The sequence below is a fragment of the Sorex fumeus genome, unplaced genomic scaffold (genome assembly GCF_029834395.1).
Source record: "Sorex fumeus unplaced genomic scaffold, SorFum_2.1 ptg000037l, whole genome shotgun sequence".
NCBI lineage: Eukaryota > Metazoa > Chordata > Mammalia > Eulipotyphla > Soricidae > Sorex > Sorex fumeus.
In genome coordinates this window covers 78,001,975-78,146,153 of record NW_026606094.1, presented here as the reverse complement: position 1 = coordinate 78,146,153, position 144,179 = coordinate 78,001,975, and the positions used below count along the sequence as shown (strand labels likewise).

At 42.8% G+C, this 144,179-nt stretch overlaps 1 protein-coding gene across 1 annotated transcript; it reads right to left on the bottom strand.

The window, feature by feature from the left end:
- Positions 1-64,003: 64,003 nt before the first annotated feature.
- SEPTIN7 (septin 7) lies at positions 64,004-128,614 on the bottom strand. Its single transcript, XM_056118321.1, has 13 exons — positions 128,600-128,614; positions 125,907-126,009; positions 100,983-101,089; positions 89,791-89,891; positions 88,386-88,520; positions 83,178-83,295; positions 81,333-81,425; positions 79,622-79,718; positions 76,771-76,822; positions 74,068-74,193; positions 68,945-69,080; positions 68,349-68,488; positions 64,004-65,064 (listed from the first exon to the last, which is right to left on the bottom strand). The coding sequence occupies exons 2-13, from the start codon at positions 125,914-125,916 to the stop codon at positions 65,025-65,027; spliced, it is 1,155 nt and encodes a 384-aa protein (XP_055974296.1). The 5' UTR covers positions 125,917-126,009; positions 128,600-128,614; the 3' UTR covers positions 64,004-65,024.
- Positions 128,615-144,179: the final 15,565 nt, after the last annotated feature.

Genomic DNA, 144,179 nt, shown 5'->3' with positions numbered 1-144,179 from the left:
CCTTGGTGTGGTTCTGTTGGAGAACTGGCTGGACTGCTGATACCTGACCCCATGCAGAGTTGCTCCCATAAATTCAAAGCTCTTTATTTCACTGCCGTTGCTAAGTTGGGTTCAATTCATGCTGGACAGGGCTCCTGCTGGTGGCTCAGTTCTGCCACCTGGCTATGTGGGATCCCACACCAGCTGCCAGGAATGGTGAGAGCCAGCAGGAGGATGTACAGCCCTGGAGAGGGAGGCGGGTTGGGTTCCGTCCTGTAGTACCAGGATGGTTAGCGTGCGGGGGAGAATCAAGATGGCATGAATATGCTACCTCAAGGAAACTTGGCTTTGGAGAGGAGGGGGCAGAGGGGGCGAGAGGAAGCATCTCCAGGATCCAGCAGGATGTCATTTTAGATGCAGGAAGAATTTATGGGCTACAGAAAGCCAGGGAGGACCTCCAGAGAAAACAAGACTTCAAGTCAAGACAACATCAAAACAAGACGACAAAAGTGACTAGTTCTTGAAGGATTGGCCTCCATGACACTCACATGGGCCTCCCGAAGATGTCCAGGACTTGCAGTCTTGAAGTCTCTTTTTCTCCTACAAAGAGACTTTTCCTGAGATCCTTCTCCTGGCAGGTAGAGGACTCTCTAAGAAGACCCTGTGAACTTCCGGAGAAACTGCTGGCGTGTGGCAACTCCTGAGCGGCACGGAGGTGACCCAAGTCTCCACAGAACTCCTCTTCCCTTGAGCCTCTTCTCTCTACTCCCTAGCACAAGCTCTGGTCCCAAGAATCAGTAATGAATAAAACTTTCCAAATATCCTGTTTACTCTGAAATTCACAGCCATGCAAATTCTTCATACTTAAGCAAATAGCTTTGTTCATTTTCTCCTACAAATATTTCTAATGTCGGTTTGTTTGCTGGGCCTGCCAGTCTTTCTGCAATTGACACCCTGCGACCCCAGGCTCTGCCGTGTTTGTGTGACACCCACTGCAGTGCACAACCTCAATATGGAGGACACAGGCAGAATCCCCCAGGTGAACGCTGGACCCAAGGTGACCTCCACTCCATCCCCACAGCACTGACTCTCCCTACCATGTCTCTGGGTCTGCTCCTCTTCTTCTTTCTTGACCAGTCACAAATAGTCCAAGACAACAAACTTTTTAAAGTTTTTATGTAAACATTTTTTCTGCTCAAAAGAAAAATGTCAATATTCTCCTCCCCATTTAAAAATTAATAATAGGTTATTTATAAATCATTTAAAATAAGAATACTGGTAACAGTTTGCTGTGTATCTTGTCAGACTTTTAAAAAGCAGGCATTCTTTTTAGTGAGAACTGTGTTCATATTCTGCTTCCTGACTTGTTTCATTGAATGGAAAATATTTCTTAGAAGTTCACACCAAGGGCCACTCACCTGCAGCAAAGAAAAAGGTCACTCACAGACAACTTAAAGCAGGCGCTCACATCCTGGTGTGAGCTTAGTGGCATATGTTTTGAGGCTTTTTGTTTGTTGTTTTGCTTTTTGTTTTATTTTAGGGTCAGACTTGGTGGTGTTCAGGACTAACTCCTGGCTTTGTGCTCAGTGATCGCTCCTGGAGGGCCTCAGGGACTCTATGTGGTGCTGGGGATCGAATACATATCAACCGTGTGCAAGGCAAGTGCCCTACCTGCTGGACTGTCACTCCAGCCCTGCATGTTTTAGTTCATTGAGGGCATTTCTTGGGGGTCTTAGATGCATCCAGGAAATGTCATGGGATGGACCATCTGAAATGAGGGTGGTGGGGCTGTGTAGTGCATGGAAGTATCAGAAGGAAAGGAGAACTCAGGGGGCTGCTCATCTTCCCGCAGCCATGGGCGTGTCTGTGGGACTGCAGGAGCACACGAGAGTGGTGCTTTATGCTCAGAACCCAGGAGTGAGGGCAGGGAGGCAGGGAGCACTGGAAGAGGAGGAGCAGATGTGCGGAGGGGATATCATCAGTACTGAGGGGCAGGGGGTGTGGGAAAGAGCCACTGGAGAAAGACACAGAGAGAAATGGGGCAAGTGCAGAGACACAAGACTTGATGTCTTTCTGGGCTGTGTTAAGCCCCCGCACCCTACTAGCTATTTGAGTTATCGATTGCCCATTGGTGACCATTTGTTATGATTCCTGAACCCTACATTTCCTTAGCTGAAAGCAGGCATCTACAAATGTTTTTCTGCAACTTCCACATGTAGTAAACATGCTGGGCTTTGTGTGCCATGGAATCCTATTCAACTCTGCTAGCATGGCATCTAACAGCCACATTCAACAGTGAAAATGGGTATGTTACAATGAAACCCTTTTTTACAAAACTCAGCTGTGGGCTAGATTTGGTCAGAATGTGAAAATTTGCTGACCCCTGGCCTCTAGGAGAAAGCTTTCCTTTTTTTCTGTTGAGACCATTCTAGTGGCAGAGAAAGGTAGGTTTATATCCTACGGGTCTTAGGGGGGTGCTTATAGAAGTTTATTACAAGCATGAAATGACTTTGGACCTTCACATATATTTACACATTTGGATAAAATGTTCACTGTCACTGCCATCCCACTGTTCATCAATTTACTCAAGTGGGTGCCAGTAATGCGTCCATTCGTCCCAGTCCTGAGATTTTAGCAGTATCTCCTTACTCGTCTTTCCCAACGCTGCTGTATTGGAGGCTCTTTGAGAGTCAGGGGAATGAGACCCATTGTTGTTACTGTTTTTGACATATCGAATAAGCCACAGGAGCTTGCCAGGCTCTGCCATAGATAAAGTGTTACTGTTTTTAATATCTCTGATGCAGCTGATTGGGGGAATAGACAGCCTAAAAGAAACTGGGGAGCTCAAGAAAACTTTCTGTCCAGATCTTTCTTTTTTTTTTTTGCTCTTTTTGGGGTCATACCCGGCGATGCACAGGGGTTACTCCTGGCTCATGCACTCAAGAATTACTCTTGGCGGTGCTCAGGGGACCATATGGGATGCTGGGAATCGAACCCGGATTGGCCACATGCAAGGCAAATGCCCTCTGCGCTGTGCTATCACTCCAGCCCCAAGTCCAGACCTTTCTTAAGTGTAGACCTTTCTTAAGCCTAGGTAACTAGTCAGAGATCTCCTTCCCATTGAGTCAGGAATCTGAGGTCAGAGGAGATGTATTTGGAACTCAATCACTGCCTCTGATCCAGCCTCATATTTTCCGTTGGGTTACTGAAAAACAGCACCACTACGTGGCTTGATCAAACTCACAACAGAGCACACATCTTCAGGACCCCAGCTGTCTTGAGGACAATGCAGCAATGATGGCAGGTGGAAATGAGTACATTCACAGCGGGTATATTTGGTATTCTTCAGAGAGGAAGAAACTAGAGAAAACAGGATCCAGCTAGAAGGTGAAGACAGCTTTTGGCATCTCATTGCGCCGAGAATTGAAGTCAGATGGACTCGGTAGGTTTAGGCCGGCTCTGTCAGAACTAAGTCTCTCTGCTTCTCAGGAGGGTCACCTGAGCTCTGAGGAATTAGCCTTTCTATTTTCAAATCACGAAAACTTACATCTTCTCTGAAAGAAAGACTATCACTAGCAGTCAGCTTTGCTGAAAGAAATGGATCATAATGATTCACTCTGAAGACAAACCTACCTTCAAGTACCCAGTAATAAACTCATGTCTATCTGCATCACTCTCAAAGACAAGTGCATGAGCATCTCGTTAGCACAGCAGAAGAAAGATCAAAGCATCTAGCCTAGCAGATTCATTCTCAAAGGTAGGTCTGTCAAAGCTCAGAGATGCCTTCTCACCATTTGCAATCCCTGGAAACACAGGAAATGAGGACAAAGTGAAATAAAGTCTGATGATGCCTTGGGGAAAAACTTAAAGACCCTCCCCAGAACCCCTTGCCAGTTCCCCTCTCCCTTGGGCAGACTCAACTCTCCAGGGCAAAACTTCATTCTCTTTGGCTGAGGAACCAGTGGGAAGAGATGCAGGGGGTGGGGTGAGGTGGGGGGGGCTCCTCTGACACCAAGAGAGTCTCCGCAGAGTAATTTGAGAGATGACTAGGAATAAATGACTCCAGCTGTCTTCCTCAGAGGGGAGGGCAGACCAGATTTCAGGCCAGTTTTCTTGGAAGTAGCCCAGATCCTTTTGTGCCCAGTCTGTGCCCAGCCTTGCTGGAGGGAGCATTAGAGCTGAGAGTGCAATAGCCACAGAGCAAGCTGGGCAGGCTGTGCTGGGGGCATTAAGCACAGCTTTGAAAACTGTCACCAAAAAAAACTGCCTGGAAAAGGGTGCCCAGTGCAAGCACATGCCTGGGATTAAATCTAAACACTCCTCACATCTGAATTCTGTGGGGTTACTTTGTAACTCATTAAAATCCTGGCATACAGTGTTGGCAGGGTGGTGGTGAGAAAGGACGCCTCATCCACTGTTGGTGGGAATGTCCTCGGGTTCAGCCTCTGTGGAAAGCAACATGGAGGTCTCTCCAAAAATTAGGAATAGAACTACTATTCAAGACACCACTACCTCTTTTTGGCATCTATGACCCAAATACAAAAACATTAATTTGAAAAGATATATGCACGTATATGTTCATCGCTGTACTTAGTATAATAGCCAGGATATGGAAACAATTCAAATGTACAGCAACAGATAAACGAACCAAAAAGTTGTAGTTTATATATAAAATGGAATACTATGCAGCTCTAAGAGAGAAGAAAATCATTCAATTTGCAGCAACATAGATGGAACTAGAGGACATCATGCCTAGTGATATCAGTCAGAAGGAAAAGGATAGATACAGAATGATCTCTCTCATATGTGGGACTTAAGATACACAGCAAGGTGGCAACAAAGGGCCAAAGACAACACAGCAGGAGCACTGAGCCACACAATTGAGTTTGCTGTGGGAGGGTGGAGGTGGGGGTATTGTGGTCCTTGGGAGAGGCAGGTGAGTACACTGGTCATTGGTGTGGTCATATGTGCAGGAGAATCCATTATTAATAGTATTGTAAACCACAGAATCTCAATCAATTAATTTTTTTAAAAAAATCAAATCCTGGCATAGACATGGTCAGTGTGGCAAGTGAAGGTAGCAATGGGCTATATCATTGCTGGAAGCCTGGCAGCTATCCCTGCCTACAATCTCTGTCAAGCAACCAATGAGTGGCATTTGAGACAGAGAGAGGGAAGGACCATTTTCTGGAAACCCAAGGACTAAGGGGAAACCAGATAAGAAGAGGGTAGTTGACCTGCCTGGGTAACACAATTAAACCAGGATCCCCCACTGAAGTGCCACTGTTTTCCTGTTGACAGGGAGATGGCCAATAAAACAATCAATACACCGTCAAGAATGAAGGTAGTTCAGTATCAAAACACTAATAGAGAATTTCATAATTATCAGTAGCCGTATCCCCAAGTAAAAGCTAAGTGAAAGCATGTAAGGAATCTTTAGTTTTATAACAGATACATACTGTATTTTGCAACAGAAGCCATGAAAAAATTCAATAAAAGTATCCCAGGTTGGCTATTGGCAATTTAGTGTGTGCATGCATACACACACACACACACACACATACACTCTCTCTCTCTCTCTCTCTCTCTCTCTCTCTCTCTCTCTCTCACACACACACACACACACACACACACACACACACACACACTATGCTCTTCCCACTATTGTCCAGGTTAGAGGCTTTGCAACTCTATTTCCCTCAAATCCTTTGTCAGCACGATTTTGATTTAGAATCTACTAATGAGAGACCCCAAGCAACATCAAAGTTAGGGATAATATAAAACTTCTCTGGCAATGTTGGCAGATGTATAAACTTCTGAATTCAGAGATTTTCTATCAAGGTCCAGGAATTTCTCTGGAAATCACCTGTTTTTATGTTACAACTGTGGAGACTATCTGGTGCTTTTTGTAAGTCTTATAAATTTCTGTTTCTCTAAAACTGATTGCAAACTTAAGAGTTAGCAAGAGTTTTGCTTCATCATTGCTCCAAATAACAATACTAAAAACAGAGGAAAAAAGACATCCAAATTGGAAAAGATACAAAATTATTCATTTTCAAATGACATAATCTTCCATGTAGAAAATCCTAACGAATTTACATATGTAGACATACACAAACATCCTTGTTAAAATACAAATTTCAAAAAATTTCAGAGTGCAAAATCAAGATCTATAAAACTCAGCTGCATTTCTTTACACTAATAATTGTAAATATAAAAGAAAATTAACTAAATAATTGCACTTATAATAACATCAAAAAGAACAAAATATTTATGAGTAAACATGCCAAAGGATATAAAAGATTTATACACTGAAACTATAAAACATTGCTAAAAATAGAACTACATGGGAACAAGATGGAGAACTAATCTATGGCTATATATGGAAAGCCTAATCTTAAAATGTTTTAATACCCAAAGCAATCTATAAATCCAATGCGGTCTCTACCCTGTAAAAATTCCAGCGATAGTTTTTGTGGGGACAAATTCCTAAAACTCACGTTTACTCTCAAGCACCATGAAGAACTAAAACAATCTTTTAAAACAGAATGAAAAAGAACAAAATTGGAACTTTTTAAATTCTGATTTAAAATCATAACACAAATAATACAGTCTCAAGACAATATAGTAGTACTGGCTTAAAGACAAACAGAATAGAGAGCCCAGAAGTAAATAATTATGTATATACTCAAATGATCTTTTATAAAGATGTCAAAACCACATAACTCTGAAAGAACAATTTCTTTAACAGTGTTGAGAAAACTAGTTATCTACATGCAAATTAATTATAATAAACACTTAACTCACAGCATACACAAAAATTAACTCAAAGTGGATAAAAACTTCAACATAATTGAAATGATTTATGTACATGTAGAAGAAAGCATCAGGGAAAATTTCAAGATATCGGACAAAAGTTTCAAGTCACCTGCTTGATATAGTACCAAAAGCAAGCAAACTTGATAGTACACCAAGCTTAAAATTGTACAACAGTTGAAACCATCAACAGAGTGAAAGATAGCTGTGGAAGAAAATATTTCAAATCATATATGTGAAAGGGGTTAGTAAACAGAATAAGTAAGAAACCCCTATAATCCAGCAACAAAAATCAACTCAACAAAGTCAAAAGATGCAAACAGGCAATTTTACATAGAAAACACAACCCAAAAGCATAGAAAAGCATAGAAAAGAAAAGCACTTAGCATCACTGAGCAGAGAGCAATGAAAATCAGAACTATGAGATATCATCTCACACACGTTGAGCAATAATGGAAAAGGGCATGGAGGTTTGTTAAAATTTACAAAACAGAATTACTGAGGCCAAAGCAACAATACAGTGGGCAAGAGGCTTTTTTTGCATAAGACTGATCTGGGTTCGATCCCCAGAACCCCATATGACCCTCCAAACTTGCCAGGAATGATTCCTGAATATAGAGCCAGGAGTCAGCCCTGAGCACTGTCAAGTGTTTCCCCAAAACAAACAAACAAACAAACAGAATGATCTCAGATAACTGTTTGCTCATCTATTGAAGCATAAGAGATGTGTTTGTAAATAGATAAAGAAGATGTGGCATATACATATATAATGGAGTATTGTGTGGCCTTCAAAACCAACAAATTATGTCATGTGTAAAAGATTGAATCTAATGTGTGTTATGCTAAAGGGAAATAAGCCAATTGCAAAAGGACAAAATGTGATTCCACTAATGTAGTATTTAAATAGTCAGAATACATAAACAGAAAATAGAGGGATGGTGGAGGCAAGAGAGGAGACTCTGTATCTACAGATACAATTTCACTTCTGCAAGATAAAAAAAAACTGTAGACATATGAACCCGTAGACATCTGAATTTGTACAATAATCATGATTGGGATGTTAAAGTTAATTTGATATGTGTTTTATGACAAAATAAATATCAAAAAAAGCACTAACAGAAAGAGAAGCTCATTTAGAATTTTTCTGGTCGTTGAATATTTTCAAGAACCACACTGTCATCTGTAATAGAGAATGCTGTTTTCCTTTTTTTGGGGGGGGTATTTTTTATTTTTGGGGGGTTTATTTTTTTAAAATTTTTATTAGTGAGACACCATGAGGTACAGTTGTAGGCTTAAAAATTTTGTGCTTGGGTTTCAATTATACAATGACCAAATACCCATCCCTCCACCAGTGCCCATTTCCCACCACCACGAATCCCAGTATCCCGAGAATGGTGTTTTCTTTACATAGCCCATGCCCATTCATTTCCTTTTACCCCTGCCCCTGAGGGCTCATGGCTCTCAGCTGTGACTCACTGATGTGTTTTCGGCTTGGGCCGTGGGCTGCAGGAATCTGTGGGTATATCACGAACTTGTTTTCCCTATATTTTTGCCTTCCCTATCCTACCCTTCAAACTTGTATTTTTTAGGAGAAGCAGATTGAAGCATTCTCTGATCATGGGAAAATGCAATTAGACTCAGGACAACTGGTGATATTTGAAATGGTAACAGGGAGCCTTTAGCGCCCTCTTTAGCTCAGAACCTTGGCCTGAGTGACCTGCCTGCTCTTTGTTCCTGTTCAGGGACAGAGCAGACACTAGCGCTAGTCGACCAAAACCATCTCCCTCTCAACCCATTTCTCTCCCCTCTTGAACACACAGATAGATTTCATTTGCCATGAGATATTCCCGAAAGAATATGAGCTTCTGACGGGAAACATGAGCTTCTGGTGGCCAAATGCCTAGAGGGACAGAGGCTAAGGCTCAGGGAGGCTACACAGAAATTCTCCTGCAGAACCACGACAAAATGTGGGTTAACAGGAGAGTGTGTTTGGCATGCAAGGTCCCAAAGATCACCCAGCACATAGTACAACTATGACAAAAGGGAAGGTGGGAGAGAATGAGGGGGATGTGCAAAAAAGAGACTCTAACTTCACAGAATATTGAAATGATACAATTAGTATTGCTATTTCGAGACTGCTGTGTATATAATTTGGGAGAAAGGAGATGAGTCATTATGGAATATTCTAGTTCCACTATCCCATGGGGTGAAGAAAAACCTGAAGAAACTCGAATCGCTAATGCTAAAGAAAGGGGATAAATGTCATCAGAGGCAAGGAAGCGCTCTGAAAATCCTACAGCCTGGAATCTGAATTAGAAGCATCAGTATGAACTGATGAGATATTTTATCTTTAAAATAGACCTGATTTGTATTCTGTCTGCAGAAGGGCCTTGGGCCAATGGTTAGCTCTCGGCAGCATCTGTCCCCGAGTCTTGGTCTTGAAATACCACTTTTCTTTGAGCAAGCTAAGCCATGATCATATCATTACTTTCAAAATTCTGTTGAAATAAATAGTATTTTTATTAAAAACACTAAGCAAGGAAGAGAGGAGTAGGAGGAAAGGGAGGGGAAGGAGGAGGAAGAGGAAAAGGAGGAGGAGGAGGAAGCATCAGGAGAAAGAGAGGAGGAAGAAGGAAGGAGAAAGAGGAAATGGGAAGATTCGGCTGTATTTCTCAGGTCTGGGTTTCCCATGTGCTGGGGGTTCTCCACAGTAGACCCCTTCACCCAGACTGGGCTACTCTCCCTTAGTGGAGCACCACTTCGTCTTAGCCAGAAAGTTGTCTTCAGCTGATTGAAGCCATGTCATCCACTCCCATAGTTTCTCTGAAGGTGGTAAGTGTTGCTTTGGTACAGGGTTTCGAGGGGCAGGCAGGAGGTATGGCAGAGAGCAATCCTGCAGGACACATCCCTGGCCCCCGAGAGGCAGGAGAGGGGCTGAAACTATCTCTTGCTGTGTTTGCCTCTTCCCTCACTGTGCTCCCTCATACACCACAGGATCTGATTGTCAGCAACCAAACTAAGCCAGTTCTTTAATGTCTCTAAAACTTAAAGACTCTCCTCGGTCATGCCTCACAGGGGGCGCTGGAAAGTTACATGGTTACATGCATATACTTTAAAAATGCCATATTAAAATAAAATACTTATTATTGAAAAAAGAGATACTGTTTCCCAGTCAAATAAACTGGAGCTTCTTGGGGGAAATGGCTAATTGCAAGTTCCCAGCACCTGAGAGGGACCCGGAGCACATCAGCACCCCATAGAGGGAGGAGGCTCTTGAGCATTCCTGAGTCCTGTCCCAGGAACTCTGGGCCACTTCACAGCAGTGCTCTGACAATAATGGGCAATTTGAACTTCAGAACAAACAACAATTTAAACAGACTTGATATACCTGACGCATATGTCAAGAATGATGTTTTTATCGTTGGTGGTCACTTGGGCTGGAGAAATGGTGCCATGGGGAGGGTGCTTACCTTGCAACATAGTAGACCCGGGTTCTGACCCCCTCCCACCACCACCACCTATGGCTCTCCCAACTGGCCAGGTGTGATACCTGACACAGAGCCAGGAGTAAGTTTTGAGCACAGCTGAGCACACCGTAACCCCCAAGCAAACAAACAAACAAACATAGGTGGTCACCCTGAGGCCCTGAGATTCAGTATCTTGTGATTCAGTATCTTGAAAAGTGAGTGATCTTCACACTCCTGGTTGTGGCGTCCCCTGTGCGGTCACTTCAGAGAGAGGGAATGAATTTCTCCTTAAAAGCACTTGAACAAGTAAATAAAAATAAATGACAACCACTCCTAATACATATAGAGTGATATAAATCAATGTTACCTTCATAGTGAAATGAAAAGATTAAAAATATAGAATGAGATTGTATGTACAGCCCCTACAGAATTAATAGATCCAGGCAATGGGCATTAACTTCAGCAGTGGCCGCAACATGAAAGTGGCAGAGGTGAGGAAGGAAGGGAGGAGGTAAATAGTGGAGGAGGGGGAAGAGGAAGAATGGGGGAGGTGTGGTAGAGGAGGAGGGAAGAGTAGAGGAGGAGGGGTCGTGGAGGAGGGGAAGAGGAGGAGTAGAGAAGGGGGAGGAAGAGAGGTGGAGGAGGAAGAGAAGAGGTGGAGTGGTAGAAGAGAGGGAGGAGGAGGGGAAGGAGAAGGAGGAGTAGTCAGGGAGGAGGAGGAGGGAAAGAGAAAGGGAGGAGTGGTAGGGAGGAGGGGAGGAGGATAAGTAGAGAGGAAGGAGAGGAAAGAGGGAAGGAAAGAGGGGAGGAGAGTCAGGGAGGAGGGGGAGGGGGAAGAAGGGGAGGAGTGGTAGGGAGGAGGGGAGGAGGATAGGAGTAGAGAGGAAGGAGCGGAAAGAGGGAAGGGAAGAAGAAGGGAGGAGAGTGGGGGGGGAGAGAAGGGGAGGAGTCAGGAGGAGGCAGGGGAGGAGAGGAAGCGAGAGAAATACAGACTCCACACGCCTCCTGTTGAGAGAACACCACCAAGTACACAACGTACACAGCGAGAGTGAGAAACCCGCTCACTTCAGCTGCCAGGAACTGCAGGAACTCGTTCAACTGCGCCCAAGACTGCACCAACACATTCCAGAGGTGTGAGAGGGTGGTTATTCCCTCTCGAGTTTAGAAGGACGATGATGAGGTTAAAATGATAAGTCCATAACGACTGGCACTGCCCCCCGTTCCAGTCAGGTGCTGGAGTGGAGAGAAGGAGTAGCCAGTGGTGAGTGCCAGGCCAGGAGAGGGAGTGTTTGAGGGAAAGATGGGCTATTAGAGGGAAGGGGACAGGCTGGGGGGTGGCAGACAAAGCTCTTCTGGGAAGTGACTAAGGGGTGAAACCTTAAACTCACCACTCATGAGGCTATAAACTACTTCATGTGGCTTCTATGTGTCCTTTTGTTCTTTATTTAGGCAGCGTGATGGACACAGCTACTGATAGGATCCAGTGTGGGCATCTCCTGTGGGCACCCACCCGACCAATGTCCACATCCCTCCGCCAATGCCCCCTGTTCTCTCCCATGTCCACCTACCCCCTCAGCAAACTCATCATTTCCTTTAGGGTCTCTATATGCCTCATCTCCTCACTGCGACTCATCGGGTGTCTTTTGTTTTATACACTTTTTTTTTGCTTTTTGGGTCATACCTGGCAATGCACAGGGGTTACTCCTGGCTCTGCACTCAGGAATTACCCCTGGCGGTGCTCAGGGGACCATATGGGATGCTGGGAATTGAACCCAGGTCGGCCGCATGCAAGGCAAATGCCCTACCCGCTGTGCTATTGCTCCTGGATATATATATATATATTTTTAAAGGAGGGTAGAAGAGAGAGAATTACACACACACACACACACACACACACACACACACACACGGATCCTTCCCTTAATTGCAATGATGTTCTCAGACTCAGGGTTCTTGGATGGTATTTTCAGGGCACATTAGCACTGAGGGCGCTGAGTTGCTCGACTGAACTCTAAAATGGTGGTGATTGGAGTCAGAGAGATGTAAGTGGCTAGAGCATTTGCCTTGCATGCAGTCGACCCAGGTTTAGTCCCCAGCATCCTCTGAGCACCACCAGGAGTAAGTCCTTTGTGCACAGCCAGGAGTAACCCCTGAGCATCGCTGGACGTGGCTCCCCAATCCCCAAAAGGTGGTGGTTTCAAGAATGATGAGTCGGAGGAGAAATGGCAGCTGAGGCTGGTTCTGTTCTTTCTTTGGAGAGAATTTCTCCACCAGGAGTAGCTGGCACTCTGAAACCCCATGCTGGGGTAGAACCCAGGGCCTCACTGATGCGAGGTTTGTGCTCCTCGGCATTGAAATGTCCCCACATGCCAGCCTGCCAGCTGCCTCTTCTATCAGGGGAGGAAATATTATTTCAGAAGAGCAACTCCCAAATAGTGTGGCATTAAGCTGAAAAGGCAGGGAAGTAAAGGTTAGTCAGAAAGTTTTCTGAGAAGAGGAGGCTCTCCTCAGAGAGGGCACTTGGGCCAGTTCCCAGGGGGCTGGCGTGCTGGGGCCAGGTGAAGCACTGACCAGTGCAACTCCCCACGGAGTCTAGCCAGGGCTTTGCTCGTTCCCTGGGAATGCTGAGAATATGGCTGCCCTGCCCAGTCCCATGATTCAGTAGGACTAGGAATAGATCCCAGGATGAGTATTCCTTTGGGGAGAGTGGGGGGATTTGTTGGATCATACCCCAAGAACTCCAGAGCTTATTCCTGACTCTGAGTTCAGAAGTGACCCCTGGCAGTGCTCAGGAGAACTATATGCAGTGCCAGGGATAGAACTGGAGTCTACTGCATGCAAGGTGAGTGCCTTACCCGTATCAGAGTGCTATGCCTCTGATCCCAGGATTTGTAGCTCCTCCCTGCAAAGCTTCTCCCCTCATTCTGATATGTGACCAGGATTGGGAACTTATGGCCAGAAGATGTCATTGGACTTAGGAATGTGGAGGAAAATGGAAACAACTGAGTTGATGCTTTGAATTTTTCCTTCAGGCGCTAAATGTGCTCATTTGTCAATGGGAATAGAAGTGCCCTCTTTGGCTATATATCTGGAACTTACATAATGGAATAAACCAGTGTCATATAAATAGAATTTCTTTCAAATGCCCTCTTCATGGTGTTGGAACAGGCTTGTACCAGTGCAGGGCAAAGAGCCAGCGCAGGGCATGGGTAACTTGGGGCATGCCCAACACACAGGGACTGTAATTAAACCATTTCCTTGGTTTCTAAGAGGGCTATTTTTAGAAAGAAGGGTAATTTTAATCAGGTGGTGTCATATCTGTTTTTTTTGGGGGGGGGGGGGGGGAAGAGGGACTGCTTTTTACCCCTCCTAAACCTGAAGCAAATACCCCCTCCTCCCTGCTTCCCTGGTGAGAGAGGATTAAGATAAGGGCTGTTGTCAATTTCTACGGCCCTCTGTTGCCAGCGGAGCTCTGTTCTCAGCTGCTGTAAGGGTGAAGAATCTGCCCTAAAATAGACAGTGGGCACAGGCTCTGCCTGGATTGGGTTTCACCTCTGTCAATCTGGCAGTCAGTCCTGAGGCCAAATTATCTCATTGAAAAATCTTAAATGATAAAAGGCCTCTGGGGTACAGATTCTTGGCCTTGGAACAGTTATGTGACAAAACCCTCCAGATCTGAAAACTTGAGCAAGAGATGTATCTGAACCACAGCGACTTATCCTGGCAAAATCTGCACTGAACCTTGAGCTGCTCTGGCGGGAAGGAAATACCATGACCACCGAGTGCGGGTGCGAGTGTGCCTGGATTCAAGGAGGGGGTGGAGGGAGGCGCCCAGAGTTCACTTCCAGGTCTTATCCAAGAAGCACTGGGGTCTAACAGGCCAGTGCTGTGGTTTGAAAAGGAAAACGCCAGAGAGTTCAAACGGAGAGGAAGGGGGGTGTGAAGGGGCAAGGAGTAAGGAAGGGAAGTGGAACTCTCTGAGATTGGGCGTGGCTTGTCTCTCTCTGACTTCCGTCCAGGCTTCTCTCTGATTAGTTGTGGGGGGGGGGGGATGGGGGGTGTCTTCTATCTATCTGGACTTTTCTGTGCAGAGTCCTTTGCCTGGGCAGCTCCACCTTGAAGCGCAGCCCTGGGTCTCTTCCTTTATTCTCTCAAACACAGGGGACATGAAGCAGCTGTGCCCAACAAACCTCGCCAATGCCTCAACATTACCCGAGAGAATTGCATGGCTGAGTGGAACTTAAACGCTGGACCACCAAATGCGACTCAGGAGCCCCGAACCCAGCCTCCGCCCTTGCCCTGCTGAGTCCTTCTTCTCTCTTCTCCTCTGAGGCCACATCGTAAGGGCTTCCTCCCTCAGGAGCGATTGCTTCAGATGCTGGCGCGTCCTGTGCCCAGGCTCAAGAAGATGGTACAGGCACTCAAACAGGCGTCAGCTCACCCCCCACTCACCTCTGCCCTAGCTGCTTCTCTTTGTGCTCTTTGGAAATCGTCTGTGGATTCCAGACCCAACAGTCACATCTGGTTTACAAACACAAAGCATCACCGTGCCCTGGCACCCTCTGCCCCTGCTCTGGGGGTCTGAGCAGCTTGCCTTTCTATGCAGGAAACACTGGGGTTTGCTTCTGTGAAGACTTGAGACCAAACTCCTGCAGAGCACAGTTGCCCCCAGACATTGTTAGAAACTGGAGAAACTGGTCTCAAATGTGAGCCTCTCTCTTTAGTGTCCTGTGAGCTGCATGCTGGAAAGATTCGCAGAAATATGTGATCAAAGAAGGAGCTACCTTTGGCTTGGGATTGAGTTTTCCTAGCTGATCCTCAAATGTCATCCATTTCTTGAAGGGCAGTGCCACATTTGGAGCAGTGAAATCCACACAGGAGTTTAAGCATGAAACATGCTCAGAAAAGAAAAGTGACTAAAGGGCTTGTATTTACTTGGTGTAAGTACATGATGCTTCACACAGCAAACATCAGCATTCACTCAACATACTCCTCTCCCTGTAACTTCATCCCTGTCCCACTGGCTTAAGAACCAGGATCCCGCCCTCCCTTTCAAGAATGCAGAAGGCATCTCCTTCCCTCCCTCTTTTCCTTCCTTCCTTCCTTCCTTCCTTCCTTCCTTCCTTCCTCCCTCCCTCCCTCCCTCCCTTCCTCCCTTCCTTCCTTCCTTCCTTCCTTCCCTCCTTCCTTCCTCCCACCTTCCCTCCCTTTCTCTTTCTATTTTGTTTTGGGACCACACCCAGGCATGCTCAGGGGTCAGCATTGTCCAATGTTCCTGAAGTTGGTCAGGAAATCACGAATGAGGGAGGCCGATCCTGTGTATGCCCAGGCAGTTGTCTGTCCAAAACAGAAAAAAATAATAAGAACAATCTATTATGAGAAAAAAAAACATTATCCAAGTGATGTTTTAGAGGAGTATATTAGATACAAAATATTTGGGAAATTTTTGAAGAATAATTTTGCGCAATAAAGACATGATATCTAAATAAATACTAGTTATCGAAATACATCCTGAAAGAGCTTGCTGCTAAATGTATCTTTTCACAATGTAGATGTTTCATAAATAGTAGGGAGATAGCAGTTAATTTAATGATGTGATGAGTTTATTTATAATTGAGATGCTTTAAACTTTAAAAATATTTATTGATTCACGAAGATAGCTCAGAGGAATGGAGTTGTTTCCATAGGGACCCCAGGTTCCATCCCAGCACTCCACAGATAAGGAGGCGGGATCCCCATGTGCCAAACATTTGCCAAGAATTTTTCACATTACTCTCCTTCTGACAGTAAAATCAATGGAGTACAAAATGGTCACGTGATTTGGCCAAAGGCCACCAGGAGTAGAGAGTGAACAAGCTCCGATTCTGAACTCATGGACGATGCAACATCTGGGGCACACGAGATCTCCTGGAGATGCAGTTATGGGATGAAGCTTATGTTGGTATTTGTGGAAGGCTGGCCAACTAAACTTTAATCAGGTCTTTGATGTCCTAGAAAGAAAAACGGTATACAATTCACTGAATTAAGTAGACAAGCTTCCATTCAAGTTCAAACTGCAGGTTCTGCCTGGTTTGGAAGTGAACTGGAAGTTTGGAATGTATCTAGAAGAGAAAGTGCTAGCTCAAGGGTAAAGTGAGGAAACACGGAGCCCTGCCCCTGGGGCTGCAGGATCAACTCAGGGATCCCACAACTGCTTGGGAAGTGGCTGCAGTGCAGAGTTGTGAGCTGGGTCTTATGCAGCTGTCAGCTGTCAGACAGCAGACAGAGCCCGTGGGTGGCCAGCTCCTCTCCCCTCCCCCAGCTCGGGGCCTGTGCGCTGGCTCCCGAGGCCCTGGTGCAAAGCTCAGCCTTCTCGAGATCCCACCCAATAGAGTTAGGAGCTCATTGGCAGCAAACATGGCTTGAAGCCAGCACTTGCGTGATTCTCTGAAGTGTCGACAGAAGCCACAAGAGGGTGGAGGCTCCCATCCCTTTCACTTCAGCCACGTCTGCACTAGACCCCAGCCTTGCCTCCCCTCCCTACTCCTCAGCAGCCCCATCAGCTTCTTCCCAAACTATCCACAGCTTTCTCCAAGAGGAAGCCTGAGGAGTAACATTTTTCTGTTTCACTGCAAAATGAAGGCTGGGAGCTGGGACAAGTGCAAAGGTTTTGGAAGTTTTGCAAATTTGGAGATTTGATTGCTGTTGTATAAAAACTGGGCAAATGAGGGAAACTTTGCAGCCACAAGAAGGCTGAGAAACTTGAGTTCGAGCCACAGTTGATGCAAAATTATTGATCAGGAACTGGTAGCTGTGAACATGTTTCTGCATATCACGCTCTGTCAGACTGCGCTGAGCGCAAGTCTAAAGGGGATAAAGGAGATGAAGGCGGATTTCTTGCTGTGAAAACCAGGGGTGCCAGAATAGCCTCATTGGCGCATAGGGGTGACTGTGCTCCTCTGGCCTATCTGGCCTTCATCTCTGGCCACTTAGTTTCTACTGAGGAATTAGCTCTGAATCAGAAGTCCTTTCAGATAGCCAGTCCTCGCTCTCATTTAAATTCAAAGTACAATAGCGCCACTTGTTAGTTCAGAGCCCAGGGCCCTCAGGGAGTGTCTGTCATTTGGGGTGTCTCTGCAGGTGCTGGCACCCACAGCCCAGCAGCCCTTAGTGCCAGAAATATCCCTCTCCTGCCCACTCCTTGCTTCCCACCCCACCCCTATCTTTTCCATCCAAGTCAATTAAAGGCACTAGAAATTTTTCCTACTGCAACAAAAACAAAGTTGTCTAGTACACAAACTATTTGAAGGGTTTAAAGGTTACTCATGATGTGAAAAATACATGAGACAGGAAATGAGCAGAATGCTACACCATTTTTTTTAGGAAAACATGAGACAACATGTCTGCTGTGGAAAAATTTGCATTTCTCTTTCAGCAGAATAGTTAGAATAACAGCTAATATTGGGTCAGAGATAGAAGTGCAGGGTTTAGATACTTTTCTTGCAGGAGGCCAGCCCTAGTTGGAACCCAGCATCCCTCTCTAAGTGATCCCTGAGCTCAGAGCCAGGAGTAAGTCCTGAGCAACAGCAGGTGTGGCCCCCAAACAAAAACAGTTAATATTTATTAAGCAGTTACAATATTTTCATAAATTATATCACTCAATCCTACAAGATGGGATTGTTAGTATTCCCATTTTACAGCTCAGGAGACTGAGGCTTGGGGACAAGCATGGGCATACCACCAATTTGCTCAGCTCGTCTATTTTAGGGTCATAATTTCCACTCCAGCAAGCTCCCCTCAGTTCATGCTCTTGGGTTTTACTATCCAAACCATGCAATCAGTGACTGGTAGTGGCCCCACCTGTGAAGGAACCCTTACTGGCAGTCTTCTAAGTGATGAGAGCATTTCCCTGCTTAGTCTTCTCTTGAGAAAGTACTTTCTCATTTGTTTCTCATTTACTGTTGACCAGGTTGGAGCAATAGCACAGTGGGTAGGGCGTTTGCCTTGCAAGCGGTCAACATGGCCGACCCAAGTTCGATTCCCCCGCCCCTCTCAGAGAGCCTGGCAAGCTACTGAGTGTATCTCACCCACACTGCTAATCCTGACAAGCTACCTGTGACGTATTTGATATCCCAAACACAGTAACAATTGTCACAATGGAGACGTTACTGGGCCTGCTGAAGTAAATCGATGAACAACAGGAGGACAGTGACAGTGATATTATTGACCACCTTTCATAGCCGGGCCAGGCTCAGACCAGGTCTATCTGGATTTCACTGTCTCTTCCCTGGCTGTCACGCAGTGCTCAAAAATTGCTAAGAATCCAAAAATGAATAAGTGAATCAAATCCCAATCGTTAGCTAAAAGGAAAGCTCAGAAGGCAAGGTATACCAAAATTTCAAAATGAAACCCCTCCTTTACCAGGGAAGAATGCCATAAATATGCCAAGAGCAGGCAACACATTCAGTGCCTGTTTGAAACATGTCCAGAGACTCAGAAATAAGCACACACATTGACTACACGCACGGTAAATGAGTGTAGATTTTACAGTGCGAGATAAATTCTGGAGTTTTCCTCCAGTCATTTTAAAGAGTCTTTGCTCTTTGTTAGTGGTGCTGTCAGAGCCTTGGTAAGAAGTAAGAAGGTAAGAGGAGGAGAGATGCATGAAGCAGTCATTGTTTTTGGTTGCTTGGTTGGTTTTTGGATCACACTCTGCAGTGCTCAGGGATTTCTCCTCAGGGACTATACGTGGTGCTGGGATTGGACCCAGGTCAGCTGTGTGCAAGGCAAGTACCCACCCACCATCCTCTTGCTCTGGCCCTGAAAGTCATTATTCGAACACTTGGGTGTATGCCAGGATTGGTCTGGACTTAGGAAAGCTCATCCTGGCCCCACTGGGGGAGTAGTGAGGGTGATGCAGAAGTGGGGGCACAAGGGGAAGCCACATGACAGCCTGCATGAAGGCACACTGGGGAAGGGAGGGGAGGCTGGGATGCCGAGAGGACTGCAGCTCTGAGCTCTGAACTCCGAGGAGGAGTGGACACCACTGGCAGGTCTGACCATAGGCCTGGACATCTGGTATCAGGGAAGGCTAGAAAAGTGGTCTTTAATCTGCAAGGCCTTTGGAGTGTCCCATGCACCGCTTCCTCGTGCTAAAGGAAACCCTCCACTCCAGAGTTGACACCTTGCGCGGGCCTCCTGGCCTACTCACTCCCCAACACGTCACTGCTCCGAAACACACCTGCTCAAGGCCATCTGCCAAGATGAGGTAACCATGACCTCCCTTTCTCCGCAACAGTCAGCCTCTGCTTGCATCCTGGAAGGCTGACCACCCTCCTGCCTTCTTGTGGGGAGGATTTTCTAGAGTTCTCCACAAAGGGGCCCTCATCCAGCAAGGGCCCCCTCCTTCCAGTCTCCCCTGGAACTCTCACTCTGAGCCTTTGTCCCCGATCCGATCCCTCTGACCCGGGACAGGCTCTCCCCTAGTCTCCCAGATGACTGACGTTTTCTTCCTTTTGTTTCTGGCATCAAAGCCAAGACCTCAGACACACATGGCATGCGTTCACCACTCAGCAACCCTCTGGTCCTCCCCCACATCTTCATGCTTCACTTCTGTGAGGAAAGGATCATCATAAGCAAAGTTGAAAGCAGTAACTGGGCGAAAGTATTTGTGATGTCAAATATGAAGAACTATTGTTCTTAAAGTAACTTGGAAAGAAGTTACTTTAAGAAAGAAGGACTGAAAGCAATATAGAAAAATGAAGGAAGTGGAGCAACAGAGAACTCACACACACAAAGATATGGAGGAGGCCCTGGAACATGGAGGCGGGGGCTAGCAAACTCAGAAAATGTAATCAAAACACTGAGATCTCTTTTCTTTCTGACCAGACTGACAGAAATGAAAAGGCTTGTCAGTGAATTTTCTAGGCAAAACTGTGATGAACTGGGCTCAGAAAACGTTGGCAGAGCTAGCTGGAATATTGCCGTGGACACAAGCTAGGAAAAATCCAACAGAATTACATGTGCAGCTAACCCTTCAACTGCTGCTGGCAATCTACCCGAGAATCTCCAACAACACAAAATACATGTGCCCAGAGTCACTCAAAATAGATTGTCTTCTGTTGCCAAACACTGAAAACCACCTGTATATCCAGACATAGAAGAGGGGCTGAACAAATTAAAGCAGAAGCTCACAATGGGGTCCTAAAAACAATGGGGAGATAGCATTATGAAGAGATTCAGAGTGATTCCTGGGACATAGTTTTGAGCATAAAGCAAGTCTAGAATAAGATAGAGGGAACAAATAAAACATGCATGCATCTGTTTATTTGCACAAACAAAATATAGGAAGAATAAAGCAGACACTAAAAGGGTTAGTTTCTAACAGGTAGGAGATGAACACTGGGGAGTAAAAGGGGCAGAAAATGGGATGGTATGAAGGACTGGATGCCTTAGTAAAAATGAGAGGAAGGAGCAGTGGTTCCTGCAGAAAATTCCCTGCAGATTGTCCCCTGGTTTTCCAGTTAAATTCACCCAGGAAGTGGGATGAACCCAAATAGTAGTGGATTAAACTAACTATATTTCAACGGGCTGTTGTAACCATACTGAAGAGTATGGGGAAGAAAAGAGCTAATTTAAATAAGTTCAGAATTGCGGAGGTGCCGCCAGCAGGTCAATTTGTACCTGTGAGGCGAGTGCATTAGCAGCCTGATGGTGCATCAGACTTCCAGAAACCCCAAAATTGCTGCTGTGCCTTTGGCCAGATCCCAAGAACTTGGGGCAAACTTTACCAAGAAAGTGAACGGCCAAAAGTTAGCTATGTGGGACAAACCACCTTGGGATCAGCTATATAATTGGAGGCATGGCCTCCCTGGTTCCTGATCAAACTGCTTAACAGCCATGATCCCAGGGACTCAGTAACAAATCTCGAAACCCAATGGCTTTTGGCAGAAATGTGTCCGGTCCCTGCAGTAGGTTACCGGTGCTGGGCCAACCCAGGTGGGAATAGGTTTTGTGCCTTGGCCTGTTCCCTCTGGTGGCCCAGTGGCCACCATCCTCCAGAGACCACTGGGCAGTCAGGTTTGGACCCGCAGTGATGAGACACATGGGGCCTCACGGGATGGGGGTGGAGCTGGCCCTTTCCTCCCCGTCCCAACGAGACCCCGAGTTGTCACCCATGAACGGCCTCTCTGGCTCCTGATCAAGCTGCTTAACGGCCATGAACCCAGAGACTCGGAACCCAGCAGGTTTTGGCAGAAATCCCTCCAGATTTAAGTGTTAAAACTTCGGAATTTCATCTCATGGGAAGAGGGACAATACCAGCTTGTCCTTCATGCCCTACCGAGGTCACAAGTTGCCCCCCACGAGCGACTCTCCGGCATGGCCATGGTTCCAGAGGCAAAAGGACTTAATCCAGAGCCTAGCAGCTTGCGACAGAAAAGTGAATGGACCATGTGTTAACCTATGGTGCTATGCCTCCCTAGGAGGGAAAGGGTGTTGCTCCCTTCCACCTCCCTCCCCTCCCCCCGGCAGCAAGGTGGCCACCGCCTCAGAGCTTATTGGAAAGCCAGGTATGAGCTGGCAGTGATGGGACAACTGCAGTCTCATGGGAAGAGGGGCAGTACTGGCTCATAATTCACGCCCTACCGAGGTCCTGAGTTGCCCCCCACGAGTGGCTCTCTGGCACATCCATAACACCAGATGCACAGAAATCAATCTCGTAATTATTCTGGCTCTTTGCAGAAATCCCTCCAGACTTACCTAGTAAAATATCAGAAATCCAATCGCGTGGCCACAAAGTGGCCATATGACATCATATGGTTCTCATAACCAGCTATAGAAATCAAATTATGGGGCTGGAGTGATAGCACAGCGAGTAGGGCGTTTGCCTTGCACGCAGCCAACATGGCCGACCCAGGTTCGATTCCCAGCATCCCATATGGTCCCCTGAGCACCGCCAGGAGTAATTCCTGAGTGCATGAGCCAGGAGTAAATCCTGAGCATTGTCGGGTGTGACCCAAAAAGCAAAAGAAATAAATAAAATAAATAAAAAGGGGGTCTAAGGTTTAAAAAAAAGAAATCAAATTATTTCACAATGCCTTTTCAGCAATTCTGATTGTTTGAGAAATTCTAAACAATAATGGTGCATCTTTTGTTGAAATAATGAATGTAATCAAAGTAGAGAGAGAGGTAAGTAGAAATCAATTAAGTAATTGATTAAGAAATCAATTAAGTAGTTAAGTAATGTGGAAATCTGCCTCACAGACATTGAGAGGGGTGGGAGGGGGGTAAATTGGGGTTCTTGGTGGTGAAATGTGAGTACTGGTGAAGGGAAAGGTGTTTGATCATTGTATGACTGAGACTAAAACCTGAAAGCTTTGTAACATTTCCCACAGTGATCCAATAAATAAATATGAGAAAAAAAAACTTCGGAATTTCAAAACTGCGTGGCCACTACTGCAGCCACATGACATCATATGTTATTCATAACCAGCAATAGAAAACAAATTGTCTACTGATGCCTTTTCAGCAGATCTGAGTGTTGGGGTAAAATCCCAAATAATAATGGTGGGTCTGGTGTCAAAATATTGAATGTGATCAAAGTAGAGAGTGAGTAATGTGGAAATCATCTGCTCCACAGGTAGGGGGAGGGTGTGGGATAGGGGTATAGTGGGGTTTTTGGTGGTGGAGAATGGGCACTGGTGAAGGTATGGGTGTTTCATTGTATGACCGAGACTTAAACCCAAAAGCTTTGCAACTGCTCTCACAATGATTCAATAAATAAAATTATAAAATAATGGGGAAAAAAAAAGGTTGGAGTTCATGCCAATTCAATCAGCTAATCGGTGGCTGAAAAAATAGCAGTACTCCTAGATAAATAAATAAATAAATAAATAAATAAGTTCAGAATTTATGTTTGACTAAATACTACAGCAAAGATAAAGATAAAAAAGAACTTGACATAAAGCTGCAGCCTTGTGGGTCAAGGTTCTCCTACAGGAGCATAGAAGAACCATCCTGAAATGGCTTGACAGGCATACGGAACTGAACAAACTGAACAAGTTCAATGGAGTGCAAAAAGAGTGCAAAAAAAAAAAATCATTCCAAGTAATGAGAGAGGAAAATCTCTAATTAAAAAAAGTGCTGCTACTCGTCCTTCATGCCCTACCAAGGTCACGAGTTGTCCCCTCACAAGCATCTCTCCAGCACGCCCATGGCTCCAGAGGCAAAAGGTCTTAATCCAGAGCCCAGCAGCTTGTGGCAGAAAAGTGAATGGACCATGCATTAAACTATGGCGCCATGCCTCCCTGGGAGGGAAAGGGTGTCACTCCCTTCTGCCTTTACTTCCCCCTCCCACCCCGCCCCCCCCCCCCCCCCCCCGGCAGCAAAGTGGCCACCTCCTCAGAGCTTATAGGAAAGCCAGGTATAAGCTGGCAGTTATGGGGCAACTGCAGTCTCATGGGAAGGGGGGCAGTACTGGATCGTCCTTCATGTCCTACCGAGGTCCTGAGTTACCCCCCACGGACAACTCTCCGGCACAGCCATAACACCAGACACACAGAAACCAATCTCTAAATTATCTGGCTCTTTGCAGAAATCCAAAATTGTGTGGCCGCAATAGCGGCTGCACAACATTATACGATTATCATAACCAGCTATAGAAAACAAAGTATTTCACAATGCATTTTCAGCAATTCTGATTTTGGGGGGGGGGAATTCTAAATAATAATGGTGCATCTTTTGTCGAAATGGTAAATGTAATCAATGTAGAGAAGAGTTAATTAGAAATCATCTGCCTCACAGGCATTGGGTGGAGTGGGGGGGGGGGGTATACTGGGTTCTTGGTGGTGAAATGTGAGTACTGGTGAAGGGAAAGGTGTTTGATCATTGTATGACCAAGACTTAAACCTGAAAGCTTGGTAACTTTTCCCACAGTGATTCAATAAATAAATATAAGACGAAAAATAAATAAATAAAACTATGAAAAAAAGTGCTGCTGGATTAGAATTTGTATTGCAATATAAATTAGTGCTTTAAAAGATAACAGCATTAAAAGAAGTATAATTCATGTTCAGTAAACTATATATATATTCAAAGTGTACAACTGGTTTTGACCTGGAACTACGCACACATCTCCACAAGCAATGTAGTGACTGAAGATAATTTTGTGTGTGTGCCAAAGTTTTTTCTTTAATGTTATCAAATGTCTTTGGTTTTGTGTTGCCATTGAATATTGCCATTGAATTGCATTTATTTATTTGGAGTTGGTATAACTTTGGGGAAGAATTTCATTTTAGTTATTTGTTTGTTTGTTTGTTTGTTTGGGGGAGATAGACCCAGTGCCTCTGGACTTTAAATCAGGGATCATCTTTCCCCATGACAAAGCAATGGAGAAATTCACTCTTTTTTCTTCCACATTTTCCCTGCTGTACTTTTCACATTCTCTCCACTTGCCAGTGATCTAAAGTGAGGGGAAGAGGCCCCAGAGACCAGAGAGCATGGGCTTTCCTTGCATGTGGCTACGTATGTTCTCCTGAGCCCCATCAGCACTGATCCCAGAGCACAGAGCTAGGAGTAAGCCCTGAGCACTGCAAGATGGGTGTGGCTGAAAGCAAAACAAAACCCAAACTCCACATACACAGACATCAGGAGAAGGCTGGGTAGCGCTGAACTTTCTGCAGTAGAAGCCCTATAACCTGGTCCAAATGTTACTGCTCATTCATTCATAGTGCATGTGAGACCCTTGGGCATCAGAGACCTGAGCTTCCCGCTGCGTAGACGGGCTGGGCCTGTGGAAAGCAGATCGGGCCCTGATACCCTTAAGGGCCAGCTGGCGGCAAGTGTCTGCCTCCCCTCTTGGCACCTCTTGCTGTAGGCGAATCTCTTCGACCTTCTAAACTCCACTTTAACTCCATACAAACCCCCTCAGAAGTGCTGGCCACTTCTGAGAACCTCCAGGAGTCCTTTGAGATGCTTCTGGGGTCTTGCTTCTGTTTGTTCAGTTCGTCTGCTGGGGAAGAAGTGGAGAGAGGGGCCGGCAGGAGACCTCAGCAGAGCGCAGGCCGGCATCACGTGGGTCCTGTCCTCTCCTTCAGTCCTGGAGAAGGAGCTCTGAGCCCCCGCGGCCCTAGGTGAGCCTGTTGCAGACTCCTTAGCAACCTGCCTCGCTGTGGACCGTGGGACACACGGCAGCGGGTCTCCTCTGTCCAGCAGTGTTGGGCAGGGTGGGGGTGGGGAGCACCCCAGTGCGGCTTTCAGGACACTGGTTCTCAGCATAAAGGAGAGCTGATCTTTGGTACAAACTATTAAGACGGATAACAATCTGTTGCCTGGCAGCTGTTCTTCCCAAACAGTCAGAGGAATTGCTCACAGTCAATAGTATGTGATTCTGCAGCCAGTGGTCATCTGGCGTCTGGTCAAGAAGTGAAGCCAAGCGGCCTTGCACATTTCCTCCCTGCTGGCTGCTCTGCGAGCAGGCATGGGAACCCTCTGCACAGCCTCCCTGAGGCGCGCTCGCGGGCGGAGGGAGAGGCGGGAAGGGAGGAGCCCGAGGCTGTCTCAGCCCTAGCCAAGACCCCCACCCGGGCTGCAAGCTTCTCTCCTGCGAGGGCAGCGTCAGGCTTTCAGTCGCGTTGGCGCTGTGGCGGGGCAGAGTGGGAGAAGCGCACACAGACCCTCCTGCGCCCTGGCTCCCAGCTCCCGGTTTCTGCCCGCCCGCATGCTTGGGAGGAGCCGCCCTGGCCGCCCCTTGGGCCCCCAGCAGCAAGCAGCAGAAAGGCAGGCTGCAGATTGCAGCCCCACGCACCACACGTCGGGGATACTCAGTTCTAGACGCAGAGATCTCAGTAACACGGAGCCCCCAGCCAGACTCCAGGGTCGGGCCCACTGGGGGCAGGATTCCCTCCGGTAGGGCCTGGGGCTGCTTCTCTTAGGTTTTGTTATTGCTGTTCTTTGTTGTGTGTGTGTGGGGGGGGGGGGGGGGGGAGGGGGGGAGCGGGGGGGGGGGGGGGGGGGAATCTGTCACACCTTGGGCTCTTGTTGGGCCTTTGCAGAGGGTCAGGCCTCTCCTCCGGCTCCGCCCTCTGGGCAGTGGGGGTCACTTTCTAGCATGGTGAGCTCGGAGTCTTTGGACATGGATCCGGCTTAGCTTCAGACTAAGGGTGATACCAGTGTCCAGCTGCAGCCTCTACTTTGTCCATCACAAAGCCTGCTCAGCCTCAGGGGAGAGGAGAAAAGTCTAACCTCTCTGTGGAGTGAGTAGCCAAAATGTTATGGATTTCTTTCTCCAGGCTCACACCCATTTCCAGATAAATGTCCAATTTAATAGTCATTTGTCACTCCAAAAATGTTTCTGAAGTTTCCGTTTGCAGGCAGACAAATTCCCCCAGGATGGACTTAGATGTGAGGGCCAGCAACATTTGAGCCCTAGCATCCTCTTTAATGCAGTGAGAGCCCTCACTTCTAATGCAATGTCTGTCTCTGTCCGTCTGTCTCCCCTGCCCCAGCAGAGCAGGCAGCATCCCGTGGTGGCTCCCCTTGTCCAGTGGGTTATTGTTTATAATCCACTATGTGAGGGCCTTTGATTTAGGCATATATGCTGCCCCCCCCCTCCCAGGACTCTTGGGTCAAGGGCATTGAGGTCACAATGACACTGTTGCTAGGACTCAGGTGTCCCCTGGTTTGGCTCAGCACCTAATCAACGATCACCTAAGATGGGCATATTCACACACAGCAGGGAGCATGCAGGCCACGGAGAGACCTTGGCTTCATCCATTGGGCATAACCCCTTCCAGGGATGCTGCCCACTTATTGTCCTCATTAACACCAGATATTCTTACCTCAGACTTGCACCAACACCCAGAATATATACATATCTTTCCATTTGTCTCATTTTCTTCCATTGGCAAAACTAAGTAGCATCTCCTCACGCCTGGCAGTGCTTGGGGGACCATATACAATGCCAGGGATTGAACCAGGGCTAGTTGCAAGCAAGGCAAGAGCCTTATCCTCTCAGGTCATCAGAGACACTGGGATGTGTGTGTGTGTGTGTGTGTGTGTGTGTGTGTTATTTTTGTTTTACTTCTCTCTATTTAGTATCTATAAAAATTCTTCAGGAGGTGAATTGATGGAAGATGCAATAAATAACCATCAAGTATCTGATGACTGTCCCACCTGAGGCTGCTGGCTGGTGTCTCGGGGAGTTTGAGGCAGGAGTTCTGCTGGAGGAGAGTAGGAGCGATAAAGGAAGCAGACCAACTGGGTCTCAACGAAGAGCTCAGAGAGAAGTTGGCAAGGTAGGTTTGGGGGCATCTTACCTGCTGGGAAAGAAATGAAAGAGAACTCTGAAAGGCTTGAGTGATCATTTCCTTCCCATCACTATTTCTGGGCTGAAGTGAAAGCACAGTGGTCGGGCGTTTGCCTTGCATGTGGCCAGCCAGCCGAGCAAGGTTCAATTCCTCCGCGATTCTTCCCCCCTCTCTGAGTGCCCGGCAAGCTACTGAGAGTATCTCGCCCACACAGCAAAGCCTGGCAAGCTATACCTGTGGCATATTTGATATGCCAAGCACAGTAACAACGAGTCTTACAATGGAGACATTACTGGGCCCGCTCGAGCAAATCGATGAACAATGGGAGGACAGTGCTACAGTGCTACAATATTCCTGGAAGAGGCAAGTAAGAAAGTGACAAATCCCGGAGCAACAGGACAGGGCAATGACTGTTCTGCCACATGTGTGGTCGTAAGTCCAGCCCCTAGCGTCCACATGTGCCAATGTGCCCCTGAATGCTCTGCTCTTGAAGCCTGAAGCTGGGCCACCTACAGCCCCAACACGGCCACCCTTGTCCAGCCCAGCACAGCTGTGAGCACAGCAGGCCCAGTGAGCGCTCTGAGAAACCTGTGGCTCCCATGGCCAGCAGTAGTCTTGGCAAACAGTGAGCCCTGGTGAGCCCCACAACCACCCCCTGTGTGGTTCAGCTAAGAATGTGAGCCCTGGTGAGCACTGTGCCAGAGAGCAGAGCAGGTCTCAGAGAACACCAAGGCCAAGTGTTCTGAGCCCCGACAGGCACCATAGCAGGTGCATACACAGCCCCTGAAATATCAGCACCCGCAGGAGACGAGGGTGGAGGGACGGGGCCAAAATCATTCGGCACAGCTGGAATTAAGTTTGATTCAGTTTGGACTGCGTGTTTTAAATATGCTTTGAAATGTGCTTCAGTCCATGCACTGAACTGTTCAGAGTCCCCCTCACGGTGTGTCTGGGCATAGCTCTGCCTTAGATGGAATCAAACAGTAACCTTGAATGGGAACTGGTAGGCTTGATAGTACCCTCAAAGGTTACCCGAGAGCACCCTCGGATGGTACCTAATAGTGTCCTTGAATGGTACCTGATAGTGTCCTCGGTTGGTATTTGACAGTACCCTTGGGTGATATTTGATAGTACCCCCAGACGGTGTGTGATAGGACCCAGATAGTATGTGATAGGACCCTCAGATGGTACCTGATAGTACCCCTGAATGGTATCTATTAGTACCCCCAGATGGTATCTGATAGTACCCTCAGAGGTACCTGATGGTACCACTGGATGACATTTCATAGTACTCTCAGATGGTACCTGATAGTATCCTCAGATGGCATCTGATAGTACCCCTGGATGGTGCTTGGCAGTACCCTCAGTTGTTACTGATGGTACCCCAGGATGGTGCCTGATAGTACCGCCGGATGGTATTTGACAGTACCCTCAGATGGTACACGATAGTACCCTCAGATGGTGCCTGATAGTACCTTTGGTTGGTGCCTGATAGTACCCTCAGATGGTGCCTGATAGTACCCTCAGATGGTACCTGATGGTACCCTCAGATGGTGCCAATAGTATCCTCAGATGGTACCTGATAGTACCCTCATATGGTGCCTGATAGTACCCCTGGATGGTACCTGATAGTACTTTCAGATGGTGCCTGATAGTACCCCCGGATGGTACCTGATAGTACCCTCAGATGGTGCCTGATAGTACCCTCAAATGGTATCTGATAGTACTCTCGAATGGTGCCTGATAGTAATCCTCAGATGGCACCTGATAGTATCCTCAGATGGTACCTGATAGTACCCCCAGATGGTACCTGATAGTACCCTCGGATGGTGCTTGTAGTGTCCTTGGATGTTACCTGACAACAGAGGGTGTACTCTATACCACATTTCAAAAGGTTTTAACCTGGACTCTTACTGTGGGAGCCACACCCACCCATAACAGAGAAAATAAGAGACAGAGAAGCCACAGTGAAGAGACCTATTGGGCAAAAATGCAAAATTTGACAGCCTGTAGCTTTGACAATATCTAGATCTGACCATTCCAGCGTTGGTGGCATATTTTCGCCTTCATTAATGCCCTGAAAGCGTCTTTCTCCTCCATGACACGTGGTCCTAGTGAAGTCCCCATCCCAGTTTGTCTAAGTGAGACCATCTCTCTTGGGAGGCTAAAATAGGGCTAATGCACTGGGACAAAGTGTCACTGGGACAAAGTGGTGAAGACCCATCTACAGAGAAGAGGAAAATGCAGTGCAGTCCAGGGGCTGATGGGGACAGAGTGCAGGGGTGCGGGCACTGCTTTCCAATTCACTCCATTTGACTGAAGCTAACTGGATGCAAGGTAATGAATCAGCCAGCATCTCAAACAGTCTCAGCACAGCCACTTACCCTTAGCCTCATCCCACACCCCTGGCATGTGCATGAGAGAGATAGACAGAGAGAGAGAGAGAGAGAGAGAGAGAGAGAGGAAGAGAGAGGGAGGGAGAGGGAGAGGGAGGGAGAGGGAGTGGGAGAGGGAGGGGGAGGGAGACAGAGACAGAGAAGTTTCTCACACACACACACACACACACACACACACACACACACACACACACGTGAGATAGCATAAGGGCCTTCACTGTGCCGTCTTGCCCAGCAGAAAGGCGGTGTCCTCACTGCTTCTGCTCATCAACAGTGAAAAAAGAAAAATACCTTCTCCAGACAGCAAGTCAGCAGACTGAGCAGAGGAACAAGCAACCCCTTGTAGACAGCTGACAGACCTTTTTGGAGAATGGGAGCAAAAAAAAAAAAGCACAAAAATAAGACTCGGCATTAGTTTTGCCCCTGGGAAAAGGAAAAGATGAAATGAATGGAAAGCCGATGACAGAAATGCATAGGCTTTAACAGCCGCTCTCCCAGGTCATCAACTGAGAAGGCAGTGCTACCTGATTGCAATTTATTTGAAGTCAAGAAACAAATGCGCTTTTATAACGTGTTTTTGTGCTTTTCCAAGTGGTGCTCAGGAGGCCTGAGAGCGTCTCTTGCCAATTCTCAGAGGTTCCACATGGGGATGTGAGCAGCATGGTGACCTCAGCCATGGATAGATTTCCCGCACCCCCCCCACTCCTGGGGTTCACCATGTGGTCCCGGAGGTGGAACTGGGGGTTCTATCTCTCTAGCCCGGTGTTTCTGCTCTTCCCACTCCTCACTCTGCAAAGTCATGGCCCAGAGATCCACCCTGGGGGCCTGACGACCCCCAGGAGTCCAGCTGGGAAGGTCAAAGAATTCCCTCTAAGGAAGAGCCAAGAGGGCACCATTATTTGTAAACACTTGGTGGGACTGAACATGAAGTGGACACGCCTGCCAGGTTAAGATTCTGCTTCGTGACACATGTACTTCTGTGTGGTCCTGTGAGCCTGAGGTGTGGGGAGTGACCTAGGGCCAGACCAGCCATGGCTGCTTCACCCCTCAGCCCTCTCAGACCACGGCCCTGTGGTGTGTTTCCTCCCAGCGGGCAGCACCAATCACCTCCCTCCATCACAAGAACCATCAGCTGAGGCTCTTCAAAGGCCCCACGAGGGTCCCAACTCCCTTTCATGTCTGAATAGCGGCCTGTCAGGTCGCACTGCAGAAGGAGTTCTCTGCATTGCAAGGGGCTTGAGGACTCTTTGTTCCCCTCCAAAGACTAGTCAGGGCAATGTCCACGTGAGGGCACAGCCTTCCCAGCCCAGTCTCGTTTTCACTTGCTCTGGGAGGAGAAGGCCTGGCCAGGAATGGCTCCATGAAGGAAGATGCTTCACCCTCTGCCCCAAGTCTGACTCACAAGAGATGAAAACCCAGAAGCTCAAGCCTGAAATGCTGCTTCAGGAGCACTGGGAGTCTCCCAACAGGGGTGGGCCATGGAACATGCTGGAAGCTGCTGCAGAACCTTCCCGCGGAGGCAGGAAAGCAGCCCCCATGGCTTGCATGGAAATGAAAGCCAGAGGCCTGGAGGGACCCGGGGACCTAGGAGGGAACAAGGTCAGCATGAGGCACGGCTAGACTGGGGGCGGCTGAGGCTCTATGCAGAGGCGCTTCAGAGCGGCCAGCTGGATGGCCCGTCCATGCTCTGTGCTGAACCAACCGCCGTCTCCGCACCGTCAGTGAAACAGAGACACAGGAAAAGGCTGCAGGAATGTTCCAGAGCCAGACAGGGACTGGGGTGGTGGGTGGGGACTTCGAGATGAGTGTCTGTTCCTCCTATTCATCTTCTGTCCAGTCTGTTCGTCACAGGAGAGTGCCCTGGACGGGCTTGTTGGTAATAGAGGGAGACCAGCCTCAGGTGCGGAGGCCAGGGGTGATGCCCGGGTCCACCCCACCGCGCCCTCCCCTTCGGCCCCGGCCTTCCTCCCTCAGTCCAGAGCTTACGCCTTTCTCTCCCGGAAACAACAGCTCACTCTCAGCACAAGCCTGGCGTGTGCTATTTCTTCCCCGTCTCCACATTGTCTCTGATGGCAGATGAAATCACTACCCGTGCCTATCACTACCCCACAGAGGGCACTGGCTGGCCCTGACAGCGGCCAGGAGGCCAGCAGGGAAAAGGGTGATGAGTCGCTGTCCCCACAGGCTCGAGGCCTCGGCGGGCTCCTCTCTGTCTCACAAGGAAAATGACAGTCCACACACATTCCCGGCTCAGAAAGAGGTTCTGGGATCCAGGCCTGGCCAGCCTGCCCGAGAGGCCTGTCCACTACTTGGTCACATGGCCCTTGACAAGTTGCTCTCCTGAAGCTGACTCCTTTTGCTTTGGTCATTGTTCTCCTTATGCAACCCATCAGCTAAAGACCGTTCCTGCGACACTTTCTTCCTCTAGCTGGGTGGTTAGCCATGCTTACTGTTAACTGCAGACCACAGTGCCTAAGAAAGAAATCAGGAAAAGAGCCTGAATAACAAGTCCAAAGCAGAGAAAACTCAAAAATAAATTGGAAGCAAAACTATGTCTTAAGATCAGACGAGATGCAAACAAAAGAAAAACCAATGAAATTGATTAATAAGGTTGAATATAGTAAAGCTAGCAAATCCCCCACAATTTAATTAAAATGTATCCATGACATATATTTAATGCAAGTGTAATAAAGATTCTTGTAGAATTTTTAATTAGTTTATTCAAATACATTTTATCAGAAACAGAAAACGTCATTTGGATAACTAAGTTTTTTCAGTTAATCAGAGTCTTGTTTTATAAAATACTAAAGGTTTAGAAAGTCAGGCTAATGATGTACTATAGGCCATTTTTTTTTTTGGTAAGTCTCAAATTTACTCCCAAAGCAGTGCAGAGAACTGATGAAAGAAGACCTCAAAGAGAGAAGAGCAGCAGTGCTGGCAGATGCGACAGAAGCTGGGAAAAGCATTCGCAATGCCAGCCTGTCCTTCGCAAACTACAAGACCAAGATGACTGCCCCCCGACTTCCTGATGGATCTATCACATCTTCCAGTAGGGCAATGGAGAAGATTATCCATGACTTCTACTCGGATCTCTTCGATAGCCATGTCCACCAGCCCACATACCAAGTTCTGCAGGATGGATATGTTGTTCCCAAAGTTCTCCCTTCTGAAATCCAGGCAGATCGGGCAATAGTTGCCAATTTCGTGGATTTCTACCTTCTTGTACAGTAGTACAGTCCTGCTGGTTTTCCATTGGGACGGAACCTTGCATTCAGACAGGTAGCGTGTGAAGAGCCGAGCCAGCATATTGATGAGTATTGACGGCAGGTTCTTCAGGTGTTCAGGTCTGACCTTGTCTGGGCCAGGTGCTGTTCGTTTCTTTACCAATGAAATGGCGTGTCGGATTTCAGAAGGGAGAACATTGGGAATGACATATCCATCCTGTGGGATTTGGTATGTGGGCAGGTAGATATATATATATATATATATATATATATGTAGATATATATACATATACATATATATCAGGTGGACATGGCTATCAAAGAGATCTGAATAGAAGTCATGGATAATCTTATCCATTGCGCTTCTGGAAGATGTGATAGATCCATCAGGAAGTCGGGGGGCAGTCATCTTGGTCTTGTAGTTGGCGAAGGACAGGCGGGCGTTACGAATACTTTTCCCAGCTTCTGCTGCATCTACCAGCACTTCACTTCTCTCTTTGAGGTCTTCCTTGATCGCATCTCTGCACTGCTTTGTGAGCTCGGACGTTCGCTTGAGGTTGCTTGAGGCATGCGCCAAACCACATTGGTGAATAAGTTCAAGAGTTTTCAAAGACAGGCCTTTTTTTGTGGCTATCTCTCTCTTGGCGTTCCTTGTACAATCATGGAGGTGCAGAACCAGTTGATCATATTCCTCGTCAATATTGTCAACAATGGCATCTTCCCATGTTGCAGCAATAATGCCAAAGAGCATTAGTGGTGGTCCCAGTTGGTGGTCGTTCTGGGAGTTCTCTTCTTAAACTTTGCAGCCCTTTCTCCCCGCTCTGTGAAGTAGAATTTTGCACGAAGGAGATGGTGGTCCGATCCCATTTGGAATTTTGGGACAACAGCAACATTGGTCAGGCAAAACCGTTGATTGAATATGATGTGGTCTATTTTGTTGTGGAACCGTCCACTGGGAGACTCCCATGTCCAACGTTTAGATTCGGCCTTCTGGAACTGTGAGTTACCATGGATGTTCTTGGTCGAAATGATGAACTTAGACAGTCTCTCACCCTGTTCATTCTCATTTGCCAAGACATCGAAAATCAGATGGGCTGGACATGTAATGAGATTTGGAGACGACCACTGGACTAGAGCCATTACAGACTGGATTCCAGGGGACGTCAAAAGATCATGTGGCCGCCCACCTATGAGATGGTCAGACTTCTTCGTCAAGACCCTGAATGATTGGTTTGAGGGTCTTTGTGTTCCCAGAACAAGCAGACGCCATTGGGCTACATTATCACGTGACAGGGATGAATGGAGACATTACTGACACCCACTTGAGCAGATCAATGATTAATGGGATGTCAAGTGATCAAGTGATCAAGTCTTAAATTAGTACTAATATTAAAAAATTTGATGAGAGGAATGCATAAAAATTAAGCAATAGGATAGCAAATATTAAAGCTGGTATAATGCTATTTGGAATTTGTTCTCTAATAATCAGTAATGCAATCTAATTTATTTTCAGAAAGAAAAAACAAGGTACCCATAGCAAAATGCTAGTGTGTTAGCAAAAAGTGATAAATAATTTCACTTTTGCTTCCTATCATTCTTAAATATTTATAAATATGACATATATTATTATCTTTTCAAAATAAACATAATTTTAATAATTTGAAAGTGAACATTTTTAAAGACGACAATAAGCTGAGCATGGTCTTGGCTTGCGAGACAGCCCCAGCAGTTGCCCCATGCAGTGTGCTTCTGGCTGAATGCAGAGTCCAGTGGACCCCAGAGCGAGCAGGGAGCTTTTCAGGAAAGCAGCCATTGAAATCCTGGATGCAGGCCAGTGTGGACACTGAGGAGCAGGCAAAGGCCTCAGCCCCTCTGGCCAGAGCGCACCCTGTGTGTGTATGGATGAGCATCTCAGGCTGGCCAGCATCTGTCCTTTTAGCCAAAGAGCCTGGGGAACATATCCAGGCACAGTGGCTAGCGCCAGCACCAGACACCAGGACTGGACAGAAGGGAGGCGGGTAGGGGTCACTCAGCCACGTCCCCTCAGAGAGTAAGTACAGAGGCCTGGCCAACTCAGGCCTCTGCTTCTTCACCTTCCCCCACCTTGGTGCCTGGATCTCTGTGGGCAGTGACTGAGTAGTCTCGGCTAACACCCACAGTCCATCAGAGCAAAAGTCGTCACTTCCCTGAGGTTCCCTCTTGGAGGAAGACTTGCTCAGTCACTGTGTTCTCCACTTAGGGTCTATATCTGCGTATAGCCATCCCAAAGTGCCCTCCTCAGGCAAACCCAGGAACCAGAGAGAGGAGGCCTGCGGGGGGAGGGTGGGGTGGAGAAGAAAGGATTTCTGGGGCTCTGGAGCAGAGAAAATCCTTCTGGATTTGGCAGGGTCCCCAACAATCCTGCAGCATCACGACTAAGGGATGAGTCTGTTTTTTCCAGTCATTAAGTTTGTCCTTTCAAAATATACAGACGAAAAAGAAAAAAAATGCTACAGCAGAGGAAAAGGGCTTTCCAAAGGCATTGAGAGAACAGCAGAGAAAGGAGAATCTCTTCAACAAATATAAATAATGCTGTGGGGTCCACGGTCCAGGTGATAGGAGCATGGGTGCCACTTGGGAGACAAGAGCTGGAGCGACTGTGACCTATTTCATCTTTCAGAATGAAGAATTCTTATACTTTTTCATGGGAATGTGTCCTGAGGACCTCAAAGAGAGGCTTGCCCAAACCCTCCTCTACACATTCTTTATAAAGTCATGCGTTTTGGGGCTAGAGCTAAGATATCTGGTCCGGCGTTTGCCTTGCATGCAGCCAACTCTGGTTCAGTCTGCAGCACAACATATGGTCCAGTTATGGTCATATGGGGCCATTCTTCATTTATTGTCCCCCAGGTACTGCCAGGAATAATTCCTGAGTTCAGAACCAGGAGTAAGCCCTGGGAACCACCAAATTCAGTCCAACAACCTTTTCAAAATGAAAAGGGCCACTTGTTAGGATTTTATTTATATGGCACTCTGGAAAAGGCTAATTGATAATGAGATCTCTGTTCCAGAGATCTCTGTTCCAGAACTGGGGTTTGATTGCAGTTGAGTGCAGAGAGGCAGGGAATAACAGAAATGGCCTATTCTACATCTTGGTGGGTGATAGTCCACGGTCACGGCTATCTGTAAGCTCAGGACTGCACCCTGACGTGCCTGGCTTATTGATTATTTATTTATTTGATATTTTAAAAATATTTTAATAATTTTAATATAATTTTAAAATATAACAATAAATAATTTATTTAATTTAATATTATTTAATAAATAAATATTATTATTATTGAGGCAGAATGCACCCCTGCATCAATTTTTGGCTTTGAAAGGATCATGTGCTGAAACTATGATTTCCTCCCTTTTCTGGGCTTTTTCACTCTTCATTGTTTCTCTTTTGTTTACATTTTATTGGTGGTGGGTGTTTGGGCCGTGCATGGTGGTGCTCTGGGGCTACTCCCAGCTTTGGGTTCTGGACCATTACAGTGGTGCTTAGGGGACCATATGTGGTGGCAGGAATGCAATTGGAATCAGCTACAAGCAAGGCCAGTGCAGTGACCCTTGTACCACCTCTCCAGCCCTGCACCCTTTTTTTTTTTTAATTATTTTTTATTAGTAGTACAGTTATAGACTTACAAATTTTTGTGCTTGGGTTTCAGTTATACAATGGTCAAGTAACCTGCACCCTTTTTTAAAATGAAATATTAAAAGGATTTTTAACCAGCAAAAACATCAGATGTGCAGTTGCATTGAGGGGAAGTGGTCCATTTGCTCCCAGTTTCAAAGCCCTAGGAGAGGGGTCAGTGTGGGTGTGGTAGGTAACGCCCAGCTCTTCAGATCTCTGAGCTGGGAGGGATTCTCCCATGGGGCCAAGTCAAGCCGGGTTTTCTGGCCAGTAGCATTCGGCAGCTCTGAAGTCAGCTGCAGGGGAGAGGCCTTGAGGAGGAACCGTCCCCCTGGCTGATGGTAGGCCTCACTGGAGAGGACATAAGCAGGCGATGCCTGACGGAAATCCCAGACCTCTTGTAGAGGCATGTACATGAAGGCAGGGTACCCGCAGAACCCCGGGAACCAGCTGAAGTGTTTGCCGAAGCCCACAGTTTGCTGTTTGTCTCTGCCCCTAGTGCCCAAGGGAAGCTGCATCCCCTCATTTCCTCTCACACACAAAGCCCTGTGAATGAACCTGCATTTCCCTTGCTCTGCCCTGAAAGGGAATCTCCCCAGTGGGCTCCGTCAATGCATGTGAATCTCACTTCCTGGGGACCCTGAGCTACCTTTGCCAGTTCTCTTTCAGGATCATTTTGTCATTTGATTTGCTCTTTTATGGTCTTGTCTGGTCTGGTCTACTTTGATCTAGTCTGGTCTACTTTGCTCTGTCTGGTCTGGTTTGGTCTGATTTGATCTGGTCTGGTCTGCTTTGCTCTGTCTAGTCTGGTTTGGTCTGGTTTGGTCTGGTCAGGTCTACTTTGGTCTTGTCTAGTTCACCCTTGTTTATCTGGTCTGGTCTGACCTGGGCTGGTTTGTTTGATCTGGCCGTGCCTGCACTTGTCTAGGTGATAGAAATAGGGTACTTAGTACTGACCAGGAGGTTCCCCACTTTCCTTTCTTCTCATCAAAGGGCCGAGCACAGCCATGTGCACATTGACCATCCTGAGTTGCTTTTGCCAGTCTCACCTTTGCTGCCTCCCTCCATGTCCAGCAACTTCACTCCCAGGACTCTGGAGACTGACGTCGTCCAATTGCCATGGTGATGAAGACATGTGACATGTACAGGACCATTCTTTTATATATTTAGCAAGAGCAGTTAGTGCAGCCACAATGGCACCGAGCCAGGGCTAGATCTCCACCTGGTCCAAGCATCTCACAGAAAGTGCAGTTCCCACAGTAGGGGCCCTCAAGGAAATTCCAGTGAGGTCTGGGCTCTCCCCTGGCACAGTGAAGTGTGTCTAATGAGGTTGGTTTGGGAGTATAGTGTGGACAGAGGACGGGGCAAGCCTCTGTGGCTCTGGAAGCTGGCAGGCAGGCCACACACATGGAGGACCCCTGTTCAGTTAGGGGTCCCGTGCATTCAGCACTCTGCCAAGGTGTACCCTGCTAGCCAGATCATCTCGGGTTCAAAGTCAGCCAGGATGGACTCAGTTTTTCAGATGGTAGCTGGGACTCAGGAAGGGTAAGTACCTGGCCTGCATGAGGCAGAGCTGATGCAAAAGTGCACTCCTCACTTTCAAAGTGTCATGGTATCCTCTCCAGCTCTGTTTTTTTTTTTTTTCAACTTTTGTGAAGTGGCGGGGAGGGGCCACACCTGGCTGTACTCAGGGCTTTCTCCTGACTCTGCTCAAGGATCACTCGAGGAGGTCCTAAGCGTCAGAGATTGAACTTGTGTCATCTGTGTGCAAGGAAAGCACCTAAACCACTGTATTATCTCTCCAGCACCCAATTCTGCTTTGTGAGTCCATAAAATGAGTATAACAAAAGACACCACTCTTGCCTGAAAGTTCAAGGAAACTTAGGAGTGACTGAAATCCAGTTAGGGCTGTGGAGCCTGGAGAGGAAGAGAGAGGGGAAGAGAGAGAGGGATGGCAAAACAGGAGATGTGCCGACCAGAGGAACCTCATGGGCCGGGATGTGGACTTGGGATCTCAAGTGACAGTCCTTGGACAGGTAGAGTTTCCCAAGTGGAAGAAGGTGGATTCTTCCAGCAGTCCAGAGTCCGGCTGGCTGAGGATGTGACACAGGAACTCACCCTGGGATGCCATGTTCTTCACTGGACACAGATTGCCCTACCTTGGCACACACTTTTGAGCAACACTCTGCAGCTGTGCTCATTTGACAGAAGAGGAAACTGGCACACAGGGGACCAGCAATGGTCCTTGAGCTTATACCCACTCAGTTGTCCTTTGGTTGCTGTAGGATAATATTGGTTTGTCCTTCCTCCCTTGCTTAGGTTTATTGGGTTACACCCATCACAGTGTTCTCAAGGCATTCCCATTACTCTGTGTTTATCTTTAACCTCTCCTCTGTGTTCTGTTTCCCCTATCTGTTAATTATCTATATCCCCAAATCATACCTTGTAACTTGTAAGGTCAGATCCTCTAAGGACTCTGGATTTTGTATCTGTAAGTGAAATATTGCTTTTCTCTTTCCCTTATGTCCTTTGCATAGTTTACTTTAGAGCAATGTCCTTTTTGTTTAGACACAGGAAGACAGTTAATGCTCTGCTGTTGTAATTTGGGAGTTAATTGACTCCAAATAATATTTACTCCTGGCATCTGTCATATTTACTTGACTTAAGCCTCAGTTGCCCTTAGTTTCTCACATCCCAAAAGCAGGGTCCCAACAAAGGGACTGGATGGTCTCAAGGCAAGCTGTAAACTACCCTGGCATCAAAATAGGACAGGTTAAGTGCCATAAAACTTGTAGTAAGCCAAGAGCATGGTCGTGGATGAATTCTGTCATGACCCAAAGAGAAGTGATTGGACAAGGACCCTGTTAGAGTTAGGAATCTGGCCTAAGGATTATAGGCTGGGTTCTATAGCAAGATGTCCCAAGGAGAGCCAACCTTTAAGCTTAATATATCTCTTACTGTATCTAAACAAAATAACTATGATGTCAGTGGGTTGCACTCGTGACTTATGCGAAATGGGGAAGAAAAGATGGTCACTTTCTCCCCATCCACCTTTGCCACCAGGGACCCAGGGTTACTGGGTTCTTGTCTTGCCTCACAGAAAGAATTCAGGAGTAGACAAGCAGTGAAGTAAAACAGGTTTTGTTTAGAGGTTTTGAAGGGGAGGAGAAAGATAAAGGTGGGAGAGAGATAGTAATCTGCTTAAGAGAGAGCATGGGCTTCCCCCAAGATGGAGAAGCCCCTACACACACCCCAGCATTAGATAGGAAAGTAAACATCTGAAGAGGAGAGATGCGGGAGACACATGTGCTTGGGTGACACATGTGCTCAGCCATGGTGGCTTGGGCAGCAAATGCACTCCCTTCCTTTGTTCAAGGTGGCTTTTGTAGGGATTTTCCAACCTGCCCCCAAGTGGTAAAAGTTCGTTGCTAAGGGAATTTCCAAGGGGGATAGGGTTGAGAGTGGTGATGGTCTTCTTTGAAATTCCTTTCCTGGCCTTTTTCTGTTTCTGCTGGAACTTTTCTGGGTTTGCTGCTGGTGTCAGGTGAGGGTCTTATCAGGCCTCAGTTCCTGTTTTCTGCAAGGTTGGCTTTCACAAGGTCAGGGCTATTACTTCCCAGGAAATTTACAGCCATTGCCTTGGGAGGAGACCTTCCCTATCTGCCTGCCTGCCTACATCAACTAGAAAGATTATAAAGAAGTAAATTTAAGGTGACTATTTAAATGGTTATGGACTAAGGAAAGGAGAAATATGTCCTTAGATGAAATTCCGCCCTAGAGCCTTCTCCTAGCAGATCTTTGTCTTTGAAGAGCTTTCCTGAAGAAAGGGCTTTCATATGCTGATTGTGTTATCTGACCTAGGTGTAGTTGCTACCCCAACCTTTGGTGGTTGGGGTCTTGACTAAGGCTGCAAGACTGGGTGCGGGGAGACTGCATGAGGGACAGGAGTTGCTGGGAATGAGAGGCAGTGTGAGGCTGGAACAGGGCTCTCGGTGAGATTGGAGTAGTCGCGCGGGGACAATGGAATAAAGGGCAGGACGGAGATTGAAATAAATGGCAACTGATCACCAACCAGCCTGATGGCCCTGTTCCTTTCTTCATGCGTCTGTTGATGGCAGCTGCAGGCCAGGGTAGGGAAGCGGCTCATGGCCACTGACCTAACATACATGGCGAGAGAGCGCCACACATGATATTGATTACACAGGTTGCCAGTGTCAGTTGTGGCCACTCACGGCCATGAACCTGATGATTCTCTGCACAGGGTTGAGTTTTTCTTTCCACTCGGGGGTCCTATACCCCAGCCGCACTTGTCTGGGTTAAGAGATGACAATATGGGGTTCAAACTGGCTCTGAGGACCCTGTGCCAGGAGTCCCCAAACTGCCCTGTATTTGAACAAGATACAATGGTTGTTCGACTAATCTCCAAGGTGGTGGGTCAAGAGGAAATAGACAAAAGATATGAGTGTTGCATCAAGTGACGTTGGCACAAACTGGCCACGGAGGGGGGAGAGCCCATCAGTGGTGAAGGAGGATTCTGAGGGATTCTCTGGCGAGTCCTGTCTGCCCCTCAGGAATGAGGGGCCTTCCTCTCCACACTGGGTGTGGGGCCTTAATGGAGTAGTTTGGGTGGTCACTCACCTTTTCTGAGACAAAAAGCACTCAGGGGACAGGCCTGCCACTGAGAAGGGGTGGTGAGGTGGCCACATTGAGTGGGCCAGCTCTGGACAGACCCCTTCTGAGGGCTGCCTTCTCTCAGATCTTCACACTGTGGAGAGAAAATGTTCTTGTGCTCAGTCTCCACTCTCTCTGTGTACAAGGATGTTCCCTCTCCACAGGGACCCTGTGACCTGTGATCTCTTGGAAACCTAAGGAGTTTCCAAGAGCATGGCATCACCCTAATGCCATGTTTGTGAGTGAGCACTGACTTTCCAGCTTGGTCTTCACCTGCACTCTCCTTGCTCCTCTACCCCTCAGCCCCCTGCCCTCCCTCCTGAGATGGTTTCCTGCTCTGCCTTTTTGAAACTGAATCAGGTCCAACGATGATAGGGCAGGGGAGAAGGGAGAGTGACAGACATTTCAGAGCTTTCTTGGGACTGCTCCTGTCCACACACCCTCTTGCCTTGGAGGAAGATGCGTCAGGGTTATTACACAGATCCTGCAGGTCCAAGACTCCAGATGATGTCTGGTTTGTTCCGCATGAGTTAACTACAAGCACAGCCTTCCAGTGAGGCCCTGGCATAGCAGCTCAGCAAACACTAATGAGATGATGTATCTACTTTTCAAGAAATACATCATTATTGGGTTGGAGCAATAGCACAGTGGGTAGGGTGTTTGCCTTGCACGCGGTCGACCTGTCCAACCCAGGTCCGATTCCTCCACCCCTCTCAAAGAGCCTGGCAAGCTACCGACAGTATCTCGCCCACACGGCAAAGCCTGGCAAGCTACTCGTGACGTATTTGATATGCCAAACACAGTAACAAGTGTCACAATGGAGATGTTACTAGGCCTGCTCAAGCAAATGGATAAACAATGGGAGGACAGTAACAGTGACAGTGACATCATTATTAGACCCTCTTCCAAGAATTGATGGTAAAAACTGAGGAGGTGGGAAGTTAACTGAGATTTTATAGAACCAGGATTGATAGAAAAAAATCTTACAACTCTCATTGGAGAAATGAGCAAAATACACAGAAACTGAAGACTGAGCCCATGAGCTAGAGGAAGTTCAAACCAGGAACTAAAACTCACCTCCTAAGTACAGACCGGAAGGTAGGCAGAGTACAGCTCTTGAGTTTTTGGGTCTGCAGAGAAATGTTAATGTGCAAAATCAGGCCTGGGATTCCTTGGAACAGAACCATGACTGAGCTGAGTGTTGAGTGACTGACCGTGTCCAGTCCAGTGATGATGAGTGGATGAATTATTAATGAGAGTTCCCCACAAAACTTAGTCCAATCATTAATATTGCAGTAGACTCACTCCTGGCTTGTTCCCATGAACCATTAAACGCCTCATCATACTGTAAGGAACATTCTCTTAGATTGCCAAGATTAAAGACTGGAGCCAGGGCAGCATTTTCTGCCATAATGGGAGATTTGAAGAATATGAATAATTCAGATGTGTAGTATAGTATCCAGTTATTTCAATCCCCTGATCTTATCTAAGTTTAGCTGCAAATAATTTTTGTAACATTTACATACTTTTCCAGACTTCCTCCTTTCCTCTGCTTTAATGGGTATGTGAACTGAGAGAATAAGCTGTACAGAATTGGAAAGAAGCAAGAATGTAAGCCAGAAACAGGGTGACCTGCTGCTGAGTACCTCAGGGCCCTTCATCCTGTGCAGTGTTAAGATTGCTCCTAAGAGCTTCATCCACTGTACATCGGGTAAGGTGCTTGCCTCACAGCTGACACTGGTTCAATCTCCTGAGCACTGTGGTTTCCTGAGCACTGCCAGGAGTGATCCCTGGGCATAGTGCCAGAAGTCACACCTGAGTACCACAAGATGTGCCCCAAACATAAAAAGAAAAAAAAAACCATCTCTCATGAGTGTGTCAAAGCTGCACGCCATGATTGAAGCAGGGTCCTGATTGTTTGGTTGCTTGCTTGGTTTGGGGCCTCACTCAGCACTGCTTGGGCTATTTTTGGCCCGGTGCTTGGGGAACCTCGTCATGGTGGGAAGTGAACCTAGGTGAAAGACAAGTGCTCTACCACTGACCCACAAGGGTCTCATTGATATCAGATGCAGCACTAGTGAAGCTCATATTCTCAAACTCAGGCAGAAGAGGCGAGAATCCATTTGGTCTAGACACTGGCACATGGCTGTCTTTTGTACTCCACTGTGACCCCAAAGTCAGTAGTCCCTGAGCACCATGGGGTGTGGCATAACCCCCATCCCCAAAGGAAAGAAGGTAATATGAATGCATAATGTAGCACTGTAGCACTGTCCTCCTGTTGTTCATTGATTTGCTCAAGTGGCCCAGTAATGTCTCCGTTGTGAGACTTGTTGTTACTGTGTTTGGCATATAGAAAATGTCACAGGTAGCTTGCCAGGCTTTGCCATGCAGGCGAGATACTCTCGGCAACTTGCCAGGCTCTCTGAGAGGGGTGGAGGAATCGAACGCAGGTCCGCCGGGTCAGCTGCATGGGCCACGTACAAGGCAAACACCCTACCCGCTGTACTATCGCTCCAGCCCATGAATGCATAAAAGTTGTATCAAATAAATAGATTCAATAAGTTAAAATACTTCCACAAAATAAAATAAAATCCTCCTGGTTTATCAGCAAGCTGAAACAAACAAACATTTTTACAGAAATGATTTCAGAGTATAGATAAAGGTTTTACACACATCTTCTTTTCCTTTCATTTTAATGATGCTAATATAAACCTAGCACCAAAATCTAACAAATTATGAGAAGAGAAAATTACAAGCCATTGTCACTCATGAAAATATCAATAGATGAGAGAGAGAGAGAGAGAGAGAGAGAGAGAGAGAGAGAGAGAGAGAGAATGCCTGCCATAGAGGCAGGTGAGGTGGGGCAGTAGGGTGAGTGGGAAGGAAACTGAGGACATTGGTGGTGGGAAATGTACACTGGTGAAGAGATGGGTATTGGAACATTGTATATTTGATACTCAATCATGAGCAACTTTGTAAAAAAATTCAATTTAAAACAAAAGGAAAAAATAGAAGCAAGACACTGGATAATATATTAGTAAAACAAATCATCAGTGTTTAAGAAAGAATAAGACATATGATTGGGATTAATTCTAGAAATGCAAAGTTGGTTTATCATTGAAATCACCAAGTAAGATATATCATCACCTTTACAGATTAGAGAAAATTATAATATTGTCTAACTAATACAGAAAAACATGTGAATTTTAGTATTTGCTCAAATATAAAGAAGTAAACACTTTGTAAGATTACCAAAAGTGAATGAAGTTTCTACCACCAGACGCGTACTAAAAGAAATGCAGAAAGAAATTTTTTAATTAATTAAATTTTTTGTTATTGGGCCACACTTTACAGTGTGACCAGGGCTTTAGTCTTGGCTCTGTGCTAAGGAATCACTCCTGGCGGGGTTTGTGGGGGGGACCTGTGGGATACTGGGGACAAAACTGGGTCAGCTGTGTGCAAGGCAAATACCCACACACTGTGCTATTGCTCCAGCTCCAGGAATTCTCTTACAGAGAAAGAAAATCATGAGAATACAAGCCCTTGAACATGGGGATGAATAGTAATAGAAACATCAGGGCCATAAACAAGAGTTCTTGATATTCTCCATACAACCTTATCACCTTGTGTTCTATTGTGTTCACCTTCTATTCTGGCCTTGTTCATTTTGCAGGTAGTGTTCTTTGAGGCAAACATTTTTAATTTTGGTGAAGTTTAAATTTACTTTTTCTTTTGTTGTTCATGCTTTTGGTGTTCTATCTAAGAAATCATTGTCAAATGCTTTCTTTCAAGGTCATGGAGTTTATCCCTATGTTTTCTTCTGAGAGTTTTTAAGTTCTAGCTCTTATATTGAAATCTTTGAGTTGCTTTGGATGAGAAAATCAAGATCCTTCTTCTGCATGTAGATATTCCATTATTCCAGCTTTTTGTTGAAAAGATTTCTTTCTCCACTAAATTGTGTGTTCACCCTTGTTGAAATTCATGACTATAAATGCAAGGGTTTGTGTATATATATATTTAACTTTTTATTGAATCACTGTGAGATAGACCCTTACAAAGCTGTTCATGATTGGGTTTCAGTTATACAGTGTTCCAATACCCATCCCTCCACCAGTGTGCATTTCCCAGCATCAGTGTCCCCAGGTTCCCTCCCATCATCTCTCACCCACCCGCTGCCTGCCTCTGTGGCAGGAGCTTTTCTTCTCTCTCTGTCTCTGTCTCTGTCTCTCTGTCTCTCTGTCTGTCTCTGTTTCTCTCTGTCTCTCTGTCTGTCTCTCTCCCCTGTCTCTCTGTCCCTCTGACTCTCTGTCCCTCTGTCTCTCTCTGTCTCTCTGTCTCTGTCCCTCCATCTCTCTCTCTGTCCCTCTGTCTCTCTCTGTCTCTCTGTCCCTCTGTCTCTCTGTTCCTCTGTCTCTGTCTCTCTCTCTCCACCCCCTTCCATCTGTTGCCATGCTTCCTATTGGAGTTCCTGGGGGTTCCTGCTTTTCAGTCCAATCAGACTCCATCCTTCCTTCTCCTATGACCCCAGAAGCCGAGAGGAGGAGCAGCCCTGCTCCTGCCCTCTCAGCCCCATTCCCCATTGCCTCTGCACAGGACCCCCTCCATTCCACAGCTGGCGACCTGTGTCAGTTCTGCCCTGCAAACCAGCTCACTGTGGGATGGGACACATGACCCACCAGTTACTCTGTCAGTGCTGTGACCTGCTCCCTCCACTCTCCTCCTGCTCTCTGCCTGGGGCCCTGCCCCCAGGTCGGTTGGGGGATGACCCCCTGTAACTCTCATCCACATGAAGGCTCCGGGTAGTTTCCCTAGGTATGTCACATCACGGTCTGATGCGCCTTCCCTGCCTACTGGGCCCTGCCCTGAGACCTCATCCCTTTGGGCTGCAACCTGAAGAGTCCCTGGCACCAGTCTCCAGCATGCAGTCATGCCCGTCCTTCCCACAAGGTCACCCCATGGATTTAATTCTAGCCACATCTAATCAGTGGGCACAACAAACGCCCCAGCGGTGGCCAGGCCCTCGGTGCTGGTCCTTCTAGAAAGTCCACAAGGCTTTGGGGTCCAGAAAATAGGAGAGTGAGCCCAAGGGGGAGGGGGTGACAGGAGGCAGCACTTCGAGCGGGATCATCTTCAATGTCAATCCTGAGAGAAACCAGTCGGGACATCCCTGTCAGACACAATTGGCAGGAACCTGAGAAACCTCGGGGGGTGGGGGGTGGAGCATCCACGCGATGGAGGTTCAGGGGTCAGTGTGTTAGTCCTGGTCTCTGAGAATAAGAGGAGCAGACATGGGCTTTCACTGATTTATTTTTGTTTTATCTGGAGTTTAGCCTTTCTTAAATTTTTTTAAATTATTTTTTTAGTTTTTGGTTTACAATCCTGTTGATAATGGTTTTTCACATACACACTTTCAACAACACACCCCTCACCAGAGTCGCCGCCCCCTCTCTCCCAAGAGCCTCCCTGCACTAACCCCCCCACACTGTGTGTCAGTTCCCCTGTTTTGTTGCCTTTGGATCATTGTTGGCCCTCACCTCCATGTATCTTTAAGTCCCATATACGAGAGGGATCACTCTGTCTCTGTCCCTGTCCTTCTAACTGACTCATGCAGCAGGATAGCCTCCAGTTCCATCCATGTGAATGCAAATGGCCTGATGTTGTTCTTTCTTAGGGTTGCATAGTATTCCTTTGTGTGCATATAATGACTTTTGGGCCCATTCATTCTGTATTTGGGCATTTAGGGTTTTTCCAAATTTTGGCTGTTGTGTTACAGTATGAGGAGATGACACTTTTCAAAAAAAAAAAAAAAAGACCACAGGAATGGCCAACAGGCATATGAAAAAATGCTCATCCCAAATAAAGGGTTGGGAAGATCCTCCCAGGATGGGAGAAGCATGCTGAGGGTAGACTCTAGACCAAACATGATTGCCACTCAATGCCTCTTTGGCAAACCACAACACCCAAAAGGAGAGAGAGAACAAAAGGGAATACCCTGCCACAGAGGCACGGTGGGATGTGAGATGGGAGGTGGGAGTGATACTGGGACCCGTGGTGGTGGGAAATGGGCACTGGTGGAGGGATGGGTACTTGATCATTGTATAACTGAAACTCAAGCACAAAAATCTGTAAGTCGACAACTGTACGTCATGGTGTTTCACTAATAAAAATTTTTAAAAAATGCTCATCATCACTCATGGTTAGAGGAATCCAAATCAAAACAATGGTGAGAGACCATCTCATACCAAAATGGCACATAGATAGATAAATAGACAGATAGATATAGATATAGATATATGCCATAAGCACTGCAGCTGGAGGAGCTCAAAGCTCAGAGCACTGTGGCCGAATATGTGGGAATGTCATCTGGTTCAGCTTCTATGGAAGGCGATGTGGAGATTTCTCAAAAAAAAAAAAGAATAAACTTTCCATGTGACCCAGCGATGCCACTCTTTGGCATCTATCCTCCAAACACAAAACAATTGGAAAGGCTAATGCACATTTATGCGCATCGCAGATGTGGCTTTGAACTCTGTGTGTCCTCTACACCCCCAGGTTTCAATGCTGTAGCTCTAATGCCATCTGTCCGGAAGCTCCATGGCCAAGCCCTGCCATTTGTGCCCACGGCTCACCTCTCTGAGTGGCCCCACAGAGCTGTGTCTGTCCAACTTCAGGGCGGGACCGAGTCTCAGAGGCACTAAGGGCTGCTCCACACACAGCCATCCTGCTGGGCAGTGTGAGCCCCATGCTACTGCAAATTCACCTGCAAATTCACTGCACTGATGGTGCCCTGGCCTTGACCCTGCCCTCTCCTCCTTCCTGTAGTGATGGCGATTGGTGCTGCCCTCTTCCCTGCACTCTCCAACCTCCTCCCCCTGTGCTCCTTCGCGAGTGTGACTTCTTGTTCTTTGGGCCAACGCGGCTAGGAAAGCCATCCCTGAGATGCAAGTCCATCCTCTGACAGCTCTACCTGACACCACCTGGCTGAGATCCTGGGATCCAGGCGAACTTTACCTGTGTCTTCTTTTCGTGTCACTCACAAGCCATTATTCTACTCCTGGTGAAATGCTCCGGGGTTTTCTCCATCTGGTTTATTGTCACTTCCCAGGAAGACTGAGGGTAATTGCCCAGCAAGTATTTGGGGACTCTCCTTTTGCACCCAGCACACACTCTGGGCCGCAGAGGGGCCTGTCCATGTCCCTCCCAGGACACCCCCACCCCAAATCAGGAGCCACCAGAGCACATTCTGGACCTTCTCCCCATCTGCAGGGCTCCCCACAGAGCCCCCAGTAGCTGCAGCCACCTCCCTGGCCATCTGAATTGTGCAGCTTGTTTGTCCCTGGGGAGGCACACGAGTTCAAACTTCTAAGACGTCACACATTTGTCTCACCTTTGTGTGCTGTGACAGGGTGTCAAGTCTTAATGCCACAAAGGGTTCCTGGCTGAAGTTGGGTGATGATTTTAAGAATAGTAAAGTCCAGGGGCTGGAGCAATAGCACACTGGGTAGGCCGTTTGCCTTGCACGTGGCCGACCCTGGTTCGATTAACAACATCTCATATGTCCAAGCAGCACTGCCAGGAGTAATTTCTGAGTACATGAGCCAGGAGTAACCCCTGTGCATCGCCGGGTGTGACCCAAAAAGCAAAGAAAAAATAAAAAGAATAGTAAAGTCCGGTTCTTTCCCTGGGAAGAATAACCACCATTCCCTTATTTTCATTGATCAAACTCCCGCTCTGCCTCCAATCCAGGAAGGCTAAATAGTATTACTCAGGAAGAGCATCTGCAGTGCTCAGGAAGCCAGCAAAGGAGCTGCACTCCCTTCTCTACACACACAGCAAACCTCCAGCCACACAGGGAAGGGCTGTGGGAACACCACCGGCCAGCGCTCCATGACAAGGACACCCGAAGAGCTTAGACAGGGGCGCAACAGAGACCAGCTCTTCTTGCAGAAGGCCCGACTGCTCACGGTCAGAAGGGTTCATCAGGAAGACTTCTGGCTTGGGGTCCCGGTGCCCAGCTGTCAGTCCCGGCTCCAGTGGTCCCGGTGGGCATAGGACAATGTGTGAGCACTGCAGCCAGAGGAGCACAAAGCTCAGAGCATTGCGGCTGAGTACTAGCACCCTACCCACAGCCAGGACCAGCCCTTGAGTTCTGAGGATCAGAGTAGCCTGCATGTGCTCCAGCCCTGAGCATCTCCCGGCCCCTCAGTTGGAATGTCCTGCTGAGGAAAGGGGGGAGCAGCAGAGGCAGCTGCCTGGTATCTGTCAGCTCAGCATGAACAAGCCCCTCTGGCCCTGGCATCAAGGAAAGCGAAGGACCCCAGGGAGGGCGCCCCACTGGGAGGGGCCCACACAGGCAGGGGAAGAGCCCAGTGGCTCGGAGGATGGACGATCGCTGGTTCAATCCCTGGCACCCTCACAGGTGCTGAGCACAGTCTGGGCACCTCTGCCCCTAGGTTCCCAGGAACATGCGGGACTGCCCCTTACCACACGTGGCTTACACCAAGGCTGGGAAATGCCACTCTGGGGGAACGCGTATGTCAGCAGTGCAGAGACCCGGCGGACCCCGGGAGTGTGTGTGTGAGCACTGCAGCTGGTGCACAGACCTCGGAGCTCTGTGGCCGGGGCTGTGTGCAGCACCCCCAGCAAACACCACCACCGGGAGTGTGTGTGAGTCGCTGTTCCTACGCCGTCAGTGATGGGAGGCAGGGAGCAGGACACACCTGGCACATTCCCAGAGCCCCAGCCCAGCATTGCTAGTGTGACAGGCTCAGGAAGATCCACAGCGATGACGGGGTGAGAGAACTGATGCAGGGAGGGGCCCACTCCGGCCGGAGGAAGGCTGACAGGCGGGTAGGGAAGCTCCCCTACCCCACATGGCAGAGGAATCCCTGGGAACTAATAGAAATCATAGCCCTGGAGGTTGCAGAAGCCCACCTATGGGTGCAGGAACTAAGGCTTGATAAGACTTTCACCTGGTACCAACAGACCCAGAGAAGGCTGGACCCCCTTGGAGAGAAGCTCCTGCAGAAACAAAGGGCTGGGGAGGAATTTCAAACTGGATCATCAACTGCCCCCAACTCTCCCCCTTGGCAACCACCCTAGCAATGGACTCTCACGGAGCCAGAATGGAGAAACCCTATAAAATCCACTTGAACCAAGGAAAGGCGCGCATACGCTGCCCGAGCCCGTATGTTGCTGGTGCCCACGTGGCTGAGCACACGTGGCGCCTGCATCTCCCCTCTCGAGATGTCAGTGCTCTCACCGTCTCGGCAGAAGCCCGCGTTCTCTCTTGAGTGCCTTCCTCTCATTCCCTTTGCTCTCCCTCCTTCCCTTTGCTACAGCCTCCAAATAAAACCTGTTTCTACTTCACTGCTTCTCTACTCCTGAAATTCCTTTCTGTGAGAAAGACAAAGACCCGGAATGCCTAGGTAAGGCCCGGGACTGACTCTCCTTTCCTGCAAAGAGAATTCCTCATCCTAGCCCCTCCAGCCTGCGTCTCCCCGAGAGATCAGGTGTTGGGGACTAACTCCTGGCCAAGAAGACCCAACGGACGTCAGGAGTGGCTTGGTGGCCAGCTGGTGGGGCTGGCAGGGCTGGCCCTGTGCCCTGGAGGGGCCCATCACAGATTTTATCAGTCACAGCCTTCCCAGCCTGTCTCGGGTGGCAGAGGCAGATCAGGAGAAAGTGACCGACTCTCTCCTCCTCTCCTTACATAAGCCACCTGTGGGGGCCACTGACTCCCACCCACCTGCAGCACATGCCTAGGGAGTCTTATCGAAGAGCACAGGGACTGTCCCTGTCGTTCCAACATGACCAGGCGGGCGGAGAGCACACCCACGCACAGGGCACGGGGGCAGAGGGATGTGTCCAGGGGAAAGTGCAGGGCATGGCCTTGGAACACAGACTCTGACGGGGAGAGCAGAGCAGCGGCCAGACAGGTGCTGACAGGATGGCAGGGGACAGGAGAAATTCCGGAACCGAGTCAAGAAGGGAGCCGAGAAGACAGACAGGCTGACAGCAGACAGACAGGGGGAGCAGGTGAGTTAGCCGGAGAAGGGACAGATGCCCCCAGGAAGAGCAAAATAGGAAGAGAATCTACGAAATCGAGGAATGATGCCTCAGGGGCCCTCTGGGAAACCCCCTTCAGACGCTGGGGTCACAGAAGGAAGAGAAAGGGCCGGGGAAGCTACTTGAGGAAATAATAGGAGAGTCTGGTCGCTGGGGAGGGAAGCAGCCAGCAGGCACAGGAAGCCCCGTGGCATCTGTATGGGGAATGGACGGGACAGCAAAGGTTCAAGAGAGCCTAGAGCCAGAGAAAGGGAGCTGGGGAAGGAGACCCAGATGGCTACCAGCAATGTGTGTGTGCGGGGTGTGTGTGTGTGTGTGTGTGTGTGTGTGTGTGTATGTGTGTATGCACACGGTATGTGTGTGTGCATGTGCATACGGGTGTGTGTGTGTGCGGGGTGTATGTGTGTGTAAAGGGTGTGTATGTGTGCGGGGTGTATGTTTGTGTGTGTGCAGGGTGTGCATGTGTGCGGGTGCATGTGTGTGTATGTATGGGGTGTATGTGTGTGAGATGTGTGTGTGTGGAGTGTGCGTGTGGTGTGTGTGTGCAGTGTGTGTGCATGTGTGTGTATTGTGTGTGCACACGGTGTGTGTGTATGTGCATATGGGGTGTGTGTGCGGGGTGTATGTGTGTGTGTGCAGGGTGTGTATGTGTGCGGGGTGTATGTTTGTGTGTGCAGGGTGTGTATGTGTGTGGGTGCATGTGTGTGTGTGCGGTGTGTGTGTGTGTGTGTGTGTGGAGTCTGTCGGGGGGGCTGGGAGGTGCATGTGTCTCTGTGTGCTTGTGTGTATGTATGTGTCTGTGTGTCTGTGTGTCTATGTGTGCGTGGAGTGTGGGGGGGTATTGGGAGGGAGATGTGTGTGGTGTGTCTGTGTGTCTCTGGTGTTTGTGTGTATGTGTATGTCTGTGCATGTGGAGCATGTGGGAGGTGTTGGGAGAGAGAGAGGGTGCGTGTATATGTGGGGGGGCAGGGGGTGCTTGGGGCTACACCCAGCTGTGCTCAAGGTTTACTCCTGACTCTGTGCTCAGGGATCACTCCTGGTGCTGCTCGGGAGACTACGCAGCACTTGGGGTCAAACTGGGCACAGCCTCATGCGAGGCAAACACCTTAACCCCCGTACTGTCTCTCTTGTTCCTCCCAGATTTCTGAGGAAAAACAAACCGGAAGGGGCTGGAGTGATAGCACAGCGGGTAGGGCGTTTGCCTTGCACGCGGTCAACCCAGGTTCCATTCCCAGCATCCCATATGGTCCCCTGAGCATCGCCAGGGGTAATTCCTGAGTGCAGAGCCAGGAGTGACCCCTGTGCATCGCTGGGTGTGACCCAAAAAGAAAAAAAACCAAGCCGGGAAAAGGGTAGCAGGACATGTCCGAGGAGTGAAAGGAAAGAGTCTGGCGGCGAACATTCAGAACTGAGGAGAGACGAAGACTTGAGGTAGGGCAGAGCGCGACACACCCAGGCTGTGTGCGGGAGAGTAAGGGCAGAAGGATGAACGCTGGACGCCTCACTTCTCCGGAGACCCTGACCACTGAGCTCAGAGACACGCACAGTAGGGTGGTGATTGCCAAGGCTGGAGTCTGAGGAGAAGACTGGGTGAAAGTCATCAAAAGTACAAAGCTGCAGTCAGATGAGTGGCCTGCCAGGGAGGCCTGTGTGGGGTCCTCACTAGCAAGTGTCCCACAGGCTTGGGAGGCAAATGTTCCCTCACAAGAAACAAATCAACTCTGCAAGGTGAGGGAGCTTAAGGACTTAAAAAATCATTTACAATACATACAAATCACTAGTCTATCTTACACTTAATGTATACATTGTATATATGATATTAGGTCAAGTAAAGCTCAAAATTGGGAGAATGAAGACAATTTATAAATGTAGTAAATACATGTAACTGGATTTTAAAATGTTTTTTTTAAAAAAGTGCTCACATTAAAACACTCTCCACTTAACCCTATCCCCAAAAGAAATGTCATCTTTAGGACACGGAGAATATCCAGCTGAGTGAAATGAGCCAGAGGGACAGGGACAAAAAGAATAACAGCACTCACTTGCGGGGTAGCACTGTAGCACTGTCCTCCTGTTGTGCATCGATTTGCTCGAGCGGGCCCAGTAACATCTCCATTGTGAGACTTGTTGTTGTTGTGTTTGGCATATCGAATACTTCACGGGTAGCTTGCCAGGCCTTGCCGTGCGGGTGAGATACTCTCGGTAGCTTGCTGGGCTCTCCGAGAGGGGCGGCAGATTTCTAGAAAAAGTAGCTCTTCCTGAGAAAAAGAAAATAGTATGTGACCATACCCAAAGGCAGTAGAAACAAGGGCCAGGAGGACTTTCCATGGTAGGAAGCTCACTACCAAGGCGGAGGGGAGGGCATCAGGACAGAGAGACCTCTGTGACAATGATAGCTGGAAACGGCTACTCTGGGCAAAAACTGAGTGCTAAAAGGAGGCAAAGTGATACCCAAGATACCCTTTCAGTAACAGTGTTACAAACCACAGTGCCTAGAAGGAAAACAAGAAATGGAGAGAGAGAGGGAGAGAGAGAGAGAGAGAGACAGACAGACAGACAGACCGCCACAGAGACAGGCTGTGTGTGTTGGGGGGTCAGGAGGGAAACTGGGGACATTGGTGGTGGGAAATGTGCACTGGTGAAGGGACAGATATTGGAATATTATATGACTGAAACTCAATCATGAACAACTTTGTAACTGTGTATCTCACTGTGATTCAATAGAAAGAAAATTTAATACTATAAAATGAAAAGAAAAAGAAATACCATCTTCATCATATTCTGGACTTGGAGCCATTTCCTGCCTCGAAGCCGTGCCCTAGCTGTACCTGCACGGCACCCTGCTGCTCAGAGCTTACGGGGGAAAAGGCACTAGTGATTCGGTGCCACATCTTGCGTCTGTTTATTTTCATACATAAAACATTGCCAGCTCAGAATTTTAAAACTCAAACAATCGGCACTTGAAAGTTTATAAGCAGAGAGATTAGCTCCGGCCGCGCCGAGGTGTACTGGTGCCCGCCTCTGTCTGTGACTGGGATGGCAGTGAAGACAGTCCCAGAGATCGACTCCGAGGCCCGGTCTCACTGTTAAAGGCTCCCTTCCTACAGGGCCAAGGACAGCTCAATGAGCAAGCCTGGTGTCACTTATTATTCTAGCACCTTCCACCTGCCCTGGCAGCACATGCTTCAGAGCTTGGCTCTGCCCGCTCTTGGGATTGAGCCTGTCTCCTCCTGGTCTGGGCCTGCTGCCGCCCTGGGCATGAACAAGTTCATGCTCTATCAGAAAAGGGAACAAGAGCTCCAGTCCCAGGAAACCCGAACCTTTTCTCCTTCCCCTCACTTTCCTGGGGATGCTGTTCTTAGTGGGAGGGCTGGCTAGCCCAGGGGCCTGGAATTGAATTCTAGCATGGGGTACCACAGATGTCCCCTACAAGCTGCCACACAGGCTTAAAACTCCCAGATGCTGGGGCTGGAGAAATAGTCCAGTAGGTAGGGAGCTTGCCTTGCATGCAGCCGACCCATGTTCCATATCCCTGGCGTTGGTTCCCTGAGCGCCGCCAGGAGTGATTCCAGAGTGCAGAGTTGGAGGAAGCCACGAGCGTCAGTAGGTGTGGCCCCAAAACACACGAAAAGCAAAGCAAAACAAACAAAAGGCTTCCCAGATGCTGCAAGCCCTTGCACAGACCAAGCCTGACCGTGTCAACTATGGGTTTGCCTCTTCAGAGGTCCGACTAGTTTGTTGTCCTGCGCTTCTCTACAGGGCTTCTTGGCGGGGTTTGGTGAAGCAGCAGGAAGCACCTCCCGCCTGCTCCCATCCATACAGAACCCATATTAGCATTATAGCTAATACGTCAATGAAAATGAACTTAGGGGAAGCACTTCACATCAATTTCCCCATTTAGTGCAAGCATCTTGTAAACTGTAGGTGGGCGAGAGATTGCTCCAAGGGCAAAGAGATCAAGAACTGCATCCCCTCACCCCCCATGAAAGAGAGATCGTGGTCTCATCACCCCCCCCCCCCCAACAAAACACAAACTCTGCACCTGCCCCTGGAAGGACCTATATTAAGATCACAGTCCTCAATATTAGGCCTTTTTATTTATTTTTTAAATTTTTATATTTATTTATTGAATCACTGTGGGAAAAGTTACTAAGCTTTCAGGTTTAAGTCTCGGTCATACAATGATCAAACACTTCTCCCTTCACCAGTACTCACAATTCACCACCAAGAACCCCAGCACACCCCCCCACCCCTCCAAATGCCTGTGAGGCAGATGATTTCTGCTTAACTCTTCTCTACATTGATTACATTATTTCGACAAAAGATGCACCATTATTGTTCAGAATTTACCCCCCAACAATCAGAATTGCTGAAAAGGCATTGTGAAATATTTTGTTTTCTATAGCTGGTTATGAGAATCATATAATGTCACGCGGCCACGATTTTGGATTTCTGCAAAGAGTATTAGGCCTTTTTTAAATGCCTCAAATACTACTGTAAGTGGAGGAACATCTGCAGGAGCTAAGGATAAATCAGACACTGGGCCAGTGCTGCCCCCTGGTGGCCACCATGAGCTGTGTTCCCAGATCCCACTCACCTCAGGAGACCAAGTGTTCCTTTCAACTTGAGACAAAGTCCAACAAAAACTGAGCTGGGGCTGTGGACTTACAGCAAAATGCAACGTTTATATACTTATTAAATAAATACTTGAAGACAATGTGAAAAAGAAATTATAAATATCTATGCTTTATCAAAGCACATTCAATTTGATTTTTTCTATGGTCATTATGACATTTTTCATTCTTTCAAGTGAAGCAAGACGCTTTTTATTGAAATGAAACTTAGAAACATGTGAGAGAGGGAGAAGGAAACGGTTACGTGTCCGAGAGAACAGGAGCTTGAAAGAGCGAGCAGGCAGGCAAAAAAGCATGAAGACAAGCACGCAAGATATGTATTCCAAGGAGAATACGGGCCTGAAGGAGAGAGTCAGCACCCCCTTACTCAAATGCATGAAGTAATTAACATAAGGCATATGGGGCTCTGAACGACTCAAATGTGTCTGAGTGACCTCTTGCAAATTTGGTACTATGCCAAACTCCTGAGCACAGCCGTGGCTCAGAGTACCCACTCCACAAGCGTAAGGACACGGGTTCAAACCCCTGGTGTCCCACATGTGCCAAGCGTGTCCCTGCCAGCTCTGCCATCTGCCAGTACCAGCGCCCCAGGTGATGTCTGGTCACACTGCAGTAGGATGACTGAGCCCTACCACTAATGGGGTGCAATCCCCCATACCTAGAAAATGCCTACGAACAAGCAGAGATGCTATCCGACCGTCTACTAACAACAGGGAGTCAGCCTGGGGTGTTGGGGATGATGCCAGGTGTGGGCTTGGGGGATGCCGGAGTCATTTTAAGTTCACGCCAGGCAGCAGCAGGCAGGGAGAAGGGTACGGTCTCATGAAAGTCAAAGTGGGGTCATCCCAGGCGCAGAACAGGCGGAGCTCTGCAGGGCTCAGGAAAGCCCCATCAGCCTGGGCCAGGTGGGCGAGCTGCGCTGGCTCATGAGTCACGAGGGCTGCAGAACTAGCACCTCCTTCGCCAACGACACGGTCACTGGAGAGGTGGCAGGTGGGGACAGTGCTGTCCAGCTCTCGGTGCTTCTCGCACCCCCACACTGGGCCTGCTGGGAGTTTTCTCGGAGGTTCACGCTAAGGGAGCAAGAGCTGGCACATGATCTTCCCTTGGCCGAGATGCTGCTGAAGATGCCAGCCTGGGTCCCCAAGGCACAGGCAGGAGATAAATGCTCCTGGAGCTCACAACCTTCAGTGCCACGGGCCTGCCTGCCTGTCTCCAGACAAGCCTGTAGGCGCGGCTCTGGGTGGGCAGTGCTGCCCAGTTCGATGCCCAATACTGTCCTGCACGCTTCATCCACGTGAAGCCAGTCCTGTCAGGTCTGATCCCTGGTGCCATCACAAAGTGGGTGACCCCCAAGGCCATGAAACCAAGCGTCAAGCATGCCAGCCACATGTGCACACCACAACAGCTGCACACCTTCTCCTACACATCTGGGGAAGAAAATGTGCATGGGAAATCCACCTAAGTCTAATGTGCAAAAATCAGGACCTGATAGTACAGCAGGTGAGTGACGACTTGCACACGGCCGACCTGGATTCAATCCCCAGCACCATCTATGATCCTGAGCACCTCTGGCGTGGCCCCCCAAGACAACAAAAATGGAGCGAGGTTGAAAGAGGTGTCAGGGTACACTGGGGATGTGTGTGGCACTGGAATGGTGTGCATGAGCAACCATGATTAAAAATACCGGAAACCACAGAAGCTTCATGAATACAGAATTTTTAAAAACAACTAGATGACGCTTGGCTCCAGAGTATAAAAAGGAGGACAGAGGAGAAATGAGGGCGGGGCAGAGGAGACAAGGGAAGCAACTAGGCAGGGATGGAGGGATTGGTGTGGGGAGTGGCACAGCCAGTCACACACTGACCTCAGGATGCCCACACTACAACTAACGTCACACGGGCGCCTGTCAACATGCAGGCTAGAGGGTCGAGTGAGCAGAGGGCCTGGGGACACTGGGGGAGGGATTGGTGCTGGGATAGTCTAAAACTCAACTCTGGAGGCCGGAGTGTTGGTACAGCGGGGAGGGCTCTTGCCTTGCATGTGGCTGGCCCAGGTTTGATCCTCACACCCCATAGGGTCCCCCTGAACCTGCCAGAAGAGCTCCCTGAATGCAGAGCTAGGGAAAACCCCTGGACACTGCTGGATGTGGCCAAAAACCAAACAAATTAAAATTAAAATAAAACTCAACTACGAATGACTTTGTAAACCATGGTCTTGAATAATATATTTTTTTAAAAAAAGAAAATTTTCTATTCTCAAAAAAGGAGGGTGGGGTGGGGATTGACTACTGTAGAACAGACCTCTTGGGCAGAGCTGAGGCCCATCAGCAATTGCATAAATGCCACTCTTGTGACTTCAAGTACGTGTGACGTACTTGGCAGTTGCTCGGTTCATTTGCTCTTGGAGAAAATGACTGCTCCAAGCCCCTGCAGCTATGGGAGGTCCCGACGCTAAGCTCTGGCATGGCCCTGGTCTCCTGACTTCAACTTGGGAACCCTCTTGGAATCAGCACCCTAGTCCCTAAGTGTCAGTCTTTTTGGTCTGGGGATTACATCCAGTGCTCAGCAGCCCAGGCAGGACCAAGGAATGAACGTGGCCTCCTGTAAGCAAAGCATGTACTTCAACTCTGAATGATTTCTCCCGCCTTCAAATTTATTTATCTTGTTCTTAAAGAAAACTACATTTCTGACCATCTGCAATGCAGGCGGGGTTCCTGGTGAGAGCTTCGAGAGCTGAGTGCAGGCTCTGCATGGCAAAGGCCCAGGTTCCACTGGCCCACGGTCCCCAGCAATGCTGGGAGTAGCCTGAGCACTGTGGGTGGAACCCACAAAACAAACAAAAAAATCTGTAGTAATGACACGGACATACCCAGCAAGCATTTGACCAACTTCAAGCCTTCCTTGCTAAGTGAATTTCTCCGCAGCTTGATTGCAGCTGCTCTCAGGACAAGGTGAAGACAGTTTGTGTCCACTCTAGGACATGAGCTGTCACTGGCTGTTGCCCCCTAACGGAGGGCTCACAGAGAATTGGCTTCAGTGGCCTCTATTCCAACTTCCAAGCGCAAGGCTGGGGGTGGGGTTTAGTTGGGCACTAGCAGAGCTGAAGAAAAGAAATGCCAACCTCAGTTCCTGCCAATTCTACTCCATTCTGAAGGCCAAAGGACTTCATCCCGCTGTCGGAGCCCCAGAACCCGTTCCTGAAATCTTAACTGTCACACACTGCGGGAGGGGGTAGGCCACATCCAGCAGGACTTGGCTCGGGGATGCTCCCAGCAGTGCTCGGCAGACCATGTGGTGCTAGGATCGAGCCATCTCCCACACGCAAAGCCCGTGTTAGACCACTGAGCTAGCACCTGGCCAGACTGTTTTCCCTTTTAAACACTGCTAAGCCATAGATTCGTCTAAACATGAGGTTTACTCCCGACTCTCAACCAGACAAAATAGATATCCCCCATCTTCTCAGTGGCAGAGGCGTTAGCTCACAGTGACGCCCATCAGTTCATCTCTCACTTGCCACAGTGACTAATGTCCTGATTACTGGGGACACAGGAACGTTCTGGGCAGAGATTTAACTGTGAATCTGTGATATTCAAGGATGACAAACTCGGTGAGGAAAGTCATAAGCCACTGTCCAGGTCTCAGTGCTTGGGGGAGCCAGTTCCTCAGGCACAGAATTCTAGGGTGACACTTCCTGTCCATCTCCAGAGGAGATGCTGCTCTCTGAAGCATGTCTAGAAGCTGGGAAATGGGGACCATTTTTACTTATGTCTCCATCATATCAGTTATTGAGGGGGGTGACCCCCAGAGGAGCAACCTGGGCTCTGCATCAAAGCATGCATTTCAGGCCACCATCCCAACAGACCCCCTCAGGAGCAGATCACTGTTCGCGGGGATGTCTACCTTTTCCCCCATTCCCAAGGGACTTTAGAAAGCCATTGTGGGGCACTCGCTTTTGCCAGTGGCCTCTAAGACAGTGATTCTGTGTGGTCAAATGGCGTCCTGGGCTACCATCAGAGTTTGGCACAAAATGGTCCCTTTCTCTTGGCCCTCCTGTCAATACAAGGCCGTTGGACCAGGCCCAGCACCCTGTAGGGCAAACGGTCTGGCCAATAATACACTTCACTCTGCCTGTGAAGCTTCTGAAAGGCTTCTAAAGAATACAGGAAATTATCGGCCACTATTTGCTGCTGAAAAGGCTGACACTATACTTTGAACATTCTTTAAATTAATCCCAAATCATGAGACTCAAGTTCACTTGCAAAGGAGTATGGTTTTCCACAGAGATGCAATACTCCTAAGTCATCTCAGCAGGGCTAACAAAGAGTCACACACTATAATTCCTGTTACTCACACCATAAAAAAATCTGCACCGACTTTCTTTCCTGGCATATCCTACTGCTGAAATACATTTCACCCTTTGGCGACCCTACCACTGCTGACAGAGAAGCCAGTCTGGAGTGCCACCAAAGCACGACACACCCTCAGGGAGCAGCTGGTACCCTAACGGGAGGGAGACAGCTCTTGGCCTGCCATGGTTCCCAGACCACTACACCCAACAGCATTCAAAAGAAACCTCCCAAGTCGGGACATTTTTACACGGACAATCAGTGTTACTCTCTGGTCAGGAGATACACTGGCCTATTGAGTTTTCAAACATAAATAAATAAAATAAATAATACTTCAAATACACAAAGGGCTAGGATTTTAACCTGGAAGACTAGAGTCTTGTGTTACTTCTCTGGGATGTCTGGTGAGATCTGAACTAACATCACTTAGAAAGTGTTAGTAGCACACAGCAGGGGTTGGATGGCAGAGAGTCGGAGTACACTGGCTCTCTGGTGTCATCAATATCAGTTCAAACTATAGTTCTGCCACTCCTTGTCACTACCTGCCATTATCACCTGCCCGGTGCATGTTATGAAATGTTCCCAAATCTACTCCAACGTCTGTGAAAGAATACTGGTGTGCTATAAGGATAAAAGAAAATGCGCTTTTGTTAGAAAGAACCTCAACTACTGCAGACAGTATTTCTTTCACATTAAGTGAAATGGATGAGGAAACACAATGGTTTAAAGGGTGATGAGTTGCCTATCACAGTTGCCTTCATAAGGAATTCACTGAGAATTCAAAAGTAACTGAATACTAGCTATCTGCATAGTCCCTTAGATCAATTTACTGGGCACAGGAAAAGTGCGACTTCTTTTTCATTCTAAAACTGTTCCATAATATTACCATTGATATATAGAACGTGTGTGTACGTGTGTGTGTATTTTGTTTGGGGATCACACCAGGCTGTGAGCAGGGCTCACTACCGGTGGGGCTCAGGGACTCATCTGAGGTGCCAGAGCAGGTATCCCAGGCTCATGAGGCTAAGAAGCAGCAGTCTGCCATTTCCTAGCTTTATAAGTAGTAAGCCATATGCCCGATTATCAGCTTCCCCAGTTTGGAACTCAACAAATAACCTGGACATGTATCTTGATACCAAATCTTAGCTACTGAATTCAAATTGAATTCAAGTAATAGTGTATATACATCCTTTTGAATGTTTTCCTGTCTTGGGGATAGATAGCCCAAAGTGGAACTGCTATGTTATAAGATAGCTCAATTCTAAGTTTAGTGAGAGCCCTCCATACTGTTTTTGATAGGGGCTGAACCAGACAACATTCCCCCCGGCAGTGAATGAGGGTTCCTTCTACACCACATCCCTGTCAACAGATAGTTCCCATTATTTTTGTCATGTGCCATTCTCATTGTTGTGAAATGGAATCTCACTGTCATCTTGATTTGGACTCCAAATGATGGTGAGCATTTTTCACGTGCCTGTTGGTCAGCTGCTAATTTCCCTCAGAAGTCCATATTGATTTCCTCTCCCCATTTTCTGATGGGGTTTTTGGACTTTTATTGCTTATCTTAGTGGGTATGTTATATATGCTGGATATAAACAGATCAGAGCATCATGAAGATGTGATATATACACAATGGAATACTATGCATCTGTAAGAAATGATGAAAACACGCAATTTGCCGAACATGTGTGAACTGGAAGATAGCATGTTAAGTGAAGCCAGAAGGACAAACACAGGATATCACTTACATGTGGTACTAATAAATGGATGAGGAAACACAATGGTTTAACGGGTGATGAGTTGCCTAGATCACCTCTGGCCCCAGAGGACAGAGAGAAGCAACAGAGTGACAGGGAGAAGAGACAGATGAGAAGCAATAGGGAAGGAATCAATGAATGGGATTCATGTGTAAGGGTGGTGTTAAGAGATGACAGAGCTAAGTATCCAGAGTAACACTGAAACTCAAACCTTAATAACCAAACTAAAAGGTGCCTATCACGATGGTGGACAAGGCTGCACTACGCTGGGGAAGGACAGGGAGGCTGCGGTACAGTGGAGAGAAGCTGAGCAGTACTGGTGGCAGGATCAGTAATGGGACACTATGTCAAAAACCCAACTATGAGTAATTTTATAAGTCATGGTGTGTTCATTAAAAAAATTTGTAAAAAAGAACCTTAATCTCATGCCACTAGGTGGCAGTAAAACTCTTATAACGTGGTGCCCAAGGTTAGTAGTCTAGGGTTAGTCTACCTGGCCAATCCTAGAAAGGCATCACCAATAAATGACTTCAATGATACAATGCCTCTGCTAATGGAGACTAGGCATTGCCCATTTTGCATTTTGGAAGAGGGGCTTAATGTCCTCCTGAGTGTTGTATGTATTGTGAATACTAGCACTTCTCTGAAATCCACTGGTCAGCCATATAGCAAAAAGAGTCCTCAACAATGCTTGAAAAATTCGGGGTCGACAATGAGAAGACCCAGCTAAGGTGCTCAATTCCTTATCAGTCAGGTACAGGTATTCCAGAATTCCGGAAGGACATGGACCAAGTCTTAGGAAATTTTCCATTTCGGTGGAAGAGAAAAAGGCGTAAAAGCACCAAAATATTTGTAATTTTTAAACGGCAACTCTAAGTACCATCGTTAAGCAATGGCATATCAACTTTTTCAATCACTAAACTCAGTAAGTTGTTCTTAAACTTCCTAAAGCCAAACTGCTATGGTTGGAATGTGAACTCAATCTCTTGTCTTTTCACATGAAAAACCAAGATTCTATAATGCCATACCTGTGATGATTGGAGGGCCATATGCAGTGCATGACCATCACCTCTCCGATCCTGTGCAAATGATTTCAGAGACACAGAGATAAGCACCCCTGAGTAGTCCCCACAGTAACAATTAGTAATCCAAAGAGTAATAAATATGCATGGAGAAACTTAAGAAAAATGAACTGGGCTGCATTATATTTAAAATACCATAAAGAATTATGCTAAGTCTAAATGACTAAACTGTGATGAAAAGAATTCTTGCACCAGTTAAAAACTGCTCATATGAGGAAGGTGATGGGAGAGAACCTGGGGACACTGGTGCTAGGAAATGGACACTGGTGGAGGGATGGGTGTTGGAATCGTATGACTGAAACCTAACATGAACAGTTTTGTAAGGGTTTATTCACAATGACTCAATTAAAAAAATAAACGAATAATAAAAACCATTCAGGGTCAGAGAGGTAATATAGGACAGCACATGGTTTCCTGAGGTCCATGGGAGTAATCCCAGGAAAGTAAGAGATTACTAAATAGAGCCAGGAGCAGCTCCTGAGCACTGCTGGGTAGGTCATTCTAAATAAAACATACAAGAAAAAAACAAAACAGTGCTATTATTTCATGGAAAAGCTTGCCAAGAAGCTTCTTCCCAAATATGTTCTAATCTTAGAAACTACAAAATAAGATTACACTTGATTACATCACAACATTGTTTATTATGTGAATTTTTTTTTACAATACAAACAAAAAATACAGAAATGCAATATATGAATACAGCTAAATGCAGGATGGTGACTTTTTTTTTCTTTTCCAGAGGCCATGATTCCCATTTCTAGTAAAATAAGGAGACTGCACATAGGTAGAAACAGGTTGGTCATTAGCTTCACAATTTTGCCTAGAAAGGATCTATAAATGCATTTTTCCCCCTGCTACTTACATAAAGTGTAAAAAGGGAATTAAAGGAAAGTTTCTTTGTTGGTTTCTACCATATGAAAGATGCTATATTCTATTTTAGCAGGGCCAATATACGGAAAATACCTAAATTAAATGTTATTACAAAAATGAAGCAGTAATGAGATTCTGGCTAAAGAGGGTACTAAATGAGAATAATATATATTTAAAGAATCCAAAAACAAACAAACAACAACAACAAAAAAAGTTATTATAAAAAAGCTCTAGGTGCATTGTAAGCATATAGGGTTTTTTTTTCCATGTGTATCTTTAAACAATGGAAGTGTCAAAAAATAGGGTCAACTGTGTTAGACTAAATTACATTATTGTATACGCTGCATTGAATGGAACTTTGTATTATAATTATCATAGAGAAGCATAGTTTGCATCATAATATGGCAATTTATCCTCAATAAAAACCTTTCAGAGTCCTTTAATTTTGTAATATCCTGTAAACAATCAAACCACCAGAACATTATTGTACAACAGTAAAATGTTTTCTTGCATTAAATTGAAGACATCTGCTTAAAAAAAAAATATAGGAAAGGTACTTAGAGCTGTTAGTTTCTAAGTACACAACACCCTAGACAATTCAAGGCATCTTAATTTTCATCAAGAACAAAAAAAAAATTAAGAATTTTTGTCATGCTGTTAAATCCATCATTATGGATAAAACTGGTGCAAATTGGTCAAACGGATCCAACAAACACTGATGTCCAAGCTGGCATATTGGCAACTAATACATAACTGGTGGTCAATAGAGGGCTTAAAAGATCTTCCCTTTCTTCTTGTTCTTTTCCAAGGTCCTAAATGATAAAAATGAAATAATAAAAGTAAGTGCATTATAAACATTACAGACAACATATGATTGTAACAGCTAAACAAATTACAACTGTATTGAATTTTCAGTAAAAATGGTCCATGAAGGCCAGAGAGCTGGTACAGCGGATAAGGGGCTTTCATGAAGCAGCCCAGGTTTTTTTTTTTTTTTAAATTTTTATTAGTGAAACACCATGAGGTACAGTTGTAGATTTACAATTTCTTGTGCTTGGGTTTCGATTATACAATGATCAAATACCCACCCCTCCACCAGTGCCCATTTTCCACCACCATGGATAATATCCCTCCCACTCCCATCCCCCCATCCCACCCTGCCTCTGTGGCAGAGCATTCCCTTTTGTTCTCTCTCTCCTTTTGGGTGCTGTGGTTTGCAAAAGAGGCATTGAGTGGCAATCATGTTCAGTCTATAGTCTACTTTCAACATGCTTCTGCCATCCTGGGAGGATCCTCCCAACACCTTTAATTTGGTGTTCCCTTCTCTACCTGAGCTGCCTTTTCTCCTAGCATGTGTGGCTGGCCTCCAAGACATGGAGTATGCCTCCTGGTACTTATCTTGACTATTCTTGGGTATTAGTCTCCTATTTTGTTTCTTTATGTTCTCCAGATGAATGCAATCTTTCTATGTCTTTCCCTCTCTTTCTGACTCATTTCGCTTAGCATGATACTTCCCATGTAGTAACCCTTGTATGTAAATTTCATGACTTCATCTTTTCTAACAGCTACATAGTACTCCATTGTGTAGATGTACCAAAGTTTCTTTAACCAGTCATCTGTTCTTGGGCACTCAGGTTTCTTCCAGTTTCTGGCTATTGGAAAGAGTGCTGCAATGAACAAATAAGTGCAATGTCTCTTCGACTATACATTTTTGCCTCCCTGGGATATATTCCCAGGAGTGGTATTGCTGAGTCAAATGGGAGCTCAATTTCTAATTTTTTGAGAATTGTCCATACTGTTTTCCAAAAGGGCAGCCCAGGTTTAATCCCTATACCCTGTCTGCTTCCCAGAACACTGTTGGCAGTAAGCCCTGAGCAGAGACAGTAATCAGTCTGAGCACTGCTGCCTGTGGCCCTAAATCAAAATACAAACAAGCAAACTAACCAACCAACCACTGCTCCCTCCCCCCAATCAACCTGGTTATTTAAATATATTTAGAAGTGGACACCCGACACCCACTACTATGTAAGCTCATTTATCAGCCCAGCTTTACAGAATCATAATTAAATCTTGGAAGAGATTACTAACTAGATGCAAAAATTCACAGATACACAGGTCTCCAGCTCTAGGGGTCCTTGGGAGAGGGGTGGGGTGAGTCCCCACCCTGATGAAACAATGTCAGCCACACTGTCACCATGTCAATGGGCCTGACTCCACTTCCTCATGACTAAGCTCCATAGAAATGCCAAACTGCCAAAAATTCTAGGTACACCGGTCTTCAAGCTGAGAACACTGAGGTCTTCTAGGGCAGAAAGTCTTACCCCCCACCCCTCACTGTTGGAAGCCCCAGAAGCCACACTTAAGTCCCACAACAGCTGCCAGGGAAACTCACTGCCCAGTTAAGTATTCTGGAGTTTCTGGAGCATACAGGTGCATTAATGGTCCCGCAACATCTCTCAACTCTACAGTACCAATATCCCAGCAGGAGCATACCAAATGAGATGGGAAAGTAACATAGAAGCCAAGTAAGCTCAATGAATAATGAAAATACCATGGAAGACTCAACTAGCAAGGAACAGCTTTGTAAACCTGCACATAAGGACTTAAAAGTCCCGCAGTGAGATTGGTAAAGGTAAAGGCCCTCCCGTTGATCGTTGATTTGCTCGAGCGGGCCCAGTAACGTCTCCATTGGAGACTTTGTTATTACTGTGTCTGGCATATCGAATACTCTTGGTAGCTTGCCGGGCTCTCCGAGAGGGGCGGAGGAATCGAACTCGGGTCGGCCATGTTGGCCGCTTGTAAGGCGAACGCCCTACCCGCTGTACAGTGAGATTAACTATTTTTATAAAATTTTCTTTTACTGAAGTTTTTGATAATTACATTAGCCATTCAGTTGTAACAAGCAATATAAAATGAACTATTTTGTGCCTGCCATGGGTGCAGGTTTGTGGGATGGTTGGGAACATGGTGCAGGGAAGGTCACACTGGGGTGGGATTGGTGTTGGAATACTGAATGTGTGTAAGCAATGCATCATGAACAACTTTGCAAATTATGGTGTTTAAATAAAGGGGAAAATTAATAAAATCTAAAAACCATTTTAACTTTTCAATAAAAAAGTGAACTGTTAGTCCATCTAGTATTTTCTTAAATACTTCACAAAATTTCAAAATAAGCACTAAAAAACCCATTTTAAAATATACAAGAATAATTCTTCCCAAACAAAATGGTACAGTTAAGAAAGATCAACTGTGATGAAATAGCATGTCCACTGCCAAGTGTACCTGCTTTTCCAAAAATATATTCTTGGGGAAAAAGTAAATGGAGGAATAACGTTATTGAGCAAATAACTAATTTTCAAAACGTGTAGCAATTTGAAAGCTTACAGAATACTTTCATTCAGTTTTAAATTTTTCTTGTAAGTTAGTATTGTTGTAGTATTATTTCTGAATCTAACCAATACCATAATCCTTTCTCAAAATTAGTGTGTTTTATGAAAATTAACAGTGAATGACTGGCAGGATTAACACAGAACTCTAAGAGCTTTAGCCTCACCTAATTCAACACAATAAACACATACCCCTAAAATGTGCAAAGAGCTTTCTAGCAGTCTACTATGTTTGCCAAAAACGAAAGGGAACCATTATGTCCCTATTATGTCCAATTTCTGTCAATGGATTAAGGTGAGTCCACTGAGCAAAAATCGTATTAAGGCTGCTGAATTACAATTATGATAATTATAATTTAATCCATAAAATTATTTATAATACTGGAAAAATTTATATTTAAATTGCATCTATAGAAATAAATCACCCATGAAAATAACTGGCTCAAGAGGCATGAAAATGGCGAGGATTTTTAAAAGTTTCTACTTTAGGGTTAGGGATATGGCATGTAAAGTTCATGCCTGCAAGCCCAAGATCCCGGGTTCAAATCACAGAAGTCAAACGGGGGTGGGGCAACAATTTTAATACAGTTTTTATACTGGGGGTTATTATACCAGATAGTATATAGAGAAGGCATGTTTAATCTGTAAACAGGAAAACTGTTCTTTATTGTCCTGACACACACATTTTTGGGGAATCTGGTATTAGTTACCTTGAAGAGTTCTGCTGTTCTAAAATACGTTGTTGAGCTTCCCAGTTTGCTTTCTCATCTTCAAACTGGCGACGTTTTTCTTCTAATTCTTTGTGCTGTGCTTCCAAATTCTTTTTCATTTGTTCATGGCGCCGCTGGAGCTAAATTACAAAAAATTAAAAAAAAAAATGTCTTAAAAACTTGAAATAGGGGACAGAAACATAGTTCAACAGTTAAGTGCCCGCCTTACATGCAGCTGACCCCGACAATCCCCAACACCGAAACCAGCCTGGAGCAATTCCTGAGCACAGAGCCAGGTAAGTACCACCCCCAACACAGACACACAGACACAGACAGAGACACACAGACACATAGACACACACGGAGCAATTCCTGAACACAGAGCCAGGTAAGTACCACCCCCAACACACACACACACACACACACACACACACACACAGAAAATTTTGAGTGGTAAGTTCTGAATGTCAACTAGAAAACAGTGTCTAGTGTTTGGCCTATTTGAAAAAAAGTGTTCAAGAGGGACATACTATCTGAATTAAATTATTGTGATAAGAAACATTTTTTTCTCTATAGGAACTGAATATATTGATCACCTCGGCTTCAGAGTCCTTCAGTTTCTGAACTTTTTCTTTGACTTTCATCTCAAACACCTGCTCCATCTCCATCTCCATCTTCTTCATCTTTGCCACATGCTCCCTTCTCTCTTCTTCCATTTGTGCAAGAGGGCTCCTGTAAGCACATTGAGGATAATCATTAAATATTAAATACCTAAAAGTGAAAACTGCAATACAAAATTCTGAAAAATGATGGAAATAAAACATGCTGCCATTACTTTTACGTGTTTCAAAATAAGCTTCAAATTTTAATTACTCTGATACCATCTTAAAAAGGATAAATTTGACATTTCTTCCATAAATGCATTATAACTGACATTTAAATGTAAATATGAATCACACATATTTACATAAATGCAGATACTTTAAATGTATCCATATTTATAATCTAAAACTTCATTCTACAGTTTCATGGCTAAACCTGAGCCTCTCCTGAATAATTACAGTGGAAATGGATCTATCTAAGTGATATAGGCAGGAAGTTTCACTAAATCTAATGCTCACCAATTCTAGTAAAAACAACGAAACAGAGTATAGAACAAAGGTGGAGATATTCCCGATACAATCTCAAAATAGAAAGTTTGAAAAGAATTATTTTATTTTGTAGACTTTTAAATAAAACTTCAATGTAGAATAAAAACAAAAAAATTAGGTAATAGATAATATGTTAAGAAAAAAAAGGGGGGGGTCCAAAATAGAGTCACTGTTTTAAGCTGCAAAATCAATCTTAAGTAACTTAATTACAGTTCTACCTTTTTCAAGAACGGAATCTTAATCTAGAATTACCTAATCACTACTAATAATTTGCTGACAAATCCATTCATTGATTGTATTAAGTTCTGTGTCCTGTCCAATTCTGTCCATGAGTTCTTGTATTTTTCTTAATTTTAATCTCCAAGATAACTTTTGAACACATAATTTTAGGCAAGCATATTTTCTTGGTCTCAGTATATTTTCTTTTTCATTCTACCACACTAGTGTTGCTTGAAGGACCATGAGATGCCAGGCATTGAACATGTGCCTTCCAGTACCGAGTCATCCCTGACTGCTCAGTATATTTTATCTGTTTCAATTTCCAAAACCACTACAAATTCAATACTGAAAGTCTTGGCCTTAAAACAACACCATCTTAATTTTGGTGAAAGTTAAAAAATTCTGTCACTTTATTTTTGGGAGGCCATACCCAGCAGTGCTCCGAGTTTATTCCTGGCAGGGTTCTAGAAAACTGCATAGAGTGCAGGGGATTGAACCTGGGTTGATCATCTGCAAGGCAAGAGCTCTACTGGTTGTATTATCTTTCCAACCCATAAAAGTTCTTTTACTTTAAATTGTTCTTCAGCACTACTTTCCATTTACTAGATGCGAAGTACCATAGTACGTGAATCACTGAATAAAGCTGGTAAGATCTTTAAAAAGATTCTCACTTGAAATTTGTTTTATACAGTATAATATTTTTACCCCACAGAAACTCCAAGAATTATAATCTCTACCTCTGAGATTATATAGTAATATTCCAAACTTATTTTAGTTACTGAACTGACAGACTGAAGAAACCAATCAATCTCTAAAACACTTCAATGAGGTAGCAGAAGATGCTTTATACATGTTCAGCACTACATGGTCCTGGATTCCATTGGAAGCAGACCAAGAACAGGCTGGGAGTGGCCAAGTACTACAGGGTATTGTCCAAATTACCTCTCCACCCCTGCAAGTTTATCCTTTCTGAGATTTTACCTGAGCTGTATTTTAACTATTAATTACTGCACTAGAATTCAATTAACACAAGAATTCTGCATATGGAGAATTAACAATATTGAGGTTTTTTCTCAAAATACTGACATTTTCTCAATTATCATACATGCACCTGACATCAGAAATATCTAACAAGCACTATCTTAAGAGACTCACATCTAAAATAATGAAAACAAATAATTCATTATTTAGGGGACATTAACAGATATTTGAAAGACCATAAACTGAAAACCTTTAATAAAATATATGTACTTAGCACAATTACCTTTAATTGTGCATATAAAATATTGGTGACTTTAACTATGCTTTAGAAGAGGATTTATAGCTATTTGCTATGACAGACCTTTTCATTTTCTGCAATTCAGTTGTCTGAAACAAATTTTTCTAAGTAGAAAGTCTTGTTTTCTTGTTCACTGAACCACAGAATCTTGTATTTTAAAATGTGAGAAAATTGTTGAAATAGTAACCAATCAGCATTTTCAAGAGCAGTTCACTCCAGGAGGCCATGTTTTTCAGGACATGCATTATTCAACACCTAAGTCTAAACTAACTCGAGTGCTTCCTTACTAAAAATGCAAACTCTCAGGTTCATCCCATATCTCATTAAGTTACTAATGACTGAGTCTAGAAATAGACCTTAAAAGTACCATTTAACTACACATGCACATATATTAAGTTAGTTTTTCCTATTAGAATCTTCAATATTTCCAAATAAAGGAAAAAGTGTTACCACAAACGATATAGCAACGTACTCTCTACCCTACTCACACATCTCTTTTCCCTATTCCAACATAACACCAGTGCTTGAAATATTAGCTCTGCCTGGTGAAGTTACTCACACACCACTGGGAAGACCAACAGAAGAAATGTAAACCGTTAATATTTACTACTTCAAAATATTTCAAAGGAACAGAGAGAGTAACCAATCTACATTCCTATAAATATTTCTTTTGTTTAGGTCCTGTTCCTAGTTTCCATTTAATCTTTTGTAAAACCCTATTAAAACAATGTCAAGGCCATAAAAGGCCCGAGATAACACGGGGGGGGGGGGGGGGGTTAAGATGCTTGCATCCTCAGTCGGAATCCAGGGTCCCCTGAGCAAGTTCTCGTGCACTCGAAGGAGTGGGGACATCAATCCCTCATGCTTCCCCCAAGATATTACAAAGCAGGCAGAGAACTCCAGCCAAGACAATCTGGAGAACCTGTAGATAACTTTCTCCCACAAGCCAGTCTCTGCTTTTTCCACTCCGAAGGAGCCCATATTCTCTCTCAAACTTTTATCTCTTTCTCTTCCCTTACATTTCTCCTAAGTAAGTTTCTTTAAACAGAATGATTTTACTTAACTAAATTAAAGAAAAAAAAATGTCAATGTTTAGTTTCCTTAAAGAGTCCAAGGCATATTTATATGAAAAGGGGATTACCTAAGGAAAACAGTATGGAAGGTACTTAGTAAACTCAGAATTGAGCTCCCTTATGGCCTAGCAATTCCACTTTTGGGTATCTATCCCCAGGACAAAAAAAGTCATTCAAAAGAAAGTATGCACACCATTATTCATTGTAGCACTCAGTGCTAGACTCAAGTGGATCATGAAGATGTGAGAGACACACACACACACACACACACACACACACACACACACACACACGTATATACACGCCCAATGGAATACTACACAGCAGTAAGAAAATGATGAAATTCGCCACAACATGGACAGAACTGGAAACATCATTTTAAGCGAAGTAAGCCAGAATAAGGAATAAACACAGGCTGATAACACTTTATTTGTGGTATTTAGAGAAACTGGATGAGGGAATACAATGGTATGAAGGGCTATGCCTAGATCACCCTTGGTCCCAGAGAGAAGGGAAGAGAAGGAAAGAAATCCGAGTAGAGATGGGGATGGCAGGAGAGAAAAGACAGATGAAAAGCATGGGGGGGGGGGGGGATAGCTGGTAGGGGTCAAGGGTATTCAGGTATAATACCTGAATACTTGTTGGGGGGGGGGTGGAGTTGGGGAGTAGGGGGAGGCACCTGAACACTGGTGGAGGGAAGTGCCACATGTGGTGGGATCCTGGGGAAAACTGAGTTATGAACAACTTTGTAAATCACGGTGCTAAAATAAAATAGAACCTGGGGGGAAAAAGTGCCTGTACCAAGATGGCAGGCTGGGGCGGGAGGGCAGAGGGAACTCGGGACTGTGGAAGAAGGGTGCTGGAGCACTCTATGTCGAAAACCCAACTATGAATTATTGTAAATCGTGGTGCTCTCATAAAATAACATTTTTTAAAAGTAAAAAAAAATTAAATTGTCATTTAATGTTATCTTAAAATACATTTTTCTGAAAGTGAAAAAATAAGTAAAAGTAATGGGTTTAAATCCCAAAGACAACAAAAATGACAGCCTTGAGAACTAACCTTCAGTAGGAAGCATGTCACTGTGAAGTGGGAACAGGGCAGGGAGGCAGACACTATGACAATGGCCAAGAGGTCACTCTGGATGGACTCACCCCCTTGTAAGATTACAAGGGGGTGGATGGACTCACCCCCTTGTAAGATTACAAGGGGGTGGATGGACTATGATTAAATGTTACACACAAAAGTAACAGTAAAATATCAGTAACTGTTATGAACCACAGTACTAAAAGGGACAAACAGAGGGGGGAAAGGTGACGCCACAGAGGAGGTTCGGGGGGGGGAAGAAAACTGGCAACACTGGTGGAGGGAAGTGGGTATGGTGTAGGAATTGGTGTTAGAACACTGCAGGTCTGAAACTCAATCATGAATAACTATAAATCGTGGTGCCAAAAAAAAAAAAATTAAGTAATGGGGTCATGGAAATTCGTTGCTCTTTCTTTTTAAAAAAGTATTGGGTAGTTTCCTATTTTTAAATTAAATTTTCTTCAAGAGGGGAGGGTTCAAGCCACACTCTGGGGTGCTCTGGAACTAGTCCTGACCGTGCTCAGGAGCTCCCAGGGACTCACTCTCACAGATCCTGCGAGAAACTGAACTAGGGTCGGCCACATGCAGGGCTAGGTGCCTTATCCGCTACTCCATCCCTGTCGTTCACTGTTTAACCAGAGACCTTCTGATACACAGGATACACAGATGGTGGCATGAAGATACCGCATGACTTCCTTACAACACTTAGAACAACATTTCCTCTAACAAGCAAACAGCAGAACAGGCAACTGACCGGCAGTGCTTGGCAGTTAAGTCCTGCTACGTGCACCAAGAACATATTTTCAATTTTCTAGCGTGGCTAGAAGAAACTTAACGAAAATAAATCATAATGAATCATAATGTATACCACACCAGTAATCCCTTGTCTGGAAGAAACAATGCATACTTACTTGGTAAGCTGCCCTTTATTTTTATTATTATCAACTCCATTGTAAGTCACAGCTGCCAGTTTTCTGCTTCGGTAGTTTTCATAGTGTACATTATTAGTAACATCTTTCAAGTCCTGCATGTGTGTTCTGCCAGAAATAAGTAAGTGACATATCAAGAATTTACCTCCATTCAAAATTTTATCAAAGCAAAACTTTCAGACTATGTACAAAATACTCTTTAAGAAAGATGGCATTCATCAGGCTTCATTTTACAGGCATAATAGAAATACAAGATACAATGAGTTAACACCAAAGAAAATTTAGATTTCAAGTGAAAATTTAAGAGTCATAAATCCCCTCAAAACATGACTGAAGAAATAACATTTTACAAAAGAGAATTTTGATTATTTTACTAAAAAAGGAAAAGCATATTAGCTCCTTCTAAAGCTAATAAAACCTGTAAAAAATTGCCTTCTTTTAGCAATATTAGCAATATTTCAGTTTTTGCAAAGATACATACGGATACTTGAGATCACAAATAAAGTTCAACTCAAACCACAGAATTTTATTTTATTTTATTTTGCTTTTTGGGTCACACCCGGCGATGCACAGGGGTTACTCCTGCCTCTGCACTCAGGAGTTACTCCTGGTGGTGCTCAGGGGACCATATGGGATGCTGGGAATCGAACCTGGGTCGGCCACGTGCAAGGCAAATGCCCTACCCATTGTGCTATCTCTCCAGCCCCAAACCATAGAATTTTAATTAACAGTTTCTTTTTATTCAAGTTGTCCATGAATATAGTATTTTGGTTAAATGGTTTTTTTGCTTTTAGCATTTTTCATCATATACAAAGCCAATATGAATGAAATAAACACACAAAATAAAATCATTTTTAAATGATTCAACAATGCTAAAGATAGCCTCAACCTGTTCTACAGATACACTTATAAATTCTATAATAGATTATGTCAATAATTCCCTATTATCAGATCGGTAAAATAATGCCACCTATAAAATAATGCATCCCCACTTCATTTGACGCCTGTCATTTTGCATTCCCACCACTTTGACCAAAACTCTCTTGTGGGAGACAAACATAAATATGTTTTCTACTCAGAGATTCAGGAAACATTATCTTTCTATGTGAATATATGATATTCTATACAATTAACTCTGATTCATCTCCAATTAAGTGACCTTCTCATGCAGTTCTCTGACAGTTTACTTCTTCCAGTACCAAGTCTGAGTTTTCTACAGGTCTGGCCCATTTAATCCCTGGCGCCTATAGGCTCCTGAGCACTGCCAGAAACTCCCCCGCCTCCTTCTTCGTCGCAAAAAAAAAAAAAAAAAAGAAAGAGGAAAGAAGAAATCTACTGTTCAGGAAGCTTTCTTGAAACTACAATTTAAATTCAAGTCAGTTTAATCCATGACAATTTTAGTCTTGGTTTGTCAATCATTACTTTTCTATGCTGGAGCGACAGCACAGCTGTAGGGCGTTCGCCTTACAAGCCAACATGGCTGACTCAAGTTCGATTCCTCCGCCCCTCTCGGAGAGCCCGGCAGGCTACCGAGAGTATTCGATATGCCAAACACAGTAACAACAAAGTCTCCAATGGAGACGTTACTGGGCCTGCTCGAGCAAATCGACGATCAACGGGAGGGCCTTTACCTTTACCTTTACCATACATTACAGATGACAACAAGACTTTTTCAATAGTGTTAGTTCTCCTTTACATGAAACACGTTTATCACCTACTTGTATCTCACTACAAGTAGGAGAAAGTTTTTACAACAAAAAGATCCTACACAATTAAACCTTTAATAAAAGTAACAATGAAATCTCGGAGCTGAGATATGATATACACTGTTGGTTTCCTTTCTTTATAGTAGCCTATCCTGGTTAATGCCTAGGGACCACAGGGACACACCAACTGTACTGGGTAGGTAGATGAGTGAGGGGGTGAAGGGGAACCTATGATACCAGGACTGAAGTGCACACCTCAAATATGCAAGGCAAATAACTCTACCGCTTGAACTATTTCCCCAAAGAATGCTAACTTGGGGGGACAAACTACTGCTCCTAGTGGTATTGCATAGAGAATAAAATTGTTTTGTTTTTGTTTGGGGGGGTCATATCTGGCAGTGCTCAGAGCTTACTCCTGGCTGAGCTCAGGAATCACTCCTGGCAGGCTCAGGGGACGGTACGGGTTGCCAGGGACTGAATGCAGGGAGGCCGTGTGTAAGGCAAACAAGCTACCTGAGTTCAGTACTATTATTACTAAAATATATCATTATCTTCTCTATTGTACTGGAATCTCTTCAGTTATGTGGGAAATACTAATATACATATACTGATGATAATCAAATACCATGAAAAATAATACTTTAAATATCTGGCATAACACTTTAGTATTATTGTTCCAGACCCCAACCCCTAAAAATATTTTTATCAATTTTTCTTCCTCTTTTCCATTATCTTTTAGAGTTTGACACTCTTTGAACTTGGGTCTTTCTTAGACTCAACTACTATTCCAAACTTTCACCAACAAGATTTCAATAAAATAAGTATCCATTTGAAGCCTATGTCTTAAAGACCTACATTAAATATGTCTTTCTTAATGCTATAACAAATTTAAGAGGAAATGCAATAAATTAAAATGTTCCTAAGCTTTTTTTTCAAGGTATAAAATTCCCCAGCATGCATTCTCATTCAAGAAACTTACCGTATCAACATATTTCTTAGAATTGTAAAATCACAGTGCTCACCATTTTCAACTGTAAGGGACAAAAGAAAAACCCACATACATTATTTAAATTAAATCCAATATTTTCAAAGAAATTCCCTGGGAAGTTTAGGTATAAGACAAATGAAAGAAAATGCATAGTGTACATCAATTTTTTTTTTGGTCAAAATTTGACACTGTAACAAAGTATTTGAATATAGAACATTATTAACTGTAGTCTAATTTTCAGTAACTATGTATGTAAACGTAACAAATGAGATCTCTAGAAGCAAACAATTTGGAAATTTTGGAAGATACACTAATAATCAATTGATACATTAATAATGTACTTATTCTATAATGAACTCTCACTGTCACTGTCACTGCCCTCTGCTTGTTCATCGATTTGCTCGAGCGGGCCCAGTAACGTCTCCATTGGAGACTTTGTTGTTACTGTGTCTGGCATATCGAATACGTCACGGGGAGCTTGCCAGGCTCTGCTGTGCGGGTGAGATACTCTCGGTAGCTTGCCGGGCTCTCCGAGAGGGGCGGAGGAATCAAACTTGGGTCGGCCATGTTGGCTGCGTGCAAGGCAAATGCCCTACCACTGTGCTATCGCTCCAGCCCCCATTCTATAATGAAACCGTTTTAAAATTAAAGTTTCAGTTTTGGAGGAGAAAAACAGAATGATTTTAGAAAAATCTCTTTATGGTAACTAAGATTTATAAGCTGGTTACTTGAGAGGCACAGATGAAAAGGAATAAAGGGTCATTGGTGGGAAGTCACTGATTAATGCTAACACTTGGCACAATATCTTAAAAATTATTTTTTCAAAGTAGATAAAAACAATGATATTTCAAGTGTCAAGTACTGTAACACAGTATGTGAGATTAATCCAAAAAAGAAAAAGACTATCGCCACCATGCTCCTGGCTGGATCCTACTGCTCAGATGAGCCTCATCCAGAAACTAGTTTGTTGTAACAGTGAGGTATGTGGTTTCTGCACTGAAATCTCCAGCTTTCAAGGGCTCGGGGATGAGTTACCTCCCCCTGTTTCCCTGTACTCTGAAAACACAGCAGATGAGGCCATGATTGAGAGACACAAAATAAATCTGGAAGTACATTAATTTAGTTACATTCAGTATTCTAACATCAACCCCACTACCATTGCACCTTATTACCACCATTATTTTCCATTTTCCCAACCACCCTTGAGCCTGCCCCCATAGCAGTCCTCAATAATTTATTTTACATTGCTTTGTTACAAGTAACTTGATATAAAGATGATTAAAAAAATAAAGGTTTCCTTAGAAGAAAGTTAGTGAAGAGTGTTGTATCTCTCCATGCAGCCCTTAAGCTCTTGTATAAGAGATTACTAAGATGTTGTTACAGGTTAAGCCTGTAACACAAAATAAATAGATAGAGACACAAAATAAATCTACAAGTGGCAGAATTTCTCCTGGATTCTGCAGAAGACTGAATTGTCCCAGGGCACAATGGAGATGGGTGGATGAGACCCTTAGCTTGCCTAAACAGAGCCCCAGCAGCCAAAACCCTCCACACCTCAAAAAAGCCATCATGCTCCTTGCAGGACCCCCCTGCTTGGATGAGCCTCATCCAGAAATTCATCTATTGAAACATTCAGGTGTGAGCGTTTTATAACTGAAACTTCCAGCTCTCATGGGGTTAGGAATGGGCAACCTCCTCCCGTCTCTCTGTACTTCTGGAAGCCTTGGCAGTCACACATTCGCCAAAGCTGCCAGTCATTTAAGAATTTAATTCCAACTGTATCAACCCGTTAAGAGATTTTTGAACACCCTGGAGTGCACGGCCACAATTTAAGCCAGGCGACATCTCAAACTCGAATATAACACTGATAAACCAGGAGTAGCACACCAGACTGGAAAGGATGTAATGTAGAAGGCAACCAATCTTGTTGTACAAAATATAAACACAGAAGGCTTAACCTGTAACAACATCTTAGTAATCTCTTATACAAGAGCTTAAGGGCTGCATGGAGAGATACAATACTCTTCACTAACTTTCTTCTAAGGAAACCTTTATTTTTTTAATCATCTTTATATCAAGTTACTTGTAACAAAGCAATGTAAAATAAATTATTGAGGACTGCTATGGGGGCAGGCTCAAGGGTGGTTGGGAAAATGGAAAATAATGGTGGTAATAAGGTGCAAATGGTGGTGGGGTTGATGTTAGAATACTAAATTAATGGCTTAATAATGTAAATAAATTAATGGCTTAATAAAAGTTAATTTTTAAAAAAACAAGAGAAACAGATTTATTGTGAAGCATGCTTCTGAGGCTTGGTGTTGTGACTAAGATTTGACTGGTTTAAAACTCTTACAAAATTACCAGAAGATTCTTTTATAATGAGCTGTTTTTTATTTTAAACAGGTGATGTCAATAAAAATGACTTGCTCTTTAACTTCGATTAGGAAAGTTTATTGTTAGTAAGGTCCCAGACCCACCTGAGATTTAAATAGAAGTGAGAAACCTTTTCTTCAACATTTGCTTCTTAATTTCAGAGGGGTTATGGTCTCTTGGAAGCAACTATTGGGCCCCCAAACAGTTAAGAGTGCTTACGTGTAAATTTCCAAAGAAGAAAACAAGAGATTTACCAAAGGGGCAGATATTGGTAGATGACAAATGCATCATACTTTAGATGACAAATGACATTTAAAAACATTAAATTTAACATATACTTGCCTACACAGGACATAAGATGTGAGAAGCTGATGAAAGTGAAATTACAACTGCCTGAGAGTCTAGACTGGTAGTACTCATATCTCTCATAGTTTCTCACAGAAAGTCATTCACTGGAGAAAAACCTTACCTTCAGCAACACCCCATGGATACTGTCTTCCTCTGACTCTTTTGCCATTAACTTCAATGATAGTATTACTACCTACCACAGCAAGAGGTAAACGGTCCTATAAAACAAAGTATTCTTGTTCAATTAAATTTCTCCCCTCAGAAAAATCAATTAAAAAGTTACATTATTCAATAGCTGTATAAGAAAGAGAATAACCCATCTTGACAATGTCTGGAAATTCTGTTTTACTGGCCATTCAATTACTAGTAAGTAAATTATTACCATACTGGCACTGATATAAACAATGAATAAAATTAATCTTTTTTTGGGGGGAGAGGCTTTTTGGGCCACAGAGATGCACAAAGGTTACTCCTGGCTTTTGGGGTCACAGCGATGCAGAGGTTACTCCTGGCTTTGTTCTCAGAAATTACTCCTGGCGATGCTCAAGGAATGATATGGGATGCTGGGAATCGAACCTGGGTCAGCCGTGTGCAAGGCAAATGCCCTACCCACTGTACTAGCACTCCAGCTCCAATAAAATTAATCTTTGAAAATTTATAAACACCAACGCCAATGATCAAATTTCTCACCAAAAAACTACAAAAGAAACTTGGTTTCTTATAACAGAGAAAAAAATTAAGGGTATAATACATTGGCAAGAAGCCAAAGAGACTAAGGAACTTGCCTTGCCATTAACCCTGTTCAAATCCCCGAGCACCAAAAATAGTTCCCTGAGTATGGCCAGGGGCCACTCCTCCGCAGGAAGTCAGAAACAAACAGCCCTGAACATCTCTGGGTGTGACCCAAGCCTTCCTCATCCAAAATAAATAAATCAGCAAGATGCAAGTTAAAAAAAACAAGGCTTTATGACTATGTACCTGACTAAATATGTACCTGACTAAAACGCCAAAAGTTCTGGTAAGCAGAGAATAGTATAGTTGCAAAACTATCTTTGAATTTTCAGATCTGGGAAACTGACTTTTTATTTATCCAAGCTAACTCAAAGTATAACCCTTCAAAATTCTTGAAGATTAAGAAATATAAAATACATATAAAATGTATGGCATTTAATAAAAAGCTCAGGAATTCTTCTTCGGTCAGGTAAAAGTAATTTCATTATTCTAAAATATAATTATTAGCCTAATACATTAATCAATATACCATCTTTTAATTCTGGGTACTCAGAAAACTATTACAAATCAAAATTTCAGAAAATCATGTCGATATAGGTATTTTTTGCCTTGATTTTATAAGACAGTGAAACAAAATTTGCTTTTGCTTTTTAAGACAAGGATTAAATAAATAAAACAGCACTGAAGAACAACTCCCCTCTATTCCTTCTGGTGGGGCAGGGAGTATCGGCTGAGCAGTGTGCTCAGGGCACCACGATGTGCTGGGAACTGAAATCCAGATTCCTGCATGTGAAGTTGAGTCATCTCTCTGCGGCGTGCAGAGTACTCTCCCTGAGTATCACGAATTTAAATTGGGAAATTATGTAATATGATACTAGCTGAATGAAAACCAAATGGAGACAAGAATCATCTATTTTATAGAATGCAATAACTTAATGCAGTAAGTTATTAACTGCTGGCTGAATTCAACATTAACTTATGGATTCATTTTATAAACCAACTAATTAAAAAACCCTCAGTTTTTAAATCTTTCAGTGGGTATCATCATAATTCTATCAATGCCCCAAAGCACCTTAGTATACATGCAGAAATGAACCTACCTTTATCTTTTTAACAAGCTTATTTTCTTCTTCATCATCTGTTTCTGGAAATTCATATATTTTAATTTTATGTTCTTGGATTTCTTTCATTATCTAAAAATAAAGAGGGGGAAGTTAGCAAAAGAGTACTATATTTAATTAGCACATTACTTTATAATACCCTTAAATTCCTTAAAATCTTCAGCTCTAGATTCATTACTGTTTTGTGAAGATGCAAAATAGTAACCCCAAGTCAAAATCCTTTGCTGGTATGTTTTAGTAAGGGGTTAGCGCATAATTTCCGGGTGCCTGACCAGACCTGATTTCTAGCACCACATGGTCCCTCAAGCAATGCTGGCGGCAGCCTGCGTAGTCCAGGCCCCTTCAGGTCTGAGAAGCACTGAACTCTTGAGCATTGCACTGAATCACTGGCCTGTTGGTGAGAATCACTGGTAGGCCCCCCAGATCTGCTGAGCACTGTTTGTGAGGATCTCTCCCCCCAACCCTCCCCAAAGGAGGAACGGAGAGAAGATACAATATGGGTCTACAATAAAATATGTACGTATATATATATATAGTTTACATGGTTTGGAAAGTGCCAGCAATTGATAGCATATGTCATAACATATAGCAAACTGTAGCACTGTAGCACTGTCCTCCTGTTGTTCATCGATTTGCTCAAGCGGGCCCAATAATGTCTCCACTGTGAGACTTGTTGTTACTGTGTTTGGCATATCAAATACGTCATGAGTAGCTTGCCAGGCTTTGCCGTGCGGGCGAGATCTCTTGGTAGCTTGCCGGGCTCTCTGAGAAGGGCTCTTCGAGAGGGGCGAAGGAATTGAACCTGGCTTGGTTGGGGTGGCCACGTGGAAGGCAAATGCCCTACCACTATGCTATAGCAAACTAGACAAAGAAAAAAATTAATCGCTTCTTTTAAGTGTTCAACTTTCTCTAGAAAACTAAATGCAATGATACAGAAAAAACCAGGTATCACTTTATTCCAAATACAGCTTTAAAAATAAGAACATTAGACAAAGATACCAAGGGCTCCAAAATGAAGACAACAACCTTAGAAAGAATATGAAAAGTTTTGTTGAAATTTCTGCTTGTGAAAGCACCATGAAAAAATAGGGAGGGTGGAGAGTAGGTCATAAAATAATCTTACTCTTTTAGAGAACAAAAGGGAATGCCCTGCCACAGAGGTGGGGTGGGGAGGGGTAAGGAGTAGGGTGGTGGGAAGGATACTGGGATCATTGGTGGTAGAAAATGGGAACTGGTGGAGGGATGGGTGCAAGCAGAAAGTTTATAAGTATGTAACTGTACCTCATGGGGATTCACTTAAAAAAATAAACTATGTGGAGGAAAAAAAATAATCTTACTCTTTCAAAAAGTAACCTCCCTCAGCAAGAGAAAGAGTCCGCGGGGAGGGCTCTCGCCTTGCGAACAGCCAACCCAGGTTCAGTACAAGCAGCTCATATGTACCCACCAGCAAGCACTACCAGGTCGAGTGCAGAGCCACCAAGAGTAAACCCTGAGCATCAGCAAGTGTGACCCAAAATCAAACCAAACCAAATCAAACCAAAAAAAAAAGTGGTATTTCTGGGTATCTAGTCTAAGATTCTACTTTTGGTCTAAGATTCTACTTTGGGGCAAAGGCCAGTGGTAAAAGCCACTCAGAATCATCTGAAATGGTCACATGTAAATGGAAACAGAATACAGGCTTTGAGGAGAAAGTTATATCAAAAGATTATTTTGAGAGTTATTTTTAATATAATGATAATATAAAACAACAAACTAAAAGTACTAATGCTGCTACTGATGTGAATGGCATGACAAGTACATGACTCCCTGGTCATTTCCACTCACCTGTTTTTTAAACTGTTGGCATTCCTCTGGTGTGAGTGTATCTGCTTTGGCAATAAGTGGGATGATATTCACTTTTTCATGCAAACGCTTCATAAACTCAATATCCAAAGGTTTAAGTCTGAAACACACAATTAATATGACCGAGTCAGGCAAAAACCTGAATTTGGGAGAACTTATTCTTTGCTGCACCAATGTTAAATATATTGGAACTACCATTTCTTTAGCAGAAACATTCACTGAAGATTCACTGAAGCAGCAATAATTAGCAGAACAGTATTTTCAAGAAACAATGGGATGTTAAGGGTTGATGCCTGTCCTTGAACAATCTGGCCATAATTTTTAGGTCTTTTTAAGGATTAAAATTTGAAAAGGAATAGTTTTCTTTTTAAATTACAATGACTGACCAAACATCTTCTTCCATTCCATAGGATATCTTTCATTCTAGTCAAGAGCTTAATTTGATTTGTTTAGGCATCTGTGTACTTACCCAAGCACTGAGTAACTGAAGATGCCTCTCAGGCCACGGTAGGAAGGACAGGGCTAGGGTGCTTGTCTGTGCAGAGCCAACCTGTGTCCAATCCAAGGCATCGCATTTGGTGCCCTGAGAGGAGTAAGTCCTGAGCAGCATAGGGCCCCCAAACCAATTGCCCCATTCCAAATAACCAAAACCAAAAAGGCCTCTAGATCCAGTATCTTCAAGAGTCCTGCCTTTGTTCTTCTCAATGTCATTCATAGTTTAACATTTGCATATGGTATGAAGTATCACTGTAGCACTGTCCTCCCGTTGTTCATCAATTTGCTCGAGCGGGCCCAGTAATGTCTCCATTGTGAGACTTGTTACTGTTTTATGGCATATTGAATACTTAATGGGTATCTTGCCAGGCTTTGCTGTGCGGGTGGGATACTCTCGGTAGCTTGCGGTACTCTAGGAAAGGGGTGGAGGAATCGAACCCAGATCGGCCGCGTGCAAGGCAAACTCCCTACCCGCTGTGCTATCACTCCAACCCATGGTATGAAGGCACTGTCACTGTTCTCCCGCTGTTCACTGATTTGCTCGAGCGGACCCCATAACATTGTGAGGCTTGTTATTACTGGGTTTGGCATATCAAATACGTCACGGGTAGCTTGCTGGGCTCTCTGAGAAGAACAGAGGAATCTAACTCAGGCTGGCCTGGTTGGCCTTGTGCAAGGCAAATGCCATACCTGCTTGCTATACAAATTCATTTTTCTTGTATGTGGCTGATCAGTTTACCCAGAACCATTTGTTAAAAAGGTATTCCAAATTCTTTGAAACTTAAGTTCAGTTCTTGCCTCCAACCCATTCTCACAGAGGCTCCATAAACACTTCTGACTGCAGTCTCTCCTGCGCTACTCGGCCTCTGCTTGTGTCCCATTAGCCTCTTCCACCAGGAGGCTAGCTCTTAGCAAGCATCTTTTAGTACTTTGCTTACTAAAGGATGCTTAGTATTTAGTATTTCATTTCCTCTGGGAATTAGTCTCTAAATTAAAAGAAGGTATCTATCTTCCTGCAATGTCAAATACTTTATCCGCTGCAGATAACCACCTATTTATGGTTTTCCTTTCTTGTCAGTAGAAGATCCTCAAGAACAAACACTCTTATCTCATTCAGTGTATCTTAAAAGTAGAAACAGTGCCCAATGACCAAAGGAAGCAGATGATTTTTTTCCAAACTCCTCACATCGAGGGTATATTAAAAACTAGACACAGAATATTTTACACAAAAACATTCAAAAAGTACATTCCTTAAACTCTATAAAACCATAAGAAAATGGAGGAAGTCTTATCTCATAACTTCCTTTTAAGAAAATACTCCAAACAAATTTAAATTATTACCTCCTCCAAAACTTGCTTGAAAGGAATCCTCTCATCATTTTTTAAAATAAATCAAGAATATTTAACATAACATTAATATTAAAATATACATTAGCAAGATTTAGCAGTCAAAACAAAACTTGCTATAAACTATCATACCATCTTGACTTTCTGAGAAGAAGCGGGATAACTTGGTGCTGCTTGGTGACTGTTCCTACAGGGCTCAGAGAACCCCGGGGGGAATAGGGATCCAGCCTCCCACAACCAGACATGGGGCACTAGTATTTTCCTAGTCTACCATTTGAACTTTTAAATAAAATATACTTAAAAATAGCTATGGCAAAAAAGGTGGGAAATCAGTCAACTTCTTAAATTAAATCCCTCAGGGTCAATGATATTTCAGTCTGAAAATTAAACTTTAGGGAAAAGGGTGTGATTTTGGTAAAGTAAATAAAAACCTTCTGCCCCTTTGAATCAGAATAAAAATTCAAAGAGCTTAAAAATACCAACAGCAAAAATATTTAGTTTACACGTACATTGCATTCTGATTAATTTTTTTTCTACCCATTTAGATTTCATGAGCTTACAAAACTGTTTTAAACAATGAGAAATTCTCTACAAAATATCTAGACCATAAACCCATAATAGGCTACATTTTTAAAAGATTTTTTTCATTGAATTACTGTGAGATAGAGCCTTAAAAGCAGTTCATGGTTAGGTTTCAGTCATACAGTGCTCCAACACCCTTCCCTCCTTTACCAGTGTACATTTTCTAGTACCAGTGTTCCCAGTATCCCTCGCATCACCCCCCACTAGAAAGACTATTTAACTTAAGGCTATGATAAAATAAGGAAACTGACTATAGAGCAAATGACAAATGTTGTTATTGTTGTTGTTGTTGTGTGTGTGTGAGAGAGGGAGAGAGAGAGGGAGAGAGAGAGAGAGGGAAAGGGAGGGGGAGAGAGAGAGAGAGACAGAGAGAGACAGAGACAGAGAGACAGAGAGAGACAGAGAGAGACAGAGAGAGATCCTAAGGAAGAAAATCCATGAAAACTCACTCAATTGCAGTGATTATTTTAAAGTAGTAATCTATATCCAAAGGGTAAGAATAAAATGCAAATTCTGTCAGGAATCTGGCTCAGAGGTAGAGCAGCCTGGCTCATATGTGTAAAGCCCTGAGTTTAATCCCTGACATCACAAAATAACAATTAATATAACAATTAATAATGTGTTCAGTGATGGCAACTTTTGTTGCAGTGAGGTGGGGGTTGGGGTGGGGGAAATGCACTAGAATATGCAGATTCCTCTGGAATAGGAATTCAGGGACTATCCCATAGGCATCCTCTAAAAGGACGTCTGGAATTTCAGTCTGTAGTGAAGGGGAATTGGAACTGTAAATAAAATTCAGAATCAGATTCTTTTATTTTATTCACATGGCAAAACTTTGTTATGTCTCTGAAAATTATTAAACTAAAATTTATTTATAAAAGCACATGGGAAATTAAAAATCTGAATTCATTATCTTTTGTGACAAGCAGAAAATAATCCACAGGGATGGAGAGATAGTATAGGGGTAAAGGTGCTTGCCTTGCTTGTGGCTGACCCCAGTTCAATTCCTGGCACCACACATGGGCCCCTGAGCACAACCTGGAATAAGCTCTAAGCACCTCTGGTGTGGTCCAAAAAACCAAATGAACCAAAAAAAAAAAAAAAAAAAAGACCAAAAGACCCACAGTCACTATCCACCGTTTGAATCATATTAAACAGAATTTAAAAAAAATCTTATTTCCCATGTAATTTTAAGAAATACATTTTCCCTCAGAGGAATACAAGGAATGTGATTTCATGAGAATTATTATTTCTTGGAGAAAGTCCAAAATTTAAAGCTAAATATAAATGGACAAATTCTGTTTTAACAGCAGATTATGATTTTACTCTGATGGCCTCCAGGAAAATGACTAAACAAGTTATACTAAAATTATATATAAATTCAGCAGAAGCCACTCAGTTACTCACAAAAGGCTACACAGGGAGCCAACCAGAGTGATCCTTAAGTGCTGAGTGCAGTGCCAGGAGTCAGCCCTGAACACCACCAATGGTGTTTTGTCCCAAAAATAAAAAACAAAAAACAAAAAAAAAAAGGAAAAAGAAAAAGAGTTACTCCTTTTCTGGATTGAATCCAGAGCCTCATTCATATATGCAAGAAAAGCATTATAAACCTATAGGTCTGGAACAGGTTTTCTTGAGACTTTTAATTTTGTACTTTAAATATGTAAATGTATGAAAATACTTATAGAACAATATTAGAAAGATAAGGCTGAGTCTTTGATCATATGAAGCAGTGAAAATGGACACTAGGCTATATGGTTAAAAGGTAAAGAGTAATGAAGGCCAGAAGAAGAAGGCCCTCCCGTTGATCGTCGATTTGCTCGAGCGGGCCCAGTAACGTCTCCATTGGAGACTTTGTTGTTACTGTGTTTGGCATATCGAATACGTCACGGGGAGCTTGCCAGGCTCTGCCATGCGGGCGAGATACTCTCGGTAGCTTGCCGGGCTCTCGGAGAGCGGCGGAGGAATCGAACTCGGGTCGGCCATGTTGGCCGCTTGTAAGGCGAACGCCCTACCGCTGTGCTATCACTCCAGCCCAGAGTAATGAAAAAATTAGAAAAAAGGGATATTACTGTGAGGGATCTGTCATTTACTATTGTAGTCTGGGTGTTGGGTGACTTAGTACTACTTTGTCTCATGCTTTGTAACAGCCCAGCTCCTTGAAGCAATGGTGGACTTACAGTTGATCAGGTGACTGAATTATGCTACATTACTTATCTCAGGAAAAAGATGAGAGAATATAAAGAACACTGTATCTGACAGTAAAGTATATGGCTGGCTTATTAACAACATCAGATGAATATAGATATTTAGACTTGAACTTCTATTAAGTTGAAGGTTACAAGCGACATGATACTTGACAATATTACTGTAATTGCTAGGTGAGAAAGAAAGTAAGTTTAATGAGGAAACAGATGTTTGACTAAGTCTGTTTGTTATTACTTTTTTAGTCATATATTAGTAAAAAAAAGACAAACATATCAGAACACAGCCTGATTTGGTATTCAATTGCTGATAAGAGTGGTCAAAAGGGAGGATAAACTGGCCACATGAACATCTCAAACGAAAGAAATATTGTCTTTTCTTAAAAGCATGTAAAATTATTCTAACATGAGAAAGGAAGTAAAATTACTGTTAGTTTACCTAGGCATTAAATAATTGATACAGTTAAATTGAACTCCACAGAGATAAGGATTACTAAAGCATACACCCCAAACTGAGTAGTAACAATAAAGATAACGTGGACAGGAGCATTCAGATACTGACCCATGTCCTGAAGGAGCGATGAAGTACAAACAACACTGCACCCTGCTATCAGGCATCTGACGTCTGTTCACCCGCGATTCCGCATTTAAGTAGTCCTCAAATTTACTGTCAATGTAGTCAATTACAGGTTGCCAGCTACACAATGAAAAGAAACAAAACATTTAAGTTGCAATCCTCTATATAATGACGTATATTCAGTAACTGTTAAAAGACAATCTTTATTTTTTAGTTGGTAAACGAATTTAACCCTTGAACGTCCCAAATTTGTCTACATACACTGCTTCAAACACCAAAGTTACATACTTTAAATGAAAAGATTAAACAATTAAAAAATCATCATTATGAGCTCAGTTGACAAAACTATCTCAAGAGCAACTTGGAGGACCAGAAACTTAGCTCAATGGGCCAGGACCAATTCCTAGCATTGTATGGTCCCCAGTACAACTAGTAACCACTATAATACTGATAACCTAGAAGCATAAAATTAGGATTAACCACTAAGCACTGCCAAGTGTGACTCAAAACCAAAAATCAAGCTAACACAAACAAAAAAAAATAAAACCTTGGAGCTCACAAATATTTTTAATTTTTTTATTAGATATTTGTGACTGTAATGTCATGAATAATTTTCTTCATTTATGGGGGGAAAAAACCGGGAGGGGGTGGTGGCAGAGAGAGCACAGTGGGTAGGCACCTGCCTTGCATGTAGCCAACCTGGGTTTGAATTCCTGGCACCCCAAATGGTCCCCTGAGCAGTGCCAGAGTATCCCTGAGTATAGAGTCATAAATCTGCCCTGAGCACCCTGGGTGAAGCCCCAAAATAATCCCCTGCTCCCCCACCAAAAAAAATCCAGGTCTAAAGTGCTTTATCTTTTAAAGTTTTATAACAATAAGAATTCTTTTATCTATGCTCTTTTTTAAAAAAAAAAATCTTCAAAATAATCTATGTTAGTTTGTTTGCTGTTGCTTTTTGTTTGGGGACCACATCTGGCAGAGTTCAGGAAGCTACAGTAAGGTTGGTGCTTAGGGGGGTCACTTTCAGGGGTTGATCACTCACTCCGATCACTGCGTACTGAAGGACACTAGGGGCTTCTGTATGAAGCATGGGCTCCAGCCCTCTGAATTATGTCCCCAGTGTCAATGATGGATAGGTATTATTTCCTTTTTATGGAAAAACAAATCAGTTCAAAGAAGTTAAAATCAACACTGTGAAGTGGCAGAACAGGGATATGAGCTCAAGTCATATGACTTAAAATTCAGTGATTTTTTTTTTAATGCTTAACAAATTAAGCAGAAAATGTCTGGTCATCTCATGCACCAAATGTAAAAAAAGGATACACCAAATGTAAAAAAAAGGATACACCAAAGTAAAAAATGGAAACCAAGGATGATAAAACCTTCTTACCAATTACTATTGTCCACAGCATCTCCAAATCCTGGGGTATCAACTATTGTGAGTAGCAACTGAACACCACCTTCTTTGATCAAAACTTTGGACTGCTCCACCTACAATATCCATTAACACATATATTAGAACAATTTATTACATTGTGATGTCTACAAGGGACAGAAGATAAGATGGTCAGTGATCAGATTCAATTGGTAGGATTTTGAAAAACTAAATCTACCCACTCTCACGATTTTTTTTAATCAACTGTGAATATTAGAAGTCTTGATCATAATAAGGTCTTGATTATAAAGAAAACCACACTTAGTAGACCTCAAAGCTCATAGTAGTCAAAAAGCCAGGAAATTATGAAAGTTAATAATCATTTCATTTAGATATTTCATACATAATCTAAGTGCACATCTATAAATACAATAAGCAATGTACTTGATTCAGAAATTCAGAGACCAAGTGTGCTTAATCAGACAAGTACATCTAATCTATTTGTTGTAAATCTTTTCCTAGACTGTATCCATCTAGTTTTAACTAATAACTCAAGTGAACTAATTACCACTCCCAAATTATTATCAGAATTGCTATGATTATTCATACTTGTCTTTACGTTATGGTCAAGATCCCATATACTTCTCAAATGTGACCTTTCACTTGTAGGTCAAAGCAATTAGCAAATACAAGATTAGCAAATATTAGGTCCAGGTATTAGAAAAATGTATTCCTACTAACTCTAATTATAATCAGTTCTCTTAGGAATTCATGAAAATGTTTTATTTGGATTTAAACAGTAACATTGATTTCTTCTACAATCTAAGATTTTTTTGTAACCCCAACCATGCTGTTTCAGAAAATAGGAATCTTTCATTCTGGGCTTATGCTGCTGCTAGATAAATCAAGTACTGATCCAGGGAGAAAAGAGAAATGATTTCCCTAGAAAAAGACAAGATACTTCTAACACATACTTACATCAAGTGTGTCTCACACCACAAGCTCATGCCTTGTATGTGTGAGCTCTTGAGTTCAATCCCTGGCACTATCAGCCTCACCAAATATGCTTATAGTTATTCAAAATTTCACTTATCTAACAAATATACACAACTGAACGATCTGAACATTAAATAATAAGCATTCATTTCTCTAATGAGTAAATTAATCACAGTAAGGATTCTAATTTTCCTAGCCATCTTCAGTATCAAAGGGAGATTCATAGTTTTAAAGACCACTATTTAATTTCATGTACATAGGATACTAAATTGCATCAGATATCAGAGTACTCTAATGATATGAGGAAGGAAAAATACGGCTCTCTCAAAAAAATACAATCTGATGATATAACAACTATTTCAACAAACTGGAGGGGGAGGAACTTGGGGTCACATCCAGCAGTACCCCAGCTGTGGCCCCAAAACAAAACCAAAAAAAAAACACCACTTTTTAAAAAAAAAAAGGAAAACAGGCAAATTGGTCAGGTCTAATATCTCAATATATCTTGAATTTGTCTCTCACCTCCTTTATATAAACAGGTTATATATGTTAACTGTTACTGACACAGAAAACCTAAAGCAACCATACCAAAATTCCCAAAATATCCAGTTCCAAAGCAAATGTAGCATTCCTTTACATAATACTTCTTCTAAATGACAAAGTATTATAGATGAAAAAAACTGATGCAAAAATAAAACTGTATATGAATCACTTCTTTCAACTTTACTCCAAACGATTTCTGGTTCTCCTCTTACTTAAAAAAAGGAAAAAAAGTCCCATATTTACCTTTAGCTTGTACATTACATATAAACAGCTTAAATTTGAACACATTTCCTTATTTTAAAAATAAACTCAATAAATCATTCCTTTATTTAAAAAATAATCTATGTCCAATTAACTTAAAGGTATTTTATAAAGCTTCTTTTCTTCTCCAGCCTATGAAATTCTGCATATCCAAACATGGTAAAAGAGAGAAGACAGTGCCATATGGAAAAGATCCAGAAGGCATGACTGTAAACGAGTCCCATTCACAGGATCCAACTGCGTCCTATCATCTGGTTTTTGCAAGTATCCTCATGGGATCCATGGAAAAAGTTAGCTCAAGTCCAGGAATTTCAAACTTTTCTTAACAAATCTATTCCAAATGGCCACTTTCCCATGCACTTTACTAAAGCAGGTCACATCAGCAAATTTTATGGCATCACTCTCAAATTCTCTAGTATTAAATGCATAGGTATAATTTAATATTAAAGGAATGAACTGTAACATTTTCAACTATTAGTCCCTGAAGAACTAAAATCACTACGTTATTGTGATTAATTTATTGATACCTCTTTCGAATGCCTAGACTCCAAAATCCAAGGCAATCTACTTTCCTGATTTTTAATATTTCAATCTGAGATGGGAAAGATAAATCTTCATTATTTATTATATAGCTTCCTTCCTTCATACCTCACCAGGAACTTGGGAATCCTACAGAGAACCCACACTCTGGAGTTGCTTGGTTGTGAAATTACCTATTCCCTCAAAAACACCGAAAAGTTGCTGCAATAATAAATCACAGACTCCTAATGTAGAGTCAGATTAGTAGCAGGGCCAACAGCACTGAAAGCCTACCTAGAACCCTCCCATGGAACTCTATATACAACCAGTCAACAACAACAAACTGTTGGGCTAGCTCTAACAGGGGAGGAAGACAGTAATGTCCAGCTGGCTCACCTATTCAACGATGGTATGAATTCAAGAGGAACAACATTAAGAATCATTGGAATGTCTGAGGAACAAGAAAGAAATTCTGATGAAGACTCATTTGTCAAAGAAATCAGGAGTAAGAAGTTCCCAGAGTTGAGGAGTACTGTATCCAGAATCAAGAAAACCAAATGGTCCCAGGCAAAATAGACAAAACTAAGAATACGGGAAGACACATCATAATCAGAATAACAAAGGTCAAAGAGATCTTTGAAATATCAAAAGCAGCAAGGTTAAAGAAAGAGATTACCAAAAAAAAAAAAAATTACATACACAGGAACTTCCTTACGTTTTAAAGCAGATTTACTGAGACTCTAAGGACCAGGAAAAAATGGTGGAATATCATTTTTTAAAACTCAATGATGCAAACACCACCAAAGAATATGTCACCTAGCAAGACTTACTCAGATTTGAGGTAAGGATACAGAACTACATGGACAAACAACAACTCAGGAATTTCATACTCTGAAAACCGACTTTGCAAAAATATTGTGAAGAGCAGTCTTTAAGAGTGGATGTTGGGGGTATGGTGCCGCCGGCAGGTCAGTCTGTACCTGTGAGGCGAGTGCATCAGGAGCCTGATGGCGCCTTCAGACTTTCAGATACCCCAAAAGTGCTGCTGTGCCTTTGGCTAGACCCCAAAAACTTGGGGCAAAGTTTACCAAGAAAGTAAACGGCCAAAAGTTAGGTAAGTGGGAAACACACCCACAAACCACCTCCGGCTCAGCTATATAATTGGGGGCATGGCCTCTCTGGTCCCTGATTGAACTGCTTAACGGCCATGATCCCAGAGACGCAGAAACAAATCTTGAAACGCAACGGCTTTTGGCAGAAATGCGTCTGGTCTCTGCAGTAGAATACCAGTGTTGGGCCACCCCAGGTGGGAATAGGTTTTGTGCCTCGGCCTGTTCCCCCTGGTGGCCCAGTGGCTGCCATCCTTCTGAGGCCACTGGACAGTCAGGTTTGGGCTCCCAGTGATGAGACACACAGGGCCTCACGGGATGGGGGTGGAGCCGGTCCTGTCCTCCCCACCCCAACGAGACTCCAAGTCATCGCTCACAAACGGCCTCTCTGTCTCCTGATCAAGCTGTTTAACGGCCATGATCCCAGAGACTCAGAAACAAATCTCAAAACCCAGTGGTTTTCGGTAGAAATGCGTCCGGACCCCACAGTACGTTACTGTTGCCGGGCCACCCCAGGGGGAAAGGGTGGTGTCCCTCCGCCTGCTCCCTTTTGGCGGTTCGGTGACCCTCATCCTCCAGAGGTCACTGGACAGTAAGGCTTGGGCCTGCAGTGATGAAACTTGTTGGGCCTCACGGGATGAGGGGGGAGTCGGGCCTGTCCTCCCCATCCCAACGAGACCCCAAGTCATCACCCACAAACGGCCTCTCTGGCTCCTGACCAAGCTGCTCAACGGCCATGATCCCAGAGACTCAGGAGCAAATCTCAAAACCCAGTGGCTTTTCGCAGAAATCCCTCCAGATTTAAGTGTTAAAATTTCGGAATTTCAAAATCACATGGCCCTACTGCAGCCACGCGACATCATATGTTATTCATAACCAGCAATAGAACACAAATTGTCTACTGTTGCTTTTTCAGCAGATCCTAGTGTTGGGGTAAAATCTCAAATAATAATGGTGGGTCTGGTGTCAAAATATTGAATGTGTTCAAAGTAGAGAGAGAGTAATGCGGAAATCATCTGCCCCACAGGTAGGGGGAGGGTGTGGGATGGGGGGGATACTGGGGTTTTTGGTGGTGGACAATGGGCACTGGTGAAGGTACAGGTGTTTCATTGTATGACCGAGACTTAGACCCTAAAACTTTGTAACTGCTCTCATGGTGATTCAATAAATAAAATTATAAACGTGAAAAAAAAAAGTAAGGTGGAGTTCATGCACAATTCAATCAGCTAATCAGTAGCTGAATAAATAGCAGTACTCCTACATTAAAAAAAAGTTATAAAGGACAGGGATGGTCGCTTCTTAATTATCAAGGGATACATCATGAAGAACTCGCATTCTAAACATTTGTTCATCTAATAATGGACTGTCAAAATATTTAAAACAATTGCTAACAGACCTGAAGAAAACAAATGAGAAACAAATGAGAATGAAGATATGAGCTACCAGAACATTAAGGACACAGCAAAAGCAATGTTAAAAGGACAGCTCACAGCAAAGTAGATGTTTATTAGTAAGGAAGAGCCCACATAAATAACTACTCAGCTTAAACAGCAAGGAAAGAAATATATAAGGAACCAAAGTAAGCAAAAGGAAGGAAGTAATAAAACTTAAGAGCAGAATCAATGAGAAGTAAACTTAAAAAAAAATCAAACTATGGGCTGGATCTTTGAAAAATTAAACAAGACTAACAAACCATCAGGAAGACTCAAAGAAAGAACCCTAGCAAACCAATCAGAAATAAAAGGAGAGATGGCACAAGACACCACAGAAAATCAAAGGATCATCTGAGATTATTTTGAAAATCTTTATGCCACGAAAACTGGAGAAACTACATGAAATGAACAAATTTTGGGACTCCTTGAGCTTTCAGAGCTGAGTCAGGAGGAAACAGAGCACCTGAATAGGTCAAATACAACCAAGAAAATATAAATGGTAGTCAAAACTCTCTCTCAAAGGAAAAGCCCAGGCAGGTTTACTAGTTCTTTCAAACCTGTAAAGAAGCACCCCGCTCTACCCCCACACCCAGTCATTTTCAGGCTTGTTCAGAAAGCTGAAAAGATTCTTGATCATGTGCTATAACCAAGTAGGATTCATCCTGGAGATGCAAAGACAATTTAATATACAATAAACATAATGTACCACATCAATATAAGAGAAAATTTAAATCACGATCAGATCAATAAACTCAGAAAGCATTTGACAAGATCCAGTACCCATTTATGATGAAAGCTCTAAATAAAATGGGAATTGAAGGAACTTTCCTCAACAGTTAAAGCCATTCACACAAGCCTATAGAAACCATACTCAAGGTAAAAACCAGAAAGCCTTCTAAGATCAGGCATAAAATAAGGATGCCCACTCTTAATACCTCTATTCAATACAGTATTGGAAGGCCTTGCCATCGCAACTTGGGAAGAGAGAGATATTAAGGGCATCCAGATCAGAAAAGAAGTCAAACTCATTTTTTGCAGATGGCACGATACTATACTTACAACATCCTAAAGACTCTACAAAAAACCTCCTAGAAATAATAGATATATAAAGTCAAATAGCAGCTACATTATCAACAGAAATCCTTTTCTATATGCAAATAATGAAATAGAAATTTAAAAAACATCTCCACTTACAATTGTGCTTCAGAAAAGTAATTAGCTAGGAACTAGTTTTTCCCCCTTTGGAGAAGCCTGCATTCTTTCTAGAACATTTATTTCTCTCTTCCCTCATATTCAAGTGAACTTTAAATCAAACTATTCTGCTTGACTGAAACAAACAAACCAATCAAAAAAATGAACTATCAAATTGTATAGCATTCTAACCAGATCTATAAAAATGCTTTTGAGTCTAACATTATATCCTTAAAATACAATCAACTTATCTCAATCTATAACACTTCACAGGAAGACCCTTTCCAACCCAATTTTTTTGTTTTGTTTTTATTTTCCTAAGTTTGGAGGCCATACCCAGCTGGGGCCATTTGCTGTGCTGGGTATTGAACCAGAGTCTATCTCATAATAAGCAAAGACCCTTAGCTTCTCTACTAGCTCCTTGGCCCCAAAAGAAACACCTTTAAGGAAAGCAATGAGGATTCCAACTGAGAAGTGAAAAACAAAAACTAAACAAGCCCACAATGTCATTTAAAAAAAATAAATGAAATAAATTTACTTCTGGTCTATTCCATACACATAGCTGGGAGCCACTCACTGATATAAAACATGATAAAAATAACTTCAAATGTAGTAAGAATACAAAGCAAAATGGTATGCATACACAAATGTCAGGAATTTTCTTAAAAACATTGTTTATCTGACAGTCTATATTTAAGATCAAGACCGAAGCAGAAAGCAAGTATATGCAAGTATATATTCTTTTCTTTAATCAGTCCACCCGGGGGGGGGGGGGGGGGAGAGAGAGAGAGAGAGAGAGAGAGAGTGTGTGTGTGTGTGTATGTGGTACCAGGTACCAACTAGGGCTGACTGCATGCATGACTGACTGCATTTGAACCCTTTGTAGTATCTCTCTGGCTCCACGTTTCCAAAATATTTTTGAACTAAGGTAAAATAGTTTCCTCTTTTACAAAGGGGGGAAGGGCTAGGAGAGGGGGGGAGAGAAGAAAGCCAATTTGCAGTAGGCCAGAAACCATATAATCACAGTGCTGTACCAAGACTGGAAACTTCTTATAAACTAATGATGTGGGTGGGAGAAAGAGAGTTCTACCTTAAATCTACTAAGTAATAAACTCTGCAGAGGGGTGTTCGCAATCTGCTTTAAAAAGCCCTTTAACTGTGACGTACACTCAAATTTAAGGATCACTGGTATAAATACAGTGCCAGCTCACATGTTAATCTCCAAGTCCTGGGCACAGATAAAGAAGCTGAGAATCTCAAGAGGGCTTCTAACACTAAAAACTTCAAATAAGAACCACTGGTATGCTTGATATTCCACAACATCGACTGAGTGCAGACAACTTCTTTCTTCTAAGACTGTGGATGTGAAGAAATTTCTTATTTAAGATACAAGGCATTTGTAAATAAATAATGCTGGTGGGGGAGATAATGTTTATTTCACTCCCTCTTTGGTCACATCAAAGAAGAGGATTTTTCTGTTTTTCTTTTTGACAGCTGGAAGTAGTTCACAAAGCTTTTAGGTCAGGGAAATTGTAGACATTTGCCTTTCAAAACTTAGAAAATGTTTTTCCTGGTCTATCTGTACTGAGATGTAATGCTTCTAATCACTCCCCACTGAGGTCAATTTATAAAGTTCCCAAGAGAAGACCATCTGAGAGATTACTGGCCTAAGGAAAGAGCCCATCAAGTGTAAAAGGCCATAACATTCTACTCTCTACTATACTGCATCTCTTTGCTACAGCATCTACTTTAGTGATCTGTCTCTGCTCTTAACATGTCATTTTCTCTTCTGGGTAACTGGGGAAAAGAGGTTAGATGATTTTCAACTCATGCCCACTATATTCAAGAATACCTCAATGGTAGCCAGGAAGGAGAACTACTGTTAAGAATTAGTCAGGACCAGTTCAGTAAAGTTACAGGGTCCACTTTTGGTTAAAAATAGAAAAGAATGGGAAGTGGCGATTTAACACAGCCTTTGGCTTTTAAATTTTATTGGAGATGACTCTTGACCCTAATTACTACTTTGTTTCAAAGTAGGATGAATCAGAAGATATTAATCAAAAAGGAGGCAAAATTCAGACGAAATTATTTCGGCAATCAGCCAAATAAATAGAATTTGAACAAAGCAAAAACCTTATACATCTCTAACAGTCTGCGAGAAGATACCTGTTAATACCTGATATATAAGGATCTAGTATTTAGATAAGGAAATTCCAAATCAACAGAAAAGGATAGGAAATGTTAAGATAGTCAAAGAACATTAATGAAATCTGAAGTTTATTAATACTAGGTATGTTCAACATCATGAGAAAACATAAAAGGAATTTCCATATTCAATTAAGAACTAAAAACCCATATACTTTCCAATAATAAAAGGAATATGTTATAATAAAACAATTTTGTTGTTATATATATATACATATATAAGTGTCACTGTCACTGTCCTCCTGTTGTTCATCGATTTGCTCGAGCGGGCCCAGTAACGTCTCCATTGTCACAACTGTTACTGTGTTTGGCATATCGAATACTCCACGGGTAGCTTGCCAGGCTTTGCCGTGCGGGCGAGATACTCTTGGTAGCTTGCCAGGCTCTCCGAGAGGGGTGGAGGAATCAAACTCGGGTCGGCCATGTTGGCCGCTTGCAAGGCAAACACCCTACCCGCTGTGCTATCGCTCCAGCCCATATATATGTGTGTGTGCGCGCGTGTGTGTATATATATACATGTATATATATGTATGTGCATATATATACATATATATATAAAAAATGGTTTTCAACTGCTGGTCTGTGGTTTAGTGCTACTCCACAGGGCAACATAGTGAAAACCAAAAAGTGTATCTATGAAATCAATATCAGAAGATATTAATCTCAGAAAATAGAAGTCAAAAAGGCATTTATTTTTGAGAATGGCCACAATACTGAGAGCACAAGTAAACCTTCTGGGGTGCTAGAAATGAACATTATTAATTGGTAGGTACCTGGAAATATATGCAAAAGTTCATCAAATTTTAGGCTTAAATGTGTGCCCTTTTAATGTGTAAGAGGCACATCAATTAAAAAAATTAAGTTAAAAATGCTGCTTAAGACATCACTCCCTTCCCCAGTAATCTAAATGTATAAAGAAAAATCCAGAGGCATTTAATCAGATCATAAATAGCTTGAGTCATAACTGTTACTTACCCAACATGTGATACTTTACCAATAACTAATCTGGATGAATACAATTCTAATGGCTTTTCAGCAAGCTATACGTATATTTTTTTATGCCATCCAAGAGAATCTACGGCAGTGGTGGGTTGTAGGATAACATTGGTTTGTCCTTTTTCCCTGGCAGCAGGGAGCTTAGGTTTACTGGGTTATACCCATTACGATGCTCTCCAGGCACTCCCATTGCTCTGTGTTTATCTTTAACCTCTTCTCTGTCCTCTGCTTCCCCAACCGGTCAATCACCTTTATTTTCTAATCAGATTCTGTTGACTTGTAAGGTCAGATCCTTCTAGGACACAGGATTTGTATTTATGAGTAAAATATTGCTTTTCTCTTCTCCTCATGTTCTTTGCATAGTTACTTTAGAGTAATGTCCTCTTTGTATAGACACAGGAAGACAGTTAACGCTATGCTTTTGTAACTTGGGAATTGATTCCTAATAATATTCACTCCTGGGCACCTTTTTTCTCAACTTAAACCTCAGCTGCCCTTAGTTCCTAGCACCCCCAAAGCAGGGTCCTGATGAGGGACTGGATGGACCCAGGACAAGCTGTGAGCGACCCTGGCATCGAAATGGAACAGGCCAAGAGCCATAATACTTAACTATAAGTTAAGAGCATGGCCATGGACAAATTCTGTCATGATCCAAAGAGTAACAACTGGATTAGGACCCTGCTAGGGTTAGGAAAGACTAATCTGGCCTGAGCACTGTAGTCTGGGATCTATAGCAAGATGCTCCCAGGAGAGCCACCCTCCAAGCTTAATGTATCTCTTTACTGTGTCCATACAAAATGACTAATATTATTATGCAGAATTAAGATGAATGTTTAAATGGTTGTTGAACTAAGGAAAGGAGAAAGAACCTCTGCACCCCTAGGTGGTATTTCACCCTTATCCCCATGTGCAGGAGATCTTTGTCTTAGAAGAGCCTTCCTCTGAAGGAAGGGCTTTCACATGTTACTTGTGCTACCTCACCTGAGTGGTTGCTACCTGGGATGCTTGAAGGTTGGGGATGAGACTAAGGCTTGGACACAGAGTAGGAGAGACTAGCATGGGGAACAGGAGGAACAGGAATGAGGGGCAGTGAGAGACTGGAATAGGGCACTTAGTGAGACCGGAACAGGTGCGTGGGGAGAATAGAATAAACAGCAACTGATCACCAACCAGCCTGGCGGCTCTGTTCCCTCCTTCATGAGTCTGTTGGCGGCGGCTGCAGGCCAGGATAGGGGAAGCGGCTCATCTCACCAAATACATATGGCAGGAGAGAGAGAGACTACCACCACCACCCCACTCACTAATTTATTTTGTGATTACACAGTGGGTATGTTTTGGCACTGGCCAAAATGGTAGCAATTTGCCACAACTAGCTAATGACTACTAAATATGTGACCGAAATGTCCAACCAAGAAAGTAAATTTTAAGTTTTATTTACATTTAATTTATTCAAACTTAAATTGCCTACAAGTGGCTACTATATTATACAAAGAAATATTAGGGGTATTATTTACTACATCACAAAATAATCTCTAGGATTGTCCTCAGGGCAAACTTATAGACTATAATGAAGGTGATTTCTCTAAATTGTCACACTTCTCTGTGTCTCTATTAATTTTATGACCACATCATAGTCCAATGCTAACATATAACTTGCTTCTAGGCAAAAAAAATCTTTAAAAGTTGAGACTGGAGGACAGTACAGGTGGGTAGGGTGTTTGCTTTGCATGTGGCCGACCTGATTTGGTCCCTGGCATTCCAAATGGTCCCTGAACTCCCCCAGAAGTGATCCCTGAGTGCAGAGCCAGGAGTAAACCCTGAGCACTGCCAGGTGTGGTCCTAAATGTCCCCCACCCCATATTTTTTAGAGTTACAGTATATCATATATTTTATGTATTTAATGTATTTTAATGCTACACCAGATTATCATCAACTGCAACAGTAATATACATACCTGCACAGTCTTTTTTATCCTATGAGAAGGACCTGGATATTCTGGAGAATACAAGTCTGTGAGGAATAATGAGTTGATTAATGTTGATTTTCCCAGTCCAGATTCACCTAGAAGATAGAAGGATAAAGGAGGATTCTGTTAAATTGAGATATTTTGTAAATACTCAATTTAATGCTATAATCAAACTTGCCTTAGCTAAGTGCTTCTTGATGGGACAAGTAACAAAACATATCAGAAGACTCCCTACTAGAAGAAATCTGTCCTCATTCTCTTACCAACAGGCTCGTGTTTCTGACCGTTGTGTTTTCAGCTCTCCAGCAATTCAGAGGGTGCAGTGCTAAAGAGAGCATGCAGTGCTGGGGATGCAATGTTTGGGCCCTGTGTATGCCCTCTGATGGTGCTACCTGGCCCCGCAACTGTTCTTTTTGGTTTTTAAATTACACAATGGGGGGGATGTGGGAGACTGGAGAGACAGTGCGGCGGGTAGGGTGCCTGACTTGCCAAGGTGACTTGGGTTCAATTTCTGCCACCACTTTTGGTCCGACCCCAGCCAGGAGTGATCCCTAAACTGAGCCAGTAGTAAAACCTGAGCACCACCCAAAACTCCCAAAAAACCTGAATTTCACAACTTGCGTTTTTGAAAAGTTATATATCTAAGCTGCACAGTAATGTATTTTATTTTATTTATTTTTTGACTTTTTGGGTCACACCTGGCGATGCACAGGGGTTACTCCTGTCTTTGCACTCAGGAATTACCCCTGGTGGTGCTCAGGGGACCATATGGGATGCTGGGAACTGAGCCCAGGTCGGCCACGTGCAAGGCAAAGCCCTACCCGCTGTGCTATTGCTCCAGCCCACAGTAATGTATTTTAGACATCATAGTTATATATTTTTGCTTTAGAGAAATAAAACATGAAACAAAAAATAATAACACAAAGTCAAGCATCTATAAAAAGCACGCATCTACTGAAACAAAAGTTAACCACAGTGCACTTCAGCATAAAACTTGAATCACAGAAATAATTCCAATTTATTCACCCACCAATTTATTCCCTCATATTCCCACCAGCATAAGTATAAAGGTATCTTTCCTCCACACCAGATCTCAAGAAAAAAATCATTATTACTTTTAATTTTTTCTGGGTCCCATTTAGTGGTACCAAGGGGAACCATGTGCTTTGAGGACTAAAGCTGGGCCTCCTACACGCCCAGCATATATCCCAGTCCTTGAGCTGTTTCAAGTAACTACTATTTTTCTGTAGTTAGAGGTAGGGGCCTCCTGTGATTGCTGGCCAATCAGACAGACAGTTCCTGTGAAGGCCCAAGGATGCCATGCAGCAGCCCCCCTGGATGTGGTCAGGATGACTCCCAGGGTAATTAACTAGCAGTGATGGGGGTAGGGAGGGGTTCAGACTGAACTATTGGGGATGAGGGACTGATCCAGGGTAGGCTGGATGCCAGGCATGGGCCACATTCCCTGTCCTCTCTCTTTAACTCTCAAGTAATTACCTTTTTTGGTTTTGTTTTGGGGTCACACCCAGCTGTTCTCAGGGGCTAGTCCTGGCCCTGAGCTCCAGGGAACATATCCAAAGCTAGGGATTGAAGCAAGGTCAGCTGTACAAGGCAAGAGCTTTACCGGCTGTACTATCTCTACGCTCAAGTAATTACTTCTAGGGTGCGTTGGTTTGAGGAAAGCTAGGATATAGTTTCTACTAAGAATATACTCTCATATAATCCCATTTGGAAGTCCATAACAAATAAATAGTAACTTTTTACCAGAATGTCAATATATATAATTGATTGTTTTTGATATTTTTTTTATATACACTACCACTGTATCACTGTCATCCCAGTTCATCTTCAATTTACTCAAGCGGGAACCAGTAACATCTCCATTCCTCCCAGCCCTGAGATTTTAGCAGCCTCTTCTTACTCGTCTTTTCCCAACGATTGGAGGCTCTTTCAGCGTCAGGGGAATGAAACTTATTGTCGTTACTGTAATTGGCATATTGAATGCACCACCGGGAGCTGGCCAGGCTCTGTCCATGCAGGGGGTATACTCTCAGTAGCTTGCTGGGCTCTCCAAAAGGCATAAATGGGCAGAAAGTGTCTTATAATGTGTCGCTCGGCTACCTGGAAAGTGGCCAGGAGCGTGGCGTTGGTTGGGCAGTGGAGGTCGGCTTCTGGGGCTGGGTCCCTTGGGGTGGGGAGAGCTCTCACCCACCCCACAGCCTGGTGCGGAGTTCGATATATGCTATATGTCAAGTATATATGTTATAAGATAAGTCCACACATTAAGGCATATGTTCAGTATATGTAAGTGTATACATGTTATATGTTAAGTATATATGTGAAGGCATATATAATGCAAAGTCAAAATAAATTACAAATCAAATAATTAACAGTTAAAATATTACAGAATCGAAAATTCTAGCCACTGCAAAGATAATAAACAAATGGGACGTTCAGTACAGCAAAAGAAACTTAAGCTGCAATTAAAAGATACTCTACCAAATGGGAGAAGATATCTGCACACAACATTTCAGATAGCCAAGATGTCCAATGACTGATATTTAGGATTATATAAAGCACTCCACAATGCTCGACAGCAAAAGTATTCAAGATCCCCTTCTACAAACGGGGCAAGGAGATGAATTCTCTCATACATGTGGAACTTAAGGTACACAGCACAAGAGCAGGAAAGGCCATAGGCAATACAACAGGAAAAATGATCCACCAATTGAGGTTGGGGAGCTCTAATAGGGAGGTTCAATGGAGTCCTTGAGGGATGAGAAGTAGGTGCAGTGATGAGGGATGTGGTGATGAAATTATGTACACAGGAAACCATCATTAAAGTATTGTGAATCACAGAAGCTCAATAAAAAGAGTAGTACAAAGATTTTGCTTTCACCTGTTTCATTCAACAAAGCACTCTTTTCATTAAACAAAGCAGTTGAGGAATAAAAAGTATATACAAGCATCCAAATTAAAAGAAACAAATTGATCTGTTCAGATATGATATTTTATATAAAAAATCCTAAATACACACATAGACACACACGTAAGAGCTAACAAAGTTGCAGAATTCAGAATCACGTTTCTGTATTAAAAGCAATCCAAAAAAAATTAAGACAATAATTTAATTTATAATAGTATGAAAAGAACAAAGTAATCTATAATAAACCCAACCAAAGAGGAAAAAAATCCTAAAAATGAAGATCCTTGCCTCCGGGTGCCATCTCAGCGCATCAACCGTCTTGATCCACAGATAAAGCAGTGTATCCCGGAAGACAGCAGTTTGCCGGAGAGCTCTGTCAATTCCACTGGGGCACCTCAGATGGAGCAGGTGTACCCTCTCCACCCACTCCAGATGAAACCCCAGTCGCCATGGGCTTCCAGAAGAAAAACCCAGGTATGAGGGATTTGGGACTAAGACTCCAGGCCACCTGGTGGCAGCGGAGTACCTTCCCATCTCCCCATCTGGCTGTCAAACCCACTATCTGCCTCAGGATGCCATCTCAGCTCATCAATGGTCTTGATCCAAAGGCTCCCAAATGAATCTCAAATTGGATTAGCTCCCTACAGAGATGTCTCTAGACCCCAACCATTTACAATTTTAGAATTCCAGAAGTGTGTGGCTGCTTTCACTTTCTCAGTCATGCGACCTCTCATGATATTCATAATAAGCAATAGAAAATAAATTATCAAGCATCTGCCTCTGGCAGGCAGGCTTGAATGGTGATGGGAAAATTCAAAATAATGGTGATTGGTGTTGGAATACTGAATGTAATCAATTAATGTAAACAACCTTACGAATATAATTTTTTTTAAACAATGAAGATCCTAAATAAGTGACAAGACAGTCCATGTCCGAATAGAAATAAGGCTTCATGATGTTATGTCAGGATTACTTAATACACAGATTTGACTCAAACCCTACCAAATTCCAACAACTTTTTCTTTTTTCCCCCGTAAATTCTGACATGACAACATGGATAAAACTTGAACACATTATACTTAGTAACTACCAGATCAAGTAGTAGAACAAGTGGAGTATAATTACTCTTTATAGGAAGTGTGAAGAACTTAAATGGTCTGATAAAGTGACAGAAAGTAGAATGATTACCAGGGACAGGGACAGTGGGGAGATAATGCTCAATACGTGTGTTTTTTGGCCGCCTGTTGGACTCACAACTAGCTCCAGCCCAATGACGGGGGTTGCTCTGAAGGTGTTCAGGAGCCTGTGTAGTGCTGGGGTTCAAACCTGGACCTCCTGCAGGCAGTGCATGCTCTCAGTCCATGTGGCCCCTCCTTAACAGATATGGAATAGCAGTTTGGTCTAATGAAGAATTTCTGAAGATAACAGTGATTTATGCACAGCAAGGTGGACAGCACTTAATGCCACTGTATTTGTTTTGTTTTAGATGAGTTATTCCTTATAGTCTGAATGCGACAAGCAAGATACCTGAATTCTTGTTTCCTAATACAGCAAAATAACACAATGTACAAACTGTGAAGAATAATCTAGAACATACACGTGAGATCTAAGCACTGTGTCAGCTACACAGTGAACACTCAAAAGCATTATTTCTTTTTATAGCTTAAAGAGGCTGGGAATATAGAAAAATGTACTTTTCAAATAGCTGTGGAATATTTGTACATACACTAATTATATGCAGTAGTCTACCCTTACCTCTGGTGGAAGAATGAAATAATGGATACTATCAAACCCTACACGGGCCATTTTTTATTATTTATACACATATCTATGATTACATAAGTAGGCACTATAAGAAATTAACAGAATTATAATAATGCACCAATAAAATTACTTTTTCATAATTCATCATGCATTATTTTCAACTGACTACAGTAACAGGAAATTTAGAAAAGAAAATTGCAGATACAGAGAGCCTACTGAACTGGGCTACAAAAAAATTCAATTTAAAAAACACAAACCTGAGGTCATGTTCTTCAACTACAATACAGTCAAAGTAGAAATAAACATCAAAACCATCAGAATATCTATCCACGTAGATATAAAACCAAGTCTCTCACCTGTACCCTCTTTGTGATGAACTATTTAGAAAAATCATTACATATAAAAAAAGAAATATGGTGGTCAAGAGAAACTTGTGATTAAATAAGTCTTGAATTAATAGACCCTCCTCAGAATGGATCTTAATCCAACTGCAAATTTGTTTAGTCTTGGGAAAATTTGGCTCTTTCAAAATTTAATTGCATGTGTCTTTTGGCCTAGTCACTTTGCTTAGTAGGCAGTGAGGGCATCCGCTGGAGAAGCTAGGGACGGGGGCTATTTGTTACCAGCACGTCTCAGCCTGGAGTTTGCTGCTAGACCTGGCCATGCAGTGCTGCCTGGGTCCAGCAGTGCTAGGATGACCAGGGCTATCGTCAGGGATCTGGGGCTGCCGGGGAGGATGTGGTACCCCAGAAGGAACCTGGGGTCTCAAGGCATGCACTCTCCAGTTCCACAACTAGAGTAAAAAATGAAACTGCAAGACAGAGGAACCGCACTTTTATACTCAGTTCCATTTCTTAGAAAATAAGCATACTTTCATAAACTTTGTTGGGTAACTAAATGAGAACAAAGCAGAAGAGTATGGGTAGTAACTAAATATACTGACACTAAAGGGCAGAAGTCTCCATATAACTAAGAGTGAATGTTGACTACAATGAGGCTATACCTGAGTTTGAACAATAAATTATTAATTCCTACTGGTGTTTAATGTAGAGTAATATTCACTTCCTTTTCAAAACATGGCAGAACTATAATCACAAGCCAAAATACAGAAATCTTGCTTGAAGACTCTCAGGTGACATTAGCTACAACACATTCATGCTCATTTGTTTTACTTAAGGTAAAGTAGTAGCTTCACTAATACAAAATAACAGCTGCAATTAAACCATAAACTTGTCCTAAATATCAAATTTGTGGAAACAACCTCAATGAAATTTACCTCCAATATATAGGAAACATTTAAGAACAACAAAAATCAGAACTCCACATCCTCACTTACATAAAAAGCATTCAATAAAAGGGCCGAGGGAGAGTAGAGCGGGGAAGGTGTTTGCCACGCGTGCAGCGGCCCCACCACGACCCCCAGCAGTACATAAGGTACATAAGGCCATAACCCGAGCATCCCAGGATCAAGCCCTATGCCCAGAGCACTGCCTGCTGGGGCCCAGACCGCCCCCGGCTGCTCAATGGTAGAATGCCACCCATAGCTTTACCTTATGTTATTTTTACATTTATGTGTAATTTTAATATTTACAAGCAGCAGTTTAAGATGTTAAATAAATGACCCAAATTAATTTTTATCTGTGTGATTCTGAAATATGTACTAAGTATGTTCATGACAAAGGTAGTATTATTGTCACATTTCACAAGCATTCAGAGGGAAATAACCGGGTATACTACTGTTTCCTACAGGACAAGAAAGCAGCGTAACAGAGACTTACCTTGCAGGTGTAAGAGCATAGGTTTGATTCCCAGCATCACTGGGAATATAAATACAAAAAAAGTTTCCACAAACTGTTTTCTCTCCTCGTTAAAATATTTTAATCTTCGTAAGTTACAACTTTATTCCATGAAAAGTATCAGAGTAAACAGAATATTTGATACTGCCCCTTTCTTAAACATGCTAAGTGTACTAAACCCATGCCCTCTTTATCTGTGAGTCCCAATGAATAAATACTGTGCACATCCCACCATCATTCTAGGATGTTTCAAGCCCTCAAATAAAATATTCATTAGATATTTGATTGTAAAACTTTGAAGAAAATGATGGGGGGGGGGGGGTCGAAGAGATGGCTCAAAGGGCCAAAGACAACTTTTCAACCTTGCGTCTATACTGTGGAAAAGCAAGCAAGCAAAGGATCTTTACAAAGAGGATGTTAAGGATACTGAACAATGGAGGAGCATAGGAAAGGGAAGCTGGTGCTACAAAGGGAAGTGGAGTGTTTATACCGCTCCTTGACTTCCCACTCATTTTTGCCAGGAGTCTGAAGCCAGTTTTATTTAATTATTACCACGTGAAACCAATCATATTTTATTAATACTTTGCAAAATACAAATAACATAACTTACTGCCTTATTTATTAGTATAGTATAAAAAAATTCTGACATAAAAAACATTCAAACAGCATATATGACGATACCAATTAAGCACCAATTTATATTAAGATACAAGCATATGATTCTTACCCCAAAGTGCATCTAAAATCATTTAATAAGCTATTTCAAAAAATGACTACATTCTACCCAGGACTCAGACCACAGAATATTCAGACAGTATTTCCACATATAGCTTAAAGATGCTTCTCAAAATGATTTGAAAACAGATGTGTTAACTAAGTTAAAATATCACTGCTATATGGGTGGAAAGGAAAGGAATGAAAATTAATTTTTCTGAGTTGAGGACTGCCAGAGAAAAAAGTCAACACAGAAAACACTGACTAGCTGTAATCCTTCCTGCCCAGATCCGCAATCAGATGCCAAATGATAGCTAGCTGGAAGCTACAGACTAATCCAGTAGTAAGAGAGCACTGATCTCTGAAAGGTATATGGCAATACTTTAACACCCTGGTTAAATAAGAAAATACATATTTTAGATACCCTACTCCTGAAGCATGAATCTTTCAAGACGAGGAAATGCAAATGAAGAGCACAATTCACCGAGAGATCTTCTCGTCTGATGGACCTTTGGCCTGGTTTGTACAGCTGCTGCGGCTAGTCTGATCTCTTCCTGAAGTCACAGCAGAAGTGTGGAATGAAGGCCATTGGCTGGATCTCGGGAGGCTTTTCATTGCCAGAAAAAGATTTTGTTTTACTCTTCATGCTAACTCAAAATCCTCTGAAAACTCAACTTACCTGCACCTAATTTTATTCCATATATAAATTTCGGAATTTAGTGATAGATTTGGGCATAGGACCAAATGCCAAATTAAGGGCCAGAGTGACAGTACAATGAGTGGGGCACTTGCATGCAGGCATCCAAATAATTACCTGATTCCTGCCAGGGGTGATCCCTGAACACAGAGCCTAGAGTTAGCCCTGAGCACCACTGGGTATGGCCCAAAACTCAAAAACAACAACAAGTCAGATTACACCAACATTTAAGGATGACAACTAGGAAACAATCCTAAACAACCAGTAAATTAAAAGCAGTACCACAATAAGAAAGGGAAAATGTGACTAAAAAGAGACAAAAAAGAGACTTAAGAAAATGGATGATATCACTAACTTTTAAAACTTCTACAGGCCTAGACAAATAGTATGGACAGTCTGTGCACGGCTGATTCAAATTCAATGCAGGCCCAGAACACAGAGCAAAAATAAGCCCACTGGGTCTGGCCCAAACACACACACACATACACATACACACACCACACACACACAAAAAAATTCAGTTCTGTGTTAAGGAGAGAAGATAACTGGTGAGTTAAGTAGATTGAAAACTGAGACTGCAGATTTACAGTGAAGAATAATACACTATAGGTAAACAAAAATACATAAAGGGGAGTTCTTTGCTTTTTAAAAATGTTTCTTTTTAAAATTTTTATCAAGACCAGCACAGATTACATTAGGTATCAATTATTTCCAAGGTATTTCATACATGTGAAATCTGCTATTAAATTTTCACTTCCTCAAAATCATTAAAGTATCCTTTGACATAAAAACTGATGTTAACCCTCAAAGGCAAGCAAAACAGGTATCTGATGATCAGGCTCTGCAATTATCTAAATGCAACTTACTCTAATTACAGTAACTGACCAACAGCACTAAATAGTAATTCTATATATCAGAAGCAAACAAATCACTCAATAATGACCTCATTCACCCAGTTAAAAAAAAAACAAAAAAAGACTTCATTTGTAATGTGCCTAAAAGTTATGTAAGGTTTTAAAGAAGGGCTTGTTTTTTCATCAAAGATAAAATATGCCTTATATAACCCAGTTCAAGTGGTAAGTATACTTTTAATCTAGAAAATTTGTTTTATTTACGTTACCAAAAAAACCTAAATGCCTGATTGGAATTTTTCTCATGGTTAAAAAATGGCCATAAACCATAATTTTATAAAGAAATGTGCTGCTTTACTTACGATAGTTAAGTAACTTTACTAACAATCATACATCAGCTTTGTAAAGCTGTACCTAACTCTACCATTTAAGTCACACATCAAATTTCTGTTAAGTTCTACTAAAGTGAAAATGAGCTAAAATTGATAAATACTATTTATGAGCTCAGTTATAGGTTCCTTTTAATTCTCACATTATTGTCTAAGATTCTGGATGTTTTTTGTTTTTAAGGAAAGGTGTGAGGGGAGAGAAAGGGAGACATACATGTTGGAGAGAACACGGGCTTTCAAAGAAACAGACAAGCAAGCAAGAGAGATGCGTGTTCACCTCTAAATGATTATTCAACAAAGGAAAAAAAAACATACTTCCTCTCTAGAGCCTAGCTATAACCAGCCATTCATAAAGGGAATAAGGAATTGTAATTTGACAGGGCCACGGAGCCACCAGCAAGCAGATCAACATGTACCCACAGGGCAAATGTATCATCAGTCTGGTGGTGCCTTCAGGCTTCCTGATACCCCCAAATTGCCGCTGTGCCTCTGGCCGGACCCTAACAATTTGGAACAAAGTTTCCTGAGAAATTAAATGGCCAAAAGTTAGGTATGTGGGAGCCACACCCACAAACCATCTCCGGCTCAGCTATACAAGCTCATTTATGTAAGCTCATTCATCAGCCTTGCTTCAGAGACCCATAAATAAATCTTGAAAGAGATCAAAAGCTGCAGTTAACCTCGGACCCAAACAAGGCGGAACAGATCAGGGTAAATTGGAGGGGCATGGGTCAGCTTAGTGTCCACTCAAGCAGAGACACTTGCTCCCACAATTCAAAATTACGCCATGTTCCCCCACCCCCTGCTGGACTCAACCTTCTCAGGAGAGACCTCACCAAGATATTAACCTGCTAAAAATTCAGATATGTGGGGTTTTTTTTTAAACTAAAATCTCCAGGCTTTCTTGGGGTCGGGATGGGCTACCTCCTCCTACTTCTCTATATTCCTGGTAACACCTGCATGAACCAACTCCAGTATCACCACACAAGCTCTTCTTCCAGCCTTGCTCCAGAGACCCATAAATCAATCTTGAAAGAGATCAAAAGTTGCAATTAATCTAGGACCCGGGCAGACCAAGGAAAATCAGAGGGGGCAGGTTAGCATGTTACCCACACAAGCAGAGCCCCAGACAAGCTGCCTGCTTCCACAAACCAAAATCACCACCATGTCCCTGGCTGAACTCCACCATCTTGGGTTGGACCTCACCAGGATATAATCTGCTGAAAATTTGAATATGCAGGTTTTGTGACTGAAATCTCCAGGTTTTCTCGGGGTTGGGATGGACTACCTACTCCCACCTCCCTGTATTTCTGGAAGCCTCAGCTCTCATATCCACACCCCAAAGCTGCCACCCAGTTAAAAAGCTACTCCAGCCTTACCTTCACAATAAAAATACTGAATGCCCTGAACCAACAGGATGACCTCTTGGCATCTGTATTGCAAACCATAATGCACAAAAGGAAAAGGAGAGTGAAAGAACAAAAGTGCCTACCATAAACGCAGGCTGGAGGTGGGGGGAGGAGTTGAGGGATGGAAGGAAAACCAGGTACACTGGTGCTGGGAAATAGCACTGGTGGAGGGATGGGTGTTGGATCACTGTACGACTGAAACCCAATCATAACTATCTTTATAATGGTCTATCTCAAGCACAGTCAATACAATTTTTTTTTTAATGTAATGAGTTCATGCCTGCTTCAGTCAGCTAAATCAGTGGCTGAATAAACAGCAATACTCCTACATTTTAAAAAAGTAATAATAGTTCTAATTTGTAAAGAAATACTAGTTTGGGAAATATGAACTAGAGAAAATATTTTGTACGTCTCTTAAAAAAAATCTATCACAGTAAAGAGCTCAATTAAACCAGAAGGCAGCTCACAGTCACTGAGTACATTCCTGAGTTAAAGAGAGAGATGGAAAGAGAGAGTTGAAGGAGTAGCCAATGGTCCAGACACTAGTCTTGTAGATACTGGATCCCAATTCAAAGCCCCAGCACCCTGCACTGCTTCCCAGCCTGAGCATAGAACAACAGCGAGTGCTGAAGAAAGTTTTCACATGGATATACTGTAGGAGAGAAGAATCAAAGTTTTTACATGAATATCTATTAGAAAGAATCGAAGAAGGAAGGGGACTGATTTATCTTGAGAAGGGAGCATGTTCTAAAAAGCTGAGAGTAGTTCTAAGCAGACACGCTTGAACTACCAAATGACCTAAAGATTCAAGTTCTTTAAATCTCACACAAGAAAAAACTTATACTTGATACCAGCAATGGTTTGTACTATCACACTGGTAACTATGATTCTAGCTCACCAATATTTGTTTTTCAAGAAATACCTAAGTAGACAAAGGCATAAGCTTCACAATAATTAAAAGATATCCTAGGTAGCATGAATATGCCTAATAAGCAACTAGCAAAGAGCTAAAAACAACAAAATTGACAGCATATGCTCTGCATGTCCAATACCACATGGACACCCATGGCCTCTTAATGGAAGTAACCTAGGATTATTCCTGGTAGTGCTCAGGAAACCATGTGGGACGCCGGGGATTGAATCCAGGTTGGCCAGGTGCAAGGCAAGTACCCTACCTGCTATTCAATCACTCCAGCCCTGATATTCATTTAGTCTTTGTCATCTTAGTTTATACAGTGGCTAATAAACTGTGTTTAAGTTTATATATACAGTGTGTGTGTGTGTGTGTATGTGTGTATAACATACATTCACGTACACCATTGTCTCAAGTCTACACTCAAGAATTATTTTCAGGTGTCTTCAATAAACCACCATCCTACTCCCCCAGGCTTTTAATCTTAGTGCAGTGCCTGGTTTAAGAAAACTAGGTAAGTGTTTATTGTGATTCAAAGTGATCTGTTCAAGGTCATAAAGCTCACTGTGGCAAAAATTAATCTGAAATTAGTACAGCATGCTAAAACTAGTACAAAAACTAGCACAATAAATAAATCTGCTTTCCACAAAAAATGCTGCTGTACAGAATAGCTTGCCAGAAACATTCCCCATTGAGTATGCTGTTAGCTGTGGGTTTGCATGGTCTACGGCTTTAACTCTATTAAGGAAAGTTCGTAGCTGTGGGTTTGCACGGTCTACAGCTTTAACTCTATTAAGGAAAGTTCATTCTATCCCCATTTTATCTTGGGGCTGGAGAGACTGTACAAGGGTTGAGGTGCTTGCTCTAATCACACATATTAGATTGTAATTAGAAATGCACCCTTCTTTAAAAAAAAAATTCCCTTTAAGGGTGAGGAGGTTGTTTTAGCTAGCACTTTAAATTAGCTTAGAACTTTACTGCTGAGTGTATATTACCTGAATTGCCCATCAATTAAAATCTAAGTCCATGTTAAAAATCCTATATAGCGAGCAGTATTTCTCAACCTTTTTCAACCCTGTTTCCATCCTGCAACTCCCATTTATGCAATTTTCACCTTTAGCCTCTTTGAAATATCCTGTATTACTGTTATTATCACCAGCTATAACACAGTAATTCAGAGTTTTCCATCACAGAAACTTGCGTTAAGAACTGAAGTGGGCTGGAGCGATAGCACAGTGGGTAGGGTGTTTGCCTTGCATGCAACCAACATGGCCGACCTGAGTTCGATTCCTCTGCCCCTCTCAAGAGAGCCCGGCAAGCTCCCAAGAGTATCTTGCCCGCACAGCAAAGCCTGGCAAGCTACCCGAGATGTATTCGATATGCCAAACACAGTAACAAGTCTCACAATGTTACTGGGCCCGCTTGAGCAAATCGATGAACAACAAAAGGACAGTGACAGTGAAGAACTGAAGCACAAGTCACCCTGCAATGACCTTGTGTTTACCATCTGCTTATTTGAGATTTCTAGGTAATGCTACGTAAGTGTCACAATTTAAATTTTCTTTCTAAATACTTTTCATCTATTTGTTTCAATTGTTAATTTGAAAGGCTATATGAGTGAACCAGTTTATTAATGTAATAAATATGTAAATAACTGAACCTCTGCAATACAATACATGCATGTAAATAATTTGAATATAAGATAAATTTTTTTAAGGTTCATCTTCATTAGATATTTTTCCATAAGACAGCCCCAAATTGGGGCTGGAGGAATAGCACAGCAGGTAGGACATTTGCCTTGCACGCGGCTGACCTGAGTTTGATTCCCAGCATCCCATATGGTCCCCTGAGCACCGCCAGGAGTAATTCCTGAGTGCAGAGCCAGGAATAACCCCTGTGCATTGCCAGGTATGACCCAAAAAGCAAAAAAAAAAAAAAAAAAAGACCGCCCCAAATTATAATTTTTTAAACTTATGCAATCATCAACCCCATAAATTGTCCTCTCTATTCGTATACCAACTAGATACAATCTTTAAGCCCTTCAAAACTATTTCAGCTCTTTCTCTTCCAATACCCTTCTTGAAAATTCCACCCCCACCAAAAACTCACTGGAGCTGAGAAAGGCAAGTATCTATGCTGGAGGGAGAGCCACGATGGCCCAGAGCAGGTATCAAAACTTGTAAGATAAAGATGTATCCCAAAAGTACTAGAATAATGTGTGAAGCCAGCAGGCTGAGAACATCACATACATAAACTATTTGACATGAGGAGGAGTGACCAAAGGAATGACCTGGCAGGAGGTGTGGGAGCCAGGTAGGTTGACAGAATGTGCAAACAGACTCAGATGGAGCACCTGGGAATGCAGCAGAGCAGTTACATACTGGAGACTGATGAAGGATAAAACTGTATTTCTCCATCAGAAGAACATTATAACTAGAAAAAAAGATGAAAACTAGAACAACCCTTATGGTGATGAACTGAAAATAGAAATAGCATAAACTTAAAGGATTTTATTAAATAAAATACATATAGCAAATACAATGTGCATATGTATATAAACAAATATAGTGTTATTTTCTAATTCTGATGTTCTATTATGGAAAATATCCTTGAGGATGGGAAGTAGACAAGTATTTGGAGGAATAGGTCAAGAAACAAATGTGTCACAAAAAAAGTTAAAAGTATTTGTCTCATCTCCCCCCAAGCATACGAGCATCTAATCTTTGATAAGGGGGCAAGAAAAGTGAAGTGGAGCAGGGAAAGCCTCTTTAACAAATTGTGCTGGCAAAACTGGACGGCTACATGCAAAAAAGTGGGCTCAGATCTCTGCCTAACTCCATGTACAAAAGTAAGATTACAGTGGATTAAAGACCTCAACATCAGACCGGAATCCATAAGGTACACTGAGGAAAAAGTTGGCAAAACCCTCCATGACATAGAAGCTAATGGTGTCTTCAAAGATGTCACACCGCTGGCCAAGCAAGTGAAAACAGAGATAGACAAATGGGACTATCTTAAACTAAGAAGCTTCTGCACCTCGAAAGAAACAGTGACCAAAAAACAAAGAGTCTACAGAATGGGAAAAGGATATTCGCCAAATACACATCCGATAAGGGGTTAATGTCAAGGATATACAAAGTACTGGTTGAACTCCACAAAAAGAAAACATTCAATCCCATCAAAAAATGGGGAAATGAAATGAATAGAAACTTTCACGAAGAAGAAATCCGAATGGCTAAAAGGCACATGAGAAAATGCTCCACATCATTAATCATCAGGGAGATGCAGATCAAAACCACAATGAGATATCATTTGACACCACAGAGACTGGCCCATATCCACAAGAACAAAAGCAACCGGTGCTGGCGCGGATGTGGCGAGAAAGGGACACTCCTTCACTGTTGGTGGGAATGCCGACTGGTTCAGCCCTTTTCTCAAAAAATTAGAAACTGAGCTCCCATTTGATCCAGCAATACCACTCCTGGGAATATATCCCAGAGAGGCAAAAAAGTATAGTTGAGGTGACATCTGCAATTGTCTGTTCATTGCAGCACTCTTTACAATAGCCAGAATCTGGAAAAAACCTGAGTGCCCGAGAACAGATGACTGGTTAAAGAAACTTTGGTACATTTACACAATGGAGTACTATGTAGCTGTTAAAAAAGAGGGAGTCTCGAAATTTACATACAAGTGGTACTACATGGAAAGTATCATGTTAAGCGAAATGACTCAGAAAGGAAGGGATAGACATAGAAAGATTGCATTCATCTGGGGAACAGAAAGTAACAAAAAAGGAGACTAACACCCAAGAATGGCCGAGATTAGTACCAGGAATTTTACTCCATGGCTTGGAGGCCAACCACACATGCTAGGGGAAAAGGGAGCTCAGATAGAGAAGGGAACACCTAATAAAGGTGTTGGGAGGATCCTCCCAGGATGGGAGAAGCATGCTGAAAGTAGACTATAGACTAAACATGATTGTTACCCATTTCCTCTTTTGCAAACCACAACACCCAATAAGAGAGAGAGAACAAAAGGGAATGCCCTGCCACAGAGGCAGGGTGGGGGGGGGGGGGAATAGGGGGTGGGAGGAATACTGGGATCTGTGGTGCTGAGAAATGGGCACTGGTGGAGGGATGGGTATTTGATCACTGTATAATTGGAACTCAAGCATAAAAATGTGTAAGTCTGCAATTGTACCTCATGATGTCTCACTATTAAAAATTAAAAAAAATAATGAAAACAGATTAAAAAAAGAATTTGGCTCAATACATTGAAATTACTACACTGAAATCAGCAAAATAAATACACTTCTAATTCATGAAAAAAATAACTCCAGTTTCCCAAGAATTAGCAGTGTATCATTTAGTGTAAATGATAGAACTTTTAGCAATAACATTTTTTCCCTAAACTCCAATAGCTTTTGGCTTACATATACTTATGCCACTTATCACAAAACCAGTAATGTTGTAGTTAACCTATATTTCATTTTTCCCCTATCATTCCCTAATATTTGTCATCTTTTTTTCTCATGCATCTAAAGCTATAGTATCCATGGAATGAATAACTTCACCTTAAAATATACAATCATCTCTCCAAATTCAGGGCGAAAATACTTACCCTTTCTTCAAAGTATAATACTTAAGAGCAGCAACTATAAAGAAAACAATCTATATGTACTCTAGATCAGTAAGTGCCAAGATCAAAACAGTCCAAATGTTCTGCTACAATAAGCCTTTCAAAAGTATTACAATGACAGAAATGCATCTTTGTGACCTCTGCAACCCATCAACAAACCACAAATATCTTGCATTTGAAGATACACATTATCATTCTTTTGTAACAAGAGCAGAAGTAAGCAAATTTAACATCCATTGTGGAGAAACGACTGATAAAACTTTTAACTTTTTCCATATATCTTAATTTTCATGTTATTTTCAGGTATCATGATAAAGGGTTTCCTTTTCAGAGGAAGTAGATATTACTGCATTTACTGTCTTTATAGGAAATAAAACAATCTGCAATTACTTCAATTATTCACCTACCTATATAAATTAACAAAATCCAGAATCTTCCCACATAAATAACAAAGTATATTATAATTTACAACTGTAATAAAGTAGCATTAATATACGGAAAACTAAACTATGAACAATATCAATGGTTAAAAGAACTAAACTGCAATATGGGCATATTTAAATGGAGCTGCAATACAGTTCTGAAAAGACTATTGAAACTTTTAAAGAAAAAACAAGGGTCAGAGAAAGAGCTCAACATGCTGAGAGCATACTTTCAAAGCAGGAGTGGGAACTGATGATCGCATGATCGCCTGAGCACAAAGCCAGACGTAGCCCTAAGCACAATGCCAGGAATAGCCCCAAGTGGGTGTGGCCTGAAAACTCAAAGACCAAACAGACTATTCCTGCTTCACTTCTTATATAAAAAAAGTACATGTGGATTTAAGATTCAAAATTTAAAAGTCAAAATTTATACACTTAAAAAAAGTGAAGCCCCAAATAACCTTAAAGAAGTTATTAGATTATTGATAGAGGTTGCTAGCAAGAGGACATTGATGGCCCAAAAAAAAGGCTGAGTGGATAATAATCTGAATATTAAGCCGTTACAAAATACAACACAGAAAGGATTCTGGAAAAAAATTGCTAAAGCCTGACAACAAACTATAACAATACTCTTAAAGTACTAAAAATAAAACTGGAATCTACCACTTACAAAAGACTCAATACCAGAAATAAACATGGGGGGAGAAGGGAAGTAATAATACTGTTATGCATTATGCTGGCCAAGAAAGACTGTAACAGCCATTGTTGACAGTGTTGTAAAGGAGGTTGTCAATACTTGGAGAGTCTGAAACAGTCACACAAGCTATTTTCCGGCAATTCAGTATCATATGCTGAAACTTTTAAAATAATGCAAAGTTTTGAGAGAGATTCAGAGTGAACTATTAAAATATCCAAAGTTTTATCCAAAAGAAATAAAATACAAGCATAGCTATAACCATGAATATTACAATTCTGATATCTGATGAGGCAAAGTCTAGTATAATTAGCCTACAAAAGTAATCAAAATCTGTATTTTCCCTTAAGTAGGATATCAAAGTGTATCTAACCATCAAAGGACAATTACAATTTACTGCTAGGTTTAAAAAGTGATTAAGAGAGCCAGGAAAGAGCTGGAAGGGCTGGTGTGCACATCTTGCACGCACTAAGCAGAGTCAAACCCGAGCACTACATGGCTGCCTAAGATCTTTAAGTAGAGGGAAATGACAAAGACAGTCACTTTATACAGGATACTATGTTAACTAAGCTTCTCTTAAGCTTTCTGCTAAGTCATTAAAAAAAAAAAATCCTCTGCAAGCTTTGAATCTTTTTTTTTCTTTTTTTTTTTTGCTTTTTGGGTCACACCTGGCGATGCTCAGGGGTTACTCCTGGCTTTGCACTCAGGAATCACTCCTGGCAGTGATGAGGAGACCATATGGGATGCTGGGAACCAAACCCTGGTTGGCCGCTTGCGAGGCAAATGCCCTACTCACTGTGCTATCACTCCAGCCCCACAAGCTTTGAATCTTAAGAAGAACTAAGAACATTCTGAGGTCCCACCCAATTAAAATGCCAATCTGCTACTGAAGACATCTGAGAAAGGCCAAACAAGTTGACATATCAATAAATCCAAAAAAACTACCACAAAAATTTTACCATATTTAAGATTAGAGAAATGACTGAACCACGGATTTTATCTTTGAATAATTCAAAACAATAATACACATCATTTTGGTTTTTCTCCCCCAAAATATTTGCTAGTCAGATAAACCAATCCACATACTGAGTTTTACTGCCTTAAATGATTCAAGTAAAATGAGAATTTTACAAATACCAATTGTTTTCTGAGAGTATAGTCAAGACTAAGTTCAAAGAGATACAGGTTTGACAGAAAGTGTCTTTATTGTCTGACATGTCTGATACTGGGTTTTTAACTAAAGTTCAAAGTAAGATTCAAAATAAAGATTCCAATCGCCTTATCCTGATTACAGTCAAGATCTTCAAAATTTAGGCTACTCTACCTTCTCAGGTTTATTTCCAACTATTAGAAAATTGGGCTGGAGCGGTAGCACAGCGGGTAGGGCATCTGCCTTGCACGCAGCCAACATGGCCAACCCGAGTTCGATTCCTCCGCCCCTCTCGGAGAGCCCGGCAAGCTACCGAGAGTATTCGATATGCCAGACACGGTAACAACAAAGTCTCCAATGGAGACGTTACTGGGCCCGCTCGAGCAAATCGACGATCAACGGGAGGGCCTTTACTTTTATTAGAAAATTACATCTTAGGATACAGATATTAAAATCAATACACAGAATAGCTGTTTAAAACCGGTAGGGCATTTGCCTTGCACGCAGCCAACATGGCCGACCCGTGTTCGATTCCACCGAGAGTATCTCGCCCGCACGGCAGAGCCTGGCAAGCCCCCTGTGACGTATTCGATATGCCAGACACAGTAACAACAAAGTCTCCAATGGAGACGTTACTGGGCCCGCTCGAGCAAATCGATGATCAACGGGAGGGCCTAATTAATCCATAAATAGTTTGTATCAACAGCCTGTTTTTTCTTCCTACACTAAAACATGTACCTGTTTCTTGGAGCACATAAAAAGTAACTGACATGTGTCTGTATTGCAAACCATAATGCCCAAAAGTAGAGAGAGAGTATGGAGAATATTGTCTGCCATGGAGGCAGGGGGAGGGTGGGAAAGGGGGGTACATCGAGGATATTGGTGGTGGGGAATGTGCACTGGTGGAGGGATGGGTGTTTGATCATTGTGTGATTGTAACCCAAACATGAAAGCTTGTAACTATCTCATGGTGATTCAGTAAAATTAAAAAGAATCGGGCTGGAGCGTTAGTCTTGTGGGCAGCCAGCCCTGGACGAGCCAGGTTCGATTCCTCCACCCCACTCTCAGAGAGCCCGGCAAGCTACCAAGAGTATCTCGTCCTCATGGCAAAGCCTGGCAAGCTACCGTGACATATTCAGTATGCCAAACACAGTAACGAGTCTCAACAATGGAGACATTACTAGGCCCACTTGAGCAAATCGATGAACAATGAATGGGAGGGCAGAGCTACAGTGCTATAATAATAATAATAATAATAATAATAATAATAATAATAATAAAAAGTAACTGACACATACAGAAATGCGGTATTTCTGACTGGACTACACTCAGCCATGCAAGATACTCACAGTGTCAATATGTGAAAGTCAGAAAACATAGGACATGGAAAACATACTCTTCCACCTTCCACATACCTTAAATCAGACCCTCATTTCCATGGAACCACACACACACACACACACACACACACACACACACAAACACACACAAAAACAACCCCCCAAATTACTCAATTACTCATACGACTTAAGTGCTCTAATTCTCATTCATTCATCCCTCCCTGAATCCTGTTTCTATAGGATTTTAAGGAAATGAGAACATCTAGTTTAATTCATAAATGACCAAGGATTATATTATACTGAACTCTGCTCTTATCTAATGCCACTCAATTAAGACTACAGAGTACTTAAAGAATGTCATTGAATACGAAACAGACCAGTTCTGGGTCTAACCTAGTATATGACAATGTAATCATGAACAAATAATTTATTTCTCTATGTCTCCCACTTTTAATCTCTAAACACAAGGATAACAATGCTTACTTGGTTATTAAGAATCATTTGAGTTAAGTACATGGAGTATGCGTACTCTGAGTGCTTAGTACACTGAAATGTAGCATGTTATATAGGTGTTGAGAATTATTTTCCCAATTGGACTGAACCCTCAAAGTCTATCCCAATTCTATTGCTCAAAAAATCCTCAACTAAGGCAGATCTCTCTAGGGTTAAGTCCTACAAGCTTAACTTCTATGATGATAATTTTTATATAAATCTAATGGCTCCAACTTTCTGAAAATTTATTTTTTAAATGTATTTTTTACCACATCATATAAATTCTTTATGTGGACAGTTTATTGAAAAGTTTTCCAACAAAGGAGAAAAAGTTTTATAAAGAAATCAAATGCTAACTTTAAATTCTCAATCTGTATCAACATATCAGTCCTTAAACCAAGGATCCTTGGTCAACACTGTGCTGGGATTTAAATTTTAGAGAACAAGGACATAACAGCTCATGAAGAGTTTAATAGTCTCTAAGATTATTTAGGGGAAAAAAAAGGATGATCTAGCTTTCTATGTTCTGCAAACAATGCTCTTGGACTCAGCCTAAAATCTGAAAAATAATCTGAGCAATGTATTAGAGTTCCTTAAAAAATGACTTAGGTATGAAATGAGTCAGAAAGAGAGATAGAAAAGTTATATTCATCTGGATATAAAATAACAAAATAGGAGACTAACACCCAAGAATAGCTGAGATAAGTACCAGGAGGTTCACTCCATGGCTTGGAGGCCAGCCGTACATGCCAGGGGAAAAGGCAGCTCAGATAGAGAAGGGAACACCAAATAAAGGGTTTTGGGAGGATCCTCCCAGGAGAGATGCATGCTGAAAGTAGACTCTAGACCGAACATGACTGAGACTCAATGCCTCTTTTGCAAACCACAGCACCCAAAAGGAGAGAAAACAAAAGGGAACGCCCTGCCACAGGGGTGGGGTTGGATGGGGGGGGGGAGGGATACTGGGAGCACTGGAGGTGGAGAATGGGCACTGGTGGGGGGATGAGCACTCAATCATTGTATAACTGAAACCCAAACACAAAAAATTGTAAGTCTACAACTGTACCTTATGGTGTTTCACTAATTAAAAAAAAAGGGGAAACAAATGACTTAGGTACTAGAACTATGTAGATTAAAGTTTGATCTCTGCATTCAGCAAGTCTAACATCTAGTTAGTATCTGAAAAGACCAGAAATATCGAATTTTTAAAAAATGATCAAGGTATGGTGTAAGAGACAAGAGTCACCTATTCTCCTTTATTCTCAGTTGAAGTCTTAAGGGAAGGGGGAGGGAGAGGGAAGCATAACCATAGTTCACAGACACACCAGAAGGACAAAATACATTTATAGACTGCCTATTTTAAAATTTAAGATTAAATATCAAATGTCATAAAGATTTTATACCAATTATCTATTATTGATCTTCACATATCTATTATTGATCCTCACATATTCAAGGAGTTGTCTTGCGTGGGGGTGGGGGGATCAAGGAGGGGCCCACTGAATCTTTACTCAGGCCCATATATGGTGCCAGAGATCAAACTGGGGTCAGTCATGTGCAAGGCAAATGATGTAACTTCTGTAGTTATTCTTGGGGCAGGAAATACAGTACAAGGATTAAGATGTTTGCTTTGCATGCAACCTGTTGGATTACAGTTCTAAGCTTTTTAGGTTTAACACTGGTTTGTCCTTTTTCTTCCCACAGGGAGCTTAGGTTTACTGAGTTACTCCAACTCCCACCACAGTGCTCCCAAGACACACCCAACTTCATCAGGCACTCCCAATCCTCTGTGTTTATCTTTAACTTCTCCTCTGTGTTCTTCCTCCCCTGTTAACCACAAATTCCCCAAATCAGACCCAGTGATTTGTAAAGTCAAATTCTTCTGAGGACTTTGGATTCTGTGTAAGTGAAATATTGATTTTCTCTTTCTCTTATGTCCTTTGCCAAGTTTACTTTAGAGGAATGTTCTTTTGTATAGGCACAGGAAGACAGTTAATGCTATGCTTTTGTAACTTGGGGGTTAAATGACTCCGAATAATATTTGTTCCTGGGCATCCATCATATTTACTAGACTTAAGCTTAAATTGCCTTTAGTTCCTAATACACCAAAACCGCCCCTCTCGGAGAGCCCGGCAAGTTACCGAGAGTATTCGATATGCCAGACACAGTAACAACAAAGTCTACAATGGAGACGTTACTGGGCCCACTCAAGCAAATCGACGATCAACGGGAGGGCCTTTACCTTTACCTTTACCCCAAAACAGGGGTCCCTCCACGGAACAAGGATGGATACAGGGCAAGCCGTAAGTTACCCTAGCCTCGAACAGGGACAGGCTAAGCTTCATTAAAAAGTATAGTAAGTTAAGAGCACAGTCATGGAACAAACTCAGTCAAGATTCAAAAAGAAGTAACTGAATAAGGACCCTGCTGGGATTCGGAAAGACTAACCTGGCTTGAGGACTGTAGCCTGGGATAAAGCAAGAGGTCCCCAGGAAGAATCACCCTTTAAGATGAATATATCTTACTGTGTTCAGACAAAATAACTAGAAATATTCACGGTCCTCCCGTTGTTCATCGATTTGCTCGAGCGGGCCCAGTAACGTCTCCATTGTGAGACTTTGTTGTTACTGTGTTTGGCATATCAAGTACTTCACAGGTAGCTTGCCAGGCTTTGCTGTGCAGGCGGAATACTGTTGCTAGCTTGCCGGGCTCTCTAAGAGGGGCGGAGGAATAAAATTCAGGTCGGCCATGTTGGCTGCGTGCAAGGCAAACGCCCTACCCACTGTGCTATCCTTCCAGCCCTGACAAGAAATATTAGTAAGAGATAAATTCATTATGATTGTTTAAATGTATTACTAGCTAAGGAAAGGAGCAAGCAATAAGCCCTTAGATGGAATTCCATCCTTGATTGGATCTCCTAGCAAGACTCTAGAGTGCTGGTGAGTTTGTCCTTTAGTTAATCTCTTAGAACTTCCCCTGAAGGAAAGGCTTTACAGCTGTTCATTGTTTATGATAATGTTCAACCACACCTATGTGTAATTGCTTCCTCAACCTTTCAGTTTCTCTATAACTAACGCTATGAGACTCAAATAAATGGCCACTGATTACCAACCAGCCTACTGGCCCCCATTCCCTCCTTCATTCATCTGACCAGCCATCCAGGAGTGGTGGTGGGGACAGGGGATGGGTGATTGATCCCAGAAACAGGACACAACCAATCTTAGCCTCTGCATCTCCATCACCACATAGTTCACTGAGCATTGCCAGATATGGTCAAACAAAAAATAGAAAGCCAGTCTTCAATTTTTAAATTGCTACAGTTCTCCTAATAGACCTTGGAAATTTTGCTTACCAATTAAAATTTTTTCCCTTATGTCTACTGCTTGTCATTCCAGGTCACTAACATTACATCTGTAGAGGAAAGAGACAGTTCTTTCTTCACAAGTAATATTGCCTGAGTACAGAAGAAAAGCTAAGTTCTATGTTCTATACATCTCTCTAGACCCACCGCAACTCCACAGGAAGCCATTTGCAAACATCTACTCAACCAAATCAAGTCTGCTGACTAAGTACCATATGTTAATTATGAAGTTGCTACAAAAAAGATAATTTCCAGTCAAAATCTGCCCAGCAAGTAATATATTCTAGTCAACTGATAACACGGTCCCTTCTTCATGAAACAGTATTTAATAGTTAAATTAATCCAACAGAACACTAAAATAAAAAATGTCTGAAGTATAACTAGCAAAAAGTAATTTTTATTAACAAAAATCAAGACAGCTAGACAACTGTTCATCAATCCACTGTCCTGTCTTTCACATTCTTGATATACAGAAAGAGAAAATTTAGTTGCATCATACTTTGGATTTATGTTCTAAAATCAGACAAATAAAAATGAAAATTAGTAGTCATTTAGTATTATTATCATTAAGAGTACCAATTCTACACGTGACAGTATTTCTTTCTTTTCTTTTCTTTTCTTTTCTTTTCATTTCTTTTTGCTTTTTGAGTCACACCCAGCAATGTACAGGGTTACTCCTGGCTCTGCACTCAGGAATTACTCCTGGCAGTGTTTGGGGGACCATATGGGATGCTGGGAATCGAACCCAGGTCAGCCGCATGCAAGGCAATCGCCCTACCCGCTGTGCTATCACTCCAGCCCATACGGCAGTATTTCTAAACAATTATTCTGTTATCAAATGACAATAAAAATAACCCTAGACAATTTTTCAAATAGGCGGGAGATAATAAGCTATAGTTCACTCACTCTCTAGCTTATACATGATTAAATCCCCAAAGTACTCATTCTCATGATTCTGACCTTCTTTTCTATCGCTTTTTTAAAAATTCAGCACAGATGTTTAAGATAAAGCTTATATCCTATGACTCTACTACAACATATGAAGAAAAGAATATCCTGTAATAGAAAGTAATCACCAGGTGATTGCTAGTTTATTCAGTGAAAGAATCTTCTTTAGCGTCCTATTCTACCATCGCCTACCAATTTTCAAATTTTATTGCTTCCAAAATTGTGTCACTTTAAAAAGAGGCATGAAAATATATAAATCCCATTATGTCATCAAACTTGATTTTTAAATGCATTCATAATATAAAATATAACACATGATCCCTGGCGTTAATTGGGCTATAATTTTTATACATTTATTTAGACTTGATTAACAGCTTAAAACAATTTTACAGAGAAACTGCATCTTACCTACAACCATAAGTGTAAATTCAAACCCCCTCTTCACTGATTTTCTGTATACTTGATTTGGGAGATTTGCAAATCCCACATAGCCTTCAAGGTTCTTCTGTTGCTGAGGAAAAAGCAAAAGAAATGGTCAAGTTATTTTGGAATCAACAAAACTCTTCTGTCAAACATCTCAAATTTCCCTCTTAAGCTCTAATAGAAAACTATACAAACCTCTCAATAATAGCAAATCCACTGCTTTCTTAGTATCAGATTTATTAATTACAGCTAGGGACAAAATGAACTATGACTAAATTGGCTAAATTATGACTAAACAACATAATCCGTTATAAAACTCCAAGGCACTAAAATAAAAATTACAAACACCAATCCCAGAGAAAGATTTCAATTTGTAATAACATCAAGAATCTCACTTCCCAACTAAAATAAAATAGTGGGGATTTCATAATAAAAAATCTCAAGTTCCTATAAAGCTATTTTGAGGACTTGAAGGTCCAGGTAGAGGGATACACATCCCCGAGGCAGTGCTTAGAGGCCGCTCCTGGTGATTCCAGGACCAGGTTACGGCTCAATGTGAAGAAGTTCTAAGGGTGCAGTGCTGCTTGGGTCCTGTAGAGCCAGGGATTACTGAGCCAGCTAGGGGTAACGGGTGTCCACCATGGCTGTGCACTGCAATACTTGTGGGATCCATGTGGTGTGGGGGGATCAAACTAAAGTTGGGGTTGGAGCAATAGTGCAGTGGGTCAAAAGCTTGTCTGTATCAGTCAATTCAAGCAATCCCTGACATACCATATGGTGCCCCAAGCCCACCAGGAGGGATACCTGAGTGCAATTTTTGTCTTTTTCATAAAAAGAAATAAAACACTGCACTGCACTCCCGCTGTTCAATGATTTGCTCGAGCGGGCACCAGTAACGGGTCCATTGTGAGACTTGTTACTGTTTTTGGCATATCAACTATGTCACGGTTAGCTTGCCAAGTTTTGCTGTGCGGGCGCGATACTCTTGGTAGCTTGCCAGACTCTCTGAGAGAGGCGGAAGAATCGAACTGGGGTCGGACATGTCGGCTGCTTGCAAGGCAAGTGCCCTACCTGTTGTGCTATCACTCCAACCCGAAATAAAACAATTTTTGGAATAAAATTTTAAGGATCTCATAATCAGTGTTCATTATAGTGAAGAATTTTCAAGCTGTTAAATCGAATACATCATTCGAGGGTTTCATATGCTGCCTCTATCATCAGAAACACCACATTTATCCAAATTTATTTATTTTAAAGTAAATTCTAATTCAGTGCTTTGGTATGGTGTTGATTCTCTGATAACTATAGTTTTGAGTATTTCAAAGACAACCACTTCTGCATGGGTGGAGCAAATAAGTCTGATATTTTTTTAACTTGCCAACCATCCAAGTAGCTTTATAGGCTAACTTTACTTAGAGGTAGGTCTTATTTACCAATATATAATGGTAAAATATTCCTAAGAGGTATATATTTCTCTTCAAAGTTTTGTCATGGGGTCAGGAGACAGTATTGCAATCAGGACTCATGTGCAGATATGGGTTCAATTCCTGGCATGACAAAGTCCCTAAGCAGCACCAGGTACAGCTCTGGAAAGCCTCAGCACATCAAGGAGGCCTGGGAGTTCCCAGCACTGCAGAGACGAAGCAGCCATTGCATGAAAGGCCCTTGCACGAAACCAAATTTTAGCTGAGAATTGCCAATGGGGTCACCAGACCACCTGAGCACTGCTTACGAATCCTTCCCCAAATCCCTCAAGAAGTCTTGCCAAATACAAACTTTTAAAAAACAAACAAACAAAACACCACTTCATATGAAGGATAGAAGTGTAGCTCGAGTGACAGGCCTTGGGTTTCCCGGAACTGCATAACCCCTGTGCAATACTAGCTACGGCCTCCAAAGGGATTAGAAAAACTCCATGAGGTAAAGCCATCATGAACATAAGTGAACTAAGCAAAAAACAGAAAATTAGTTGCAAAGTGTAACTATTCAATTTATAACCATTTACCTCCTTTCCCATTTTTTATAACTGGAGCAAATTAAATAAAAAAAAAGGCTAAATTTCAACATTAGGGCACTGAGCAGAATATAGCACTCTAAAATCATCTATCTTGGACCACAGCAACACTTGCCTTGCACAAAGCCATCGAGGTTCGATACCCAGTACCACATTAGATCTCCTGAGCCCCATCAGAAGTGATCTCTGAGAGAAGAATCTCAGTGATCTCTCATCAGTCAGATGTGACGAGCCTCCCCACCCAACAGGCCAAAAAATAAAAAAAAAATCTTAAAAAATTAAAAAAAAAAAAAAAACCCAAACCAGAAAAATAAATGAAACCATCTACCTTAAAACCTATTGTATGTAGAGGTAAAAATATGCGTTAAATAAGTCTAGTTTCAGACTTCACCCAACTGTTAAGTTAAATTTATATGTAAATATATAAGGGCTAGTGAGAGTATACAGAAGGGAAGGTGTTTGCCTTGCATCCAATGCACTATATACCCCCAGTTCAAACTCCCATCTCATCCTGTGTCTCCAGGGATCACTTCTGAGCACAGGCCAAGGAATAGTCCCTGAGCACTTTTCAGGTGTGTCCCAAACACCACCCCAGAGTCCCATTATATGAAGGATAAGGAGTGAGGGGGAAAAAGTCTCTTTATAAATTAACCAGTTTACTCACAGCTACTTTGTAAAGGGTACATTTCCGTCATTCCAGTGTTCCAGATTCCAACAGAAACAGATTCACAGGTGAAGAGTCAACAAGGAATTCCAAAAATTGTACAGGATATATTTGGTCCAAACAGGAAAGGTAAAATCCATTGGAACATAGAAAAAATAAGAGGAAAAAAAGAAAGTTACTTACATGTAGTTAAAAAATTAAGAGGCAAGTTACAAATAAACTAAGGATATGCTTTTTGTCAATGTACTAATTTTCTCTGAAAAATAAAGTCCCAGTAAGATTTAGTCCATTTTCAGAGCTCTTTTTCTTCTGGGAACATAAATTAAAAATGACTTATCTATTTATTAGGCTCCATTACTATGCTCAGCATTGAGGTCACGCCAAAAAATGGTGAGAATAATGGAAAGTACTTTGTTTTAGGAAGGAATAAAGAAAGTGAATTTTAAAGAACCATGGTTTCCAAAGTAATTTGGGAAAAAAGTGTCTTAGGCATAAAATATTCCAACACCAATCCCACCACCAAAGCCAACTTCCTTCCACCACTGTTCCCATGCTCCCTCTCCCCTACCCCAGTCCCCACCTGTCACCTTAACAGGCACATTTCAAAGTTCGGTGGTTGTAGTTTAAAGCTAATTAAATGTTTGCACTGCTGTTAAATCTGTGCTTTGGACATACAGCTATACCACTTTCCCACAACACCTATATAATTGAAGCCCCAACCTCTATTCCTCTATTACTTCCTAGAGAAAGTCATTTTAAATCCCAAGAAAATAAAATTTATAGTTTAGCTTTCTCAGTAGCACTGTCCTCCCGTTGTTCATGGATTTGCTCCGTATTGAACTAAAACAGTCCAGACAAAAATAAATTTTTAACTAAAATCTTTACCAATGTTGTATTTCAAGTTTTATTAACACAACAAACTATATTAATAATTTTATTTTATAATAAACATATTTATAATTTTATTAAAAATCGCCAAAGCTTATTATTCTTTCAATACTGGACTTTGGTAATTAGGTACAGTAGCACCGTCCTCCCGGATAAAGCAAGGGGAAGGAAGCTAAAGATGGCGAGCCACGGCAACGGAAGAAAAGAGGCATACTCAGTTTTTCGTATTAGCTATGAAAACTCAAAAGCAACTAACAAGCAAAGAGAAGGAAAATATTACCTTCTATGTATCTTTTTTTCTTCACTAGTTCGATTTCTCTGCCCCTCTCGGAGAGCCCTGCAAGCTACCGAGAGCATCTTGCCCGCACAGCAAAGCCTGGCAAGCTCCCCGTGACATATTCAATATGCCAAAAACAGTAACAAGTTTCACAGTTTGTTGTGAGACGTTACTGGTGCCCGCTTGAGCAAACTGATGAACAACGGGAGGACACTGCTACAGTGCTACAGTACAAATAGGTGAGTAATTTTATCTCAAGTAATCTGAGACAACAAGGTAATATAATCTGAGTTTATACAAGTGAAATTTAATAAATTATAATAAAATTTAAAGTCAACCAGTTACAAAAGTATATTTCCCATGGCAACCCCCTTCAATGACTTCCATTTCCCTCAAAAGGAAGAGCCAAAGTCCTAATTTGGCTCATAGTTCTCAATCCTAAACGCATCGTAGAATCTTCTAGAGACCTTATAATACTTAGGTTGTATCCTACGTTAGTTAAATCAATCTTTGGCAGTGGAACCTCACCAGCAGCATATTTTCAAGTCCTCAACGAATTCCAATGTACAGTCAAAGCTGAAAAACTAATGCATGTGAACTGGAGCGATAGCACAGTGGGTAGGGCGTTTGCCTTGTACGCGGCCTACCCAGGTTCGATTCCCAGCATCCCATATGGTCCCCTGAGCACTGCCAGGAGTAATTCCCGGTCGCATTAGCCAGGAGTAACCCCTGTGCATTGCTGGGTGGGACCAAAAAAAGGTAGGGGGGGGAACCCCTACTGTGTTAAACAAAATCTGGCTTCACTGTCACTTACTGTTCATATCTCCTGCCCTGCCTAGCGTGGGGCTCTTTCATCCACACTCACAAAATGTGAGACATACTCTCACCTCAAGATATTTCATTCGTTTCATTTTCTGCCTGAGAGAGATGATGATGATTCAAATGTCACAGAGTGGTCTACAATGAATACCACCCAATCCTTACCTCAGGACTTTACTACCTTGATTTTTTCTCCTTAGCACTTACCACTGTCAACATACATCTCATTCATCTTGTTTACTGCGAAATTCAACCCACCTCCACCCACAATGAAAGCTCCATCGAGGTAGAAATTAATCCAATAAATGAATCATCAAGAGAGGAAGTCATCGGAGGAAGCTTGAGGAATTTCAGTTGAAATACTTTAAGCTGAATACTCAAGGAATCTACTAGCAAAAAAACTAAGAAAACTGCTTCAGATTTTGTGTGAGTATATTACTGCTTTTAGCTCTTCAACAAACATTTTTTAGCACAAAGAATGTTTCCTAGAACATTCCTTGTGCTAAAATATGGAAGAACTCTCTACATTCAGAAGCAGAAATAAGTTATATGAATTACAATGAAGTCCAGAGAATGAGTGATAAAAAATGAGGCCAGGAAGGCAGGCAGAAGTCAGCTCATGTGGGACCTAAAGTAAGAAGTTTAGATGTTATTTTAAGCATGATGGGAAGTCACTGGAGAGTTTTTACATAGGCAAAGTGACCTGACCTATTTCACTTTTTAAATATAGATCAAGTAGAAATAAGGAAAATAGTAAAGAGACTACTAGTAAAGAGTCCAAGAAAGAAAGGGCATACTGAATTCAGGTGGTGTGGATAAAGAACCTAAGAAGGTTCAGAACAGGATTGACGGGTACTGATAAAATAGATGGGATCAGTAAAAGCAAAAGAAATAGAATATGAACACTGTTTTTTTTTTCTTAAACAAATCGATAGTGATAGGTCTTAAGAAAATAGGAAGCAAGGTCAAAGTAGGAAGAGTAGGCAATAGGAAGCAGGACCAGAGTAGCAAGAGTAGGAAGAAAATAGGAAGCAGGGTCAGAGCAGTCAAGAGTAGGAAGAGTAGGGAATAGGAAGCAGGACCAAAGTAGCACGAGTAGGAAGAAAATAGGAAACAGGGTCAGAGTAGTCAGAGTAGGAAGAGCAGGGAATACAAAGAAGGGTCTGAGTAGTCAAGAGCAGCAAGCAGGATGCCAGGAGTGATCCTGAAGTGCAGAGCCAGGAGTTAACTAAGCACCTCGAGGTTGGCCCACCTCCCCTATAGTCCCCGAAGAAAGAAAAGAAAAGAAAAGAAAAAGCACTGGAAAGATCAGGCAACAAAAGCCAAAAAATCAGAAGCAAAATATTTTACTATGCTGAAGAGTCAGAGAGGTAGTAGAGAAGCCTGGGTGCTTCCCTTGTGCACTCCAGGTTCAACGGTCCCCTGAGCCCGCCAGATATAATTCCTGAGCACCACCGGGTATGGCCCAAAAACAAACAAAAAAGTAAAAAGTCAAGATTTGTCTTAAGGCCCACTCAACTCTGCTAGAATGTTACTGAAAGTAGCAGAGACAAGAACATCAAATATGGAAGGAAGGGGAGACTATAACGCTCATAAATAAGAGCAATCTCAGGATGCTGAGAAAGTGACTAAACTGAGAGCACACAATTCTTTGCATAAACTATTACAAGAGTTTAAGTAACTTAAAATTTGAAACTATTTAAATCTGTTGTCAATCTCCCATATGACTGATTTCTGAGAGAGAATCGTGCCATATTTACCTGTGTACTTGAACAAACTGATATACATGAAAGATTCAGAGAGCCTGCAAAGTGAAACTTCACTTACAGGAAAGTTTCTTCTGAGGAAGAAATTATCTCCAACGGCAAATTTAGGGACTATACTAATTGGCTAATATATACACACTTTTCATATTTCAGAATCCTGACATCAAACTCTAAAATCAACCACAGTCTATAATTCAGAACATTTTATCACCTACTGAGTCTTTTCCTGAACAACAAAAAACTGTTCACAGTGACACTGTGAAACATACTCTCTAGATAAGAAAACACTATTTATAAATGTGAATGATATATAACCATGACATATAAGAGCAAGTGAAAATAGCAAGTGTAGTTACCAAGCTTAGGGCTGGAGCAATAGCACAGCGGTAGGGTATTTGCCAACCCGGTCGATCCAGGTTTGATTTCTCTGCCCCTTTCAGAGTGCCTGGCAAGCTACCGAGAGTATCTCGCCCGCACAGCAAAGCCTGGCAAGCTACCCGTGACGTATGTGACATGCCAAACAAAGTAACAATAAGTCTCACAATGGAGACGTTACTGGGCCCGCTCGAGCAAATTGATGAACAACGGGAGGACAGTGCTTCAATGTTAAGGAAAGGAAAATTATGACAGAGGCAGTATTTAGGGCCAAGGTGATGGTTCAAAGGACTGGAGAACCTGGTTTGTATGCAAGAATCCCAGATGTTACTGGGCCCACTCGAGCAAAATGATGAACAACAGGAGGATGGTGACAGTGACAGTTACCAAGCTTCTAGTAAAACTTACGTAATGAGATTACTTGATTTCTAACATTAGATAGAAAAAGCTATCAACTGATCTTTTGAAAAAAGGATGCATTTACATAATACCCTTTCGTTAGTATGCCAAATCTCTATGTCAAAATTCATATAAATATGTGTATACACGCACACAAATATGGGGTGGGGGGGTCTCCCAACAGTGTTCAGGAGGCCCAGGGGGGCCCTCCTAGAAATTCTCAGTGAACTGGGCTGGCAGTTCAGCGAACTGGGCTGGCAGTTCAGTGCTAAGAACCAGTGCTAGGGTCTGGACACAGATGTGCCTTAGATCCTCCATACCAGGGATCACCCAGGCCACTGTGCAGGTATTGGGGGCTTCCAGGGCGACGTCTTGTGATACTCAGGGGGATCATGTAATGCTGGGGCAGAACCAGGATGGGCTGTATGCACCGCAAGCACCTTTAGCTCCATACCATCTCTCTGGCCCTTCAAAAATTCATATTTAAGAAAAATCTAAGCAACTGACTTGCTCGAAGTTGCAAATAATTTCAGTGTTGAGTTATTTAACATTTCTATAAATGAATTACACTCAGACACAAGCTGCTCAAAATATATTAACAGTTGGATTGCTAAAACTTTTAAAAATTCTATGAGACCAGGCAAATTGCTCAGAGGACTGAAGAAATGCATGCCTTGCATGCACATGATCCTGAATAGGGTCCCTGGCACCACATACTGCACCCCCTTCCTTCCCCACAGAGCATAGCCTGGAAGCCCCCAAACCCCACCAAGGTGACATCAGAACCCAATACCACTGACTGGGTCCAAGGAGCATCTCACCATCAGAACAAATACTGATCCATGGCCTCGGAGCCCCCTGAGCACAACGTGGATTCTTTCTTCACACAAGAAATTCTTTATACTCTAAAGCCATTTATTCCCATTCCAAAGAATAAAATGACCCAAAAACTGGGATCTAAAACCCAATTACCATTTTTGTGCCACACCCACCAGCTGTGCTCAGGGATCACTCCTGGCAATGCTTGAGGAACCATCTGGAGTGCCAGGGATCAAACTAGAGTTGGCTGCGGGCAAGGCAAGCAAGAACCTTCATCACTATACTGTCTCCAACCATGCTTGCCTTTGTTTTTGTACCATATCCTGCTTTGCTCGGGAACTACTCCTAGCTCCAGTGTTGGGGCTTGTTCTAGCAGCACTGTGGAGACAAAACTTTTCTGCACACAATGCCACTGAGTCATCCCTCTAGCCCCGGATATATTTGGGGGGAGGGAGTTGGGGCCACACCCAGCTTGCTCAGGGCTTCCTCTTGGCTCTGTGCTCGATGTGTGCTCCCTGCTGCAGGCTCAGGAAACCTATATGGAGTACTGGGGATCAAACCAGGGTCAGCCACTTGCAAAGTAAACATCTTACTATCTCTTTACCTCCCTATTCCCCCACTCCCTATTCTACTTTTAAAGATTTGAACACTAACAATTCCTTTGACAAGTTCTTCAAAACAGAATACTTAACTCTGAAAACTGTTAAATATGCTTTTGAGTAGCGGGAAGGGGACAGAGAGATAGTACAGGGAAGTCAGCAAATGACTGGCCCTTAATATCAAAAGGAACAAGATACAAAGGAATTCTCTTAAGATTCACAACACAGCTATCAAATGGGACTCTAACAGCCAGAAGAGAATGGTGGGATATAATTTAAAATACTCAGTGAAATAATACCTCACACATAATACACAAAACAAAACTCTAGTCAGCTAGAACATCATTTAGATTTGAAGGATTGCCTTTAAACCAGTTTTGCAAGACGCATTTAAGGAGCTTCTTTAAATGACAAAACTCAGCACTTTGTCACTGATGTCACTAAATCTGGCATTCACTCATGGCACATTCATGGTTGGTTGCCTTCTACCACATTTATTCTGAGCTTACCAAAGGTTTTCTTTTTTTTTAACAATAAATTAATGTTTCACAGCTGGGTGTGATCCTACCCTCTTCCCCCCGCCCCCCAAAAATGTGAATGAAGAGTATTACACAGTACTGGATTAGAATGCGGGGAAAATATGTATACTTAGACCAATTAACTGAAGATCAATATGGTTATGCAAACCAGAAACTACTGATTTCATGCCTAACAAATTCAACTTTCACAAATTCATAATCTTGAAAATAGGAAAGATTTGGATTAAAAGAACATTCAACAAAGCACTGTTAATAGCAAAAAGTGTTAAAGGCCAAGTTCTAAAAACAAACGAAACAGAACATAATTATGGCACTCTTGTTCATCCAAATACCATGCAGTCATTAAAAATTTTCAAATCAACAATGAATAGATAATGATGCATTGAAAGGAAACACTATTTTTAGACAGCTGACACACAGTCACACAACTTCAAACATTTTCTTGTGTATACAATGAAAACAATTAGAAGGAGAGGGCTGGAGTGCTGTTAAAGAAACAGGCAGGAGAGAGACCCTGGAAAATTCCTTCATGGAAAGCAAAGCAAAAATTTGGCAAATACTGTTACACTATGGAAATTAAAGGTGGACAGCAATCACAGAAGCACCTACTCAGAAGACCTAAATCTCAGCAAAAACAAGAGCGAATTTATTTGAATGAGTACATTACTGCCTACCTCTTCTCACTACACAGCAGTCCAGTTGTCTTAACAAAGGCAGATATCTTAACAAAAACCAGTAACCAATCAGCACCTGGGAGGTGGCAGACCAGGCAGAGGACCCACCATCAAATAACCCCTGTTGCATAACCTGGAAACACCACTAAGACAATCAACCAGACTTCAGTGCCAATACCTGGCAAAGACAGACTTTACAGAAATAGTTCCCCCCAAACCATGAAGAATATCAGTAAACCCTGAGAAGAGAGAGTCTGACCAGAGTTGCCATATTTTATCATTGTTTCCAAACAAAAAAGACATGTAAAAAATAATTAAGTCAGCCTTATATACAGAAATTAAAAAGAATCAATAGAAACAATTCCCAGGAGGAGACAAGAGAGAAAGTAGGGGTTAAGGTACTTGCTTTGCAATTCGTATTGATTCCCAGCACCACCTAGTCCCCCCAAGCACTGCCAGCCATGCTCCTGGAGGTCCCTGAGCACCAAAAGGGCAACTGGGCGATCCCTGGCACTGCAGGGCCTGAGCAACCATATCCGTTAGCCCAAGCAGTTAACTGCCGGCTGGTGAGCATCCTCAGCATGACGAGGGAGCCCCTCGCCCACAAAAACAATTATTCCCAAGAAAATCCAGATACTAGGAAGACTTTAAACTTATTATTTAAAGTATTTTTTAAAACCTAAGGGAAACCATATCTATCAATAAAGAACAGAAATGCCCACACAGAAAAGCACAAAAACAAAAATGAAGCTTTACCCGAAAGGCTCAACAAGAAATCTGAACTGGCAGAAAAATTAGCAAACTTGAAAAGATGTTAAACTATATTATTAGCCTAAGAACAAAAGCATTTTAAAAATGAAAAACCAAACAGAGAAGGACCAAAATAAATAATACCAACAATAGGAGTTCCTGAGAATGGTGGGAAGGAGAGGAAGAGATAGAAACTGAGAGGAAGAGGGGAAAAGTCTGACTAAAAAAAAAAAAACTAAAGGAAAGATGTGCTCAACAAAACAAATAGGTTAATGTCAAAGAGATCATTATTCCAATACACATAAATACATCTAAAATCTAAAATTCCTTGAAGAGATAGAAGAGGTGAAGTCACGGTGGTGTAGAAGGGTTGGTTACCTGTGAGACCACGCTGGGTTCCCTCAAAAGAACATGCTGAAAAGTGGACGCACAGATCACAGGGCCGGATGGGACAGCTAAATGGGCTCCAAGCATGCTTTGAATACTCCCCGGCGCCACGTGGATCCCTGAGCACGGAGCTGGGATAAGTCTCCAAGCAATGCCAGGTGCCCCCGTGTTCCCCCCAAATTAACAAAACCCAACAAGCAGATGTCCACATGCAGCCCCTCCCCCCCCCAGAGGCACAGGGGAATAACCCACCAACAGCTCTGAGAGAACGGTTTTTCCTACAGGCGGCTACAAAGCTAACCTCCAGTAGGAGTCCAAGTCCAGCTTCATAATTAGATGTTGTGAGGGTGGAAAATCCTAAGGCAGATACACTGATTTTTCACCACATCACTCCCCACTCTCCCAACTACTATCAACCCAAGAGATTCCAGTGAAGTCTGCTTGCCCTGGGTGGCAGGGCTAAGAGGATAGAAAAAGCTGAGACACAGCACATAGGGGTTGGGAATTGTAAATCTATGTCTCTGGCCTTGTGGGTCTTCACCTTCACAAACCCTGATTCTGTAGTTAGCCCAGGATCTAGCAAGGACTCCCTGCTGCAGGCTGCATGTTTCTACCTGCAGCCAAGCGGGAAGGCAACTATCATTCCAAGCCAAGGGTATATGACTAACTGCCCAAGGTGAAGCACAAGCCAGTTCCCTGCCCCTGTGACATCTGAAAGGACAAATGTGAGCCCACAGTCAGAAGACTTCCTTTTTTTAAATGTATCTTTTGAGATACCCAATGGTACCCAGGGGTTGCTCCTGGCAGCCCTAGGGAGCTATGTGGTATTGGGGGTTGAACCTGGCCTCCTGTGTATAAGGAATACATTCAACCCATTGAGCTCTTTCCACCCTGAAAAGTACACTTTCTCCAAAGACAATCTAGTTGGACTGTGTGCCACTGCCCGAATTGAAAGATGGTAATGAAGCCCACCTTGAAGCAACAGTAACTGTAAACACTGAGGGCAGCATGGGTCTTAATTCCCATGTCTCTCATCATAGGTTGAAAGCAACACAACTCAGCTCCCCCAGGCTTCACGTGGAATGAATCCTAGGCCCGCAAAAACACAGACCCTCACCCCTAGTCCTTCTGGTATTGTTTCATACCAGAAACAATGAAAAAGTGGAGAATGCCACCTACATTAACAGATTAAGACAAAAGTCCAGAAAGGTTCCCCCAAACACACCAGTTTTCTAAAACTCTCATAGGCAAAGTGAGGAAAGCATACAAGAGACCACCAACATGGACAAAGAAAGTACAAGTGAATCTGTGAAATCTGCAAGAAAAGTCACTCAATCTGGAGAACAGGTAAATTATAAAACACTGTAGATGAATTCAGAGCAGAATGATAGAAGCCAAGCAATGAATATCTCTGCTTGAAGCAATGAACGAATGGATAAATGTGCTTGAGGAAAAGAGATGATACCATCAATAAACAACAGACAAAAAGAATTAGGGAAAAAACACAAAATCCTGCCTACCAGACCCCTATGAACAAACGCCTTCTTGCCTTTTCCCTTTCCTTCCATCCCGAGTTGTTTGGGTTTGTTTTTTGTTTGGGAGGTTTTCTGCTGTAGCCATATCCGACAATACTCAGTGCAGTGCACAAGGCCTGCTCCAGGTTCTGTGCTCAGGGATCCAGCCTGACAGGGCTTGGGAGATACATGTATTGCCAAGAATCGAACCTGAGTTCGCCACATGCAAGGCAAGCACCCTCCAGGCTATACTATGGTTTCAGCTTCCTTTCTATCGTTTTGAATAAAAATATCTTCTGGATTCACTTACAAGAAATTACCTGGAAAACTTAAGAAAACATCAAAAACCTAATGGGATTTCGAGAGAAACGACATCCAGATTGTAGGAAGGAGTAAGATAGAGAATTGAGAGGAATTATAGGTCAAAGAAATTGTAGCCAAGAATGTTCCCATTCTAAGGATCAAGTCATACCCAGAAACTCTGAGTTAAAAATAAAAATAGAATACTATAATTAAAATGGCAAAAGTCAAAGATAGAGATAGAATCCTGTGTGCAGCAAGATCAAATACAAAACTTATATACAAGGAATTCTCACAGGGTTATGTATCAAGTGAAACAAGGAAAAGGGATGACATAGTAGGGAACAGGAACCCACTCCTCGCTAGGTATCACTCAAATTCAAAGGAGTGACACAAAACTTCACAATCATGGCCAGGAATAAAGATGGGTGCAAAAAGAGTCTCCAGCATCTCCTCAGCCTCCCACCACCCCTACCCCAAGATCACCAGAAGTGATCTCTGAGCATAGGGCCCAGGAGTAAGGCCTGAGCACTGTCACATTGAGCCCCAAAACAAAACAAAACAAAAGCTTCACAATCAACAATTAAAAAGTTCAAAAAAAGAGAGATTAAGCCAGCTCTGCAAGAAGCACTAAAGTGTCTTCTACAAAGGCAATGAAACCCTATCTGGAGGTAGTAAGATACTGAAAACATAAAAAAAAGAGGAAGGAAAAAAAGGTGTAACAGTTTTGTAGAATGTACTTAAGGCTGACCTGCTGAACTTAAGGGGGGATGCTCACTCTAAACTTCAGAAGTAAACTACTTGGTAATCTCAAAGCAAACAAACTTTACAGGGCACAAACAAGGGCAATTGGAAGGTTACTACTACATGAAAGGGGGCAGGAGGAAAAATTAAAGGTCACAAACCTCACAGACACCCAGAATCATGTAAGATAGCAATATAGTTCTTTACTTCAGTAATTTCACTTAACATCAATGGCCTAATTCCATCCAATAAATGACACGTGGCCAAATGAATCATAATACTGAACCAATCTTCTGTTGTTTATAAGAAAACGTGAATTGTTATGATAAACACAGGCTCTAAGTAAAAGACTGGAAAATAATTTTAAGCAAATGGAGGTCTGAAAAATGTCAGGATGGAGATGGGGCCAGAACGGGTATTGCTCTTCACACACAGCTAACCAGATTCAATTCCATCACCCCACACAGTTCCCCAAACCCACTAGGTAATCCCTGAGCTCAGTCAGAGCCAGGAGTAATTCTGTGAGCACCAGCAGGTGTGGCCCAAAACAAAAGCAAACACAGAATGAGATGGACATCATATAGTAAGCAAGAAATCCGTAGATCAAGATTTCATTCTCATGAAGGATTATCAAAGTAAAGCAACTGCTAACAGACCTGAGGAAAGATTGTCAACAGCAAAACAATAGAAGTAGATTTTAATACTCCCCTCTCACAGTGGATAGACCATTAGACCAACACACACACACACACACACACACACACACACACACACACACACACAGAAAACAGTGCCCTTAAAAGAATATTGGGGGGGCTGGAGCAATAGCACAGCGGGTAGGGCATTTGACTTGCACAGAGCCGACACAGGTTCGATTCCCAGCATCCCATATGGTCCCCTGAGCACCGCCAGGGGTAATTTCTGAGTGCAGAGCCAGGAGAGCATTGCTAGGTGTGACCCAAAAAGAAAAAAAAAGAATATTGGGGCTGAATAGATATGTATGTATAGGGCTCTCCACCTCCAAAAAGCCAAGTTCATGTTCTTCTCTAGTATGCATGGGATATTCTTCAAGTAAACCACATGATGGGACACAAAATAGTATCCATAAAATCATGACCGAAACCATATCAAGTATCTTTTCAGGCCATAGCGTTTAAAAATGAAAATAACAAAATACTGAGAAAAACTCAAATACTTGAAAACTAAGCAACATTACTTAGCACTGAACAATCATGGTTCAAAAGAAATCAAAGATGAAATTAAGTTTATTTCTTAGAAATAAATGAGAATAAAGGCACAAGATATCAAAACATGGTACATAGCAAAAAACTGTTGTACCAGTGAAGCTCACAGCAATCCAAGTATTCACCAGAAAATAAGAAAATGCTGGAATAAATAACCTTGCCTCACATCTTAAGAAACTAGAAACAGAACAACAAAAGAAACCAGAGGAGGAAAATAATCAAAACGGATGATGCATGAATCTAAATAAAAGGGGAAAAGTATACAAAAGATCAGTAAAATTAAGTACTAGTTTTTCAAAAGATAGACAAACCTTTAACTCACAAAGAAAACAAAACTCTAAATACTCAGATCAGAAAGAGTTCTAGAAGTTACAACAGATAACCACAGAAATATGAAAGACCTTAAGAGGTTACTATGAACAATTTTATTCTACTAAGATCCCAAAAGAAATGTACTGATTTTCTTAGAACCCCACAGTATGCCAAGACGAAACCAGAGGAACACCTCAACAGTCCAATTATAAGCATGGAAATTAAATAGTAATTAAGTCTCCCAGAAACAAAAGCCTGAAGAGGCTCACTAATGAGGTCCTCTAACCTTCAAAGTGGACCTACTTTCTCCTATCCTTTGAGGCACTTCCAGAAGGCGGAAGAAATGGGATTCAAATTATTTCAACAATCATGCTCACCATACATCTGACAACGTAATAAAGAAGACACTCAAAAAACTCAAGAACCAATGAAAAATCCCATCTCAAAAATTGGAGACCTGAAACAGACTATTCTCCAAAGATATACTGATGTCAAGAGACATATAAAATCATTCAACATCATTATCAGGAAAATGCAAATCAATACAATGAAAATCATTCACTCATGTAAGAGTGGTCTACTTCAAGAAGTCCAAAAACAGACCATGCTGGCAGTTACGCAGTGAATTCACTTTCAGTGGGGTTGTCATTGGTTCAGTCTCCATGGAAAACAGAATGAAGACTCTTGAAATTTAAAAAGAGCTCCCAGTGATTCCAGTCTTGGTATCTAGCCCAAGAATAGAAAAGTTTTATTTTACGTGAAGCAAGACAGTTTTTATGGAATGAAACTTGCTCAGAAGGAACTGAAGAGAGAAGAGAAGAAATACATGTTCAAAAGAGAACACAAGCTTCTCTGGAGTGAAAATAAGCAAGTAAAGAAACAGATAAGAAAGATACATGTTCAAGGAAGAACAAGAGCTTGAAGAGCAAACTGAATTATGCTCTAATTCTAAAAAGATTTTTGCACACGACATTGTCCTTCCTTGAACACTATTCACAACTGTCAAAATCTGGAAGCAACCATGTACCCAGTTAACAAACAAGCAGATTTAAAAAAAGAAAAATTGGAATATATACATAATGGATTGCTACGTGGCTCTAAGATGGTATCTTCTAGCTTGCTACAACTTGGGTAGGTGTGGAGGTGAACTGAAGAAAGCACTGAGTGACAGGAGTCAAGAGTAGGGCAAAATACTACATGATCTCACTCAAAGGTGGAGTATAAGGAAATATACCATGTGAACTAGCCAATGAAAACAAACCCTGGGATTCTAGGAGTGGCAGGGGTAGAGGGTGGTACTGGATAGGAGAGGAATTCTGGAGAGTCGTGGCACTTGAGATGAGCATGGTGCTGCAGTGCCAAAAACATCAATATTGACATTATTATGCTAATATTAACATTAAATCATAGTACAGCTTAAAAACTTTTCATGACCTAGGATTAGTTCAAGTATGACACCAAAAGAATAAACAAAAGTAAACAGAACTTCATCAAAATTAAAAATCTTTATGCTTCACAGAACCCTACCATCGTGAAAAGACACTCCAAAGAATTGTAGAAAATATCTGTAATCTACCTGAAATATGATCTATATCCAGAATACACAAAAAAATTTTACAACCAAATTTAAAGACAAGCTAATTAAATATTTGGATAAATCACTTTCATAGACATTCCTCCAAAGCAGATACACAGACTGCCAGTATATGTATGAAAGCTGTTTAGAATCACCAGTCAATAGATAAATACAAACTTAAAAAACTCTGATACCACATCACAACCACTAGGATCATTAAAATTAAAAAGGCAGTAACAAGTGTGGACATGGATGTGAAGAAATCAGAACCTTCTTACATTGCTAATGGGAATGTAAAATGCTACAGCTGTTCTGGCCATTTGGCAATTCTTTAAGTGTTTATAATCTGAGTGTCTATCAACCAAGGAATGAACATAGTGTGGCAGTATCTGAACTCAGTAATAAAAAAGAAACCTGCCAGGGCCAAAGAGATAGTACAACAGGTAGAGGTTTGCCTTGCCAACCAGGGTTTGATCCCTGGCATCCGTATGGTCCCGAGACAGCCACAAGTAAAGACTGAGCACCACTGGGTATAGCCAAAAAAACACAAAAACAAGTAAGAAACCCACACAAATACAGTCTTTACATGAAATGTCCAAAACAATAAATAATCAATGGTGGAAAGGCAATGAAAATGACTGCTAATTCAATGACTGCTAATTCAAACCTACTTCAAGTTTTCTTTCAGGGCTGATGGAAACATCTTAATATTAGATAACTAATATTAGATAACATCTTAATATTAGATTAACTGTAATAGTTGCATAAAGGGGTGAATTTCAAAAAATGTGAATTACAGCTCAATAAAGCTGTTACATAGTAAACAAATATCCATCATTTATTAGCCTTCATATAAAATACTTTGTGGACAGGGGGCTTCCCAAGTGCTAAGACCCAAGGAGACCATGCAACGACAATGACCAGCAGGGCCACCCAACAGTGAACAGGGGTCTTTTGGAACATACTCAACAATACTCAGGAGGGCATGTAATACCAGGGATCCTATCCAGGTCAGGCACGTACTAGGCACGCACCATGCCCAACTGTTGTTCGATTTCCTAGTCTCCTTCTTCACAGATGATCTGAGTAATGCCAAGAACTGAATCCAGGATCTTAAACATGTAAACATGTGAGGCACTTCTCTTCAATATTTCCCAGTCCTTTCAGATATAATTTTTGCATTTTATTTTTCAATGTATCTATTTTTCTCATTTGTGAAAAGAGGAAGAACTGAACAATAAACCAGAAACTCGTGTGACTGGTTACACGTACGGATGGGTGGTAAAAGGGGGAATGAAAATGTGGTAAGAGATGAGAGGGAGACTTCTACACATACTTCTTTATAGAATGGAACATTAAATGTCACAGTAACACCTGACATCTCGATTTACAAAAGTAATCAAAGGGGCAGAAAAAAAAGACATTAGAGTTAAGGAACTTGCCTTACACAGGATTCGATCCTGGACACCACAGATGGTCCCCCAAACACAGTCAGAAGTGATCCTTGAGCAAAGAACCAGTAGCAAGCCCTAAGCACCATGGGGCATGGCCCCAAACCAACAACAACAACAACAACAACAACAACAAAAAACAATAAA

What these genes read in the sequence shown, in the direction of transcription:
- SEPTIN7 (XM_056118321.1), bottom strand. An exon ending in GCCAACAGTTTAAAAAACAG is followed by an intron (nt 81,426 to 83,177) that starts GTGAGTGGAAAT and finishes CTTTATTTTTAG; the next exon opens with ATAATGAAAGAAATCCAAGA. An exon ending in AATAAAGGGCAGCTTACCAA is followed by an intron (nt 69,081 to 74,067) that starts GTAAGTATGCAT and finishes ATGTGCTTACAG; the next exon opens with GAGCCCTCTTGCACAAATGG.